This window comes from Artibeus jamaicensis, unplaced genomic scaffold (genome assembly GCF_021234435.1).
Source record: "Artibeus jamaicensis isolate MK-2021 breed Jamaican fruit bat unplaced genomic scaffold, CSHL_Jam_final scaffold_660, whole genome shotgun sequence".
NCBI classification, from domain to species: domain Eukaryota; kingdom Metazoa; phylum Chordata; class Mammalia; order Chiroptera; family Phyllostomidae; genus Artibeus; species Artibeus jamaicensis.
Genome location: NW_026522052.1, coordinates 2,384,497 through 2,512,689, shown reverse-complemented (window position 1 = coordinate 2,512,689; position 128,193 = coordinate 2,384,497). Strand labels below are relative to the sequence as shown.

Below are 128,193 nucleotides of genomic sequence, written 5' to 3'. Positions count from 1 at the left end.
GGCTTTTCCCCATTTAAGATGGGGTTTGCTTTGTGAGACAATTTTTACGTATAGAGTTGGCTCCTTAAGTAGTTACAGGGTGGTTGAGATTTTCTATTTCTTCTTGCATACCTTTTGGTAACTTGTGCTTTTCTAGGAATTTATCTGTCTCTTCAGAAGGCTCAGATTTATTGGCTATGGTTATTGACAAAACTGTGTAATGGTTAGCATTGGGCTCCACATCTGTCACTTAAGAAGTGGGGACACTTGGGTACATTAACTGGATAGAACAGTAGTGCTGGGGTCCTCGCTCTGGTTAGGTCCTCCTGTGGTCAGGCTCAGAGGGCTGAACAATCTCTTTCTGATTCACACAGCCTTTCTTTAGACACATTAATACCTTCGGTCAGGCTTTGGCCTTAAATCAAGTCTTGACCCAGAGACTCTCCAGTCCCTTTGAAGGCTTATATCTCTGTTCTAATGTTACTTTTCTGTTTTTAGTTCTTGGGGTTGCCTCGGTGTTACCCATCCATATCACCTATATGCAGCTGAGCTACTTTCTAGAAATATCCCAGTTCACTCTGACCTGCAGCAGGAGACAGAGCTCACTCACTGCTCAGTCCCCTTGGCCAGGAGCCAGCTGCACTGACCTGATGGGCCCTGCAAGGCCTCTGAGCAGAGCTGCAGGAAATGCACATGCAAGCATCTCTGCTGGGACACCCCTCTGAGCCTTACATGCTAAGAAGACATTTCTCCCAAGGAGTGGGACTTGGCTCATGACACTCAATTTTCTGTTAGAAATGGCTGCACAAATCTGACTCATTTCTGTGTAATCACATGTCAAAAGTCTCAAGACTAGATATGTCACCTATTTAATTTAGAATATTTTGCATATACATAATAATCTTACAAAGGCACTCATCCATCCAACAAATAGTTATTGACCACATTCTAGGAGCTAAGTACTCTTCTGGGGCCTGGGTATATAGCAATAAGCAAAAAGGCAAAAATCCCTGATGTCACAGAGCTATTTTAGTTCAATATACAAACTCCTAGTTAGTTGGACACTAGTGCTGCCCCTTCTAATGGTTCAACAATTAAAATCAGGGCTGGTGTAGAAAACAAAAGGCTATGGTCAGGGTTTATATGACAATCTTTGGTGCTTTGAAGACGGGTGAGGTTTTCTGACAGTTACATAGAGCCAAGCCTGGTAAACGACACCAGGGATGTGAGTGGTGAAGAGCATTGATTCAGCACCATGACCCAACAATCAGAATGGCTGCTCCGGGGGACTGGGGCCTCTCGAAGGCAGAGACTCTCTGTCCTGTTATCCCTCATGTCCCACTTGTGGGCATGCTGCCTGGGTATAGTGGGTGTCTAATGATTTTGTGAAATTCATGGGTTGACAAGTGAACAAGGGAGGAATGAATAAAGAGCCCCTCCCTTGGTGATCTCCTCTAGTCTCTTTGAATACCGTGGTGACAGAGATGACTCCCAGCTGTGTATGTCCAGGCCAGAATCTGCCTCTGCATTTGACTGCAATGTTCAATTGGCCTTCTCATCCTACCTGGCTGTCCTCTAGTTATCACTAATGTAATACATTCAAAATCAAATTTTTGATTCCTTCTCTCCCTCACTCCCAAGCTGCTCCACCCAGTCTGCCCCTCCTCAGTCAGTGACAGCCTCATCCTCCCAGTGGCCCAGGACAAAAAGCTTGAAGTCATCCTTGACTCCTTTCATTCTCTTAGAGACCACTTCTTGTCCATCAAAATATCCTTATGGCTCTACCTTCAAAACCTGTATTTCCAGATTCTGTCTACTTACCACTATCTCCACTACTTTACTGGATTCAAGCTATCATTATAAGTTGTTCGTATTATTGTAAGAGTCTCCTGACTTGTTTCCTAACTCCTACTTTTCCTCCCTAGCAGCAGCCTGACTAATCTGTTAAACATAAGTCAGATCATGTAACTCTTCCAATGGCCTCCCCAATTTCTCCAAGTCAAAGTGGGTAAAACGGTATGTTGCCCCAACCACATTTTCTACTCTTTCTCCAGCCCACTGTTGCAGCCACTCCCCAACCCCCTTGCTGATCTTTAAATGGGGTGGCATGACCCTCAGGACTCAAGACCTTTGTTCTTACTGTTCCTGCTGCCTGGAATGGTGTTCCCAACATGGATCTTGCTTCCTTGCCTCATAGGTCACCTTCTTGGTGAGACCTTTCTTGACCACCCTATTAAAAATTGTGACCACCCTATAGCTCCCATTCTCCTTTCTTGCTTTTATCCTTAGCACCATCACCACTTACCATACCATATATTTCCTTATTTATTTTTCTCTCTCCCCACCATACTATAACCTCCAGGACAAGTAAATGCCTCGGGACCGTTTACTTTGTTCGCTGCTGAATCCTCAGGACTGCTTGCTTAATGAATAAATCAGGGAATGTGCCTGCCCAGTTAAGGAACAATAAAAGCTAAATTTGGCTTAAATTAGAAGGGGCTCACAGATAATAGCTAACTTTTACAGAGGAGGAAACTGAGGCACAAGGAACCGGAGAAGCCATGCTTAGAAACCCAGGTCTAAGCCCGGGTTTCAGGGTTCTTTCCCCAGAACCCCAGGCCTCCCCTCTATACGCAGAGGAGAGCTCCCTTGCAGGATTAACCAGAAGCGGGTCTGGCATCACAGGCTGTCAGAACAGAGCGTGACTGGATCAACTCGCTATTGGGCATTGCCCAGCTTCTTACTGATGTGTTTTAGTTTTCTTTACTTGGAAGGGATGCTGTCTGGCCGGGGAACGCATGATTTGCGAGATTTGCCCCGGAGAGAGCGGAGGCTACCTCGCGGCACCCGGAGCCCGGAATCTAGAGTCAGGGTCTCGGTTTCCGCCCGGAAGCACGCGCCCGGGGCTCCCGGAAGCTGCGCTCGTCGCCAGGGTAACAGGCCCAGGCGGAGTGAGCAGCTGCAGAGCAGTTATGGACCTATAGGAGGCGGTGGAGTGGCTGTGGGCTAAGTGGGTCCTCGCAGCCCAGCGTGGGTCGGGGAGCCGCGCTGAGGGGTAGGGGCTGGAGGACGCCGACTCTCTGTGGAGGCGGCCACCGACCGAAGGAGGCGGGACGGAGGGCTGCAGCCGGAGAGGATGGGGGCTGGCGGCCGTGGGAGCGTGTGTTTTGGGGAAAGAGGCCCGAGTTTTCTGTCTGAAGCTGTTGGTGGAGGGAGGGTGGGGTGATAGTCCTTTTGGGTGTACTTCAGGAGGAGGATGAAGTTGTGGATTTTGTGGGGTGCCCACCCACGTGGCTCATCTTTTCTGGACGGGCCGCCCCACCAGTTCCCTTTGGTGCTGGGGTGAGCGAGGTTGGAACCAGGATGCCGCCAAGTCACCCCTCCCAGCCCCTAGGCGTCCTCGCCACGGTCTGGCGCAGGGATTCCCCCTTGCGGTTTGGGCACACTCCAAGTAGTGGCAGGTTAATAATGATAGGTAATGATAGTAAAAATACGGGTTTAAGGAGAACTTGACCAAAGTAAACTTGGCATTCATTTCTGACATACTAGATAAAATGCTGCATCTTTTGATGGTATTAAAATATTCCGTAATTAGATGAACGATAATGTCGAACACCGGAGAGCTGGGAATCAGCGATGTAGTGACAGTCTGGGTGTGTGCGGAAGCGTTTTGCCACTTGAGGCCTGACTCACTGTAGATGCTCAGTGGGCGTTTGTTGCGTGGTGGATGGGTGACGGCTGCAAGCGCTAGGGTAGTGACATTACATTACAACTCACCGTTGGCCAGTGTATGTCTGTTTTGCTGACCAGTGAATCCTCATCAGCTGGTTAAATGCTTCGTGCCTAGGTAGTTGATACTCCTTATATTGCTGAATAAATACATCGGAACTTGAAACAACTTAAATAAAAATCTGGTTTCTTTGTGCTGAGTCTTTTAGTGTTCTGGAAGAAGCTCCAGATGGCATGGTATTTCTATTTTTTTTAAGTCTTTTCCGTATTTAAATCTTGTCATCTTTTAATCACAGTATTTCCAAGGAGTTTTATTTGCTCATCTTTTCCCCGTTTTACCTCTACCATCTTTTCTTCATTTTTTCCCTCACACATACATATTTCAGAAAATTTTTAAACACTTTAATTCCATTTCAAACTGCTCAAGAAACTGAACTGCTATTCTCCTTGCCTGTAGTCCACTGTTCCCCTAAATGGCCTGCCCCCCCCCCCCCCCCCCCCCGGGGCATTGCTTTTCTCTGTCTGTCCTGCAGCTGCCAGAGCTCTGTGTCATGTGCTTTTGGTGCCCCTGTGACATCTGGCTGGGCCTGTAGCTATTACACTGTGGAGTATGTGGAAGATGAAGTCCCAGGTCCACATGCTCCTCACGGCCCCTTCTCCTACTAGATACCAGCACCCAGTTTTGCATTTCTCATGCTCTGTCCTGCCAGTATAATTACAGCTTTTACTACATCAATATTTAGTCCTGAAGTTACTGTGTCTGTAACTGCTACTCAGACTGGCCACATAACTTACCATGGTTACACCTTCTGTGTGTCCTTTGGTTCTTTAGTATTGGTCATCTTCCTTGTTTAGTTTTCTGTTTATTTACGACTACTGTGTAATTGATCACTAATGTATCTCCACACTTCCTCCCAGTTCTGAACAAAATCTGTCAGTTCCTTAGATATTCTGTAGTTTTATCTTTTTCTTTAAAAAGATTTAGTCCTGGCTGGTGTGGCTCAGCAGATTGAGCACAGGCCTTCCAATCAAAAGGTTGTTGGTTCAACTCCAAATCAGGGCACATGCCTGAGTTGCAGGCCAGGCCTGCGGTTGGGAGCATGTGAGAGGCAACTGATCTATGTAGCTCCCACAGCACACTGATGTTTCCCTCTCTCCCTCCCTTCTCATCTCTCCAAAATAGATACAATCTTTTAAAAAAGAGATTTTATTCAACTGGTTACCTCTCACCCTGACTGGATCTTGAACTGGCCAGCCTTTGCTCTGCAGGATGAAACCCAAACCAACTGAGCCACACTGGTCAGGGCAGTTTCACGTTATGTAATTGTAGTGGTGGGCACACCCTGCATCGATATGTAAAAGAGACAGTAATTCTGCCAGCTGTTTTACATCCCCATGAAACAATGGGCCACACTTTTTAATTAAGACAGGGTGCCTCTTGTAAATGAAGTTCTGATTCGTGAAATGAAAGTTGTGTCCCTCTAAAAAGTACTAAACCCTGTGACTTTCAATGTGTCTCGAGAGAGCCTAAGTCTCAGTTATCTAGACCACATTTTATTTTGAAATGTAATACAATTAATTTTTCTATAAGAAGAAAACTTCAAAGCTGTACTGAAATACACAAAAGAATGCCATAAAAATGGACGTAATACAGTGTCCTGGGAAAGGGTGCTTCATTTTAAACAGCTTTTTGAAATTTTCACACCATAAAATCAACCCACTTAAAATTGTGCATTTTGCTGAGCTTTGAAATGGCAATGTTTTAACAACATCAGAAATGACATACCATATGATTTCATTTTTATGAGGAATCTAAAAAACAAAATAATGAAAAAGATAAAAGAAAGCAGAAACAAACTCACAGATACAGAGAACATTTTGATGGTTGCCAGATAGGAGGGGACTTGGGGGGATGAGTGAAAATGGGGAAGGGTTTAAGAAGTGCAAATGGACAGTCACAAACCAGTCGTGGGGTGTGAAGTCAGCACGGGGGATGTAGTCAGTAGCTCTTCACTGACTGCACAGTGTCGGATGGGCCTGGACTTAGCAGGACGGTCACTTGGGAACTTACGTAAAGTGCCTAATCGCTGTGCTGTACACCTGAAACCAGTGTAATATTGTGCATCAACTGTAATGGAAAAAGAAAACATTGACGTTTGACCAGACGCCATCAACATGCATCCTGATGTCAAAAAAGAACTACAAACAAATCTTAGATTGTTTGCAGTAGTCACATTGTCAGTTACATCTGTGTAGTGAGTTTGAGATTATAAACAAGTTAACTGTATACATTGTCCCATATAAAACATGTTACTGTCATAGGAACCAAAATTTTTCAGCATAAAAGATTTTATATATATATATATATATGTATATATATACATATATATGGTAAAAACCTGGTATTCTCACATTTGAATTGGAAATAAAAACATTCGTTCATTCATAATGTATTTTTCTCTTGAAAAAAGCAGCAAAGAAGTATTTTCTAGTTTTTTCCACCAAAGCAGTCTGTAGACAGTAACTATGAGCGGGGTCCCAAAAAACCTGGAATTTATTTATAAAAAGTTGTGTATTTATTCTTACATGTTTAAACTTCAGTCACCTTCAGAATACTATTTGATGCAATACACCTATCAAGACGTTTTTTCCACTGCTCAAAACACTTTTGTCAATTTTGATACCTTTTAGTGCTCTTGCCATTTTTTTTATTTCACCTTGTTCACACAGCAAATATTTCCTTTTGAGGATTTTGTTCATCCAGGGAAACAATAAAAGTTGCTTGGGGAGAGATGGGGTGAATAGGTAAATGGGTCACAGAGGCCATGCCAGTTTTGGTCGAGAACTGCTGACCACTCAGTGAGGTGTGGGCAGGTGTGCTTCTAAATCACCCATCATGAAATGGACAAACACGTTGAAAGAGTCTTCAAAAAATATTCACTGAAGCTGAATGCAGCCTCTGACAACAACACCAGCTGGTACACTGATACAGATGGGTTCCTAGAACACTCACATGGCAGGGGAAGCCTGTACTACAAGAGGGCCACCCTCCAGAAGACCATTCTGGTTTTTTTGGGGTCCCCCCATATTTCAGTAACAATAAACATCCTTGGTCCCTATATTGTAGCCTCTACATAACATTCTCACTAAAATGACCCAAGGCTCCTTGGAGAACTGGCTAACTCCAGTTTGGGGCGAGAAATGTGTAAGATGAGCCTGGAACATTTTATACTAGAAAGAAAGGAAGCTTAAGGACATGAATTTTTATTTTTTAAGTCTATTTTATTCATTATGCTATTACAATTGTCCCAATTTTCTTCTCCCCTTTATCCCCCTCCTCCCTGCACTGCCACCCCACACACATACTTAGTTTATGTCCATGGGTCATAAATACAAGTTCTTTGGCTTCTCCATTTCCTATACTATTCTTAACCGCCCCCTGTCTATTTTGTGCCTGCCTATTATGCTTCTTATTCCTTATATATTTCCCCTCATTCTCCTCCCCACTGATAACCCTCCATGTGATCTCTATTTCTGTGAATCTGTTCCTGTTCTAGTTGTTTGTTTAGTTCCTTTTTGTTTTTGTATTTTAGGTTCAGTTGTTGATAGTTGTGAGTTGGTTGTCATTTTGTTGTTCATATTTTTTATCACTTTCTTTTTCTTAGATAAGTCCCTTAACATTTCATATAATAAGGACTTGGTGATAATGAACTCCTTTAATTTGACCTTACCTGGAAAGCACTTTATCTGCCCACCCATTCTAAATGAAAGCTTTGCTGGATAGAGTAATCTAAGTTGTAGGTCCTTGCCTTTCATGGCTTTGGATACTTCTTTCTAGCACCTTCTTGCCTATAAGGTTTCTTTTGAGAAATCAGCTGATAATCTTATAGGAACTGCTTTGTAGGTAACTCTCTCCTTTTCTCTTGCTGCTTTTAAGATCCTCTCCTTATCTTTAATCTTGGGTAACTTAATTGTGATGTGTCTTGGTGTGTTCCTCATTGTGTCCAACCAATTTCTTTGGGACTCTCTGGGCTTCCTGGACTTCCTGGAAGTCTATTTCCTTCCCCAGATTGGGGGGGGGGGTCATTCTTCATTATTTGTTCAAATAAGTTTTCAATTTCTTGCTCTTCCTCTTCTCCTTCCAGCACCCCCATGATTCAGATACTGGAATGCTAAAAGTCGTCCCACAGGTTCCTAAACCTCTCTTCATTTTTTTGCATTCTTGTTTCTTCATTCTGTTCAGGTTGGATGCTTGTTTCTTCCTTTTGTTCCAAATTGTTGTTTGAGTCCAGGTTCCTTCCCTTCACTGTTGGTTCCCTGTATATTTCCTTTGTTTTACTTTGGGTAGCCTTCATTCTTCATTTCTTCCTTCATTTTGTGACTGAACTCAATGAATTCTGTGAGCATTCTGATTACCAGTGTTTTGAACTCTGCATCAGATAGGTTAGGTATCTCCTCGTCACTTAGTTCTTTTTCTAGAGCTTTGATCTGTTCTTTCATTTGGGCCATATTACTTTATCTCAGTGGGCCTGTTACTTAGGAAGGGGTGGGGCCTTAGGTATTTGCCAGAGCAGGGCAACCCTCTTTGCTGCTTGTGGTGCTGTATGTGGGGCAGGGGGTAGTCAGAGAGGGAACAATGCCGCTTGCTCTGCTCTCCTCCCACTTTCTGCTGCTTCCCCGACTACCCACAAGTGGATCGTGAACTCTCCTGTGAGCCTGGGAGTTTCTGCCACCGCCACAACTCCCACAGATTTTTTATAGCCAGGGGTTTTGAATCTTTAGCTTCCCATGCTGAAACCCTGGGTTTTGCAGTCTGTCGTGCTCCCCTGTTGTTCCTCCCTGCTTGTCTGCACACGAATGTGGGGTCGCCCACTGGGTCTGCCACCTTGCCTGGCTGCAGGTCCTCTCCACCCCAGCTGCCCATCTCTGCACCCTCCTACCTGTCTGGATGAATGTCTTTTTAACTCCTTGGTTGTTGGACTTCCGTGCAAATGATTTTCTGGCAGTTCTGGTTGTTCTTTTCTTTTAAGTCGGTTATCCTTCTTTTGGTTGTGCGAGGAACTGAAGCATTTCTGCTTATGCCTCCATCTTGGCAGGGGAGGGGGGACATCACTTTTCAAGATTGCTCAGATACCAACTCCTTAGTCTGAAAATTGAAATACATCATTAAAGTCACTGTATAATAGAAATGGCCATAAACACGTGAAAAGATGTTTCATATAATCAGTCATTAGGGAAATGTGAGTCAAAACTACAGTGAGACAGTGCTTCACACCCACAGGGATGGCTGTGATAAGAAAGACAGACAACAACGAGCTTTGGAAAGGACGTAGAGAAATGAGGACCTCCACGGATCACGGGTAGTAATGTAAAGTGTCTCAACCACAGTCTGGCAGTTCCTCAAAATGTTAAACATAGAGTTACCATATGATCCAGCAATTCCACTCCTAGGTACCCACCCAGGAGAAGTGAAAGCATGTCCACACAAAACCTTGTGCACAAATGTGTGCAGCAGCATTGTTTACCATAGTGAAAAGAAAGAAACAACCAAATGTCTGTTCGTGGATGAAGGGATAAATAAGCTGTGGTCTAACCATGTAGCAAGATATTATTTGGCAATAAAAGGAAATGAAGTACTGAGACATGCTGCCACACGGTGAACCTTGAAAACTTAGCTAAGTGAAAGAGGCCAGCCAGACAGGCACACGAACACATGCTGTGTGGCTCCGGAACAGACAGATCCGCAGAGACAAGAAGAGGACTAGCGGTCTCCAAGGTCTGAGGGGTGGAAGGGATGAGGAGTGACCACTATGGCTGTGGGGTTTTGTGGGGGAGATGGTCTGGAATCAGATGATGGTGATGGTTGCACAGCTCTTGTGAATAGACTGAAAACTCCTGGGCTGTGCATTCACAGGGGTGAATTGTCTGGTATATGGTTTGTATCTCACTAAAGCTGTTATTTTGAAAAATCACTTTATAGACTTGTTTGATTCCTGATTCAAACCAGCCGATTTTAAAAAAAACTTGTAGAAAACAACCTGGGAAGTATGAACACTGACTCAGCATAAATACTAAGGATTCATTGTTAATTTTATTTGAGCTGGGACAATGCTGTTGCGGTTATTTAAAAATTACCTCTTAGAGGTGCATCCTGAAGCACTTCTGGACGAACCCCCAGGACAGTGGGATTTGCTGTTAACGGCATCAGCGGAAGAGCACAGCACACCCGCCTGCACGTAGGCCAGTGTTCGTCAAAGCCAGGGAAGGCCGCGTGTGTATTCTTCGCCCTTGTCTCTCTACTGTTGTGTATGTTCTAAAATGTCCACAGTAAAAATGCCTTAAAATTATTTTTTGGAAAGAGAACAAAGGAAATAGTAAAGAAAAAAGTCAGCCCTTGAGAATTTGTTAATTTGTATCCTTAGGAGCCACCCTGTAGGATCTCCTGTTCCTAGAGCTCCGATTGCAGCCAGGCAGAGTGCCCCGCTCCCCTGGGCACCCCCAGTGCTTGCCTCCTGCTGGAACAGCGTTGGAGGTACTTGTACTTCTGTCTGTTGAGTTACATTGACTGTGTAAACATATATTGATTACAACTGCAATCCTCGAAGATTCTCAAGGCTGGTCATCCTAAAAAAAACTTTGTTTTGATGATTGAGAGTTTATCTCTTACTTAAAATTTTAAACATTTTAATATTTTGGATAAAAACCTTTGTAAAGTAGATTGCATGATTTTTACCCTCTTTTCAACTTTTCCCTTTCAACTTTTACATTAGTGAATCTTCACTAAATTATTTCATTAAAATAATCGGTGTGACTTCTCTCCCCTGCTTGGACGATGACTGCCATCTGTGTTTATGATCCCCGATTGTTCCGAGCCAGAAACGGCAGGATAGCCAGTGAAGAGGGAGGAAGAGGGAGTCCAGTTCAGAGTGCTCCGTCTTGCGTGTGGGACCAGTCTCCACAAGTAGCTACTAGATCGATTGCCTCCTGGATCACACAGGAACCACGTGGAAAAGCAGTCCAAAGTCTTTCTGAATAGTGCAGAGGCACGTGAAGAGTATGAAGAACCACATCGTCCGTGTCTACCGACCAGCAGATGAGAGGGTGGCTGAGTGGGAATGACTCAGCACTGATTCTGTAACATTCTGGAAGCTGCAACGGGGAGTAAGTCCTCCTATTTATGCCAGGGTCTGCTTGCATGTTCGAACTTGCTCAAATGTTAATCTGTGTAATATACTGGGCAGAATAACCTCTTTGCTTTCCTTTCATCAAAAAACATTGAGGTCCTAGTTTGCACTCAAAAAACTAAAAACGAAAACAAAAAATTCCTTCTAATGAAAAGAACAAAACTGATAAAATTGAATAGTAAGGCTACTTTCCAATTTTCTGTATTCCTTATGATTTATTAGGCAACTAGTGTTAAATCATTCTTGCTTTGTTGAAGGCAGCTACTCAGATTTACTTGTTTTCATTGGAATACTATGCAGCATTAAAAAAGAAGGAACTCCTACCTTTCGGGATGGCATGGATAGAACTGGATACTATTAGGCTGAGTGAAATAAGCCAGTCAATGAAAGACAAATACCATATGATCTCAGTTATAAGTGGAATTGAGTGAACAAATAAACTAACAGCCAAAATAGAACCAGAGACATGGGAACATGGAACAGACTGACAGCTGTAAGAGGGGAGGGGGATGTGGGGACTGACTGAAAGAAGATGAAGGGATTAGTCAAAGAACGTGTATGCATGGCCCATGGACCTGGACAATGGTGTAGGGACTGACTGTGGGAGTGGGGGGCAGGCTGGGGGCGGAGGGCTAAGGCAAAAAAATACACTAATATGATAAGTTGTCTTATACTAAAACAACTGTCATAGCATAAATAATAAAAAATTTTAAAAATCTACTTGTGGCTTTAATGTGAATTTAATTTCCAAAACATTCCTTCTTTACTCTTCTTTGAGGCCTTTTTATGTGAACTATTTTACATATACATAAATGTATGGTTTAGTGAATTATTATAAAATAAATATCTATGTAACCAGCATTAAAAGTCAGGAAGTAAAATCTCAAAAGCACTCTCCCCCAAAGTCCTGACCCTGCCTGCCAGAGCTGACCATTCTCCTAACTTTAGGGTTATCACTACTTTGCTTTTACTCAGCTTTCTCCACTAGGGATGCATCCAGGAACTTAACGGGGTCAGTTTTTCACTCAGGATGTATTGTTAAGTTGCCCGTGTGCCGTTTCATGCAGCTGTAGTGCACTCGTTTTCACTGTCCTGCACTGTGCCGGTGTATGGAACACCACAGTTTAATGAGCCATCCTGCTGTTATTTCCAGTTTGGGTGCACATGAACTCACACTTTTTTAGGGTAAATACCTAAAAGTGAAATTACTGAATCGCAGGATACACATATCCTAGCTACTGTCAAACCATGTTTCCAGAGTGGTCGCTCCACTTCACACTCCCATGCGCAGAGAGAGGGTCCTTGCTTTCCATCCTTCCCAACTCCTGGCGCCGTCAGACACTCTGCCCGTCTGGTGAGTATGGTGTCATATCCACTGGGGCTGTCATTTGTCCTCTCCCAATGATTAATGAATTAAGCACCATTTTAATTAATAAATATTTACTGGCCATTTGGATTTTCTGTTTTATTTATTTTAATTTTCATTGAGTTAATAAGGGTGACATTGGTTAATAAAATTACATAGGTTTTAAGTGTGCATTTCTGTATTACATCATCTGTACACTATACTGCGTGTTCACCAGCCCATCAAGTCTCCTGTCACCACTTAGCCCCCCCCTTTCCTCTCTGCTACCTCCCCACATCCCCTTCATTAGGATTTCTTTTGTGAAATTCCTGTTCGAACCATTTGCCCATTCTTTTCATTAGATTCTTTCCCTTGATTTGGAGAAGTTCTTCACCTATTCTTGGCGATATTTGTTGCAAATACCTCCTCCCACGTGATGGCCTGCCCTTCCTCACTTCCCAGCTTTGGGAAGTAGGGCCGGCCTGACAGCAGCCTCACGCAGAGCCCCGCTGGTCCCGGGGCTGCCCTGCTGCCCCATCCCCGCCATTCCCACCCGGTCAGCCAGAGCTGGAGGTGTCGCCTCCCCGCGGTGGCCCTGCTCACTGCCCGGCGAGGCCGGCGTCGGGCGCCGGCCTCGATCTCCAGGGCAACGCTGGGCGACGTGGGTGGGCAGGGACGGGGCGGTGCCCGGCGGGGCGAGGGCGGGGCGGCGGCGGCCGGGAGGACTTGGCCGCGGGGTCGCGGCGGCGGAGGAGCGCAGGGAAGGTGAAGGCAGAGCAGGTGAAGGCGGTTGCACCTGGAAGGGGTGGGCGCGCGCCCGGTCGGGGGGGCGGGGGCACGGAGGGGAAACGGGGCAGTGACCCGGGAGAACTCGAAGGGGCCGACACGGACAGCATTTAGCACCAGGACGGGAAGGGCCGGCTGTGGCCGAAGCAGGAACCGGGGCCCGGGGGCCTGGGAAGTGGGTGGGGCAGCGGGCCGGCACCCGAGCCGGCTTCCGTGCCCAGACTCCCAAGACGCTCTGCCCTCGGTTAAGGTCGGTCTTGGGCACCAGCCCCGCCGGACCCTGGCGCGTACAGGAATTTAAACCGCCCTTCTGCCCACTATTGTTTGTCCATCAGAGAAAAAACAAAGGGAGAAAACAAATCCGAACCGCCTATGCGCAGCTCTGGCTCGTTCCAAAACAGGGCAACTTTTTTTCTCTCATTCATCTCGGTGAGCGCAAGCGGGGTCCCTTTCACTCGCTGTAGGAAATTGGTTCCTCCCAGGGCTAGCGGACTGGACCCGCGGTATCCCTGTGGGTCTTTACGAGATTTGCCTGCCTCTCTTGGTCAGGAACTTAAGTAGAAAACTGTTGGGCCGCTAGGGAGCCACCTCCATTACTTTTAAAATGCCCCCTTTCTCAGTAAGCCGAGCTACCGGCTACAACTAAGTGCTCTAGGGCCCGGCCCATGGGAGGTTGGGTAGGCCTCCGCAGGAGACCCAGCTCGGCCGGTGGTGTTTGGCTTTGCTTTCTTCCTGCTCTCGCAAACTTCGTTAATCTATTAACAAAAAACTATTTCCTTTATGGACATTTTTTATTGATAAACTGCAACAGACACTATCTCATTTAAGAAGAGAAGTTGAAGAGACTAATGTCACGAAGGAGCATTTTCCAAATTGAGATATAATGACTTTTAAGCTTTTTCTTTAAGACCCCCAAGTACGGCGACTTGAAGTCTTGCAGTAAAACGGACGTTTTAAAACCTTCAGTGACTTGATTGATTTGCTGCTTTGTAAAAATATCCTAAAAAATAACAATTCATCAGCTTGCCAAATTTAAATTAATACAGTAGAGTGAAATAGACGTTATTTTTAAAACAAGAGACGATACAGCAAACCAGTCTGTACACTTAGACAATAATATTTCCACACGAACGTTACCTTTTGTCTGTTTTGTTTGCTAGGTGCTTTCCTCCAAGGAATTGATGATGTTTCTTGGGAACGTTAGCAACGAAGTCAACATAAGCAATACTAGGAATAGGAATAAGGTCATGTTGATTAACTAAAATTAGGATCTAGCAAAAAAAAAAAAAGCAAACCTTTTAAAGCAAATTTTGCAGCAATCTCGATGTGGATGGTTTCGTAATCTGACCTACAGAAAAAAAATGGCATAAAGGCAGTGAGAGAGAGAAGTGCCGGGTGGAGATGAAAGGGAGCCCAATCCAAAACCATCATCTCCTGTCAGGCTGTGGTGAACTCAAAGCACCCTTTCCATAAACTGCCTCCTGGGCCTTCACAGCCGGCTCTCAGGGACACTCTTAAGAGAGTGAGAACAGATCTCACCCGTTATTCAGGCCAATCTCCCGACACTCCGGGGGACAGCATCTTTTTCAGGTAGGTGGGCATCAGGCCTCTGCTGTGAATTGCTCAGTGGTAGAATTCACAAGATGGCCAAATCTTTTGTTGAACAGTTTTAGCCATATATATACACATACACACACACATTGTGTTGAGATTGATGTCTGGTAACGACCCCCTAAATTACACATTCTGATCTAGTAGCAGCCTGGATACCAAAAAGACCTCCAAATGATGAAGGCAGCCAGTGCAGGTCTAAGGAGCCAAACACCTTCCCTCTGTACAGTTCTGACTGTGGAAACCACACTCTTGCTCCCTCTGCCTCCTTTGCTTTCCAGAAGACAGACCATGAACCTGTTTTACTGTGTCCATGAATACAACTGAACAATGACATATTTGTATCAGTGCCCTGGGTATTTGAAATAAAGCCATCAAAGTCCTGTCCATAATTACCACTTGGCATGTCCAGGCTTGTCTGTCAGAGAGCCTTGGAAGCTGGAAAAAGAATGTGCTTCCGCGAGCCATTTGATTCCCTCAGTGAAGCGGCTCTTGATTACTCAGGCTGGTTTGCAGCTCTTCGTCACATGCATTCCTCCAGAGAGGAAAACACAATAATGTTGCCAGTGGACTTACTTCTCACACACGAAAGGGTGCACACAAAAGCCTGCAGATAATATAACGAGGGTTTTGTCCTCATCTAAATTTTTGATTAACATTGCAATTAAAGAGATTTCAGAGTAACCACAAAGTAACATAAATATAATTTTTTTAGGTAATGCTTTGGTGAACCACAACTTTAAATATTCAGCCAACTGCTTCTATCAACAAAAGTATCCCTTGTTAATTTTTGTATTTTTTTCAAGATGAGTCATAGTAAATTAATTCCCAAGCTCTCTGTTCAATCACCTGTCTATCGTACCAACTTAAAAGTTCAGTCTACAAAGTTAACTTTTAAGAAAGAAGATTTACATCTGATTTCGAAAGACTCCCTGGAAGCTGATTCAGAAAGCCTCACTCAAGAAATTAATTCCCCATCTGAACTTGAAGACAGAATCCAGGACCACAACGTGGAGACCGACAGCTTGGAGGGAGAAAGCCGTCCGCGGGACAGCCTGAGTGAGACCGAAGAGGAAGCAGGCAGAGCAGCAGCTCAGTTGGCCAGCAAAGACGACCTCCGTTCTTGGGACGATGGCGCGAAAAACAGGTGAGAAGCTGGCTTGTGTAGGATACCGGTGCCTTTTGAAATGTTAAATAATTACTGGTCTCAAATCCATTTGAGAGTGAGGTCAAGCCCCCAGAATGAGCCTGTGATGTGTGTGAGCTAGGTCGCCACACATCAGAGGGCAGCTCAGAGCTGGGCTTTTGGCCACAGTCATTGTTTTTATTAAGAAATATGCAAAAGGCGAGGAGAGGTGTTAGTAAGGGCATTTGCTTTTCTTATGTTCCTTATTTCCTGTCCATAATCTAAGTGTCTCCACTGCTAATATAGAAAAGTGCCATGGCTTTGAGTCAGGTGGTCTTGGTTGGGTCCAGGCACTGCTGTTTAGTGTACAATTTAGAATAATTACTTGACTCTTTTGCATCTCACTTTTTCTCACCTGTTAAATGAACCAGCCTGTCTTTCTCTCAGGTCTGCCATAAAGGTTCGTAAAGTACATTCTGAGGTTAGGTACCTCCCCCAGGGCTTATATAATCATATAAAGATTCAATTGCTAATAATCAGTATATATTTTTTATCCTCACTTCAGGACATTTTTTTCATTGCCTTTAGAGAGAGGGGAAAGTGGGGAAGAGAGAGAGAGGAAAGTGGGGTGGGTGGGAAAGAGAAAGAAAGAAAGAGAAGAGAAGAGAAAAGAGAAGAGAAAGAGAAGAGAAAAAAGAGGAAGGGAAACATTAACTGGTTGCTTCCCTTATGTACCCCAACCAAAGATCAAACCCACAACCTGGGTATGTGCCCTGACTGGGAATTAAACCTGTGACCTTTTTGGAGCAGGATAGCACACCAACAGAGCCACCTTACCAGGGCTCTAATAATCAGTGTTGTGAGGCATTAACTTTATGCTATAAGCTACCAAACTACAAGAAAAAATAAATTTGTGTAGTATTATTCATAGTTTTAATGAAAATATAAATGCGATAGAATATAGAAGTTAAAAGCTATTGATTAGAAAGATGTTTTAGTGTGGTGGTGAAGTACATAGAGTCTGAAACAGACTGTGGGGTTCAAGGTTACTAGCTGTACGACCTTGGCCAAGTCCACTTAATCTCTCTGTACCTCAGTTTCCTCATCAGTAAAAATGGGATAATAATAATGGTTACCTTACATAAAATAAATTATGACACTAAAATAAATTAATATATAAAATATATAAAGAACTGAGGGCAGAGACTGACTATGTTGTGTATGTGTTAGATTTTTTTTAATTAGGGGTAAAATATATTAAGGATGGCACTCCTAGAACTTGGGCAGGTAGGGTTTCGGAGACAAGGTAAACTTGGTAAAAAAAAAAACAGAATAGAGTGACGTGTGTGGCATAGTAAGGAACTTTGCTTGATGGCAGAGGGTCTGTCTGTTCTCAGTGTCGGGAAGGTGCTCCGAGCAGGGGCCTGATCCTAGGGGCACACCACAGTGAAAACAGCTCCTACTCCAATATGGCCCTAAACACAGAACTCAAATGACTTGTCCAGCGAGTCACAGTCCCAGCGAGGGCTCTTTTGGAACAGAATTTGCATGTGGTCCTCAGCCTTTTCTTTACGTTCTTCTTTCCATCCTTCTTTCATTCACTGGGAATGTTGAGTTTAATCAAGCTTACAGGGGATCTCAAAACACAGTACAAGTGATAAGTGCTGTCCATGGGGTGCAGCCCCAGTGCTGCGGGCAACAACGGGCTCAGGAAGGCTTCAGGCAGCCAGCGGCACCTGGTGGCTGGGGGGCCTGCCAGGAGGAGAAGTTGCAGGTGCCCGGGGAGGGCAGTGAGGTAAAGCAATGTTTTTATTTAAATTATATTTTACTGATTATGCTATTACAGTTGTGCTGATTTTCCCTCCTCTAAGCAGCATCCCCCCACTCCCTAAGGCAGTCCCCCCACCATGGTTCATGTCCATGGGTCATGTGTGTAAGTTCTCTGGCTACTCCTTTTCCTATACTGTACTTTACATCTTCAAGGCTATTCTGTAAGTATCTCTTTGTATTTCTTAATCCCCTCACTTCCCACCCATACTCTTACAACTCCCTCCCATCTGGCAACCATCCAAACACTCTCCTTCTCCATGATTCTGTCTGTTTTTCTTGTTTGCTTAGATTGTTTTCTAGATTCAATTGCTGATAGATTTGTATTTTTTGCCATTTTATTGTTCATAGTTTTAATCTTCTTTTTCTTAAATAAGTCCCTTTCACATTTCATATAATACTGGTTTGGTGATGATAAGCTCCTTCAGTTTTTTCTTGTCTGGAAAGCTCTTTATCTGACCTTTGATTCTAAATGATAGCTTTGCTGGGTAGAGCAGTCTTGGCTGTAGGTCCCTGCTTTACATGACTTTGAATATTTGAATATTACTCTAGTTTCTTTTGAAAAATCAGCTGAAAGTCTTAAGGGGACTCCCCTGTAGATAGCTAACTTCTTTTCTCTTGCTGCTTTTAAGATTCCTTCTTTATCTTTAAGCTTTGGCATTTTAATTTTGATGTGTCTTGGAGTGGTTCTCTTTGGGTCTATCTTGTTTGGGACTCTCTGTGTTTCCTGGACTTATATGTCTATTTCCTTCACCAAATCAGGGAACTTTTTCTTCACTATTTTTTCAAATAGATTTCGATTGCAGTCTCTTTCTCTTCTCTTTCTGGCACTCCAGTGAGGTGCATGTTGGACTTCTTAAAGTTGTGCCAGAGGCTGCTTATACTATCCTTATTTATTTATTTATTTATTTATTTATTTATTTATTTTTGGATACCTTCTTATTCTTGCTTGATTGCTTATTTTTTGCTTCCTTATGTTCCAAATCAGTTATCTGATTGTCAACTTCATCCACTCTACTGTTGTTTCCATGTCAATTGGTCTTTATTTCAATGAGTGAATTGTTTGTTTCTAACTGGATCTTCTTTTTACAATTGGTTGTTTGTTTGATTATATATTAAACATATAATCTTTATTATATATCTTACATTTAGTACCTTATACCCCTCTCCCCACGGCAGTCACCACACTGGTGTCCATGTCCATGAGTCCTTTTCCTTTTTACTCCGTCCCTCTCCCACCTAACCTCCCCCCAGCAAGTAGCTGTCATCTGTTCTCCATCTGTGAGTCTATCTCTGTTTTACTTGTTATTTCAGTTTGTTCATTAGATTCCACATAGGAGTGAAATCATGTGGTATTTGTATTTATTTGTATTTCTCTGACTGGCTTATTTCACTTGGCATAATGTTCCCCAGGCCCATCCATGCTGTTGTAAGGGGTAAAATTTTCTTCTTTTTTTATGGCCAAGTAGTATTCCATTGTGTAAATGTCCCACAGTTGTTTTATCCACTCATCTATTGATGGACACTTGGGCTGTTTCCATATCTTGGTGATTGTAAATAATGCTACTAATGAGCATAGAGGTGCTTATGTTCTTTCGAATTAGTGTTTTTGGTTCCTTTGTATATATTCCCAGAAATCGGATTGCTGGGTCAAAAGGCAGATCCAATTTTAGTTTTTTTTGAGGTATCTCCATATTGCTTTCCACAGTGGCTGCACCAGTCTGCATTCCCACCAACAACACAGAAGGGTTCCCCTTCTTCCACATCCTCACCAGCACTTGTTTTTTTTTATTTATTGATGATGGCCATTCTGACAGGTATGAGGTGGTAGCTCAGTGTGGTTTTTATTTGCATTTCTCTGGTGGTTAGTGATATTGAGCATCTTTTCATATATCTATTGGCCATCTATATATCTGACTGGATATTTTTTTATGTTGTTGAGGTCCTCACTAAGTTCCTTGAGCATCCTTATAACCAATACTTTGAACCCTGCATGCAATAGATTACTTATATTCCTTTTGTTTAATTCTTTTTCTACAGTGTTGATCTGTTCTTTCATCTGGGCCATGTTTTTTGTTTCCTCACTTTGGCAGCCTCCCTGTGTTTGTTTCTGTGTATTAGGTAGAGCTGCTGTGACTCCCTATCTTGGTAGTGTGGCCTAGTGTAGTAGGTGTCCTGCAGGGTCCAGTGGCACATCCTCCCCTATCACCCAAGCTGGGTGCTTGAGCTGTGCCATCTGTGAGGGCTGAGTATACCCTCCTCTTGTAGTTGAGCCTTGGTTGTTGGCAGATCAATTGGAGGGATTTACCCAGGCCAGTCAGCTGCAAGGATTGACTGTGACCACTGACCACCAACCTCCACCTTCTGTGGAGGATCAGCTGTGCAGGGGTAGGGCGGTGGTGCTCTGACATGATCTGTAGCTGTCCACTGGGTGCGCAGGCTCTGGGGTTTCCTGGGTGGTGCAGGCCAAGGTCAGCCCCAGCCTGTGTTTTGCCCTGGGGCCACCCTGCCTGAGCTATAAAGCAATCTGAGATGGCTGCTATTTGTGCTGGGCTTGGAGATTCACAAGGGAAGCCAAGCTGTGAATTTAGTCTGTCTGCTGCTAGTGCTGGGCCTGGGGCCACTTAGCAAGAGGTATGGGGGCTCACTAAGGCTGGCTGTTGCTTGTTTGAGAGGATTTAGAAGTTGTGAAGCATGAGCCAAGACCAGCCATTCATATGGAAAACTCTCTGTTAACAGCTTGGGTTGGGTCTATAAGTTAGGTGAGATCTCCACAGACCCATTCTGTATCTCTACCCCCCTACCATTCTTGATGGATCTGATTTTTTTAGTTTTGTAATTGTCAGACTTCCATTCAACTCGATTTCTGACATTTCTGAGTGATGGTTGTTCTATAATTTAGTTGTAATTTTATGTGGTTGTGTAAGGAGGCGAGCCATGTTTACCCGTGCCGCCATCTTGACCAGAAGTCCCTAGCAATGTTTAAAGAACATTATTCTGCAAGCTGGCATATTGTGAATTAGAAGATAAACACACAAGGGACAAAAAGACTCCCATGGTAAAGTCCCAACAATGATGACAACTATTAACAGTAACAGTATCTCTTTTTATAGGCCCAATCTAATTTCACTTAATTCTTCATTATCATTCTGTGAGAAAGTACAGTTATGCATTACCATTGTGAGATAAGGAAAATGAAGCTAACAGGTGAAGTAACTGGTCTAGTGCCATAGTGCTGTGAGGGGATATTTGTTATTTTGCTGTTGATGCGGTGGTTTTCTTTTTTAATTTTGACAAAACGTAACCTAGTGAACAGTATGGAGAAAATGGTTTAACCCTATTACTGTCTTTGTTTCAGATATATATTTTTAAAGACATAACAGTTTTCTTGCTCCCCATTTCAAATCCATTGTCCTGTTTTCCTCCTCAGAGATTACCAGTACAGAGTCTTTCGTAGCACTCTTGTATTCATTTCTGTCATGGGTAATTTATAATTAGTGCAGATTATATATATGTGTACATAACACACACACACACATACATATATGAATTGGTGACAGATTAAGAATAATGACGGAAGGAACAGGAGAAGCCAGAGACCACTTTAAAGTTCTAAGCACAGTAGCTGGCATTTACAGCGTGCTTATCCTGGCCCATCACGGTGCTAAACACTTTACATGAGTTACGTCATTTAATCCTATGGCGGCTCTGGTAGGTGGTCACTATAATGATCCCATTTTAAAGGTTGTAGATGAGGCTTAGAAAGGTTATATTATACCCATTTATTACATCCAGTGAGTGGTGGAGCAGAAAACTCAGGCAGTCTGACTCTGTGCTTTAAACCATGTTTTTCTTATGGCTCTAATGTAAGGGAGTCATTCTCTTGGTGATAAACAGTAATCATTTTATTTACAGAAATGAGGGCATTGGAAAGGAAAGCTCTTTGGCAAGGGACAGGTATGCTTGTCTGTACTTTAACATGAAGAAACCAGGACAAGGATTTATTAAGTGACCTTGTTTCCCCAGTGTTGAGTTTTTTCTCTTTGAGCTGATGCTCAGGGACCCAACTTTAATCTTGCTCTTACCCAAGGACAATGTAAATACCACTCAGTATATTTGAAAATAAATAATAATACAAAAATTAAAATTATGGTTAGGGCCTTGGCCTTCTGATTCAGAGGTCCTTAAATAATGCTCTGATTCTTTGACTGATTAGCCTTGGAAATGTTTAATGATAGATTATAGTCCCCAGGGTTAAAACGGGTTATATATCACATGTGAGGAGGACAGTTCTCCATTACAAGGAACACAGAAGTGAAGCATTTGGCTAAATAATGCCTGAGAAATAATATCCATGTGAGTGTTTAGTTATCATCCCTTTCTCTACCTACTTAGGTCTTGAGAACTTGCCTGGGTGTGTTGTCACGTGGATCTGGTAGTTCATGAGCCGTGAAGGAGACAAATTGATGTCATTCTCAATATAAAATTCAAGTACGCTTTCATTTCTGTAAGGTAGATGGCATTCTGGGAATTGTAGTTCAAAAAACTAGTCAAAGTCTTGTCTTAAAACCGAGGAAAATCTTCTTGCTTTTATAAACATTTTTAAAAGCTGTTTGATGGGGGAGGTTAAGAATAGTATAGGAAATGGAGAAGCCAAAGAACTTATTGACATGAACTAAGCAAGGGGAATGCTGGAGGGAATGGGTTTACTGGGTGGTGGGGGATAACGGGGAGAAAAAATGGGACAACTGTAATAGCATAATCAATAAAATATACTTAAAAAAATAAAATAAAGCCTGCCTGACAAATCCCTTGAGCCCTGCTCTTGGGTTTTGATGTTACTAGAACCTCCTCCAAGCAGTTACTCCTTGTACCTCACCAAAGCCAAGCCATAGTTCAATGTACATGGATTAGAGAAAACATTTTTTTAATGGAAATTGGAGCTGCACTGACTATAGTGAATGATTCAAGAGTAGAGGGAGGGTCTTCACATGATAACCCATCAATGCCACTCGAGAACTAGCCTTATGACCCTTGGCGCTCATGAACGAGAGATCAGTGTCATCCTAGAGCATTAGAAATAACTGCTTCAGTCGGGGCCTTCTGAAACCCCCTGTTTTTAAAAACTCAGAGAGCAGCATTATAGTGCCTAGTATGTGTGTTTGTATGTGTATATAGTCTGGTTCACAGGAACATTCAAGCGTAATTAGCTACCATTTGTAGACTACTTGCTTTATGCATGCTGTCTCATTTACCCTACAGGGGCCTCTTAGGTAGGCATGTATCCCCATTTTGCGGCCAAGGCACTGAGGTTCTGGGACTTGTGTAAGTAAGTGTTATGTAGTTATCAAGAGGCAGAGCCTGACCCTCTAATTATACGTATCTAGATAGGCGATCAAGGCTGATCTGATAAAAGATTCCACTTTACTATCCAACAGATATTAACGGTATAACAATTTTAATATGGATTAAGCCGAGGCCAGAGTACAGATGCATATAGAATTATTCATTTTATTAAAGTCATCCAAATTTTGAAGGACTCTGTGCCCCCAAAATAAATGAGCATGAACTGTGTCTTACTTAAGGCAGCAGAGTCCCAGTAGCCTCCGTTCCTCCTCCTCTCCTGGCAGACAGAGGCGCTTATTCCTCGAGGTCTATAGGTGTCTTCCTCTCACCTCCTGGGAAGCACCTCCTGCAAAGAAATTCCTCTCTTCTGTCTAATAAACCACCTTGTGCTAGAAATCACTGGGCGGGAGGAAGGCACCATGAGCAGTTAAAAATTAAATCGAATAGTCAGAATTGTCTGAAAGAAGGAGGCTCAGTATAACAGCCTGCATTTTTTATTGTTTTATGGAGATACATAATTTTTCCACACAAATGCTTCCCTGTGTATTGTTTCAGATTAATAAGACCACAATTGGGTGGAGTTTTGAATGATGGTTTCTAGGACCTAAACAGCAGCACTGGATAACCAAAAAGGTTAGTGGGTAAGGACCAAAACTCCGCAAGTTTGCTACCCCTCAAATTTCTCGGACTGCTTTGTGTGGCACAGTGGGAACCCTCCCATAGGTGTAGAGATTTTATTTTTGTTTTTTTGATCTGATGGGGAGCATAAAAATGACACTTGAGGCTAGGTCTAATATTCTACTGTTATTAAGAACATCTGAGAGTTTCTAGGAGTCAACTTTCATTTTTGGGGTGGGAGGTTCTAGCAGTATTCATCTGTGTTGATCTCTGTCGTTTTTAGGATTGATTGCTAGCAAGTACATCACATTGCACACCTTATTCTAGGGATTTCACACAGTATTTTGGGGAGAGATGGTAACAGTGTAGCTATTTCAGGTCACACAGGAATAGTAAGTATATTAGAGATGTGACGTTTGGTGAGAGGTGTTAGTCATTCCTGTTCTGTGTCCATTCATGTGCTCCCACTCTGCACTCCTCAGAGCAGGCACGGTGCCATTGTAACAGGAGCAGTCCGAGGAGGGATTAGAGAAGATGTGAGGACATGGACTGTGTGTAATAAGGGCAGAGTCCCTGCCAGAAAGCTACAGCCACAGGGACTCTTTGGGTTTATTGCCTTCCAAGAACAACCATTTCCTTTCTAGCTTATTTCAAAGTAGGGATGCATCACCACGTTAAAATAGGTAAATAAATAGTGAGTTTGAAACCTTTCAATGTGTAATTTAAATTTATATCACCTGCAAGTACACGAGTTCATCAGGAGAATTAAGAAGATTGATACTATCCTGGCTGGTGTGGGTCAGTAGACAGTACTGGTCTAACAACCAAAGAGTCACTGGTTCGGTTCCCAATCAGGGCACATGCCTGGGTTGCAGGCCAGGTCCCCAATCAGGGAGCACATGAGAGGCAACCACACATTGATGTTTCTCTCCCTCCCGTCCCCTCTGTCTAAAAATAAATTAATTAAAATATTTTAAAAAGATTAAACTAAAGGGATAGTTTAATTCATGACCTTTATTGTTTTCATTTATTTCCACTCTATGGCAAGTTTGAAAATAGAGGAAGCTATGGTAAGTATAATTTTTAATGTATTGAATTTAAAATAAGTGCTTTTCCCAACACTTAACCATAGATTGCCAAGTTTCACATGACAGGCCCAACCCAGTTACTAAAACAGTGGAGTTTTAGAGCCATTGGAGCTCTTCAAGTTCAGCCTAGTCCCCTCATCACACAACAGAGGAAACTGGTGCCCAGGGTAGCGGAGGACTCACTCCGCACACAGCTATAGTCAGTGGCAAAACCTGGCCTGGGCCCAGATGTTGAGACCTGGCCCTCGCTTTTCCCATGATGTCACGGCTACCTTTAAACTCCAGTGCTATGAACATCTGGCTTCTAAAATACAAGAAATTCTACCTAAAGAAAGTCCATTCATGGGTTACGCTATCTAAAGAAAATGTAACACCCCAACATTTTATATAAATCTGGGTTCCTGACTCTTCACCCTTGTTTCTGGAGAACGAAAAGAACAACCAAGTCCCCCTGGTCTGGCAGAGCGCTGTCGACTTGCCCTAAATGGGGGGAATTGTGTTCTTGGCTGCTGTGTCAGGCTGCCTTTGCAAAGATACAGCATTTGCTGCACAAGAGACAGACTGAGTAGAATCGAGGTACTGGAATTCCACGGGGCAGTCGCCAACATGCCCTCTTCGGGCAGCTTATTCTCCCTGGACTCACAGATTGTCCTGAGCCAAGACTGTTCCTGACACGTCTTTCAATGTGGGACAAATATCTGGTTATTTTTCAGCCATAAACTTGTTGTTGAAGAAAAGAAAGGATTTTAGGTGGAATTATCCAGAGTATGTAGTTGCTGTAAATAAAATTCACTAGACAACAATTCAGCCCTTCAGTCTCATGTATTCCTGTAGGCAGTCTTGGGCCTTCAGTTCATTGAACCACCCTTTTTCTATTTAAGTGTTTAATTATTTTGTCAGAATAAATGCCTGCATTAAATGAAAATTTCTGGGTTGTAAATATCCTTCCCAAAGCATTCCAGTGTATTTGAGGAACCATTTTATTTCATAATTGCAAAAGTCATTTTTTAATTATTTGGGTTTTTTTTTCATTTGATTTACTTAAAAGCTGTTGATAAAAGATTAAGAAGAGCATAGAATTCAGAAATCCTTGGAAACAGTTGTCAATTTTATAGTTCTTAAAGAAGCATTAAAAACTTTACACTTAAATAAAGATCAAATTTGCTGTTCATATGCATGAAAGATTTAATGGCATACAAATCGGCAATAATTTTCTATTTAAAAGGATTAAATTAAACCTAAATCAATAATAACACGTGCAGTTTCAATTTAACCGTCTACTTTAAATAAAATAGCAAATAAATAGCTACTAAATGATTAATAGCAATGCTTTTATTCACCTTCTCAACAGGCAAAATGGCTAGTTACTGAAACTCTTATCATGTGTACAAAGGATGTTAATTGTGCTAGAAACATGCTCTAATTTTAGTCATTTTTTGACTGAATACTGTACTGAATATGAGGCTTTTCATTAGATGGAGATTTTATTTTGTTTTGTTTGAAGTTGTCACAGTCATTAATTAAATATGGTCCATTAAAGCCAGCAAGTGCCATGAGAGACCCCGCCCCTTCCTCCCTGCATCCGTTTCTAACCCAGCATCTGAAGAGGAGACCCGGCATCTGTTGCCTCAATGCAAACAAAAGCGTTTCGTGCTCACTGTCCATGTAGCATTTCTATCAGCCGCGGCGGAAGAGAAATGCCTGTTCTGTGTGGGGATGGTTACTGATGAAGGAGCACTTCACACTTGGTCTGTCCCCAAGTGTTGACCTGGACCACGAAACACAATTGAGCATCTCAGCACACAAGCCCAGCACAATGGGGTTCTTTAGTGTCATGTTCTATTTCCACCATTAGACTTGCTTCTGTAAGGATTACAGCTTTCTGTGCTTGTGATTTGGCAAAACATAACCTCCCATGTGTCCCAACGTGTGATTTCCATCGAGAGAGGGTAGAGGGAATATTGTGAGATTGTTGTCACAGGTGTAAATGGTGAAGTGTGATTAATGCTCTGTTAAGAGCTGCATTTTCAGATTCTGTCTTGTATATGTACATTATTAGAGTGTCTCTTCAAATGAGTGGTTCAAAAACATTTTTCTTAGCCAGAGTTGTTCATTTTGTCTGATTTGTTTCAAAACCCTCTGTAATTTCTAGATTCTACTTTAAACATCACTCTTGCTTCTATGGCATTTAAGAATGGAAATTTACTGGTGTGGCTTGGTGGATTGGAGCATTGTCCCAGAGACCAAAAGGTTGTGGGTTTGATTCCTGGTCAGGGCACATACCCAGGCTGTGGTTTCAACCCCTGGTCACGGTGCCTGTAGGAGTCAACCAATCAGTGTTTCTCTCTCACATTGATTTTTTTTCTTTCTCCCTCTTTCTCCTTTCCTCTCTCGTTGAAAACAATGAAAACAAAATGTCCTTGGGTGAGGATTAAAAAAATAGAAATTTGTTGAGGCTAGAACTTCTGAAAGTCTAAGTAGTTCGAGTCTCCTAGTTTTATCCTCCTCACCATTTTTCAGCAGTTCTTAAAACATTCCGTCACACAGAGGCCCTGACATTTCTTAATCTTACTTCCCAGAACACAGTTTTGACGGATTTGTTCATGACGTTTAAGTTGTATTAAAACTGCATTGTTAAAACATGGGTTCATTTTTTCAGGCCACTAAGATGCCACTTAGTGCATCACAAGACAACTTTGTACCCTGGCAATAACCTGAGCTCTGGGGAAAGAACCCCAGGGGCCGTCAACAGGAAGCATGGTACACGACAGTGTGGCCTGGGGCCACTGCAGGGAACACACGGCAAGCCAGCGACCAATGAGAGAGCTCACTGGAACGCGCCCAGAGCTCGCCCTCACCAGGCCCTTACTCTGTGTGAGGGCATAGTCCTAAGCTTTTATGCATTTATAAATTTGCTTAATCCTTTCAGTCACACTCTGAGGTGGGCACTATTATAGACCATGCTGTGTTGTTGATAAGGAAGTGGAGGCACAGAGGTTTCCTGACTGGCCCACGCACACACAGCACCTGGTAGCACCAGGAACTCAGTGCCGGCAGTCGGATTCCAGGGCCCTTGTCCTGAGACGCTCTGCTACACTCCTTCTCAGAACCAGAGTACTCCCTGTGGTCACTCAGAGAAGCGCAGCAGCAGGGAGAGTCCCTGGGACTGAGGAAGGTCTACACCAGGACTGACTGGATGTCATGCCACTGTCAGCTGGTGCTGCTCAAATGCGATGACCAATGAGAGTGCCGGTATTTTCAGTAGTATTACTGCCCAGATAGAAGTCAGAATCCATTTCCTTCATTGAAGACCAACTAGTTTAAGAGTAGACATTCCTTGGTTATTGAGTCTTTTGTGAGTTTATCATAGGATCATAGAACAATAGAGTTGGAATGGACTTTGTGATAGATTCTAGTGACTGAATCTGGAAATAAGAGATTAACATATTTTCGGTGACAAACAAGGTTATATCCTCCTATTTTAAATATGCGTATTCTATATCTCTTTACCTATGTAATTTGTTACTTGATTATTATAGTTGATGCAGAAGCCAGCCTTCCTCACTAGCACGCAAGGCCAATCAGCCTGCTTCTGTTTTGCTCACCACTCCATCTTCAGTGCCCAGTACCTGGGGAGCCGCTCAGTACATATTTGTTGACTGGCCAATTGACTGATTGATCAATTCACTAACTTCCATGAGGCAGGCCCTGTGACAGTGTGTGCTTCACTGCCACCTTTGGGAACAGCTGCATGATTAAGGGCCACCTAATGGACAGGAGCCAGGTGCTGGGACAGACTGCCAGGTCTATATCCCAGCCCCTCCATTTGTTAGCTCTGTGGCCTTGTGAAACTTACACAGCTCTCTAAGGCTCAGTTTTTTTATCTATTAAATGGGCATAATAATAGTACTGACCTCATAGCATCGTTCTAGGAAAAAAGCTAGAGATTCACTCTAAGCATTCCCTAGGTCAGCACCCGCATCCTTCCCCATGCCTGAGGAGCGGGACAGTGGTCCCCGTGAGGTGGGTCACTTTGAAAGGCCTCCAGCCCCTTCTTTAAACACTGTGAAGGACTACCTGGTCTAACACCTCCCAACCCCCAAAGCCTTATAGCCTCTGTCGATAATTCCTTTCAAAAGCTCATCATTTTCACTGTCCAAAAGTGTTTGTGTCACTATGTCTTTGCTCTCTAATTACATTGTTTTTGCTAATTAACTTCAAACTCTGAAATTAATTTAGTCGAGCCAAACTCCTTCATAGAGTTTATGAAGCCCTTCAAGATGTGACCTCTCCCTCGTTCTGAGCTCTGCTCCTCAGCTCTTCCCGCTCCTGCCCCCCACTTCACCCACACAGAGTTTGTTCTTGGACAGCACCATGTTTCCTTTCCCCTCCATTCTTTTCCCTCTTGTTCCCTTGGCCTGGCACACACTTCCTGTGGCCCGAGGCCTCAGCTTCTCCCGACCCTACTGAGGTCTGAGGACCCCCGTGTCACTCCTGTTCTCACTGAGTCTTTCCTAGCCTGCTCCCCGCACTAGGCTATGACCCACTGCGGCGTTCCTCGGGCCCCCAAGCACTCAGTAAATACCTGTCTGATCGATGCGTGGGCAAATGGATGAGGAAAGTTCAATTCTGTTGAGTCAAGCAAATCAATGCGGAGAGTCAAGTTCACTCTTTCCTTTTAATGTATCATGGATATGAGGAAACAGCACCTTTCTTCATTAGAAAATGTCTTAAATCTTTGCTTGCTTGAAGCTATACCTGGGGCGGGCCTTGTCTTTCATTCCCACCTAAACAACCACAGTGGAACCTTACCTGTGACAGTGCAAGACAAGCCCTAAAGTCAGTCACTAATCCGGTCCAATGCAAGAAGCTTTTTTGCATGTTTATATTCTAATTTACTACTATTGGTTTTTCAAATAAATATTGAATACCACATTTGTGTTGACAGGAGTATTTTTAGAGGCTCAGGTATTGATTTAAGGAATGCTTTCTGATTCTTCTGTCTCTGGCAGAGGGCAGAGCACTGGGTGAGGGAGGGTAGGCTAACCCGCAGTGCCCGGTGCCCACAGCCATAACCAGGTGAAGGGGCAAGGTCCCCACAGTGAACAGTGAAATAAGTCACATACAGAATGTTAATTCTGTATTATTCAAAATGAGATATAATGTCTCATTTTGATCCTTATGGAGTCCTGAGAAATAGACAGAATAAATATAATTCATCCCCACTTACAGCGGAGAGACACTGGCTTGAGGGGACATGGTCTGCCAGCTGGTGCTTAGCCACGTAGTGATAGACCCAAACTTAAGCCCAGCTCTGTCCAGTCCCAAGTCCTGCGTGTCCTGCTGGACGGCTCCATGCCCTTAAGACACACTCAGTGACTCATAGAACAAGCAATAGGCAGAGCCAAAATTGTGGTGAGTTCCCAGGATGGGCCATCAGACAGGAAAGCTTATCTGAGCCCCAGAGATATCGGTATCATGTGTGTGTGTGTGGGGCGTGGCAAGTCACACAGTCTGGTGTTCAGTTTCCTGATAGATGAGGGCCATCTCCATCCAGGCATCTTGCTGGAGGAATGCATTCATTCTTCCCCTGGTATGTGACAAAGGAAGACCCACCTGCTCCAGAAAGTTTTCCATCTTAATACGTGAACTAAAAAATTCACAATGACAATTTAGCAAGACGTGGGAGTTTTGGCTTTTTGCTCTAGTTTTTGCTTTGTATCAAATCAAAGAAATCTGGGTCCCTGTTAAGAAGAGTAAATTAGCGTCAGGTGCACCATTAGTTTGTTTATCCAGCACAAAATCGTGTCCTCTGTAAATGGGAATATCAAATAGCATAAAAACGCTGGCTGATTTGCATTTTCCTTTTTGATTAGAGGATTGCATCTGCTGAACTCAAGGGAGGAAAATCTCTCCCATTTAGCTTTTGAAGATCAAAGGGACCAGTAAATATGCCATATTACCAGCATTTTTTTTTCTTTTTTGGTGAAGCCTGGAAGGTGCTTTACAAATTGAGACTGCCATGGGGAAAAGAGAGGACTTTATTTGGGGTCAAGTTCACTTCCCTCAGCCAGGACAATCAGTTTAACCTTTTATTCAAATAGGGCTGCCCTACAGCTTCAAGTAAACCCTGACCTGTCTGCTGAGTTTTCTGTGCAGAGACCTGAGCTGCCACCTGATTCTAAATCTTGGGGATTGTTCTGTAGTGTGTTTGATAAAATCGACAAACACAAAGTGAACTGAAAAGTAAAACCATTGACAAGGAGGAGAGCCTGTGCAGGAATTCAGCTGGGATGAATCTCGTTTCCTCCTGAAAGGGAGTAGATCGAGACAAGTGTCCAGGTAACGCTCGTGTTTTCCTTCTTAGATGAATAGCCAAATGTGTGCATGACCAGCTAAAGCATGAAGTCAGCTTCGTCTTCAGCAGCTGAAATACTTGCGGTGTGCACGAGTAATAGCATTTCTCGGACCAGTCATTGGCTGGTTTAACGTTAGAGACACTTGTTTGACAGTTGTTTTCTGGTGTTTAGAAATTAACTGTCCCCAGTTTCTAGTCCCTATTTTAATAAAATTGAATAATTAAGACCTTTTTGCCATTATGGGTGGTGTGCAGGCCTAATTTGAAAATGCCCGAGACATGTCTTTAACATGTCGGTAGTAAAAGGAAAATTATAGGAGATGGGTTGAGATTGATTTAAAATAAAATGAGCAACTAAATGTAATGAGTAAATTTACCTTAACTATTTGGCATTTCTTTTCTGCTTTGGGCAGCCAACACCCAGAAGAAGACAAATACTCGGATCTCCGCTATGACCCAAACTGGAAGAGTAAGAGAGAGGAAGGGCAGTCACTGAGTGTGGAAACATCGCCAGAGTCTCCAGACAGCCCCACAGAGACTCCGGCTCTGGGTCCACTCTACCCTTCCAGGGAGACTTCGCTGGAACTCCCAGGGGGGAAGGGCGAACAGAAAAAGAGCCCACAGAGCGAAGCCTCCTTACTTGGTAGTGAATTTTTAAGCCCAAACTATGAGCACGGCGCCCATCGCAGCAAGCTGTTTTCGGAGTTGAGCGACAATGACCTGGCAGAGAAGTCCAGCAGCCTGTCTCTGTACTCGAAGAGTCCCAAGTCGCGCAAAGAGGTTTTCTCCTCAGGACCATGTGGCCCTCGGCGAAGGAAGTACAAACAATATTTTGTGGAAAAAAATAAGCTGACTTTGGGATTACCTACCCCTAAAATGGACTCTTACCTTCAACTTCACAATAGAAAAAGGGAGGACATGCACACAGAACAGGTATGTACCAGCTACTTAAAAATCTCACCAGCGGTCTCTCCCTCCCGGGAGCTGGCCCGTGTTTTTCCCATCCCCCCTACCCCACACCAGCTTCACCCTTCTCTCTCCTGATCTCCAAGGGCTTCTTCTTTTGACTCGGTAACTTGTTTTCTGAGCTCAATTTTCCCGCCTCTGTGACTCTCTAAATAAACTTCCTCTTATAGTTTGAGTCTTGGCTCTGAATTCTTTCCAGGCCAGAACTCAAGTTATAAAGGGAAAAAATGTCATCTGAAGCACTGAACTGGAATTTGCCTTTGTTCGAAATGGCTGGGTATCCCTTCTGAGAGATAGTGGCGGCAGTGTTAACACCTGCCTGAGTAAATCTAATGCCCTAGGGAATTATTCCACAAATTCCTACAGGCAAAATAAAAGTTTTGAATGGTTTATACTCCTGTAATTGCTGCAATTCAATTATCTCTAAAATGTTTTCATTGAAGGAACTGTAAACTTTATTTAAACTGCATACTCCAATGGAGAAATTTTGATTCCCTATGTTGGTTGCCTTTGCAGCACTGGTTTCCAACCTGATTAGCTGCTCCCAACACATTGGAGATGACAGGACATTCAATAGTGGCAACTCACGTACAGAAGTAATTCCCAGTCAGATCCCGTGTACTTACCAGGTGGGAGTGGAAGGAGGGCAGATACAACATGGGGTATTTTTTAAATCCAAACTATTCTATTACCTTTCTAACTCCTGTTAATAATCCCTACAGCATCCGTTATTATCCTATCCCGATTAAACCTTAGTCTGTCCATCTGTAAAATTAGAATAATAATAATAAATGTCCTCCCTTGCTCATCTGACCATTTTGAAGGTAAATTCTATCCCAGATGATGGATTCAAAACCTATTGAATCCAGTAAACTTAGTTCTACTTCATGGGTGCAGGTAAAGGTCATATCAACCCAGTGTGTAATGAATGATTCCACTGTGGACACGAGAAGAGAGTGTGGTTGGATCCGAGTGTCCACCACCCTTATTGGGGGGAGCAGCTTGAAGTACATCATCTGCTATGGTGGGGCCAGAGCAGGAGACCGTGTGACATTGAGTGGGGATTCCCGTAACCCTATTCCAAACCTAAATGGGTCTCATCGAAAGTGCTGTAACCTAGTTTAACCTGTATTTTCTGATGGAACAAGAGAGATGGGGTGAATGCTTGTGATTATTTTCTTGATTTAGAGCTCCCTTGAGAAGCAGCACCTTGCTGGTTGCTAGATGTCATGCTGCCAATTCATGACTTACTTAATAAAGACAATTAGATATTTAAATTTAAAAAAAATTTCTTTTATAGTCTAAAAGAATTATGTCACATCCTTGCCTTTGTGACTAATAATAAGACGGAGTGGGTGTCATAGATTTAGCTGAGTTATCAAAACAAATATTTAGCTGAAGTGAAGCAGAGTTTACAACATTTTGACCCAGTTTTAGATGTTTAATGTACTTTTTTGTTTTATAAAACCAACATGAATTTTGAATTTTGATCGCTCATTTAAAATTATAAATAAATTTGATGGCCTAGTATAAGTGAAAAATATTTATAGCTAATTATTTCTCCCAGGCTAGGATATGTTTCAATTTGTTTTAAAATGCGTTGTCAGAAGAAGCTGATATAAAAGGAGAGGCAAATAGGCTAAAATAAGTAGTTATATTTCTAATAATAAAAAGGAAAAAATGTTAACTATAAACTCTTTCATTGCTGATATTTGATTGTTAAGTAATTATAACTTAATTTACTAAACCTTGCTGGGTTGAGCTGAATGTCAGTGATTCCATAGCGTGGTTTTCATTATGCCAAGGAGACTTTCGGGCATTGTGGGCTTGCCCAGTCTTTAAGCTCATGATTTAGCCTTTAGCCATGGACCTTGTCCATTGCTTTCTCCAGGTTCAAATATTTAAGGGCTGGTTGCTAATTGTATTTAAAATTGTTTCATAACCATTTCTAACATATAGTTTCCTCATTTTCTATTCTTTTAGAAGGATAAAAATTAGTTTGACCTAACAATGATATGATGATATGTGTATAACTTTTTAGTCCATGTTATAGTCAGTCACATGAACCATATTACTGTAAAATAATTATTTAAGAACTGTGTAGTCTTTTGTGCCAGTGCAGATTATATATTTTCTTATGAGCAGGAACTATGCTTTGAACAGATATTTTTAAAGATTTTATTTATTTATTTATTATTAGATAGAGGGGGAGGGAGGGAAAAAGAGAGAGAAAGAAACATTGATGTGAGATCACATCCATTGGCGTCTCTCACATGCCTGCAACTGGGAACCTGGCCTGCACCCCAGACATGTGCCCTGCCCTGGAACCGAACCTGCAACCTTTTGGTTCGCAGGCAGGCACTCAGTCCACTGAGCCTCACTGGACTTATTTTTAATCTTCATAGTAACTAGCCACCCTCACTTCAAGGACTCAGTAAATATATGGGGACTGAAAACTACATCTCTTCCCTTACATCCAGACTTGACCCTCTTCAGTCTAACTTGAAGTTTATGTGGGCAAAAAGGTATTCCTAAAGCAGAGGTGTGAACTCCTGGCTGGGTATTAGAAGCCCTGAGAAACTAAATGTTGGGCAAAAAGTGATTCTCAGCTTTATGCAGGCCACTTCACATCTCTGAGTGAGAATTTGAGCATCAGAATTTTTTTAGAGACCCTCCGGTGACTCTGATGTGAAGCCTGATTTGAGAAGCTTTGCTTGGGACGGAGCAGAGGCTCTCACCCTTGACTTCAAATTGGAATCGCCTGGAAACGTTTGAAAGCCCTGGAACATTCACCATGTGAAGCCCTGGAATTCTCATTTAATTCATTTGTGGTATCCCATACACATGGGGAGTTTTCAGGGCTGGCCCAGGCTGGTCGCTGGTCCAGAGCAGTGGTCCTTAGTCGTTAGCACAGGTGAGATCCTCTGAGGGCTCGTCAAGCCAGGTTGCTGGACAGAGCCCAAGGACTTCTGGTTGGGGAGAAGTCAGGCTGGGCCCAAGGGTCTGAACTCTCTACCTGGTTCCAGAGGATGCCCCTTCTGTTGTTGGGTGTGCACTTTGAGAACCACTGATCTTTTGCTTCTCCAACTTTAAAGTGCTAATGAACTACCTCAGGATCTTGTTAAAATACAGATTTTGACCCCAGTAAGTCGGGGGCAACACAAGGGCATGCGTTTGTAACAAGCTCCGAGGTGACACCAAGGCTGCTGGTCCACGGACCACACTTTGAATAGCAAGCAGTGAGAGTATAAAGGACATAAAGCGTTTATCAGAAAACTAAAGCCAAAGTGGGGTAAGTCAGTACCCACGGAGCTTCGGTGATCGCAGTGGCCTCTGGGGGCTTTCCTGTGATTGAGAGGCAGGAGGGCGACATGGGGACCGTAGGGTACACTGAGCAGCATCCTTCTGTAAGTCTTTTGGATTCGAACATCTGTTTTCCTCTTCTAATTTCTTTGAAAGAGATGACAGATGTCTTACAACTAGGAACATCGAGAGGATAAATAACATCTATTGTTGAATGAATGAATGAATAAATCTCAATTACCATGACACACAACCAAGAAGACTCAGCTTTTTAATTTTTTTTTTGTAAGCACCCATGCCCCCTTTGAGTCAGACTTAAGGGTCTTAAGTAGTGTGTTGTATTTAGGAAGATTTGGAAGTGAGTCTAAGAAGTTTCTAACATCCCAATAAAACTCTCTATAGTTTTGTTAAAATAAGACTTGAAAAGCTGATTATGAAGTTCACATGAAAAATCGGCATAAATAATAAAGACAGCTCTGGAAATGAAAGGTTCTGAGAGAATATAGCCCTACTAGATAGTATAGTGTATTATAAAGCCTCAATAATTAAATTTTAAGGTAGTATTTAATGCATATACTAATAGAAAAATGGAAGAGCAGTACAGAAAGTCTAGAAATAGAACCAAATTCCATATGAGAATATAAGATCTGAAATGAAAATTTATTTGATGAAGGCGGGGCCACAAGTCAGGGAGGGAGTCGGGAGCTGTTCAGTGAAACAGCTGGGTACGCCACCGGGGGGAGAGGTCAAGTTGGATCCATACCTCATGCCATCCGACAGGTGAAATTCTAAATGAAATATTTAATTTTTAAAAATCACAAAAATACTATTAAAAATAGGAAAATTCTCTATAATCTTGAAGTTGTTTAAAATCAAGAATCTATAGATGATTGATAACTTTGACTCCATAAACATCAAAAACTGTTGTAGGAAGAAAGCATATGAAAAGATCAAAATATGAAGAACTAGGGGAAATGTTTCTAACTTATATCACAGACAATATACTAATATCTTCAGTACTTAAAGAGCTCCTAGAAATCCATAAGAAAAAGACCAGTGCTCCAGTATAAAATTACAAAAAATATATGAAAAGATAATTCACAGAAAAGTTAATACATGTGGTTATTAGGTATATAAAAGATCAGTTATTATAAGAGAAATGCAAATTAATACCACACTGAGATTCCATTTGCCTATAATTAAACCAACAAAATTTCCCAAGTTTGATGAACCTACAGGCAAAAAGTATAGTCAAGCTGGTGAGAGAATAAATTAGTATACCAGTATGGGGGAAATTTTGTTAGTATCTATTTAAAATGTAAATTCACATACCCCTTGAGAAAAGTGTCATGGCGAGGAGCGTGAACTTTGGAGACAGGTGGGCCGGCCCCAGTTCCTGCTGGCGTGTGTCCCGGAGCAGCCTGTTCTCCCTCCCACTGCTTCAGTTTTTTCATCTTTGAAATGGAGATGATAATAGTTCCTTCCCCATAAGATTATTAAGAAAGTTGAGTAAATGAGTTAATATGTGTAGAATGTATAGCTCAATGCTTGGCTTAGAGCAGGCGCCATGTAAAGGCTGGCAACGATTATTTTTGTTTGACCCAGCACATTCCACACTTGGGAGTTTCTCCTCGTTACGTGTGCGCAGTTCTGAAATAGCTCCTGTGCAAGGTCATTTATTTCACCCTCTGTGCAATAAGAAGACTGGAGACCACCAACTGTCTGTCATCTGGGGAGTACTGACATACGTCACAGGCACCCAAACAAGGGAGTGCAACTGCAGCTGCTTCAAAGCCAGGATGCCGGGCCAAGAGGCCCCACTGGAGTGTTGCCCCGGACACCAGGGGGCTGCTGGTTCGAATCTGGGCAGGCACAGACCTGGGTTGTGGGTTCAGTCCCTGGTCGGGGCGAGTTCGGGGAGGTGACCCATTGGTGTTTCTCTCCCCCGCCCTTCTCCCTCTCCATTTCACTCTCCCTGCCTCTCTCTCTAAAGAATCAGTGAACATCTCCTCACTGTTGTGGGTGAGGGTTTAAAAAGATGAGGATGATCTTTGTGAACTGTTACAGACAGCTCATCAGGGGTTATTATTAAGAGAGAAAGGTGTAGAGTAGTGTAGACAGTGTAAAATGGTGAGGAGGTTCACAGATGTAGATCGTATTTCCTTGGTGTGCACAAAACCTCTGGAAGGGGGCACGGATGGTTAGTCGTGCAGGTGGGAGGAGCCGCACCGTCCCGAGCTCTCAGTTTTGAAGGGCGGCTGTGCTTACGCTGCACAGCACTTTGAGGAGCCCTTGTACCTTCACACCCCCGATTGCCCAGAGTCCCCAAAATCGTGTTATTTCTGCTCGTAAGTAATGGCTCAGAGTAGAACCATTGATTTTTAAATTCAACTGCTGCATGACCTCGTGGCCACTTTTCATAGATCTGTCAATAGTACATTGAAATGCACTGAAAAGTCACGTTGGAATACAGGGTCAGATCTTAGTCACATGATGTGTGGAGCCAGGAACTGAATAAAAACAACACACACTAGAGGGCACCTGAGCATCACATTTAGATACAAACTGGCTGGTGCATGTTCAGTGCTGGGATTCACGCGCTGCTCAGTAGCCACGGGGATTTGTCTGAAACTCATTAGAGCTGGAGTCAGTTTATAGTCCACCAGTAAAGGAAATTATGTCTTGAAAAATGAGCTACCTTTCTTTTCTCTCTCGACTTTAATGTGACTTTGAAGACTGGTGATGCTGAAATTTCATATGGGCTCAGAGAAGAGCGTTAAGTGCTTTATACATGTCATTCTTCTCTTTCTTTGTAATTTCTTGGAAAGAAAGTACAGATACTTTACAAATGTAGATATAGAAATCTCATTTAACTATGTAGGGTCTTCGGGACACTATAAAGCCATTTATAGAATCCACTTCCCATTCTCAGGTTCAACACACCTTTGTGGCTGTTGCTGACCCAGCAGGTCAGTCAGCAACAGACATTTGTTGAGCAACAACTATGTGCTAGGTGTAGACGTTCAGAGCCCCACGTGGAAGGAAGGGGCTAGTCATGTGACACAGGCAAAAACCATAGCATGTAGCTAAATAATTCCAGGTGCCTCAGAGGAGACTGAATAAAGTATTTAGAAAAGGAGTGAGGAGTGTCACTGGGAAAGGGCTCTCAGGCAGTGCCGTCCAGGCCGATGCGTGAGCAGATCAGAGGAGAGCAGACTGTGCGGACAGGCCCTGGGGGGCAGCTTTGGTTCTCGCCAGCCTCGGTGGCAGCCTCTCTCAGAGAGAGTAGTGACCTAATGTAACAGGAGAAAAATGGAACCCAAACAAACCCTGGTGTGAGAGTCCATCACGGATTATCAAATCCTGGCTCTTCAGCATACTAGGAGGTAGTGCTCCCTGGGTACTTGAACCGGTGACTCTTAAAGCTTTCTGTGCTTCATCTGTTGTGCGTGGTCGATTTCTGCCCCGGAGGCTAGTGGAGGATCCCAACAAAGCCCCTGGTGCCCCGCAGGCACCCAGTCAGGGAAGCTGTTATCACCCCTGGGCTAGGAAAGGAGCCCACTCTGGGAATGGGCCTTTACGCACAGATGTTCAGGCTGCAGTGCCTCAGAGTGAACGGCTGTGGCTTCAGGTAGAGAAGAATCATTGTAGCCAAAAGGGTAGCCCCTATGCGGTCTAGCAGCCTGTTCTGTGGTGGCTCCCGAAAGGCTGTCGGCGAAGGGCACGCACCTAGTCACCCCTCACACTTGCCATGCTGTCTCTCAGAGTGGTACTCAAGGCCTCTGGGACCTTCCTGCGGATTCAGCCTCATCCTTTGTCATGGCACCTCCCTCCCTGCATCCCTGGGTCTCTTCATCCTGATGGACCCACCACTGTCCCCTGACTTGCTTGCTTGGGAAAACCCTACCTTCCTTTGGAGGTTCAGCTCGAAGGCCCCTGCCTCTGTGAAGATTCTCTAAACACCCTCCCTCCCACTGCCTCCCTGTCCCCCGAACAGCCAGCACAGCACAGCGAGTGTTCCGTCCGTATGACTTCCCGCGACGCTGAGCTCCATGAGCGCATGCGCCGACACCTCTGGCTCCCAGAGCCTGGCCTTCAGTACGTACTGTTTTCGACAAAGGGATATAATTTTAAATTTTGTGAGATCCAGAATTCTATTATTTAAAAAATGAAATAATAAGAAAAACTAACTGGAGCTTGTGCTATTGACTTAAATACTGGAATTTGTCATCAAAAGACCTGATTTGAGCCCTATTGTTATTGAAACAATTTATCACCTTTAGAAAATCACAAAATCTTGCTGGGCCTTATTTTTCCCTAGGAGAGTGAGGCCACTGGTGTTTGCCCTATAACTCAGACCCAGGACTCCTGGGGTGACCAAACAAGGTGCTTACTGTAGGGTAGGTGAAAACTTGGTATAATCATATAGCCCTATGTAAAGGTCATATTTATTACTGAACATTTGATTTAAACTTAATTTCTTACTGGATAAGATCAATGTCAAGTGATTCATTGCTCTCCTTTTCCATAGTTGTGAGTTTAGAGAAACTTAGTTGTCTGTGAAATTAAGCTTTATCTTTATTTAGATTGCGATTTTCTAATTATATTCAGTTAGAAACATAAAACTCATTTTTATAGAATTCTTCTAGTATGCTCATGTTTTTGAATCCCACCTCTCCTATGATATGTTAAAGATTGTTCTACAGAGTGGCTACTCTATGCATGTTTATTGATTTTTAGATTTTTTTATTTTTGCCCTGTGCAACTACAGCAAGAGCACTTACTTATGACAGCGTAATTTAAATTGAACTTTATGGAATTTTCAATACAAGGCATTTGTAAGGCGTCTTCCTCATGTGCACTGTTCATCTCTTAGTTGCCTAACTAACGATTTGTATTGTCTATAAAGTGATGCTTCATTAATTCAACATTACTGATGATGGGTCAGTGAAAAGAAAACTTTGCACATAACTGAAGCATTCCCTTGGAAAAGGGGAATGCCAACATAAATTAATCATTTCTAAGGATAGTTTTCAAACACGTGCCTGGTGTGCCTGATAACGCTGCCTATTTCCCCCTGTGCTGCACTGCGCTGCTGTGCAGTAAAGCCAGGAGCAAGGAGATGGGCATCACTTGGCCTCCTTAGTAAGCGCCCTCATGTACCGATTCAACCGCACTGGGGCTGGTGTCGCTCTTGCTGCTGTTAGTGACTCTGCTCTTCAGCAGCTTCTGGGAAGTGGGAAGCAGAGATATAAACAGTACCGAGAGATACCCGCTGCCCTGGAGATGTGGAGAGCCCCGAGCGGACCCAGGGGAAGAAGTGCCTGCGCCTGTCAGAGGAGGTCAGAGAGGAGGCCTTCCCAGAGGAGGCCTCACTGACCCAATTCTTTAGAAGGAGCAGAGGAAACAGGTGTAGGTGGGAATAGCAGGCAAAGGGAGCGCAGCAATGGTGTAGAGGCCGGGATGGACCCTGTGCCTCCTCGTTGTAGAGGCCGGGACGGACACTGTGCCGGTGTTGTGGAAGCCTGCTGGTAGAGCAGGAACCTCTGTCTATTTAGTTAGGGACTAGTAGGACTTTGATCAGATAACGTTTTTAAAGCAGAATGAGAAATGATAACTGCGTAACTCACAACATAAAATACACATGAGTTTGCCAGTTTTTCCTGGGAAGCCAAGGCCTTTCCTGGCAGTGCACAATCTGCTGATCCCAGTCTCCCAATGTCTTTCTTTCGTCAGTTTGGGAGCATCTGATCTCTGCTACTGATTTCTTGAAAGGGGAATAGAAACTTCAAAAGCCTTTAGAAACAATCTAAGAACAAAATCTTTACAGATTTTTATGGATGTTTCCACTAATCTTTTACACTTTTTTCCTCAACATGTTACTTTGCCATTTGCTTTTATTGGGTCATTCTATATTATTTAACTTAGTTTTTAATGAAAATAACTATCCACACTTAGGTTTCCCCATAGGATCTAATCGTTAAATAAATTCTATACTTTAATACTTTCAGTAGGAATAAACAGGCTTGGGAACAAATGTAAAAGACTCTTGGTAAACATACAAACCAACTAGTGGGAATAGAAGTATGAGGCATACGTGTGAGTAGCTGACCGGGCGTGAGCACTCAGCTGTGGGCATTATCTAAGACATCTGAAAGGAGGACTGGGAAGTATTGCTTAACCCAGTACATTACTTAAGGAGAAGGTGGCATAGTGCTGTGCTGTGTGTAGCTAGATTGTGAGGAAGGGAGCATGGGTACTTAAGCTGGAGAAATTGGCAAGTGCCTTTCACATAGGCCCTTGTATAGGGGGGCCTATGTGAATCTCTTAAAGCAGAGATTCTCAGAATGTGGTCCCCAAACAAGCAGCAGCAGCAGCACCCAGGAACTCATTAAAATTGCAGATTCTTGGGTCCCACTCAAAACTTCTGAGTCATAAACCCTAAGTGAGGCTTTTAAATCTATGTTTTAAAAATGAAAAGGGTTTCCCTCAAGACAAGAACAGGATAAGGATGTCCACTTTCACCACTCTTACTCAACATAGTACTGGAAATCCTAGCCACAGTGATCAGACAAGAAGAATAAATAAAAGGCATCCAAAGTGGAAAGGAAGAAGTAAAATTGTCACTATTTGCAGATGACATGATACCATATAAAGAGAACCCTAAAAAGATTCCACGAAAAACTACTAAAACTGAAATCAGTGCCTTTTTATACATCAATAATAAACTATCAGAAAGGGAAACTAAAAAAATCCCATTTACAACTGCATAAAAGTACTTAGGAATAAATTTAACCAAGGTAATGAAAGACCTGTACTCAGAATATTAAAGCCATTGAAGAAGATACAAATAAGTGGGAACATGTGCTCTACTCATGGATAGGAAGAAGTTACATCATTAAAATGTCTGTGCTGTCCAAAGTAATCTATAGATTCAGCGTCATTTCTATCAATATGAATGGCATCTTTCAAAGAACTAGAACAATACTCCAAAAACATACATGGAACCAAAAAAGCCCTGAATAGCCACAGTGATCTGGAGAAAGAAGAACAGCCTTTGTGGTGTTGTGCTACCTGATATCAAACAGCAAGGCCATAGTAATCAAAACAGCATGTTACTGGCATAAAAACAGACATAGATCACTGAAACAAAGTAGAGAGTCCAGAAATAAACCCACACTGATATGGTCAATTGATATTTGACAAAGGAGGCAAGAACATACAGGTAAAGACAGCATATTCAATAAATGGTGTGGAGAAAATTGGACAGATAATGCAAAAAATAAAACTAGGCCCCTTTATTATACCATATACAAGAATAAACTCAAATGAATTACAGACTGAAATGTAAGACTTGGAACGATAAAAGTCCTAGAAGAAAACATAGGCAGTAAAACCTCTTGACACATTTTAGCAGTATTGTTTCTGATATATCTCTTCAGGCAAGGGAAACAAAAGAAAAAATAAACAAATGGGACTACATTAAACTAAAAAGTTTTTGCACTGAAAAGGAAAATATTAACAAGATGAAAGGACAACCTACTGATTGGGAGAACATGTTCTCCAGTAATATATTCAATAAGGGGTAAAATCCAAATTTATAAAAAAACTCATACAACTCAATATCAAAAAAAATTCAATTAAAAAAAATGGGCAACGGACCTGAATAGACACTTCTTCAAAGAGCACATACAGATGGCCAATGGACGTAAGAAAAGATGCTCAAAGACACCAATCGTCAAAGAAATGCAAATTAAAACCACAGTGAGATATCATGTCACACCTGTCAGAATGACTATCATCAATAAATCAAAAAGTGTTGACACAGATGTGGAGAAAAGGAAGCCCTTGTGCACTGTCGGTGGGAATGCAGACTGGTCCAGCCACTGTGGAAAACAGTGTGGAGTCACCTCAAAAAATTAAAACGGAACTACCTTATGACCCATCAGTACCACTTCTGGGTTTATATTCAAAGAAACCCAAACAATGAATTTGAAGGGATATATATGCATCACTGTGTTCATTGCATCATTATTTACAATAACCAAGATATGGAAGCAGCCCAAGTGCCCATCAATAGATGTGTGGATAAAGAAGCTCTGGTACATAGGTACAATGAATAGAATATGACTCAGCCATAGAAAAGAATGAAATTGTATCATGCACAACAGCATGGATTGACCTAGAGGGGAAGTAAGTCAGAGAAAGACAAATGCCTTATGATTTCCCTTATATGTGGGATCTAAAGAACAAAGCAAACGAAGTAACAAAATTGAAACAGATCTAGACACAGAGAATAGACTGATGGTTCCCACGTGGGAGGGGCCTGGGGAATGAGTGAAAAAGGAGAAGGGACTGAAGTACAGGTTGGCAGTGACGAAACAGTCCCGGGTGTGTAAAGCGCAGCGTGGGGAATGGAGTCAATAATATCGTACTGACTACACACAGTGCTAGGTGGGCGCTGCAAATATCAGGGCATCCACTTGGTGAAATACATGGTTGTCTAACCACCATGCTGTACATCTGACCTAACACAAAATAATACTGAATGTAAAAACCTCTGAGTTTTAACAAGCCCTCCAGTGATTCTGATACGTTCTCGGGTTTCAGAGTCACTGTGCTGGCTTTCAGCCTTTTCTCGGAGTGACATGGAGTTACACTGAAGGGTCCGAGTGACAGGCTGTCTGAACACTGTGACCGTCAGAGGTCCCACTCAGACAGTCTTCATTGTGTTACAGAGGGTTCAGGTCACCAGCGAATCAGCCTTCATACGGGTTGCATGAGACATTCCTAAAAATCTCTCACATTTTTTAAAATGGTTAATTTCTTCACCATTTATATGTATTTGTTAGGAGCTTGTGATTTGTCAGTCATTGTCCTAGGATACAGTATGAGAATAAATCATTGAACAGAAGAGACAAAACCCAGGCTAACCTTCTATTAGGAGGTGGACACAATAGACAAAATATTAGTATGTGTATTAAATGTATGTGATATAAGTGCTAAGGCAAGAAGTGAAGCAGAGCAGTGGGCTAAGGAGCATTGGGGCCGGGGAAATGCTGACTTTAAATAGCTCACAAAGACAGTGAGAGAGCTCTCCATGCAAACACTGGAGGCAAGAGCGTGGTGTGGAAGGGCACAGCACAGATGAAGGGCTGAAGGTGTGCCCCGGGGGCCTGGGGCCTCGTGAACAAGGGAGAGAAGTGGAAGATGAGGTCCTGGTTTCTACCTTCCTTGTTGACAGTTGGCTACCTGTCTTTAATACCAACCACAAATCTAACCAGACAAAGAAGTGGATCGTAAGTGGGGACTCCCAAAAACCCAGAATTTATTTATAAAACATTGTGTATTTATTCTTACATGTTTAAACTTCAGTCACCTTCCAAGTGCTCTCCATTGGATGCAATGCACCTTGAGATGTTTGCCCTGATGCTCAAAACAGGTTTTGAACTCGTCAGTTCTGATGCCTTTTAGTGCTTCTGCCAGTTTTTATTTCACCTCTTCCACATCAGCAAAACATTTCCCTGTGAGAACTTTTTTTCATCCAGGGAGACAAAAAAAGTCACTTGGGGTAAGATCGGGCGAATTGGGAGGGTGGGGCATGGGGGTCATGCAGTTTTTTTGGTCAAAACCTACCGAACACTCAGTGCGGTGTGGGAAGGTATACATACTCATAAATCGCCCATCGTGCAATGGGCAAATGCGTTGAAAGAGCCTTCAAAAAAAAATTCACTGAAACCAAATGCAGCCTCTCAACAGCCTCAGCTGGTTCACTGATACAGATGGGTTCCAACAATACTCACCTGGCAGGGGGTGCCTGTACAACAGAGGACCACCCTCCAGAAATAATTCTGCTCTTTGGGGGTTCCTCCCTCGTATGTGTATTCTGATGTAAATGGAGAGTTCAAGGAGCAATGCACACTGGTGCTTTTAACTCAGTGACATTTATCAAGCACCTATGGGCCAGGCATGCATAAGCCACACGTAGCTTGTCTGAGGAGCGGGACTGGAGCAGCACAGCACACAGCCCTGCACAGAATCCACTCTGCTGCTGCTTCTGGGGCTTACAGCCCTGAAGGAAAACGAAAATAACTACTAGGCTGAAACTTGCTGCCAAAGGGAAAGTACAAAGTACCAAGGACACGTGCTCAGGTGCATCTATGTAACCTCTGGGAAGGTTTCCTGGAGGAAGTTTTATTTCAGCCAGATGTGGACAGTGCACTGATTGCTCAGAGTCAGTGCTGCGAGAAGTTTCCAGGCAAAGAATGGCCCAGGCACCGCAGACATGCCTGGTAACAGCACACGTGGCCCGCCGGTGGGACCAGCGGTACAGAGCGAAGGGAGGAAGGAATCCAGGCTGCAGAGCAGGGGATGCAGGCTCTTACAGATTTGGGGTGGGGGCACTCACAGATTTTTCAGGACTGGGGCAGTGGGAAGCACTGAAGTGTTTCTGAGAAGGTGACTGGCATAATCAGTTTGGGGGTTGTAAAACTCAATTATCGTATATGGAAAATGAATGTAGAATAACACATCCAAAGGTTTCCCTGTCATCTAATTTTTATTGAGAACATGTCTGCTAGATACAGCATGAAATGTCCTATAGCAGTGGAGAAAGTGGCCAACAGCGGAACCAAGTTCTCTCATGTGTCTTGTGTTCACATAGCTGAGTAAGTCAGACAGCTGCGCAAAATACCCGCCTTGGAGGCTTACAGGGCTACCCTGTCTGCATTGTCATGCCTCAGCCTCTTCGGCTGGCCGTTTATAAACACAGGAGGTAGCAGCGCGGACGTTAGAGGGCGTGACCCAATGCAGCACAATGTGTTAGAAACAGGGCCAGGAGTGAATACTGCAGCTCCCTCATTAGCCACGTTAACGCAGAAATGCACCCTGAGCCCAGCGATTATGCCTCGAGGAGACAAACTCAATGACCGATGTGTTGGAATTGTGGTAAGGAAATACATTTTAAAAATCAGAATCCGGCCTGTTTTTATTTGCATATGTACTAGTTGTTAGTACCATCAAGGAATGAAAATAATAAGGAACCTAGTAAATTAATGTGAGGCCCCTCACAACATCTGAACCTAAGGTCAGTGATAAAAAAACAACATCAAGGGGAAAAGGAGCGAAATCTGCAATGATGGCTGCCCTTAACGACAGTGTGCTATTTAAACACGTTTCAGTGTGTGCCTATGCAGAGGCACTAATTCGCGTAGAGCGCTTGGTAAAGCATCAACTTTTTGTGTGGCGCCGATTCCCTAAGAACCTGATGAGTTTCTTTGAGGGAGCAGCGGCGGCCCAATCTAGCTCAGCTGTGCTCAGTCTGAGTTGCTTTCCTACCTACAAACCCTCACTTCAAAGCAAGGAACATAATGTACAATTTTTTAATGGCTCTAGACCCAGGCACTCAGGCTCCCTGCTCCGTGCCTTCCCTCGGTGTAAACACCTAATCAAGATTGCCTGCGCTTCCACAATAGCAGCCAAATGCAATTCGAGAACCACAAGCCTTTGAAGTCCTCCCTGCAAAGGCCGGTTTTCTAGTCTGGGATAATGACATGCCATGATTGCTGTCTTTGTTGTATCTTTTCAGTAGAGAAGCAATTATAGGCCCCAATTTAACAGAATAGACATTACACAGCTTATGATGCTCAAAATGCAATTTCATTTGATCATTTTCTCAATTTGATTGGTATTAATAGAATGGTTCACAAAAAAAAAAAAATAGCTGGCAGAGGTTGTGTCCCGTTCCACTTTGAAAGAGATAATGTGGAAGCATGCTTTACCTGCCCAGCGGCTCCCACTGGGGTGGCTCAGGCCCTGAGATCCAACAAAACAGCTTGCGGATGGAAGTACCATACCTCCCACATTCTCTGGGGAAGGAAGCATAAGACAACGCCATTTTAATTTGTGAACGTTTTACCAAAGCTACATAATGGATCCCATCACTGTCAATCAATATCACCAGTGAAAAACTGAACTAACTAAACCAAGTCCTCCTGGCCACAGCCAGGGGATAAACTGCCCAGTGGCAGATCCAGGGATAAGCCCGACTTTTCTCCTGTTACCAGGCTCCTGATAACAGCTCGTCCAAGACAGCTCAGGTTTGAGGTTTGGGAAACGGTTATTTCCTTGTCTCCCTTAGGCAGCCTGTGGAGGTTTGTTTACACTCTCAGCTTTCAATTCTCATCCAGGGCAGAGCTGATTTTTCTTTTCTTTTCTTGAATTATATTTTATTGATTATGCTATTAGAGTTGGCCTGACTTTCCCCCCTTTGTCCTCCTCTGCCCAGCACCCCCATCCCACTTCCTCAGACAATCCCCCCACCCTTGTTCATGGCCATGGGTCATGTGTGTAAGTTTTTTGGCTACTTCATTTCCTACACTGTACTTTACATCCCCATGGCTACTCTGTAACTGCCTATTTGTACTTCTTAATCCCCTCACCTCTCACCCCCCAATCTCTTTATCTTTAACCTTTGGAATTTTAATCATGATATGACTTGGGGCGGGTTCTTTGTGTCCATGTTGTTTGGGACTCTCTGTGCTTCCTGGACTTGCATGTCTATTTCCTTCACTGAATTAGGGAAATTTTCTTTCATTATTTTTTCAAACAGATTTCCAATTTCTTGGTCCTTCTCCTTCTGGCACCCCTATGTAGTGAATGTTGGACTGCTTAACGTTGTCCCACACTGATTACACTATTGTTTTTTGAATTCTCTTTTCTTCTTGTTGTTCTGATTGGTTGTATTTTGCTTCCTTATATTCCAGATCATCGATCTGATTATCAGCTTCATCCACTGTACAGTTGATTCCCTGTAAATTGTTCTTTATTTCAACTGTGTACCCTTTGTTTCTGACTGTATCTTTTTATGCTATTAAGGTCCTCACTAAGTTCCTTTAGCATCCTTATAAATAGTGTTTTGAACTCTGCATCTGATAGATTGCTTATCTCCATTTCATTTAGATTGTTTTTTTGGAGTTTTGATCTTTCCTTTCATTTGGGCCATGTTTCCTTGTCTCTTCACTGTGGCAGCCTCTCTGTGTTTGTTTCTATGCATTAGGTAGAGGTGCTTTGACTCCCTGTCTTGGTCGTATGGCCTGATGTAGTAGGTGTCCTGTAGGGTGCAGTGGCACAGCCTTCCCTATCACCCAAGCTGGGTATTCAAGGTGTGCCCTTCAAGTGGACTGAGTACACCCTCCTCTTGTAGTTGAGCCTTGGTTGCTGTTGGCATGTCAGTGGGAGGGATTTATCCAGGTCAGTCTGCTACAAGGATTGACTGTAACCACTGACTACCAACCTCTGCTCTCTGTGGAGGGTCAGCTGTGCAGGGGTAGGGCGGTGGTGCTCTGACATGGTCTGTAGCTGTCCACTGGGTGTGTAGGCCCTGAGGTTTCCTGGCTGGTGCAGGCCACGATCAGCCTCCACCTGTGTTTTACGCAGGGCCACCCTGCCTGAGTTATAAAGCAATCTCAGGTGGCTGCTACTTATGCTGGGCTTGGAGATTCACAGGTGAAGCCAAACTGAATCTAGGCTGCTAGTTCTGGGACTGGGGCTCACTGAGGCCAGCTGCTACTTGGTGTTTTCTTTTAAATGAGCTGTGTTTCATGACAATGAGGGATTGAAACCTAGGTAATAATGATGACAAAGTTGTAACGCCTAATACTTTTTTTTAATGGAAGAAATTTTTAATTTATTTTGTATTTATTTATATATTTTTATAGATAAGGGAAGGTGGGGGAAAGAGGGAGAGAAACATCAGTCCATTGCCCTCGCATGCACCCCATCTGGGACCAAACCCACAACCCACACATGTGCCCTGACTGGGAATCGAACCAGCAACCTTTCGATTCGTGGGATGAAGCCCAGTCCACAGGGAACCTAATACATTTTATAGTCATCTAATGTTTCTTGAGCTGGTCCTGTGATAGGGACCAAGAGACAGAAACATGAGAAATGGTTCCTGACTTTGAGTAGCAGTAGAGTGTTTATAGTTCTAAATTCCCCATTTCAGCACAAGTTTAACTATTTCATGGTGCTGTGAAGTTTCGCACTTGCAGAGTAGTTAATCATTCAAAACCTGTTGATTACTCCCATTTGTAATCAGAAAAACTCCATCATCAAATAGTTCCGGTAGTAGCAGTGAAAATTCAAGCAAAATTCAAGTGAAAAAGTTCTATTGTCATTTTTTCCGATTTTCAGATTAACCTTTAAGTATCCCAGCTTGCACGTCATGTGTTTGCCGTGCACACACACAGTGTTGTGATATGTAGACATTCAGGCAGAGAAGGTTGCATTCAAGATAAAGGAAACAGGCTGTTGCCCTTGTTGTGCCAGGGAAGTTATGTCGAGTGGTAAGAAATTAGGTTATCTCCATTGTCAACTGCTTACTTATTACTTACATTTAATAGATATCTTTGCTTCTTTTCATATCGAATGCTAGTCTGTGTAGCATGAAGAAAAAGGAAGCAGCAGACAGGGAACTCGAACAGGAACATGCAGTCAGTGTCATGCTCTCCCGAGGCTCTCATGCTACTCAGCCTCCCAGGGGAAATTTCACAAAACAAGTAGAAAGGGCTGAATCTGAATTTTGAAGTTAATCACATTAGAAGGGGGGAGACAGATCAGAGTGTCCAAAGGAGCACCCCCTGAGTGGCCTGTCCCAGGACGAAGGGCACAGAAGTCTCGAGGTTGTTTCTCCAAATGAAAGCAGGCTTAGGAAAGACACTAGTCAGCTTCTCCTAGTTTCTGCTGTTTTCTGAGAGAGGTTGGCTTATTCCATGTCATTTCAGAGGGCAGAGGGAGAGAAAGGGAAGGAAGACACATTTCTGCTCTTGTAAGGAAGAGCTTGATAGCATTGAGGTGGCTCAGTGATGGAATTGTATGCTCACCATCCGTGAAACAGAGATTGAGAAATTTAACATTTCACTCTAAGGGATGCCCGAAAGGACCAGGTCTCCCAGAAAGGGAGTACATGAAGCCCCCTCTTCACTGGCAGAAGAGCCTTAAACCTACGCTCATACAGACACACAGGGAGCTTCGGCCAGGAGAGGGGGCCCGTGTTTGGGTCACGAGTGGCTGAACTTGTACCAGGGATGGTATAGAAGTCCCAGAGGCTATGCTGGATTACCTCCAGGGTCTCTTCCAATATTATGATCGTATAACTTAACTTGATTTTCTGAAATGTCACCCGATGGCTGGAATTCCACATAGGACAGAGATATCCAGTTTTTTAAATTGAAAGCAGATAGCTAATGGATAGAAATAATGAAGGACCTAAATCCCATGAATAGTTTGGGAACCTAAATATGATGTAGCCACCGCCTTTATTAGTGATTCCCAAACCTGGAGGTGCGAGGGTTAAAGTGTGTTAATATTTGGGGCCATCCACAAAACTTCTAACTCAGTTGGCCTGGGGAGGGAGAACACTGATAGTTTTGAAAAGCTTCCTGGCTTGTTCTAATATCTTAACTACAGTTGACAACCACCAATGACCTACGTCATTCAAATTCAAAGTACCAAATGAGAAATTCTGCTGGTCAAAGGTGACATTCCCAATAAGTGAGTGAGTTTAGTGAAACTATCAAACTACATGCTCTGGAGTTGCATACACTGCACTGTTTACTGGCTGTGGACTCTGGGCAGGTTACTTAACCTCTCTGTCCCTCAGTTTTCTCATTTCCAAAAAGGGTTTATAATAGCACATACACGATAAGCTTGTTTGAGGATTAACTGGTGTAAGCCACAGCTACTGGCACTATGAGCATTCAAGGTATATTCAATATTGTTGTTATTTCTATCGTTGTTGGTATCATTATCTTGTAGTGCAGTGTTACTTCATTACATTCTTTTGTCTGGCATATTCAAGCATTAGTCACAGAATCTGGCTCACATAACTCCTGTAAAATTGGGTCCCCTGAGTATGCAGAGCATTTACAGTCATTAGTGTGACCTCAGAGCAGCAATTCTAAGGTCACGCCTGAAAGAGAAAACATTGTTTATTCCCATCTCTCTTGGTAACAACCTAGGTCCCTGAGGACTAACAGGAACCCTTGAAATGAACAGCAAGTGAAACAGTCCTTTCTAGAGACGGGAGGCTGTGGCTCTGGGGCCGAACTGAACCCAGTGAACCTGCTGTGTGTTTCACCCCCTTAGATGTCCTCCCCAGCCAGAGGAACAGGCCAGATGTCCACTCAGCACTCCCACGAGAGGGGAAGAGTTGCCTTCGATCCCGAAAACAACTGGCACCAAAGGGCCCAGCAGCTAAAGGTTACTTGCAGGATTGAATTTGAAATGTGTTTCAAGGGTTACTGCTGAATATAAGCCATGTTTGTGACTCACTTCTTATCACTTAAGGGTTTATTCTTATGCTTGAGAACAGTCCCCTCCTCCCATGGGTAAGACTGGCTTCTTCCCCAGATGGGCCATGGCTTGCTCAGCCAGCCGACCCGACCCGACCCGACCCCCTTTTCCAAAGCTTCTACTTCCTAAACGAAGAGTCATTTCACTCTCTAACATTCGAAGTTATAACCTATTTGAGAAAAGTAATGGAGCAAATGCAAGGGAAAAAAATGCAGTTCCAAAACATCATCCAATTTTGTGCCCCTCCCAGCCTGTTTCCTTTGGGGATCGGTTCTGTCGCATCCCTGGAGGAGGGGGACCCTGACGCTCAACATGAGCCCAGCAGAAGCCTCTCTGGGTAAAGGGAAGGCCAGCTCACTGCTCACGGAGCATAATGGCATCCTTTTCCACCCAGGGGTTTACTACCTTGAAACCGTATTTTGTTTCTGGGAAGAATTTTATGGACGTGCCCCACTGACTTTTTCTGGAGGAATCAGGAAAAGCAGCTGCAGCTGCTTTCTGCAGCCGGTGTCTGCGGTTGTTGGAGCAGCCCCGAGTGGACCAGATGCCACCCCTGCTTAGGAAGGAACAATCCCTTTAGAGTCACCCAGGCTCTGACCTGGCACAGTCACACTATGTGCAGTGGTGGAAGTAGTAATAACAGCAATAAGGTGCGTTCCGGTTTCCAAGGAGTTAGATGAGAGGGACTGCCCCGGCCATCTTTCCGCCCCACTGGCCTCCAGACCAGTCTTATTTTTATTTTTAATATAACTTGTATTTTAAATTACAGTTGTCATCTAATATTATATTAGTTTCAAGTGTACAGCATGCTCACTAGAAATGTATATAACCTGTGAAGTGATCACTCCAGTAAGTCTGGCACCCACAGGACACCTACATAGTTATCACAGTGTTATCGACGGCATTCCCTGAGCTGTACTTACATCCTGAGACTGTTCGGTAGCTTCCAATCTGTACTTCCCAATCCCTTCACCATTTTCAGTCATCCCCCCACAGCCCCTCCCCCCTGGCAACCATCGGAATGTTCTCTGTCGTTGACGTTATTTCTGTTTTTCTTGTTCATTTATTTTGGTTTTTAGATTCCACATATAAGTGAAGTCATATGATGCTTGTCTTTGTCTGACTTATTTCACTTAGCACAATACCCTCTAGATCCATTCATACTGTTACAGATGGCAAAATTTCATTCTTTTTATGGCCAATCCATTTTGTGTACAAGCATATCCAAAGAAAACTGAAATGCTGATTTGAAAGAATATACATACTCCTATGTTCTTTACATATTACAGCTTTATTTACAATAGCCAAGATATGGAAGCAGCCCAAGTGTCCATCCGTAGATGAGTGCATAAAAATGCTGTGGCACATTGACACAATGGAATAGTATTTGGCTGTAAAAAAGGAAACCTTATGTTTTGCAACAGCATGGATGAACCTGCAGAGAATTATGCTAAGTGAAATAAGTCAGAGAAAGACAAATAATTATAATTTCTCTTATATGTGGAATCTAACAAACAAAATAAACTAATAAACAACATAGGAACAGACTCATAGATATAGAGAATAGACTGACAGCTGTCATAGGGGAGAGGGCTGGGAGCCTGGTGAAAACATTAAAGGGATTAAGCAAAAAAACAGCAGAACTCATAGGCACAGAGCACAGTATGGTGATTACCAGAGGGAAAGGGGATGGGGGGAGGCAGAGGTGGGTAAAGGGGGATAAATGATGTGTTGGTGAACACAAAATACAACATACAGATGATGTATATAGAACTGTATACCTGAACCCCGTGTAATTTATTAACCAATATCACTCCAATAAGTTCAGTTAAAAAGTGAAAAGACAAACAGTGAGGAATGGTGGGCCATGTCCCCCTGGTACCGGGTTGTTTATCTCCGGAGGTCTGGAGAAGAGACCATTCCGACATTAAGCACGCTATCCTAGATGGGCAGGGCTTGCTTCTGGTAAAGATCACTCTACCACACAGGCCTAGGACGTGAGTTCTCATTATAAGCAGTTCAGTTAGGAATTGTTATGGTCAGAAATCCCGCATGGTTACCTTCAGGTGTTGTGCGTGTTCGGCCCGCCAGGTAGCCACCTTTTCATTTCCAGTTTCCCCTTTTGGTCATAAATCAGTTGGAATGATGCCTTGATGACCAACCGTTTGGGCATAATGTAGTCCTATGGTGCCAGGAAGACTCATTCCGAGGAAGTTTTAGTGTCTGCGTTCTCTCGTTGAAAGATGAGCAGTTGGGGATGGGACAAGACTATAACCATGGGATGTGAATTAAGGCCTGATTTTCCCAAAGAGGGGAGGGCACATAGATGGGAGGCAGTCGGTCCCATGGGCCTTCATTATGACAAACATTCTGGATCATTTCTAACCTGTGAGCTGCCGTGACCTGAGTTTTCTTGTTTACTTTACCCTTCATCCTTCTACATCTAATGTAAGGTTTACCTAACAGGAAGAGGAATAATAACAGTAGTCCAATAACATACAATAAAAACATAATCTGCTTTAGGTGAGGATGAGCTTGAGGGAGATAAACGTTCCAGCCAGCCCAAGAACGCTTTACAGGTGTTGTCATGGTTTTTACCAAAACAACAATGTGTTTTCCTTCTTCATCTGTTGCCATCTGTACTTTATGAGAGGATGGCCCAATGAATGAAGACTTTTAGCTATTTCATAACCTAAATTTCTAATTTTTCTCCTGGCCAGTTTCCATGGAAATAACTCCGTGGAGAGAATTGAGTTCACTTTCCCAGTACATTTGATTTTCAGTATTAATATTCTTATGTTTTATTAGCCTGAGGTAAAGTTCTTTACCTGTAATATCTGTATTACACCACATTCCTGTAGCATTTAATATGAATTTAGTGTAATTACAATTGAAGTGACTTAGAATAACAGGAATTTTCTAGTCCTTCCCAGCAAAAATGGCCCTTCCCCATGTACCATACATTGTTACTTGTCGGGGTAGATGCAACAGGACAGGTTGGGTGAACTCGGAATTTCACGTGGTGTGAGGGCATGACCACTTACCTCTTTGATTTTTATAATCTGACAGTTAGATGAGTTCCCGTGTACTGCCATCTTCTTTAATATGGTCCATCTACTTTGCACTGGAAAGTGTTATTAAGAATAGTTTTTTTTTACCAGTGGTTGAATTATTGAAGATTTTAGTTTAGGATTCAGCTGGATGCCCGATACAGGGTTATATGTTACATTTTCTATCTCCCCCTCCCCACATTTTGTTATCGTTGTTCAAGTACAGTTGTCTCCATTTCCCCCCTACCACTCCCCCCACCCCAGCCATCCCCACTTCCTGCCCTTGATCCTACCCCTCTTTGGTTTTGTCTGAGTGCCCTTTATTCTTGACCCTGAAAAGCCTCTCCCCTTTTCCCCTCATTATCCCCTTCCACCACCCCTCTGGTTACTGTCAGTTTTTTCTTAATTTCAATGTCCCTGTTATATTTTGCTTGTTTGTTTTGTTGATTAGGTTCCACATATAGGTGAGATCATATGGTGCTTGTCTTCCCATCTAAAATTTTCTAAAGCTCAGGGAGACCCTAAGAGTCTTGTAGGTCTTTACACCCATTACAATTGGCCATTGTCTTACAACCATTTCAGATTCCATTTGTATTAACATGGATATGAGACCTTATTGAGTAAGGTACACACATTAATTAATAAGTCAAGTGTAATTGGCAAAATGTAGTCAGACTTCTGAGCCTTGTTAGTCTATATCTTCTTGAACCAAAAGGATACACAAGCAACTTATGTATAGTAGAAAAAGAGTTCAAATCATTCCTAATTAAAAGGACATAGTGCTTGGTGGATCATTTTTATTTTTTGCGTCACCATAATTTTAGTAGGAGCAGCTGATTTCAAGCAGGGGGAAGGACAATAGACTTTGAATTTGAATGCTGCAAAAAGGATCAGCAAACCTACCAATATCATAACACTCTTTAACAGAGATCAAAACAATGTTCTTAACCCTGAAAGTAGCCAGCTAAACAAGTCATGTAGTGGGTCATCCTTTCTTTTTTCGGGTGTCATTTAGCTTGTTGAGTGACCTTTTCTTAATTAAGTCTCTGCTCCCCCTGAGATGTTTATATATGTGGAATAGGTGGAATGGGCAACAGCACAAACTCCACCTTGTTTGGCCAACAAGAAGTCAAGGGCTGTGTGATTGTCAAGGACAACCCAAGCAAGAGAATTTAGACTTTTGTGATGCAGCAACAGTCTTAGCCATCTCTTTAGCAGTTTTCTGATGGTGACAGATACATTTTTAATCATATCCCTACTGATATATATTCTGGCTCTTGGGATTAGCATGCCAAGTATACTTTATCCAAATCTATCATGATAATCAACCAGCATTTCCTTTTAAGGCCTTATGATCTGTTTTTCCGTCTGTTGAAACAGTTCTTTGTTAAAATAATTTGTCCTATGAAATGCTGGGGGATTCTTAAGAATAGATAAAGGAGTGATGAATTGCACCCCCAAAATAGAGTTCTTCCATTTGCCAACTGCCTGAACATCAATGTGCCCACCCTTTAGTAGAAGGATCTTCTCCTATGCTGTGAATAATGGTAAACTTGGGCGGAGCACAAACTACTCCCCCACTGAGTATCTCTGTCTCTGGATCATTCACAGGTATTATTGAGAAAATCCCTTTCAATAAAGGGTGAAGCCATTTATTATACCTGTTTTCTAAAATCCATTGAGATGATATTGGATGGAAGGAATGACTTTACATAATTTGGTTATATTTTTCTTTTTAATATTGTCATGTAGACATTTAGAGATCAAATAAGAAAGGAATCAGGGAGGGAGCAGAGTTAAATTTCAAATTTGGTGGAGATGACAGGAGACAGTGAAAAGCAAGGGATGGATGTTCCTCATTCTTGAATAGTTTCTACCTGAAAGGTGACCTTGGACGTGGGTTGGGAAGACAGTGGTGTTGCATATGGTTCCAAAGTTTGTAACAGGTGCCACTAATGGTAAGTATTGGTTTCTTACTGACTTGGGAATGTGATGGCATATCCAACAATCACTCTGATTTCCTTCTTTAGCCGAACTTCAGGAAAGTTTTACCTAAAACCATTTTAGGCATTGGAGTAATGAAAGAGAAACAAAGAAAAGGGAGCCAATTGGGTTTGTTAGCATCTTTGACAACCTTCCTGTAGTATAAATCAAGATCAGTGAGGGATGAAGGTAAGAACGTCAAGTTAGTCTCTATCAAGTCTGGGGTGACACCGGCCTGGTCCAGTTTTTCTGGGACAGGTCTTTACTTCAGTTGTTGGTGGCTTCTCATCGTCAAGGAGTCTTTGACATTCCATGTAGGTGGAACTAAGTGTCATGGACCGGCAGATGTCCATATCATTCCATGAACTACACCGAAGGCACTGCAACTATCAGTATAGATATTGGCTGTTTTTAGTAAAGTATATAAAATTTAAAAGGACAAGAACCATGTGATTTCACTCATATGTGGGATACAAACAGAAATCAACAAATGAAGAAATAAACTCGTAGACACCGACAACAGTACAAAGGTTATCAGAGGCGGAAGGGAGTGGGAGAAGGATGAAGAGAGTGAAGAGGTCAAATATATGGTGACGTAAAGAGACTAGACTTTGGCTGGTGAGCCTGCAGTGCAGCTCACATACGCATTACAGAATTGTACACTCGAAACTTACATTACTGACTCACAGTACCAAAATAATTTAATTTTTTTAAAAGACCAGGCAGAAAAAATATATAGTGGCTATTTGATCTTTGACCAACCAACAAGCTTGACTTAGAGCTATTAATGCAGCTTCTGGAGCAGATCTTATGGAGCAGGTAGATGAGGACTTTCAGGGATGTCCACCAGGGAAGTTACTGCCTGTCCAGCTTGGTAAGGCCCCTGTTCATCTTTAAATGAGATCCCTCTGCATTCAAGGTAAGTCAGCATTATCAATAGGAGTTCCCTGTAAACCATTCCTAAAAGTGCAATTTTGGATTTCTTTCTTCTGTAAAGAAAGTAGTAAAGTTGCTGGGTTAAGACTGTTACATCGATAGAAGTGGTATTAGGTGAGGAAAGCAGTACTTCATAGGGAACCAGTCCGCTGACAGGGAAGCCATGAGCGTGATGAGAGTTCAGTAAAGATGCAACACAGGAGAATGAACGGTTCGAGGACAGCCCAGAACTTGGCTGAGCGGCTACAAGCCACGTACAAGGAGGGAGCTCTCATTCCTGTAGGTCTATCGTGATCTCCATGTTTCTGAGTTAAAACTCCTAAAGTATGTCCTTTATTTTTTGTGTATAAAAAGGAAGAAAGGATGTTTATACTTTAAGTCTCCCAAAGTAGGAGCTTTAGATAATTCTTCTTTAGAGCTTCTGTATCTCGGTTCCCTTGGTGAATCCATTGGATTGGATCAGGCAGATCTGATTTTAATAATCCAGATAGAGCTTGAGGTACTAATGAAAAATTTGAGAACCAGCTGCAGCAGTATCCAGTCAGCTCCAGAAATGCCCGAAGCTGTTTCTTAGATATTGGAAGAGGAGAGGCTAGAATTCTTATGAGTGTTTTAGGGCTAATTAATAGCTAATTAGAAGGTGGCAAAGGTATTTTACTGGGGATAAACAAAAAGAAAGTCTTATCTTTCAAGACATTATGTCCTTTTATGGATAGATGTTATAATGAATAAATTGTCTTCTTGAAAGTCTAATGGTATCCTGGAGCATAAAAGTAAATCATCCCCACACTGAATCAGAGTGGAATCTCTGGGAAATCCAGTATCATTTAAATCAACCTTTAGTTTTTGAGAGAAATATGTGGGACTGACTCTCTGTACATCCCTGGGACATTGCTGTCCCAGTGAATTGGGAGCCTTTCCAAGTGAAGGCAAAAAGATGTTGACTGTCCTTTGCTACCGAAATGATGAAAAGGCACCATGTAAACCTGTTACTGAAAAATACTGGCAACCCACAGGAAAGGCAGATAATAGTGTATGTGGATTTGGGACCACAGGACGTCTGGGAATAACAATTTCATTGTAGCTCTAAGATCTTGTACAAATTCTTAGCCTTTCTCATTGGATTTCTTTACTGGAAGGAGTATTACAAGGACTTGTGCATGAGTTATAAGCTCTCTATTTCAGTATTCTTTTATAAATCTTTTATAATGAGCTTAATTAGGGCCAGTGCATTGGCTCTCAAAGGATATTGACAAATACCAGTGGAGGCAGAGTATTGTCAATAGTTATTTTGACATGAGTAGCTGACTTAAATGTTCGGCCTCAAAATTAGTTTCCTCTTTTTGAGCCTTCTTTAAAATCATTATTTTCTCAATTGATTCGATGCCTGATTTCATTTACTTCTAAATACATTGCATCCCCCCCCTTTTTTTTTTCACTGACCAGGAATTGAACCTGCAATCTCTTGGTGTATGAGATGACACTCCAGCCAGCTGACACACCTGGTCAGGGCTACATTTGCCCTTTTGAGAGAAGGCTATGTGGGTGTCATGATTTGTAAGAAAGCCCTGTCCTATCAGGTGAAATGGAGCAGATTGGACCAGTAAAACTGTGTGTTGCCCCTATCATTCCTGAGGTGGAAGGTGACAGCTTCTGAATTAAAAATAGACACTGATTGGTTAGCTATCCCTGCAACTCGTCTAGAAGATTCACTCTGAGGGAGAGGGCAGTGTGATTGGGTAGAGTGGGCAACAGATAAAGTGGTCCTGGTATGTTGAAGAGCCTTGGTAAGTTTCCCCTTTATGATCATTTCAGCCTCCCCTAAAGTGTCGGTAGGGAGAAGGGGAAGGACCCTCGTAATTTTGGGAGTAGCCCTATGCTTGCTTCTGTTTTGTTTTTTTTTTTTTCTAAAAGCCATTTCAGTTTTCTGTAGTCTCTCCGAAAATACCTGGCTTGTTACAGTGAAAGCAGACTCTGTCCCCTTGCTGAAAGTCCTCTGGGAAGGTCTGACCTGATTGTTTAACTGTTAGAGCTGTAAATTCATGATTAGTACCTTTATCCTTTCCCTCCTTTGGAATAGTTTTAGATAATTGATCAGCCAGAACTGCTATCTTATTAGTTGTATTGTACATAGGCCAGTTTAATTTATGCTGTTTAATCCGAATCACAAACTCTTCATCTAATCCTTCCCAAATACTGGCAACTTGAGAAATGGATAATTTTGATGATTATTAAAAGTGTCTGGAGTCAGTTCTGAATGTTGTTTGGAAATTTTCTTAAAGTGTTCAAAGAAATTAAGTATGGTTTCATTGGGTCTTTACCTGCATTGCTGGATTTTAGGCGGAAATTTCTCCCCCACCCATCTTTTTTTTGGGGGGGCGGGGGGAATCTCAGAAATGACTTGGTGAAACCAATTAGTTAATTCCCTGCATTCATCCTGGTCTGTTTCTCTTTGTCTTAAAAAAATCCACAGGTTTTTTCCCCCCAAAAGCCTTATTTAATAACTATTGTGTTGCTTTACTCTCAAGAATGAATAGGTGTATCATTTGGGACCGATCTGAAAAACCAGGATTGTGGCTTCTAATAGTTAAATCCCTTAGCAACTCTGATGGAGCCTTAGAGGGGATCAGGAACATCTTTGGTTAGATTTCTTAATTCTGTCCTAATCAAAGCAGTATAAATAATTGCTGGTCCTCCCCTTCCTGAGGCCAGCTTTTCCCTAAAGGAGCCACCAGAATTTCCGGTCTTTCTATTTTGTCCTGGTTGGGTTATTTTTCAGTTTCTTTTTCAGTTGGTGAAGGTGAGGGCATCAAGAGAGAGAACAGAGGACACAGCGGAATCGTTGGAAAAGGGGGAGGAAAAGTCACTGGAAAAGATTGGATAGGATGGAAGTAGGTGGTTGGCAGTGAGTAGCTTTGGAAGCCCTTTTCAGTTGAGATGGTCTCTAAAATTTTCAAATTACCTTACTGGAGGGAAGAGAGTTTATCTGTGTATTATCTTGAGCCTCCCAATTTTCAAAGAAAGTAAGCTTCCCATTAATTTCATTTAATTAGAGCTGGCCTATTCAATTGGAATAGATCGGAAGTTTCCCATTTTAGCCATTTTAAGCTGAGAACATTTTTAGTTAATTTTTCCATTTCTGTAAATACTGATGAATGAAAGCTCTGTGTGGATTGGACACGAGTCCTCCAGGAATGCTAGTAGGCGGCTGCCCATTTGGGGCTTGTCAGCCTGGAGACACGGTTTCCCATTTGAATTTAATTTCCTTTTGAATTCAGTGGAATTTGAATAAGCTTCTAGAAATATTATGTTGTGGGTTACAGTGTGCTGCTTGTGGGTTGACTTCCAAGACTTTTACCTCCTGAGTCTCTCGAACCCTCTTGTGTGCCTTGGCATCTCTCTTGGGCTGTCTAATACAGCTGTGAGGACTTGGATCACTGGATGGCCAGTCCTTACTGCATGTCCCGGGACAAGTCAATTATTCAGTTGCAATGCATTGGAATTCCCTATGGGACCACTCGATGCCTTGAGACTTCTCAGATTCTGTGCCTCCCCACAGTGATTCTTAGTTACCTAAGAATACTCAAACTTTGAACTGGAAGGAGCAGGTGCCCCTTTTCTTTGGAGCTAAATGAGTTTCAGTCTCTTATTTAACCAACCAGCAAAGACTTTTTTTAGTCAGACTCCCAGAAAGCAATCCCAATTGAAAGACTAAAATGTAAAACAGCCAACCTTTCCTCCTTTCCTGAGTAAATCTCAGTTCAACCAACCCTTATCTTTTAGTGCCACCTCGAGGATTTCCTAATAACAGCTCAAATAAAGTTGGGACGGGACCAAAAGTAGGAAGGTCCAGGATTCCAAGAGCGAGCTCACCCAAGGTCACCCAACATGAAGCGAGGGGCCAGTGGGGCACAACGGGCCCCTGCAGGCACCAAACCCAGGTCCAAGTCTGCAGGGTGGTCCTGGGCGGCTTCCCTTGGAATCCTGCTCACATCACCATGTCAGTGAAAGGAATTCCAAACCTAGAGTAGTTTAGAGTTTATCCAAGTCTAGGCTGAGGACCAGACCCAAAAGGAAAATCTGAATTTCGAAGTGTCTGATTAGTGACATCAGTTCCACTCAGGAAGAGAAGGAGGGCTATGGTGCCGAGCAGAAGGGCGGGGGGTGCGGGAACATGGGGGTGAGCCTGACGTTGGGCGTGGAGTTGCCTGTATCTGAACCAGGCACAGAACACAGAAGACACATCTGAGTTAGCAGTACATTTTCATCATTAGAATCACTGGTGCACTGACACTGTCAGCGTTGCTGAAATGCCCCAGGACTTGTAGGGCAGAAGAGAGAAGGGTCAAGAGCAGGGCCCTGTAGAGAATGACAGAATTTTAAGAGTGGAGAGCAGGAGGGGAGTCTACAAAGGGATGGCCAGAGAGGGAGAAAGCTGACCAGGATAAACCAGTGTCATGAAACTGGAGACATGACAATTTTAAGGAAGAAAAATTAGTGAACAAGGTCAAACTCTGCAGAGAACACAAGTAAAAAGGTGTCATGAAAAGGTAATGATATATGCAACTCAAATATGTGTTTCCGGGGATTCAGAAAAAAACTAAACTATAGCATAAACAATAGTGTAAATGTATTTGTGTGCCTAGCTAGCAATATATGGAGAAAAGATAGAATGAATGCCAAAATGCGGCAAAATGTTCAATATAGGTAAATCTTTATATAAGAATCTTTGGAGACTCTCTGTGCTATTCTTGCCACTTTTCTATAAATTTAAAATAATTTTGTAAGTTTGAAAAAATTGGAAGTTAAAGAAAAAGGAACCCATAGGATTTAGCAACTGAGAGGGAACTGGTGGCCTGAGCAGAGCGGTTTCTGTGGGGGCTGAGAACTGACGCTCTGCCCCTGTGGAGGCCAGAGGAGAGCTGGGGAAACGGGCGCCAGCACAGCCCGCCCTTCCAGGCCTGAGGAGGTTCGAGAGTGTGATCAAGTGAGGGATTCTTCCATTTGGTAACAGGAGAGTCTTATTTACATGCTGGGGAAAAAAAGAGAGACAGAGAAAAACTAGAGATAGGACAAGGAAAGAAAGATGACAGGATGGAAGCAAGGTCCCTGACACAATTTAAGCCTGTATAGTTTCATTTTTAAAATACTGATAATTGGCCCTGGCTGGTGTGGCTAAGTGGATTGAACACCAGTCTGTGAACTGCAAGGTCACTGGTTCAATTCCTAGTTAGGATCCATGCCAGGGTTGCAGGCCAGATCCTTAGTTGGGGGCACATAAGAGGCAACCCATAGACCATGTTTTTCTCCCTCTCCTTCTCCTCCCTCTGCTTTCTCAAAAAAAATTTTTTTAATAGAATAAAATAAAATACTGGTAATTGGTGGTAATTACCATCTTATTTACAAGCCAAGGAACCCCTCTTCACTTGACCTTTCCATGTAGATCTCGCTGTCCCAAACCATTCTGTGTGTCCCTGAGAATCTCCCCAGGTTTGCTGTCCCAAACCCCCCTTCCACTGTGTGCCCAGAGCTGGACAGAGTACGTATAAGGGTCTCTCCCTCACTGGCCAGTGCAAGGGAGCCGACTCCCACCAGCAAGGAGCGTGTTGTCAGTGAAAGAAATAGAAACGTGTCTAATTAAGTAAAGTTTCAAAAGAATGAACTAGGATATTTTCTTCTTGACACTCTTAAAATACTCTTGACTTTCTGGGCAAGGTAAAGGAGTGATAGTATGAGAGGTGTAGATCTCTGACTAATCTCAAAGCTCAGTGCTTCCTGGACTTGCATGTCTGTTTCCTTCACCAAATTAAAGAGTTTTCTTTCATTATTTTTTCAAATAGATTTCCTATTTCCTGGTCTTTCTCTTTTCCTTCTGGCACCCCTATGAAGTGAATGTTGGACTGCTTAAAGTTGTCCCACAAGCTGCTTACACTATTGTGTTTTTTTGGACTTTTTCTTCTTCTTTGCTTGGATTGGTTGTCTTTTGCTTTCTTAATGTTCCAAATCATTGATTTGATTATTGGCTTCATCTACTCTACTATTTCCCTTTAAATTGTTATTATTTCAATTAGCATATCCTGTATTTCTCACTAGATTTTTTTATGCTCTTGAGCTCCTCACTCAAGTTTATTGAGCATCCTTAAAACCAGTATTTTGAATTATGCATCTGATAGACTGCTTATCTCCATTTCATTTAGCTCTTTTTCTGGAGTTTTGATCTGTTCTTTCATTTGCCTCATGTTTGTTTCTGTCCTCATTTTGGCAACTTCCCTGTGTTTGTTTCTATGTATTAGGTAAACTGCTAGGACTCCCTGTCTTAGTAGTGTGGCCTAATGTAGTAGGTGTCTTGTAAGGTCCAGGGGAACAGCCTCCCCAATCACCCAAGCTATGTACTTGAGGTGTTCCCTCTGCATGGGCTGAGTATGCTCTCCTCATGTACTTGAGCCTTCATTACTCTTGGCAGGTCAATGGATAGGAGTTACTTGGGCCAGTCAGCTTCAAGGACTGGCTGACACCACTGACCACCAATCTCTGCTCTCCATGGAGGGTCAGATGTTCAGAGGCAGGGTGGTGGTTTCCCAACATGGTCTGTAGCTGTCTACTGGGTATGCAGGCTCTGGGGTTTCCCATGTGGTACAGGCCAAGGTCAGCCCCCACCTGTGTTCTGCCTAGGTCCACCCTGCCTGAGCTGTAAAACAATCTGAGATGACTGCTGCTTGTGCTAGGCTTGGTGATTCCCAGGTGAAGCTAAGCTGTGAATTTATGCTGGTTGCTGCTAGTGCTGAGCCTATGGCCACTTAGTAAGAGGTATGAGGGCTGGTGACTTACTGAGGCCAGCTGTTGCTAGTTTAATAGAATTTAGGAAGTTGTGAAGCATGAGCCAAGACCTGCCATTCATACGGGAAAGTCTTGGTTAACAGTACTTTGAACCAAGTACTGGGCCAAGGGTGGGCCAGTAAGTTGGGTGGGATGGAGTCTCAGGGGATCTCCAGGGTGGGGCCAACAGTGTTAGCCAGGTTGATAGTCTCAGATATGGCACCCACCTGCTGGCTCTATGGCTCTACTGGGCGAGAGTTCAGAAAAGGGACAGTGGCCTCTGCCCGCCTTTCTGTTTGGGAGAAAGCTGCCCCTCGGCTCTCATCTTGATGCCAGACACTTCAGTTCCTCCCTGATTACCACTGGTGCCTTTCAAGCTGTTTTCCTGGTGCTGTAGCTCAGAGGGAGTGAGTCTGAGTAAGGCCATGTGTAGGTTCTTTAGGGGGAACTGTTCGGGACTCCAGAATTTTCTTGTACTGACTCAATCCCTGCTGGTTTTTGCAGCCAGAAGTTATTGGGACTTATCTTCTGGGCACTGGAACCCTGGGCTGGGGGGCCTGGTGTGGGGCTGGACTCCTCACTCCAGACATATCCCTCCCGAATTTTTATCCACCACACGTGGGTGTGGGACCAGCCTGATCCGAGTCTGTGCCCCTCTTACCAGTCTGGATGGATGTGGTCTTTAATTCTGTAGTCGTCAGACTTCATTCAACTTGATTTCTGATGGTTCTGAGTGATGGCTGTTCTATATTTTAGTGTTGTAATTCTGATGTGGTCGTGTGAGGAGGTGAGGCATGTTTGCTTATGCCACCATCTTGACCACCATTTTTTCCTTTATGTTTTCTTTCTCATTTTTTATGTTTCCTGTCTCTTTGTTGAAGGTCTCGGTAAGTTCCTCTACTCTTCCCCTAGTTTCAAGGAGCATCCTTACAAGTGTTTTGAACTCTGCATCTGGTAAATTGTTTTTCTCTGTTTTGTTTAGTTATATTTCTGTAGTTGTGTTCTGTTATTTCATTTGGGACATGTTTTTTGTCTCCTTATTTTGGCCGCCCCTGTGTTTGTTTCCAGAGCTGCTGTATCTCCCAGTCTTGACAGAGTGGTCTAGTGTAGTGTTGTTCTTATGGGGCCCAGTGGTATAAGCTCCCAGTCCCCCAAGCTGGTCGCTCCAGGTGCAGGCCGTGTGCACCCTCCTGTTGTAGTTGAGCCTTGGTTGCTGTTGGCATATCAGTGGGAGGGATTTATCTCCAGGCCTGTTGGTTTCAAAGACTCCCACAACTACAGTGGAGGATCTGCTGTGCAGGAACCAGCCCAACACAGAAGGACTTGTTTCAGTGGCGAGGGGGTGCCCACTAACTTCACCCCTTGAGTGTGTCACTTGTGAAGGTGAGCTGCTGCTAGTGCTGGACCTAGGACCACTTAGCAAGATGAATGGGGCATGCTGAAGCCAGATGTGCTTGTTTGGGGCTTGTGAACATTTGAAAGCTTTTAGAAAAGTCCACACATGTGCCAAGACAGGCCATTTGTATGGAAAAGCCACTGGAAACAGCTTGGGTAGCCCTGCAAGTTGGGTGGGGAGGGGGCTCACGGAATCCCCAGGACAGGGCACACAATGGGAGCCAGGTTGACGGAGACTCCGGTATGGCACCTGCCTGCTGGCTGTGTGGGAGGAGGGCTCAGCAAAGAAACAATGGCCTCTGCCAGCACTTCTCTCTGAGAGAAAGCTGCCTCCAGCTCTCACCCAGATGCCAAACAATTCAGTTCCTCCCTGTATGTGCCTGGTGCCTTTTGAGATGCTGCCCCAGCACTGGAGCTCAGAGCAAATGAGTCTGAGTAAGTCCATGTGCAGGCCCTCTAGGAGGAACTGCCTGGGACTCTAGAAGCCCTCTGTCTTGCTCAGCCACAATCTGTGCTGGTTTTTATAGCCAGAAGTTATGGGGACTTATTCTTCTTAGCACTGGAAGCCTGGGCTGGGGTGCCTGGTATGGGACTGGAACCACTCACTCCTCAGTGGGGACTGCCACATCCAGTATGTCCCTCCTGATTTTTAATTGTCACACATGGGCATGGGAACCAGTCCATTTCACGTCTCTGCTTGTCCTACCAGTCTGTGTGTGGTTTTTCCTTTATAACCTCTGTTACAGGACTTCTCTTCAGCTAGGTTTCACGCAGTTCTAGATAATGGTTGTTCTGTCCTTTAGTTGTAATTTTGATGCGGTCGTGAAGGATGAGTATACTGCATCTAGCTACTCTAGCATCTTGACTGAAAACCTTATTGTTAATAAACACACGAGTAACCTCTATCTCATGACTCATTCTGGAGCCCAGATCCAACACTCAAGACTCCAGGGTTGATCAGGGTAACTGCCAGAGAGGTAGTAGGCTGTATGTGTGCTCGCCTTACAAGCAAAATGGGTTTTGTTTGAAAGCAGGTGGACTTCTTGGTTGAGATCAGAACATATATTCTCCCTGTGCTTACGACATGCAAACAGCAAAGCCACAGAAGAGAGAGCCTCTGGGTACCCTTCCCCAGGGTTGGGACCAACTGCCCCCAGATAGCACGGTGTGAACAAACATTAATAACTAAGTATGGCTCTTACTAAGAAATTGTTATCGTAGCATTAGGCATCAAGATTCCCCAATGCCAACAGTCCAGCCACAGGACCCTGCTCTGTGTGTGGCAGGAAAACCCATTGCCATTAAGCAGTTATTCTGAGTGCACGGAGTATGGGCTGATTGTGCGTGCTGGTAACAAAAGAGCCCCAGTGAGAGCTCGATGAAACAGAGGATTTCAGTGCTGATGGAGATTAAGTGGCCTGAGAACCGCTTTGTGTGTGAACGTCGGGGAGCTCAGGTCTTGCCACCTAAAGAGTGACACCTGATGCCTCCACTGTAGGGTAATAAACCTTGGTGAACGCAGATCTCAAGCAGGCTTCTGGGGAGGCCAGAGAAACCACGGTGAGCCCATAAATGTCTTCCACTCTGGGGACTGGAAGCCGCCTCTAGGCACTTACATTTGCATGAATAGAGAGTTTAACACTTGAGACCATTGAAGTTTCATAAAATGATGAGTCCGTGGCCTTGTTGACCAAGCACCCTGTGAAGAATACTGTCATAACCTGACCTGTCAGCAGCAGAGATAGAACGTGACCAAAGCCAAGTGGTAACCTGAGGCTTCAGGTCGGGTGCCCTTGGAAAAAAAAATTCCTAATGATTTTTTTTCTTCTTTTTTGGTGGGAATAAGGAGAGAGAACTGAAACAAGTAGTTGTATGGCAGCAGAAAAAGAGTTTCTGGTCATTTATTTTCTAGCAATTAAAAGACCAAACAAATATTTAAAAGAATGACCTTATCAGCATCAATCAATATTTATAGATCATAGTGAAGGGAGTCTTTTTTGCCTTTCATGGCCAGTCATGACAGTCATGGAAAGAGCCGCCGTGTTTCAAGAACACCCCTGTAAACTGTGCAGTATGGTTTCCTTCAGTGTCCACCACAAGGATGGACGCTCTTGGGCTGTTTGCAGAGCCTTCTTGCCCACGTTTCCCCCCTGCAGCTCCATGTACTGGGTGGAAGGAAGAGCCTGTCTTTTTTTAAATTTAATTTTAGTTGATTTGAGAGAGAGAGAGAAATTTAGTTGATTTGAGAGAGAGAAAAGATTCATTCATTGGTTGATTCTTGTATGTGCCCTGACTGGGGATCAAACCCACAACCTTGGTGTAGCAGGGCGACACTCTGGCCAGGACCTATCATAACTGAAATACAGAAAGGGAACTTTTTGTTTTTGTAGCACCACAGGTAAAAGTTACAGTTTAGAGGAGCTGATCAGAATTTGGCCAGTCGTCCAGAAAGCACAAATCCTAAGGAGAACATACTCTAAATTTCAAATTATAAAGCATTCTGACTTAGCTATCCAGAGTAAGAAGTAATATTGTTTATTACTATTTTAAATAGTCTCAACCTTATTATTATAATGAGATTTCATTCAAAATAGAATACCTCTTAATATCATGCAGGAATAGGATGAGTCTTAGCGGTTGTATCAGAAAAGTGAAATAAAAGTTGACCTCATCGCAGTACTTCGATCACTCTTTATAGCGAGCTAAAACAAATGGTGTCAACAAAAACATGACTTATTTACTTTAAGCTTTTTTCTCAAGTGATCCAGGCACCTTGCATATTTTGATTAATGTTCATGACTACAGACCACAGAGATCTTGTACATGTGTGTTCGGGAAGGCAGGAATGTGTTGCAGGTGTGCAGCCCGCGGATGCATACGGGCATCTTACTGCTTTAAGTAAGCGTTTGTCACTCTTCCCAAAGGCCTCCTGACTCGGCTTGTTCTTCATGAAGTAATGAGAGCTTTATTCTTGGAAAATATTTCTAAATGGCTTAGCACAATATAGTTACATAAAGTATTTATTACATGAGGAGTACATTTTGTGGTTACAAGACTGTGAAAAGCATAGAGACTGTGTGAAATGAAATATTTCCCCCAATGCTTGATTGCCTAAGTAAGGCTGTAAGACGGGACAGAAGCAAAAGCCCCCCTGTGGTTTCACAGATGCCCTGTCACAGTGCAGACTCTTATAATTCTCTGAACAGAATCTGATTTGTTTCATCTGGTGAATGAAGAGGTCATTCCCAGCTTCTGAACTGTATGAGGAAAGAGATCTGATAAAGGAACTGTATTTCATACTAAACTTGTACTTGGTTAGCAACGCAAATTATTGGTCTTCTTTCTGCTTAATATTTTAAGAGATTCCTATTAACTAAAATACACTTGTATTACAGCTGTTCAGAGGGGAAGCTTCTCCTGCTGCCCACCTGCCCAATGTGGTGACACTTGATTTTATGACATTTTTAGGTCAAGGGCTTGTCCTTGAAATAAAGCCCATTCTAAACTCCTGTTTCTCTCTGGAAAATTCGTAATCTCAAATTTCCAGGAGTAGTCACTCTGCTATCTTATCCTGTTGGCGACTGAACTGGGAAAAATCCTCTAGAGTCTTTATCTCCTTTCAATTCACTGCTCACCTTCCTACAAGTCTTTAAACTCCCAGTTTAAAAAACACTAATTTAAAATTTGGGAAGAATGCCAATCTTTTAGTTTTACATTAACTGAAAATATCTTTTTGGGATTACCTCAGGAGCACTGGTCTCAATACGAAAGTGCAAATCCAAGCACCGCACCAAGAGGTCAGTCTTCCGAAACAACGGATGGGCAGCAGCCTCTGGGAAGACCGACCACACACCAGAGCCGCAGACAGCGGAAACGCAACCGTGGCCTGAAGTCTCGGCTGCCTGAAGAGCTGGTCGTCAGTCAGGGACGCCAGAAAGACACTCCCAGACAGCAACAAGGTCAAGATAAGCCTGCCAATGCTTTAACAGAGCATGAAACCATTGTGATCATGAACGCCCCTGACAAGGACTCACACCACTCAAATGCACTTGGAAGCCAGGAGCCCAAAGTGGCCTCCAGTAAATCTGCAGTACAGCAGAATTCTGACAAGATATCATATAAACACACTGTTGGGTATCACTCAGTGACGAATTTTAGGAAAGAAAGAGGATGCAAAGACCAGGAAGAGAAAGGAGTTTCATACCAGCGGCTACGCACTGGCACTCTATCCCATGTGGACTTGAACTACCTTCATGGACTTCCTGAGAGACAAGCGCCCCTGAGTCACAGAGGCTCTCAGTCTCTCTCTAACATAAATGTCAACCAAGCAGCTGGAAGTAAGAAGCAACACAGACAGACTTACACAGGGACAACATATAAGAACTTGGAAATATTATGGTAAGAATTCTTTTCCCTCAAGCGGTCATCTGGGGGAGAAGTGAGAGACTGGTGGAGACAGAGCGGGGAGGCAAAGTGGGAAGTGGGTGGGGGTGGGGGACTGGGGTCCCAGGATATCAGGTGAAGGGAAAAATTCAACTAACCATGTCCTTGGGTCTGATTTCTGCCTAAAATAGTCCACTTTTATGTATTTTTTTTCTTTTCCCATGTCTCTTCTACTTCTTTCTACTCTAGTTAAACCAGAGGTTGGGGGTAGGGGAGAAACAGTGAAGGATGAGAGACCCAGTTGAAAGAAGATCGCTGTACTTTGAGGGTGACAATAATGTTTGGAGGAAACATTATGTAGTGGCTTGTCCTAAGAAAATAATCTAAAATACAGAAAAATATGTATACACAAACATATCATTTATAGAAATGACCACAGTAATCCAACAGTGAGGAAATGTCTAGTTATGCTGTGATATTTAACATCATGTAACTATTACTATGGTTATGAGGAAATGCTTCTGTGCAAAGAAAATAGCGAGGTACAAAATTACACCTAAGAGTCTGTGCTCCACTGTATTAAAATGTGTGCAGAAGAAGGAAAACGCACCAGAATGTCAATAGTGGTGTGATCTCTGGCCAGAAAGTTCGAGGGTATTTTCAACCTCTTTGTACTTCCTGAATCGTTTAAGTCCCTGAAGTATAGATATGTTACTTTACAATCAGAAAAGAAGTTATTTTAAAAATCACTTAGAGGACATTTCATGATGTCAGCCAATCAGATGTGTTTATTACACAACTGATGTATGTAGACTATCTGTTAAAATGCTACAGAAAATACAAAAGCAGTAGGACGCACAGGCACCTTTGAGGATCTCACTTTCAAAGCAGGGAGACAGTCTTCTACACGAACTGGTCAGAAGACATCGAAGTGCTACAGTTGGAGGTGTAGGATTCAGGGTTAGCTTCCCGGGAGAGGGGGCGCCTTGTCTTTTCCCCTGAATTTAGAGGGAGTGCTTCTAACATTTTTAGCATTAAAAATAATATCTTATTTTTGGTAGATAGGGAGGGGGAGATAGGTAAGAAATTCCCTCCTCTTCCTATTCCTTTTGCAAAGAACTTTTATCATAAAGGGATAATTTTATCGAATATTTTTCTGCATCAATTAAAAAGATATCTTTTTACTTTCATACTTCAGTGAGGTTAAATAATTAACATATCTAATGTTGCTCTGTCCTTTTATTCCTAGGATTCACCTGATGAGTCATACTGTGTTCTTTATCAGTTACTTGGTTTGATGTGGCAGCGCTCTGTTTAGGATTTAACATCCACCTGCGTGAAGTGAGACTGGCTTTAAGGTTTTCTGTCTACCACTGGCCCCATATATATGTGTTATCAAGATGACACCAACCTGATAAAATGAGTTGGGGAATATTCCGCATCTTTTATCCTCTGGGATGCTTTGTTTTGTTGTTGTTTATGGGCGGATTCCAACTTGAAGCTACTCGCGTTTATTGTGATACCCACATATTTGGATTTATGTCTATCATCTAAATCTGTCCCTCCTCGTCATCCTTTTTTATGCATCTTCCTTTTATATTTGCTATTGAACTGACAGAATGCTCTTTGTTACTTTTTCCCTGTGCTGATTTGGAAATATATATTCTCTTTCTATTCTTTTTTTAAAGTATTTTTTATTGATTGTGCTATTACAGTTTTCCCAATTTTCCCCCTTTTTTCCCCTCCACCTTGTTCCACCCAACCCTCCAGCATCATTTCTCCCCACCCTTAGTTCATGTCCATGGGTTGTACATGTAAGGTCTTTGAGTCCTCTGTTTCCTATACCATTTTTGACCTCTCCCCATCTATTTTATGCCTGCCAACTATGCTTCCTCTTCCCTGTGCCTTCCCCCACTATTCCGTCCCCCCACTATTCCTTCCCCACTGAACTCCCTCTGTGTGATGTACATTTCTGTGATTCTGTTCCTGTTCTGGTGGTTTGCTTAGTATTTGTTTTCATTGTTTTTATTTTCTTTTAGGTTCATTTGTTGACAGTTGTGAGTTTGTTGTCATTTTATTGTTCATATTTTTTTATCTTCTTTTTCTTAGATAAGTCCCTTTAACATTCTGTTGTTTTCTTGAACTTACATACTTAACTAGCCTGGTGTTAAATGAATATACCCATTCTCCTTCAGAACAAACTCAGAATCATTGTATTGTTATTACCCTGTCACTCTTCTGCCCTTCAAGAAGGTATTACCTTCTTTCAGTGTCTTATCCAGAACCTTCTGTCTCCTAAATTAATCACTACTTTTATTATTGTTACATGGAGTCAGTGACGTTTTATTCCTTTATTTTTCATTGAACTTATTGGGGTGACATTGGCTTATAAAATTACATAAGTTTCAGATTTATAATTCTATATACGTCATCTGTATATTGTGTTTTCTGTTCACCAACCTAAGTCATTCGGCCCCTTTACCTCTTCTACCTCCCACACGCCCCCAGCCTTTCCCTCTGGTAATCACCATGTTGTTGTCTGTGTCTGCGAGTTTGGGGTGGGGTTTTTTTTTTGCTTAATCCCCTTACCTTTTTTACCCACACCCTCAATCCATCCTTCCCTCTGACAGCTGTCAGTCTGTGCTTTGTTTCTTAGAGTCTGTTTCTGTTTTGTTTGTTAGTTTTTCTTCATTAGATTCTACATATAAGTGAAATCACATGGTACTTGCCTTTCTTTGACTGGCCTATTTCACTTAGCATAATTTTCTCCAGGTCCATCCATGCTGTTGCAAAACATAAGAATTCCTTCTTTTTTACATCCAAGTAGTATTCCATCATGTAAATGTACCACAGCTTTTTCATCCACTCATCTCCTAATTGACACTTGGGTTGCTTCCAAATTTTGATGATTGTAAGTAGTGCCGCAATGAACAGGGGAGCATACAGTCTTTCAAGTCAGTGTTTTTTAGTTTCTTCAGATGTATTCCCAGAAGTAGAATTGCTGTGTCATAAGGCAGTTCCATTTTTTTATTTTTTGAGGTGACTCCGTACTGCTTCCCACATCGGCTATACCGATCTTTATTCCCACCAACAGTGCATGAGGGTGCCCCTTTCTCCACATTCTCGCCAACATTTGTTTGTTGATTTACTGACAATAGTTATTCTGACAGGTACGAGGTGGTATCTTTGGTTTCAGTGTGAGTTTATCTGATGATTAGTGATATTGAGCATCTTTTCATATGTCCATTGGCCATTTGTATATCCTCTTTGAAGAAGTATCTATTCAAGTCCTTTGCCCATTTTTAATTGGATTGTGTTTTAGATGATGAGTTGTATAAGTTCTTTATAAATTTTGGATATTTTCCCCTTATTAGATGTGTCATTGATGAACATGTTCTCCCATTCAGTGGGTTGTCTTTCATTTTGTGGATGATTTCCTTCACTGTGCAACAGCTTTTTAGTTTGATGTAGTCCCGTTTCCTTATTTTTTCTTGTTTCCCTTGCCCGAGGAGATATATCAGAAAAAAAATGATGCTATAAGAAGTGTCTGAGGTTTTACTGCCTATGTTTCCTTCTACAACTTTAAAAAAATATTTTATTTATTTTTAGAGAGAGAGGAAGGGAGGGAGAAAGAGAGGGAAACATCAGTGTGTGGTTGCCTCTTATGTACCCCCCTCTGGGGACCTGGCCTGCAACCCAGGCATGTGCCCTGATGGGAAATTGAACTGGCAACAGACTGGCATTCAATCCACTGAGCCAAACCAGCCAGGGCTTTTTCTGCAACTTTTATAGTTTTGAGTCTAACATTTAAGTAAGCCTTTAATACATTTTTAGTTTATTCTTATGTGTGGTATAAGAAGGTGGTCTAGTTTTATTCTTTTGCAAGTATCTGTCCATTTTCCCAATACCATTTTTTGAATAGTCTATCTTTACTCCATTGTGGTTTTTTTGCCTCCTTTGTCAAATGTTAATTGATCATAAAGGTGTGAGTTTATTTCTTGGCTCTCTATTCTGTTTCACTGATCTATGTGTCTGTTTTTATGCCAGTACCATGCTGTTTAGATTACTATGGCCTTGTAGTATATTTTAATATAAGGTAGCATGATTCCTCTGACTTTGTTTTTCTTTCTCAAGATTGCTGTGACTATTCAGGATTTTTTTTTGTGGTTCCATATAAATTTTTGGAACATTTCTTCCAGTTCTATGAAATATGCCATTGGTGTCTTGATAGGAATTGAGTTGAATCTGTAGATTGCTTTGGGTAGTATGTACATTTTAATGATGTTAATTCTTCCTATCCATGAACATGGTATGTGCTTCCACTTATTTGTATCTTCTTCAATGTCTTATAATTTTTCAAGCATAGGTCTTTTAAATCCTTGGTTAAATTTATTCCTAGGTATTTTTTTAAAGATTTTATTTATTTACCTATTTATCTTTAGAGGAGAAGGGAAGGAGAGAAGGAGAGAAATATCAATGTATGGTTGCCTCTTGTGAGTCTCCTGCTGGGAACTGGCCTGCAACCCAGGCCTGGGCCCTGACTGGGAATGGAACTATGATCATGTGGTTCACAGGCCCACGCTCAATCCACTGAGCTACACGAGCCAGGGCTTATTCCTAGGTATTTTTAATGCAATTTTAAATGTGATTGTTTTCTTAGTTTCCTTTTCTAATAGTTCACTATTGGTACATAAAAATACAACTCATTTCTGCATATTAATTTTGTATCCTGCTACTTTACAAAATTCATTTGTTCCTTCTAGTAGTTTTTTTGTAGAGTCTTTAGGGTTTTCTGTTTACAGTATTATATCTTCTGCAAATAATAACAGTTATTTGAATGCCTTTTACTTCTTCCTATTGTCCGATTGCTGTGGCTAGGACTTCCTGTACTATGTTGAATAATAGTGGTGAAAGCAGATATCCCTGTCTTGTTCCTGATTTTAAGTGAAACACTTATGATTTTTGCCCAGTAGGTCTGATGGGTTTGGCTGTGGGTTTGTCACATACGGACTTTGCCATATTGAGGTGTGTCTCCTGTCCTCCCACTTTGCTGAGACTGGTTATCATAAACGGGTGCTGGATTTTATCAGATGTTTTCCTGCATGTATTAATATGATCATGTGGTCTGTCTCCTTCATTTTGTTTGTGCAGTGAATCACATTTATTGATATGTGGTATTGTACCAAACTTGCATCCTTGGAATAAATCCCACTTGATTGTGGTGTACAGTCTTTTTAATGTATTGCTGGATCCAATTTGCTAATATTTTGTTGAGGACTTTAGCATCTATGTTCATCAGGGATATTGGCCTATAATTTTCTTTCCTCGTAGTATCTTTATCTGGGTTTGGAGTTAGGATAATGCTGGCTTGGTAAAATGAGCTTGGGGATCTTCCTTCCTCTTGAACTATTTGAAATAGTTTGAGAAGGATAGGTGTTAGTTCTCCTTTGAATGTTTGATAACATACACCTCTGTGAAGCCATCTGGTCCAGGACTTTTGTTTTTTGGGGAAGTTTTTTGACTACTGCTTCAATTTCACTAGTTGTAATTTGCCTGCCAAGATTCTCTGATTCTTTCTGATTCAGTTTTTGAAGGTTTTACGTTTTTATTAACTTATCCAGTTTGTCCAGATTGCCCAATTTGTTGGCATATAGTTGTTTAAAATATTTCCTTACAATGCTTTGTGGTTTTTTTGTGTCAGTTGTTACTTCTCTTTCACTTCTGATTTTATCTGAGCCCTACTTTTTTTCTTGATGAGTCTGGTTAAAGGTTTGTCAATCTTGTTTATCTTTTCAAAGAACCAGCTCCTGATTTCATTTGTCATTGGTCTTTTATGTTGTTTTTTTTTTACACTGTTACTTATGTAGCTCCTACACCAAAGACATATTCAAGGGCAGGAAAGGGCTGCAAAGTATTTAGTTTACACCTTTCTTGACACCACATTCACTAGTTTCCAAAAGTGAACGGGCAACACAAAGGAAACAATATTTTTTTAAGATTCTATTTTATTTATTTATGCTCTGATCTTTATTATTTCTTACCTTCTACTCACTTTGGGCTTTGTTTATTATTTTCTAGTTCCTTTAAGTATAAATTTGGGTTGTTCATTTGAGTTTTTTCTTATCTCTTGAGATAGACCTATAATGCTTTGAATTTCCCTCTTGGGACTGCTTTAACTGTGTTCCATAGATATTGGGTTATTATGTTCTCATTTTCATTTGTTTCAAGGAATCTTTTGATTTTTTTCTTGATATCATTATTAACCCAGTCATTGTTTAGCAATGTGTTATCTAGCCCACGATTTTGTCTGTTGTTCAGTTTTTTTCTTGTCATTGATTTCTAGTTTTATACCGTTATGGTCAGAGAAGGTGCTCGATATGACTTCAGTCTTCTTAAATTTATTGAGACTTGTTTTGTGTCCTAACATGTGGTCTATCCTAGAAAGTGTTCCATGTGCACTTGAAAAGTATGTATCTTCTGCTGCTTTGGGGTGAAATACTCTGAAGATATCAATTAAATCCATGTGGTCTAGTGTGTCATTTAAGGCTGCTACTTCCTTGTTGATTTTCTGTCTGGAACATCGATCTGTTGATGTCAATGGGGTGTTAAAATCCCTATTCTGACTGAAACAAGTACAGTTGGCTAGAAGCAGAAAATGAGTTTCTGGTCACCTAGATTCTAGCAATTAAAAGACTGAACAAATTTTAAAAAGAATGACTTTATCAGCATCAATCAATATTTATAGCTCATAGTGAAGGGGGCCTTTTTTGCCCTACATGGGCAGTCATGACAGTCATGGAAAGAGCCACCGTGTTTCAAGAACACCCCTGTAAACTGTACTGGACAGTTTCCTTAGGCGTCCACCACAAGGACAAACGCTCTTGGGCTGTTTGTAGAGCCTTCCCACCCACGTTTCCCCCCTGCAGTGCAGTATACTGTGTGGGAGGAAGACTTGTTTTTTTATCCATACTGTAGCTCTTTGAGGGTAACAGGCTCCTTCTGACTCAGCCCCACATGGAGCCATGGTCTCACATACCCAGTGCAGGGTTAAATCTCAGAGCTCAAGCTCTTAGGTCTGAAACTTTCTCCAGGAAAGCTATCATCTTGTGCAAAATCTACTTTAGTTTTAGGGTGGTTTTTTTGGTTTGTTTTTTTTTTGCCTTTGAAGAGTTCTTGCTTCTTTTATAAATTCAACTATATTGCAAAGGATGTTTGTTTAATTTAATCCAACATTTTTAGGTATTTTGGGGTGGGAAGTTCTTTAGTTTTTCAAAATTGTGGCTTTTTTCCTATTTTAAATACATTAAATGAAAGTTTTAAATAAGAGCCAGAATACCATAAAGACAAAAAAATAGAAGCATTTTAAGGTAAGAAATAAGTGTTTTTATGAAAAGTTTAAGCTAATGGTCACTAATTTGACTTATGGAGTAATAAATACATCAAAATAATGGTTTATAACAACTTTTCTGGTGTGTGCATATCAGGCTTTGTTAACAGAATTGTGCTTTTTTTGTTTTCTCATTAAGGAAGTTCCGTTCTTCCTCAGACAGCCGGCCTGTGAGTGCGTCCCCGGACTCGCGGCTGGCCCAGGTCATGGAGCAGCACGAGCACGCCTTGCTGCAGCTGGCCGAGGTGCAGCCCCGCGAAGCGGCCTTAGCCAGTGTCACCTTCCCGCCCATACTGTCCAGAATAGAAAGCGAGTCCCAGCTCAACTCGGAGAAAAGCCAGAGACACCTCATGAAAATTAGTCGTAGCAATTCTGAAGGCTATCTGCTTCAACTGGAAAAAGGGAAAAAGCATAGGAAAAAGAGCATTAAGGTAATAAAAGCCTTTTGACAAATGATATTTTAATTTTGATAATACAGATGGACCTTGATTTTCATTCCCATCATTAGAGCTCTGCAATCCGAGGGTCACTGCCGAGCTGCTGCCACGTCAGGGTGGCCCACGTCCTGAGGAAGTCCTTCACTGAGCCCTTGCTACTGCCTGGAATTTCCCTCCTCTTTTCCTGAAAGTGGTTGCTGCCAGGGATGCCCCGGCCCACCTCCTTCGTGCTTCATGTCAGGGAAGGGTCTACCTTTGCAGAGAGGCGACAGTCCCCCTTTGGCACAAGCTTAGCCCTGACATGCTCAGAAAAGCTCCCCCACCCACCTCAGCCTGGGTCTAGGCTGAATCTTCAGGTACCGTATCACAGCCAAGAATAGTAGGGGCCAGGGCAATGAAAGCCAGGGTGCGCTGCATTTCCCACCCACCCACTCAGCCTCCAGCCACAGAACACGCCTGCTTGCCCTAACCTCACCTCAGCTGCTGCAGGCAAGTAGCAGGGCAGCTGAGCACCGGGGCTGTCTTCTGAAATGCTCACCAATCTTTACCCAGTTCTTTGTTCCCAGTAAGATTCGCTGTGACTTACACCTTTGTGCACTTGAATCTTTGTGACTGGGGCTATACTGTTAAATAAGGGGCGTTACAGGGAGGGGTGGCAGAGGGAAGTGTTTCCAGGGAGAAACGAATGAGGGGCGCTGAATGAGCCTTTGTATTTTATTTTCCTACCATCACAGGTAGTAAAATCCCCTCCGGGAAGACCACAGCTTCTAGTGGCACGTGGTCAGGAAGAAGCTGGAAACAGCGCTCCGTGTTACAGGGCAGCAGGGGGAGAGCTGGCTGCAGGCAGCAGGCCTGGGGTGCGCTGGGTCCCTGGGGAGAGGCCCTGAACCGGAGATGTGTGTGCACTGGGGCGGGGATTGCGAGTGCTCCCTGCGGGCGAGGACAGAGGTCCACGGGGCTGCGCCGGGTATGCAGGTGCCTCAGGTGCCTCAGCCAAGGCCACGAGCGCTCTGAAGGCAAGGGGCCCTGCTTTCCTGACTACACACGGGCCAGCCCCGGGGAAGGGCTCTACCTTGGGGCATAGCAGTGCCATTTGGCCGAGGGTGGTTCTTAAGGAGAAACTCAGCTGTGAGCCATGGCAGACAACAGTCTCAGCGACGAGGGGCGGGGCTCGGTCCAGAGGGGCCTGCACTACACGCAGTTTTAGAAAATCCAACTTCCACCCTACTTCAGTTTCACACGTACTTGTTGAACTGCAGCTAGAGATTGTGCTGGCGTGTGAAGAGAGTGAGCCATGACCGTCCCCAGTGGAAGTTTGCCAGTGATGGCTACTGGGGAGACACAGGTGTGGACAGCCTCAGTATAATGGTGCGATTCTGAGAGGGAGCGGGGCAGGCAGTGGGGGAAGCACTGAGGAGACCAGAGAAGGACACAGCCCCCCCTGGGGGTCAAGCACAGGTTCAGAGCATGACTGAGAGGACGATGCACAGGTTACAAAAGCAAAGAGACCGAGAGCAGGGACGGCAGAGGGGCAGTGGGCGGAAGCTGCAGGGACAGCCCTGCACTGCTGTCCCTGGGGCGGGGCCCAGAGGGGTGCACAGAAGTGAGCAGGGGCTTCGGGGGACCTTGTTTCTCATACAAACATGGGTGCTTTGTTCTGCGGGGAGGGGGGCACAGGAGAGTGTGAAAACCGTGGTGAGGCTTGTGCGCAGGCCGACACCAGAAAGTTAGGGGATCACAGAGTCAGTGGGCCCTCGTGTGGGACACCCAGAGGAAGAGAAAAGGTCGGCTTCGAAGGGAAGGGGACGCTGTACTGGAAGGGACAGTGGATGCTATTGAAGAGGAAAGAAGGGCAGGTGTGGGCTGGGAGCCGCGACTGGTGGCTCGGAGCCAGTGTCGCCCGTCTCACTGTGAACACGGAGAAATACGTTTCTGGGTTCACAAGTCACTTTCTCCCACAGAAACAGCATTGCCTGGTACGTTCTGAGGCAGCGTTAGTACTGTTTGCAAGCGCTTCACAAGTAAAGCAGGTTTCGTGGGCTGGGCAGGGCAGCCAGACACCTGCATGTTGTTACCTCCGCAGGGGGACGCGGCCAGAGCTTGGGGTCCACACGGTCTCCATGTGGGAATGGTCGCTGCACTCACAGATGACACGTGGCGAGGCCCAAAGCAGGTTCTGCAGGAGAACCTTTTGAGTTAGGGTTCTCGCCAACTACAGATTATTGTTGAAAATGCAAGCTCTTATTGCAGGTCAAGGTAGCAACCTTACTTTGTAAAGTCGCTAACCAGCTAACATTGAGGAAAAGACATCACTGTGCTAGATTACTCACCTGGGCCCAGTGTAATCAGGAGGGTCCTTAAAAGCGGAAGAGGGAGGTGGAGGAGTCGGTGCCAGAGTGCAGCTGGCCTCAGAGCCCCCAGGGCCTGGGCTCAGGCCAGGGCATCCCTGAGGTCGTCACAGTACAGTCAATCACGCGGATGGCTGTTTCCCAGCACGTGTGAAACTTGTTTACACTACACTGCCATCTGTTAAGTGTGCAATAGCATTATGTCTAACAAAGTGCACACCTTAGGTTAAAATGCTTTATTGCTAACAAATTCTAACCATCCAAACAAAAAAAGGGAAAAAAGAGAATGCAAGCTTTAATGTCAATACGGGGTGAGCAGGGTGAGTGGAAGTGGTAGCTCAGCCATTCCCGAGGCCCTGTCTCCACCCATCACCTCAGGGCTCTGTGACTCGAGCAGGTCATTAATCCACCTGCACCCCTTCTTTCCTTATAGGCATAATCAGAATTCTTCTTCCTTTTTGTAGATTTGGTGTGATAATTATGTCAAATAATGTATTAAAGCCTTAGCTAGCAAAGAACAGACATAAGCTAAATGTTGGTTTCCCTTCCTCCTCTTAATAATTTGAATTCATGTTTTATTGAGGAAAGGTAGAGGGACGTACCCTAGAGGCAGTGTGTCACCGAAAACCTCAGAGCATAGGAGGGCAGGCAGGAGGAAGAAAAGAGCTTCCAGTGACTGCTTCCCAACCCCTCCTTCCACCATGGAAAATCCTCCCTTCCTGCCTTCTTTGAGAAACGTCACAATCTCCATACATACCCGCTTTCTCCATCCAACACCTTCAGCCCACTTCGGACGGGCACACAGAAGCAGGCTTTGTCCTTTAAGCTGTTCCAGAAGCCAAAGTGATTTAGAACCCAGCTATTTGCACAGGACAGCAGGGAGGTGGGGCACCAGACAGAAGGAATCACTGTCCAGGTCATGCCCATTTGCTAGTCAGCAAATCTCGTGGTTTCCAAGGGAATCAACTTGAATCCCATTAAAAGTTTGAGGATTTGTCAAGATAATAGGTCCAAGCACCCCTCTTCTCTTCACAGTTCTGTTGTAACTAATTTAAAAATACTAAGCGTTGCCCATGCAATTAAATCCAGGCGTCAGGCAGTAAGAGATTAACACACCGCAAGAGATGACATCCAAAAATCTGTCACAACCCACCACAAAATTACTGCTGACAGAGTTCTCTGACAGCTGACTGCCTCGAGCTGAGCCCCAGGGATTAACTCTCGTGTTTGCTGTCACAGACGACCTGGGTGTTACTGCCCCACTGCTTCTCAGAAGAGGTTTACTTAGATTAAGTTTAGTAACTGCAGAGCAGATTTCCGTCGCTCACTGTCCTTCAGTATTTGGGCATCGTTTGTCCTCTTTTGGAGTCACTTTCTCACATGTGCTCCCCTGAGGAATGTTTGGAAGAAAGGTCTGGAGTGTCCCCCACGGCAGGCACGGGGTGTACACGATGAAACAGCCCTCGTGGACAGCCAGTGTCATTTCCAGCTCCAGCTCACTCTGCCCCAAGTTTACAATAAGAATTACTCTTCTGGCTTGAGAAGTGTTGTTAGTTCCTTGCAAGAATCCTCCCTCAGAAAAGCCTTATGCCATCATCTGCTAAGGTGGTGAACACCAGTTCAGAGGGGCAGGTATGGCCTCAGCAGCTGCCACCCAGAGCCAGGGGATGCAGATGCGTGTCGGTGTGTGTGTGTGTGTCTTCTGCCAGGACAAGCAGTAGACCCTCAGGGCTTGCTGAGAGCCCTATGTTTGGAGACCTAACAGGACTGTCATTGTTGAATTTTTTTTTTGGCACCATGCTATTGTGACCTTTCAGTCTTGTAACAGCCAAGGAGAAGTAAATCAAAGTAAATTCTAGGGATTATTTTACTATAAAAGCCTTTTGAAGACACGGAAAGTAGATTAGTGGTTGCCTAGGGCCGGATTTGTGGCAGGGGAAGGAGAGTGACTGCTAGCCAGTGTGAGGTTTGTTTTTAGGGTGATGAAATGTTCTAAATTGGCATTGTGGTAGTGTTCGCACAATTCCATGGATATACTAAATAACCATTGAATTGCACAACTTCAAATGGATGGATTGTGGTGTGTGAAATGTCTCATGAAGCTGTTAACAAGACTTCTGGTGGAAAGAGATCAAACTTACAGCTCTGTGAGCCAATCAAGATTACTTGAGCCAAAGTGAAGCAAATCCTGGATTTCTCACTGCTAGTCACCCAGAACAAACTCTGTGAGGGGCCATCGCTCTTCCCTGAGAAATGTCTCTGCTAGAAGCAGCTTATCCCGTAAAGGGGTGGATGTCATTTGGAGAAAGTCTACAAAAAAAGGGCTACACTCTTTTTTTCCTGTCAATATGTAATGCTAGACCCTGGGCTCTGTTCTTCTATGACCGCCAGGATGTGTTTACTCAAGGTGGTAGTAAGAACCAGGACTGGGCGGTGAACGATTATTCATGCTTCACAGTGTGTCTTTTGTGATGTGTGAGTCAGTGCAGTGACTCAAGTTAAGCCGCTTCAGACTAAGGATGTGATTTCAGGACACTGATCATTTCTTTCTCATCCGTTTTGGACAAATTGGATATATGACTTGGATACCAGTGGGGTTCTCTTCTCCTTTTTTGTTTACTTTGGTAAATAGACAGCACCTTAGTCATTGCAAAACAATAGTACAGAAGGCGTGCCAGAAAAACAACAAATTTGCAACTGCAAAAATATAAGATCTCAGTTCATTCACCTATTAAAAATTAGCAAAGGTTTTAAAAGATGATGATATACAGTGTAATCCAGGTTTAGACAAAAAGAGCATTCCCTTTTTTTTGGCTTTTGAGTACATATGATTTAAAAATTTATCTTTATTTTTTAATTTTTCAGGTGTACAGCATAGTTGGTTATGCACTTCCGTGACTGTTCTGTAACTACAGATCTGTACTTCCTAATCCCTTCACCTCTTTCACCCTTCCCCCAACTTCCTCCCCTCTGGGATTCACCAGTAGAGTCTCTGTGTCTATGAGTCTGTTTTAATTTTTTGTTTGCTTATTTTGTTCAAAAATAGCATTCTTTTTTTTTTTTTTTTTTTTTTTTTCTTTCTTTCGTTTTTTTTAAAAGTACGATGATGGTTTCGGTTTTTATGGTTTTGGGTGTTTTTTATTTTTTTTTTTTTTTTTTTTTTTTTCTCTTTTTCATTTCTTCTTTTTTGTTTTTTTTTTTTTTTTCCTTCTTCGATTTAAATCCCTTTATACAATTTTTAATGGAAGTGTTTATTAATAATCTTAAATATGTTCATGATTTTGTGTCCATAATCTCACTTCTTGTGATTAAATTTCTTGTGATTAAAGAAATCATTGGAGTGGCCCACAAACAATACTGATCCCTAGAACATCTTAAATGTTCAACATCTGGAGAAATAGCTAAATAATTCAACAATAACTAGACAATAAATTGCTATGCATAAAAATCACATTTCCGATTAGTAATATTGAGCATCTTTTCATGTCTATGTTTTCTTTGGAGAACTGTCTCTCATGTCTGGTGCCCATTTTTCAATTGGATCGTTTATTTTTTTTTTGTTATTGACTTAGATGAGCTTCTTATGTATTTTGGATATCGACCCCTTATTGGATATATCATTTGTGAATATAGTCTTCCATTCAGTAGGCTGCTTTTTTGTCTTATTGAAGGTTTCCTTCACTGTGCGGTAGCTTTTTAGTTTGATGCAATCCTATTTATTTTTGCTTTGGTTGCCCTTGCCCGAGGGGACATATCCAAAGAGATATTACTCAGATTGATGTCAAATACTTTATTTTCTATGTTTCCTTCTAGTTTTCTGGTTGCAGGCTTTACATTTAAGTCTTTAACCCATTTTGAGTTTATTTTTGTATATGGCATTGTAGAGTGGTCCAGTTTCATCTTTTAAGGAGGCTGTCAATGCTCCAATGAGCATTTTCACTTTGCCATACAGTAGTTGACAGTATAAGTTAAGGTTTATTTCTGGTTCTCTAATCTGTTCCATTGATCTGTTTTCATGCTAGTGCCACACTGTGTTGACTGTACATACTGTGATTATTATATAGCTTTGCAGTGTAGTTTGAGATTGGTGTGTGTGTACATCCCACTTTGGTGTGGTTTTTTTTCACGATTACTTTGGCTATTTGGGATCTTTTGTGGTTCCTTATATCCATGTTATATTCCTCCATTTATTTGTGTCCTTTTCAATTTTATTCCTCAATGTCTTATAGTTTTCAGAGTATGGGTCTTTCACCTTCTTGGTTGTTTATTCCTGAGTATTTTATTCTTTTTGATGCAGTTGTGAATGTTATTATTTTTTATTTCTCCTTCTGATTGTTCATTATTAGTGTATAGGAACATGACATTTCTATATATTAATTTTGAATCCTGCTACTTTATTGAATTTTTTAATTCTCCTAATTCGTTGGTGGACTCTTTAGGGTGTTCTGTATGTAGTATCATGTCATCTGCAAATAGTGATGTATGAAAAATGCTCAACATCACTAATCATCAGGGAAATGCGTATAAAAACCATAATGAGACACTACCTCACATCAGTCAGAATGGCTATTATCACAATGTCAACCAATAACATATGCTAACAAGGGTATGAAGAAAAGGGACCCCTTGTGCACTGTTGGTAAGATGCAGATCGGTTTAGCTCCTGACGACAAGATTGCCCCTACAGCTCCAGCTCCAGGAATCACTCCCACATTCCCATTTTTGAGACTTCTCAAAAAACTACAAATAGATATGTCACATGACCTGGCAGTTTCACCTCTGGAAATATATGTGAAGAAAACAAAAACACTGACTCAAAAAGGTATGTGTACTTATGCTCATTGCAGCATTATTTACAACAGTCAAGATATGGAAGCAACCTAGGTGTCCAGGGATGAATGAATGGATAAAGAAGACGTGGCACATACACACACATATATTATTCAATGGAATACTATGTGGCAATAAAAAATGAAATGTTGCTATTTGTAGCAACATGGATGGCCCTAAAGGGTATTATTTTAAGTGAAACAATTCAGAGAAAGACAAGTGCACTATGGTTTTGCTTATATGTGGAATCTAAAAAAAAACCCCAACAGACTCATAGAAACAAAGACCAAAGGGATCACGACCAGAAGGAAGGGGTAGGGGACAGGTGAAATGGGAAGGGGAACGTAGTGAAAATACTGTGATAGTCACACGGTGACAGATGATTGCCAGAATTAGTGGGGTGATCACATTATAAGGTATTAAGATGTTCAATTATTGAAACTAATACAACCAATTGTATACTGACTAAAATTTAAAAAATTTTTTGTAGACAAAATGTTTTTTTGTAGGCAACATTTTCAAAAAATATTTAGTGGTAGGAAAATACAGTGTAATGCTAAACTGCTTAGTGGAAAAATAACAAAATAAATTGTAGCTTAGGAACAATTTTATAAAAGTATTAATAGGTTAAAAAGGTAGAAGCAACTATAGTGGTTTTGATGGCAAAATGACTTTTAAAGGGGATTTATGGTTTGAAATGCCTTCAGTGAACAATATTTCTTCTAGATACTGTACAGGTATTAATTGCTAATGATTTTATCTTTTAAAGATTTATATTTTTTATTTTTAAGTATATTTTATTGATTATGCTGTTATAGTTGTCCCAGTTTTTTTCCCTTTGCCCCCCTCCACCTGGTACGCCCTTCCCTCCAGCAACCTCTCTGTCCTCACCTTAGTTCATGTCCATGGGTCATTGTGTGTAAGTCCTTTGGCTGCTTCTCCCTTTCCTACACTATTCTTTTTTTTAATATATTTTATTGATTATGCCATTACAGTTGTTCTATTCCCCTCCACCCTGCACACCCCCTCCCCCACCGTTCCCCCCTTTAGTTTATGACCACGTGTCTCAAGTTCTTTAGATTCTATATTTCCCATACTATTCTGGCCTTCCCCCCTATCTATTTTCTACCTACCATCTATGCTACTTATTCTCTGTACCTTCTCTTCCTCCCCTGTTGCTAACCCTCCATGAGGTCTCATTTCTATGTTTCTGCTCCTGATCTAGTTGTCCTTTTGGTTTGCTTTTGTTTTAGGTGTGGTTCTTAATAACTGTGAGTTTGCTGTCCTTTCACTGTTCATATTTTTTATCTTCTTTTTCTTAGGTAAGTCCCTTTAACATTTCATATAATAAGGGCTTGGTGATGATGAACTCCTCGAATTTGATCTTATCTGAGAAGCACTTTATCTGTCCTTCCATTCTAAATGAAAACTTTGCTGGGTAGAGCAATCTTGGATGTAGGTCTTTGGATTTCATGACTTGGAATACTTCCTTCCAGCCCCTTCTTGCCTGTAAGGTCTCTTTTGAGAAATCTGCTGACAGTCTGATGGGAACTCATTTGTAGGTGACTGTCCCCTTATCTCTTGCTGCTTCTAGGATTCTCTCCTTCATTTTAATCTTGGCTAATATAATTATGATGTGCCTTGGTGTGTTCCTTCTTGGGTCCAACTTCTTTGGGACTCCCTGAGCTTCCTGGGTTTCCTGGAAGTCTATTTCCTTTGCCAGAATGGGGAAATTCTCCTTTATTATTTGTTCAAATAAGTTTTCCACTGGTGGGTGTTCCTCTTCCCCTTCTGGCACTCCTATAATTCTGATGTTGGAGTGTTTAAAGATGTACTGGAGGTTCCTAAGCCTGTCCTCATTTTTTTGAATTCTTGTTTCTACATTCTTTTCTGTTTGGTCATTTTTTTCCTCTTTCTGGTCCACTCCTTTGATTTGAGTCCCAGTTTCCTTTCCATTACTATTGGTTTCCTGTGCATTTCCCTTCATTTTAATTAGTTTAGCCTTCATATGTTCCTCTAATTTGTGACTAAAATCAACCAGTTCTGTGAGCATCCTGATCACCGGTGTTTTGAACTGTGCATCTGAAAGTTTGGCTATTTCTTCATCACTTAGATTTATCGGCTCTGGGGCTCTAAGTTCTTCTTGAGCCATGTTTTGATCTGTTCGTGCCAGTTTGGCTGAAGGGTTCGTTGTTGTCAGACTTCCGTGAAGTTCAATTTTCTGTAGTTTTGGCTGCATTTTTGTTGCTAAAACTTTGTTGTTTTTAAACTTGGTTGTGGGAGGAGGCACAGTGCTTCCACCTACGCCTCCATATTGGCGGAAGTCCCTCCTACACTATTCTTAACATCTTTCTGTCTGTTTTGTTCCTACCAATTATGCTTCTTGGTCCCTGAACCATTTTCCCCCTTTTTCCCCTCCCCATCCCAGCTGATAACCTTCCAAATGATTCCCATATGAATGATTCTGTTCCTGTTCTGGTTGTTTGCTTAGTTTTTGTTTTTATTTTTTAGATTCAGTTGTTGATAGTTGTGAGTTTATTGTCATGTAAACGTTCATAGTTTTGATCTTTTTGTTAACATTTCACGTAATAATGGCTTGGTGATGATGAATTTAGCTTTACCTTGTCTGGGAAGCATTTTATCTGCTCTTTCATTCTAAATGATAACTTTCCTGGACAGAGTAATCTTGGTTGTAGGTCCTTGTTTTTCATCACTTTGAATACTTCTTGCCTGCCAGTTTCTTTTGAGAAATCAGTCTTATGGGAACTCCTTTGTAGGTAACTCTTTGCTTTTCTTTTGCTGCTTTTAAGATTCTCTCTTTATCCTTAACCTTTGGAATTTTAATTACAATATGTCTTGATGTGGTCCTCTTTGGGTCCACCTTGATTGGGACTTTCTGTGCTTTCTAAACTTGCATGTCTATTTTTTTGCCAAATTAGGGAAGTTTTCTTTCATTATTTTTTCAAATATATTTCCAATTTCTTGCTCTTTCTCTTTTCCTTCTGGCACCCCTATGATATGAGTGTTGGACCTCTTGAAGTTGACCCAAAGGCTCCTTATACTACCTTCATTTTTTTGGATTATTTTTTCTTCTTGTTGTTCTGATTGGTTGGCTTTTGCTTACTTATGTTTCAAATCATTGATTTGGTTCTTGGTTTCATCCACTCTACAGTTATTTCCCTGTAAGTTGTTCTTTATTTCAATTATTGAATCCTTTGTTTCTGATCTTTTTTATGCTGCTGGGGTCCTCACTAAGTTTCTTGAGCATCCTTATACCCAGTGTTTTGGACTCTGCATCTGATAGATTACTTATCTCCATTTCATTTAGCTCTTTTTCTGGAATTTTATCTGTTCTTTCATTTGAGCCATGTTTCTTTGTCTCCTTGTTTTGACAGCCTCCCAGTGTTGTATCTATGTATTAGGTAGAGCTGCTTTGACTTTGTGTATGGGTAGTGTGGCCTAATGTACCAGGTGTCCTGTAGGGTCCAGGGGCATAGCCCCCTCATCACCCAAGCTGGGTATTCAAGGTACACCCTTCACATGAGCTGAGTACACCTTCCTCTATAGTTGAGCCTTAATTGCTGTTGGCAGGTCAGTGGGAGGGATTTACCCAGGCTAGTTAGCTGCAAGGATTGGCTATGACCACTGACCACCAACCTCCGCCCTCCATGGAGGATCAGCTGTGCAGGGACAGGGTGTTGGTGGTCTGACATGGTCTGTAGCTATCCGTTGGGTACATTGGCCCTAGGGTATCCTGGGTGGTGTAGGCCAAGGTTAGCCCCCACCTGCGTTTTGCTCAGGGTCACCTTTCCTGAACTACAAAGCAATCTGAGGTGGCTGCTACTTGTGCTGGGCTCAGAGATTCCCAGGTAAAACCAAGCTGTAAAATTAATCTGGCTGCTAGTTCACTGAGGCCGGCTGTTACTGGTTTGATAGAATTTAGGAAGTTGTGGTACAAGAGCCAAGACCAGACTTTCACATGGAAAAGCAGCTTGGGTGGGCCTCTAAATTGGGAATGGCGGAGTCTTTGGGAAAATCCAAGGTGGGTCAAACAGTGTTAGCCAGGTTGATGGAGTCTCAAATATGGCACCAGCCTGCTAGCTCCATGGCTCTGCGGGGGGGAAGGTTCAGAAAAGGGACAATGGCCTCTGCTCACTCTGATACCAGACACTTCAGCCTCTCCCAGTATGCCACTGGTGCCCTTCAAACTGCCATCCCGGCGCTAGAGCTCAGAGGGAGTGAGTCTGAGTGGATGAGCCCATGCATGGGTTCTTTAAGAGGAACTGCATGAGGATCCTGCAGTTTCTTCCACCAGCTCAGTCTCTGCTGGTTTTTGCAGCCAGAAGTTGTGGGGACTTATCTTCCTGGCACTGGAACTGTGGGCTGGGGGCCTGGTGTGGGGCTGGAACTCCTTGCTCCTGAGATATCCCTCCTGAATTTGTATCCACCACAGGTGGGTGAGAGTCCAGCCTGTTTCATATCTGTGCCCCTCCTACCAGTCTGGATGGATGTGGTTTCTTTCATTCCATAGTTGTCAGAATTCCATTCAACTTGATTTCTGATGGTACTGAGTGATGTTGTTCTATATTTTAGTTGTAATTTTGATGTGGATGTGTGAAGAGGTGAGCCGTGTTTACCTATGCCGCCATCTTGAACAGAAGCCACTAATGATTTTAGTTCAAAGGCTTCTTTAGGAGAGGATTTTCTCTCATCCTTTAGAATTAGATGCACTGAAAGAGTTTTGACTATACATGTTTAACATTCTAATTGAGCAAATTCTATTTACAGACCTTGTAGTCCTTGCACTGTAGCAGTGCTGCCAATGTAATACGTGGTTTGGGCCCTCTGAAGCATGGAGATGTACCACAGAAAATTTCCACAGCCATAGAAATTTTGCCTTCAGCTACAAGTCACAGAATTCCCATTTTCAACTACTTCAAAAGTATGGGTTTTTTTCCTTACGATTTATCTCCAAGAAAGCCGTTGCTGGCATGATGGTTCTACATCTCAAAACATCAGAACCAGTCTTTGTGTGATTCTTTTTTCTTCCTCACCTACAAGATTGCCTCTGAAACTCCAACTCCAGGAATCACTTCCACATTCCAGTCAAGGTCAAGGGAAGGGGTGCAGGGGCTGCTCCCCCCAACCATTCCAAATACAAGCTTCCTGAGTTCCTGAGGTGCATCCTCTATCCAACCAGAAAACTTTCACTCATGGGCCAGGGTTCAGTGCTGGGGGCCTGGGGAAAGGAGTGTTTGGCTCCGAGCCTCCACAGCAGGAAGTGACAGTGGAGATGCTAATGGGCATGACCGCTGGGTGGTGGGTCAGCAGACCCCTGACAGTACAAGGTGTTGACATGAGTTCACTATAAGGTCTGGGAATTATATAGAGTAACTGTATCTAATGTGATGAAAAAAATTTTTGTCTCCGCACTGTCTGCCAAATTCTTAGGAAAAGATACATTAGATCTATTGTAATCTTAGGACTTAATCATTAATTAACAGGAGCTTTCAAAATGTACGTTGTTAGCTGGAGTTAACACAGCAAAGCTGCCTCCCCAGTGCGGCTCCTCCTCCATCCTCCCACTCTTCCCACCGACCCACCCAGGTGTGCCCCAGGGTCGTTACTGTCACCCAAACCCTCTCTCTGGCATTGTCTTTCCTACCCTTCCCAAGGAAGGGAACTCCGATAAACTCACAGACGCAAAGGAAAAAGGGTTTGCTTCTTCCACAAGGGCATCTGCTGCAAGGAGCAAGTCAGTTTCAATGCCAAAAGCAGCAGTTTGAAAAATGTCTTCATCTGTCCTATAGTCAGGGGAGTATGAGAATTTTTCCTGCCTATTATTGGGCTCAATATTATAATCAATTAATTAAATTGCTTCATGTTACTTTGCCCCTTTAAAGACAAAAATACTAATGAGTTACCTTTTAAAATATCCAAATCACACTGAACAGGAGTTTCTCAATAGGCCCTGCCAAGACTCTTAATGCTGAAATGTTTACTTTGTTTTGAGTATTATAACATCATTAGACAGGGTGCTCTTATTTGATGTAATGTGCCTGGTCATTCAGACTGCTGTTCCGGGGCCATCATTCGGTGCAGTGAACTGAACGGGACTATACACAGCAGCAGCAGCAAAGTCGTAATGTACATGTTACATTGAAATGTTAACAAAACGCACTTGGCTCATTTGAAATTGTTTACTCATAATATTCACAATTTCAGTTTTTTTAATTGCAGAAGTGGAAAAGTGAAAACATGTTAGCTAGCCAGCTACAAAATACCAAAGCAACTATTGCCAGTAACCACCATTAAAATGGATGAATTGTCAGGAAGTGCACCCACCCTCCACTTCCCGCCCTCCCTTCCTTATGTGGCGCAGTGACAGCTGTGAAGGGCACTTGGGTCCTTAAAACAAACTGTCTCTGTGACTTTTTCAGAGTTCCAAGCTGAAAGGTTACCAGAAAAGAGATGTGAAGCTGGGAGGCCTTGGACCTGACCTTGAGTCCACCAGAGACAAAGTGAGTGGGATGTTCACCCAGTGTTCTCAGGCGTGGAATGACCCCTCTGTCTTGTAGCAAAGACGTATAAGATGCCCCCAGAACCAAGTTCTAATTCAAATGTCTCTGAATGGAGACACGTCTGAAATGGCTTTGGTAACAGAGACCCAGGCATTCTCTGACTGAAAAGTAAAATTACTTAGCACGTGTTGTGTTGCACGCCCACCTTTCAGTGTCAAAGCCTGTGCACAGGAGAGTGGGGCCCATGCACGTGAAAGGAGAGGGTGGGTCGTGCGCTCCTAGGTCTTTTTCAGCAGAGTCATCATGGTAATTTTGAGCAGCGGCTACAGAGAGGACACTTAGGGTAAGAGTTTCCTGACCCACGAAAAGTGCATCCACTTTATTCTCTGTCCTCGAGGGAAAGCAGATCTCTATTCAATGTGTTTTAACTGCAGTTGCACTCAAGGCATGAAAAGAGAGTCTAGTTCAAAGTTAGAAGCAAAAATGAAAATAAATTGGGTAAATGCAACAAAGGAGAGGCTGGATGTGACTTAGCCGATGTTAAGGCAGCCCTGGGTGGGCGGCTGCGCCGATGTTCAGCCTGATAGAGCGAGAGCGAGTGAGAGAGAGAGAGAGAGAGAGAGAGAGAGAGACTGCTTCCTGGAGAAACATCCCTTAACCGCTTCCCTGCCATCTCCTGGTGCCGCCGCGAGTAGGCCTGGCTCGCTGCAGGCAGTGCCACTTTAAATAGAGAGCCCAGCGACCCAGCAGGACCAGTCACTGTGTTTCTCTGAACAGATGCAGAAATTAATACACCAAAAAGAATATGCAAAACAGGTTAAGGAGTACAACATGAAGACACTATCCATTCTGTCAAAACCGCATACAACAAAAACAGAAAATAAATTGGCCATCTCCCGGCAGAAGGTAAGAAATTCTCACAAATGCAGTTACCTTTAAAATTAGAATTAAAAAGAAACCTTTATTACCTCATGAGGTCATGAATGCCTTCACAGTTTTTTGAACACAGGGGATGTTTTAGCTACCGTTTGTCACAGATATGGATGTAAAAACCATACACACACCTGTGACGCTACAGGGTCAGCCTTTCACTTTTCCTGAAGTTTATTATCTTTATTCATCTACATGTTTCCTTCTAAGTGTAACAGTCCCAGTTTGTCACACATAAAAAATCAAATAGTAAGGTGATTTGTTAGTAACCAAGATTGGTTGTTTCTCGTATCAGCTTCATTTTCCACCACTGAGTGAGTAAGGCCTAAAAGGCAGTTAGTGCTTTTGTGGTGTTTATGGAGTTATATCAAACAAAAGTCTTTATTGTTTCTCTCAAATTTATTCTCTCATGTTTTTCCTAAGGGGTTGTCATATATAACTTCTTCTGTCCAAGAAGAATGATTTCATAAAACACAGAATTCTCCCTCTCGGTCAGAGTCATCCAACTACAAGTCTTGACATGCAGGAAATACGTTCCGTGCAGACACAGAACTTTGCCGGGCAGGTCTCTATCTCCATCCCACTGAGGACGACAAGGGACCCTTTGGTGCCTTTAGGAATTTGTGCTTTATGTCCTCATTCACAGACCATCTTATTTATATACTTATTTACTTACTTATTTGAGAGAGGGAGAAAAACATCAATGTGTGGTTGCGTCTCACATGCCCCCACCTGGGGACCTACCCTGCAACCCAGGCATGTGCTGTGACCAGGAATCGAATTAGTGACCTTTCAGTTCACAGGCTGATGTTCAAACCACAGAGCCACACCAGCCAGGGCCAGACCAGCATATTTTTTATTTATTGCCTTTTGTCTTCAGACCTTGAAGACCACAATCCACTTGAGTTTCCATGGTGCCACTTTTTCTTTTTTCCTCCAATCCATTATTTTTTCGTGAAGAGATTCAAGGCAACAAGTGTGTAATTAGAAATTCATACAGAAGTCACCCACACAGAACTGAGAAGGCTGGGGTTTTCTGTTTTAAGGGTATTTGTTTCCCTGTAGGACCTACACATACTATCCACTCCTATTTTAGCCATCAAGAGACTCTTCAAAATATAAAACTGATATAAAAGCAGATTTAGAAATCTTATTTAGTTGTTTTGTTTTTATTGTAATGTCTTTGAGAACTGACATTAGTCAGAAAAAAAGAATACTGCCTTTGCCAGTATCCAGGTTGATATAGGTATAGTAAAAAAAGGAGAAAGAAGAATTTCTAAGAAAGACTTGTTAGATTTCTAAGAGCCTAGGGACAAGAAAAGTTGGTGTAATAATGGAGGTGTAGTTTTACGTCAACCACACTGATGTCTTTGGCCGAAAGTGGCAACACGTCCTCTTTGGGTAGAGAGGCCTGTTAATATTGCCTCGTGATACATTTGGTTTGAATAAGATCGAACACAAGAGAAGTCTACATTCAAACACTCAATAAAATTCTGTTTTGTAAAGAAAACATTGAAAGCTACAACTGTGTGTTCTCTTTTCAACTCTTTTTCACAGCAAGTCCTTATGTGGCTAATTTATGTTGTTTAAACTGCAAGTTATACCACATTATTTGCATTTTCTGTTTGGTTTTCATTTCCATCCACATCTTAGTACATTATTGTAGCAATAGTCTTCGCTTCCATTATCAATAAGCATTTTCTAAGTCTAGGTTGCATTTGAGGAATCCAGGGCTCGCTTCCTATTTCAAATAAAATTTTCTTTATGTCTTCAGGCTTTGGAATATGCTAAGACCATCCCAAAACCCAGACCTCCAAATCCGACCGACCGTGTGTCACAGGGTAAGAACGACCCCGCCCATGCAGGAAATGAAGGTGCTCTGCCTGCAATCTCGCTGCTGGAAGTGCTGCAGAGCAGGCACGAACGGGAGAAAAACGCTGTGGCTGCTTTCAAAGTCCTTCACATCGTCTAGGCCCACATGCAGGGGCCAGGAACACCCTGAGAATGGACACGCAGCGAACTCCAGCCAGCCTCTCTGCACTGAGAGCAGTGAACTATTATCCACATTGAACTGAGGTCCCTCTTTGCTTTGCATGTGATTTAAAATACGGGGCCCTATTACATTATGGTGCCATATTTTACCTTCTAGGGAGAAAAATTTAAATTATTTATTTTCAAATCAGTTAGAATTTGGGGCTGAGTAAGAACTAGGGAATAAAGCCTGTTGGTTTTATATTGGAGCTTTTGATTTCTTAAACAATCTCTACCCTTCCTTAGCATAATGAAAACTTGGAAATTACCCAGAAATAAGTTTATCAACTTGTGTTTCTCTCTTTTACATTTTTGACAATAAAAATATATAAATACTTCAATTTCTGCTAAAATGAACTCCAATTAGACTAATCACCAGTATATTTGGAGATACCATTTCCAAAGTATTTCTAAACTCTTTAAATTTAGCAAAGGTTTTTACTACAAAATTAGAAGAAATGAAGATACATCTGGAGGCGCCTACTCCAGCAGAACAAACCCCCATGTTCCAACAAAGCATCAAGATGCTACCGGGGAAACCCTCCAGGGCCAGGAGCGCCCCCTGCAGGCAGCTCAGAGAGCCACACTTTGCCAGGGCAACCCGCTCCAGACTTCCAGTCAAGATGGCAACACAGGTAAATGCAGTCCTTGCATCCTCTCACGACCACATCAGAGTTACAGCTAAGCTACAGAAAAACTGTCCTTCAGAACCATTTGAAATCTGGCTGAACGTAAGCCCTAAAACTAGAATTTAAAGAAGCAGCCACATGGAGCCTGGGAGGAGGGGTAGAGGCACTCACACGTGGTGCATAAAATTGGACGGATACCTTGAATATGGAGGTGACCCCCGAGGAGCCAGGCCTCCCAGCCCAGGTTTCTAGTGCCAGGAATAAAGTCCCCATGACTTACGGCTGTAAAAATCAGCAGAGATTGCGGCTGAGTGAGAAGGAGAGCTTATGGTGTACCAGATGTTCCTCTTAAAGGGCCTGTGCCTGGACTTATTTGGACTCACTCCCTCTGAGCTCCAGCACTGGGGCAGCAGCTCAGAAGGCACCAGGGACACACAGGGAGGAACTGATTTTCTGGCATCAGGGTGAGAACTGGGAGGACAGCTTTTTCCCCAGACACCCCATAGGCAGGCACCACATCTGAATATCAACCTGACTCATGCTGTTTGCCCCACTGAGGTGATTCCCTGAGATCCCTGCCTCACCCAACTTTCCAGCCCATCAAGCTGTTTCCAGTGGCTTTTTCATACAACTACCTCTCTTGCCTCATGCTTCAGATTTCCTATACAAAAAGAAAACTACTCTCAAACAAGCAACATCTGGCCTCAATATGCCCCAGACCTCTTGCTAAGTGGCCCCAGGCCCTGCATCAACAGCAGCAAGCTTTGGTTTGCAGCTTGACCTCACCTGGGCACCTTCAAGCCCCGTGCAAGTAGCAGCCATCTGCAGATCACCTGGTAGCTCATGCTGGTGGCCCCAGGCAGGGCACAGGCAATGTCTGACCTTGTATCTTCCAGGAGGCCCCAGAGCCAGCGCACCCAATGGACGGCTTCAGACCTTGCTGGATTTCAACCGTACCACCTCCAAGCGACACACTCCAAGGGGTGGACTCAGTGCACACTGGAGCCCCACTGAAGCAAGTCCCTGCTGTAGGGTCCCCTCCATGGAGTTGCAGCTGGCTCTCACAGCCGATCAGCCTGGGTCAGTCCCTCCCAGTAACACTAACAGCAACCAAGACTCGACTACAACAAGACAGAGTCTACAGCCCAAACGGGTGCACCCGGAGCACCTAGCTTGGGTGATGAGGGAGGCTGCACTGCTGTACCCACAGGACACCTGCTGCACGAGTCACGCCAGCACATCCAGGAGACACAGCAGCTCTGCCTAACATAACACACAGAAACAGACATGGGGAAGTGGCCAAAATGCAGAGATGAGGAAACCAGTACCAGATGAAGTCACAGGAGAAATCTCCAGAAAAAGAGCTAAATGAAATGGAGGCCAGTAAACTACCAGATACTGAGTTCCAAACAATGCTTATAAGGATGCTCAAGGAATTTAGTGAGAACTTCAGGGAAATTAGTGAAAACTTCAACAACATGAAAAAGGGCATAGAAACCATCAAAAGAACCAGTCAGAAATGAAGGATACACTAATCAAAATTAAGAATAGTTTACAGGGTATCAATAGTAAAGTAGATGAAGCTGAGAATCAAAGAAAACACCCAATTAGAACAGGCTACATATATAAATACACTATATATTTATGTATATTAGTATATAGTAAGTTTTCATTATATATGTGTGTGTGTATGTATATGTCTGTGTGTGTATTCTCAAAAAAGGAGCCTCTAGGACTACTTTGATTCAATCAACAGTTGTATCATTAGGGTGCCAGAAGGAGAAAAGAAGAGAATGAGCAAAAAAATTGAAAACTCATTTGAAAAAATAGTAACAGAAAACTTCCCTAACCTGGTGAAGGAAATAGACACCCAAGTCCAGAAAACACAGAGTCCCAAACAAGATGAGCCCAAAGAGGTCCACACTGGGATACATCGTAATTTAAATGCAAAAGCTTAAAGACACAGAGAGAATCTTAAAAGTGGTAAGAAAAAAGCAGTTACCTACATGGGAGCTCCCATGAACTGTCAGCTGACTTCTCAACAGAAACTTTGCAGGCCCCAAGGGATTGGCAAGAAATATTTAAAGTGATGAAAAGTAAGAACCTATGACTGAGATTACTCTATACAAGAAGGCTATCATTTAGAATAAAGGGATGGATAAAGAGCATCTCAGACAAGAAAAAGCTGAAGGAGTTCATCATCACCGAACCAATATTACATGAAGTGTTAAAGGGTCTTTTTTAACAAGGAGGAAAAAAAGATAAAAATATAAACAATAAAATGGCAGTGAATACATATCTATCAACAGTTGATCTAAAAAACAAAATAAACAAGCAGAACAGAAATGGGCTAACAGATACAGAGAATGTTTCGTCAGTTGCCAGATGGGAGGGATGTTGGGGGATGGGCGATAAAGGTGAAGGGACTGAGAAGTACAGATTTGTTGAAATTGGTTACAGAATCGTCGTGGGGATGTAAAGTACAGCATGAGGGATACAATCAAGGATATTACAATAACTTTGTCCAGTGTCAGTGTCAAATTTCATGGGCTTATGAAATTTGTCGAGGTGATCACTTAGTAAATTATTTAATGTCTAATCCCTGGGGAGTACACCTGAAACCAATATAATATTGTATATCAACTGTAATTGAAAAATAAAAAATGATTTATAAAAAGTTACTTCAAGTATATAAATTTTCTGGGCATCTTGCCATCATAAATATCTTAAAATTTATCAAATGTGTGCTTTTACACAACAAGATAATATTAGGTAACACAAAACCATTCCATAGTTTACTATGGATGTCAGTATTAATTATTTTTACTTTTTACAGTATTTTGAAGTTGAATGAGCATTATAAAATTCCCAGGTCTCAAGAGGAACCTAGATAATTTAATGTTCTACTTGCCCCTGGGCATCGCATCCTTAGATGCCATATCCAGAAATGGACAATTGTAATGATGATTGAAGACAGATCTGTCTATCTACAGAGGTGGCATAAGGACCAGCTTTGGAGCCCAACTCCTATGTGGTATGCATTTTACATAAGCCATGATGAGGTGTAAGAGCTTCCCATACTTAACTTTCTCTTAAAACTGGAAGCAATTAGAATCACAAGTCTGGGAAGATAACAAGTACCTGACGATAAAGAGCAAACTGACAAATTGTGTTTCTGTGGTATTTGGAAAATCATATCATACCTGAGGAGCTAGTTTAGAAAAATCACAGCTCAAACAGCTCCTAAAATATATCTGTAAAAGAAGAGGAAGCGTCAGCTTACATGGTCAAGACTTTTCTAAGAAACGTGACATGAAATTATTTTTAATGGCTTTAAATTTAACTTACTCTGGAAGATAAAATAATGCTCAGAGACACTTCCGTGTTTCCATATTAAAGTTACAGGGTAAATTTTTATAAATATTCCATTTCCACTAGAAGATCTTAAAATAATTCAGAGCTTGGAATAGCCTTCTCTTGTTCTACCGCCAGTTCTTCAGGAGATGAGGGAAGGGAGCGGGACTCGGAAGGATGCCATCCTTCCAAGGTCCTCTGCTGAGCAGCCAGGTCCAAACTCCGGTCTTGCAACACCGAGGACAGCCCTGCTGGATACTTCTGTATGGGAAGAAGTAATTTTTGTTTTACTGGGTGGGCATGGAGCATGTAGTTGATATGGATTTCAGTTTTAGACTTGAACTTCCATAATGCAGTTCCATGTTCGAAAACATGCATTCCTATGTACCTTATCAAATTTTTAACATATACGACCCAGCAACTTCATTACTACACTGATAAAGCTGTAGGAGACAACTATAAAGCAACTCAGAGGTTGACCAATAAAAAGGACACTATTTCCTCACTTTCCAGCACATTTAAAAATCACCCCCCCAACCATTTCTCTGTTAGCCTAAGCATTGTAACTCTTTCAGGTATTTTCATACATACTGTCAAGAACGCACACTCAGTTAAAGCTGGTTAAAAAATTCAGTCGATTGTCACACAGCATTTCACAGGGTCTTTATTTCCAAGGCAAGTCTCTGTCATTGGGTCTATGGGACTATAGGACACCAAAATTCTCTGTACACAAATATTTTGAGTGCCAAATGGCATCTAAAATGACTTTAGCTAAAGAAACAAGGCCTATTCATTGACCACTTGGGCTCAAAATGAAAAATAGATCACATCAGGCCTTCATCTGGCCCCGAGGGACCTTGTAAGACTCAGCAGACTGTCACTAAGCCACTGTGACACCAGGACACGGAAGAGACTCCGGGAAGACAGTGAGTGGCAAATGATGTTCTACTGGTCCTTTAAAGTAAATTGTACTAATGACAATATTAACCTTTTATAGACTCATATGGATCAGTGATTGTTTTTATAGTTGTTCATTTCAGATGTTTAAGAAATAAAAAGAATCTGCCTACAAGGAAACAAGGGACTTTAAGTGTGTATGCTATGATGATGGAAGGCCTGCATTTTTACCAGTATTATATGTGCCGCTGAGAGACACAGTGTCTAATCTGCCTTGACGCTAAGAACGGGGGTAAATAAGAGACCTTTAAACCATACGTTGCCTCTTATTATGGCCTCCTTTTTTATGGAGGTGTTTTATCTTGAGGTTCCAACGAGACATCCTCTTGGAGCATTTTTCCAAGTAGCTGAATGGCAGCTGTCTTCATGCTATTGTTCTGTACAGAAAGGAGTCTTTTGGGAGTTATCTAGAAACTCAAGACAAGACAATGTTGAGGAACAAATAGAAGGTAAGCCTAGCTAAGGCCCCAGTGCCTAATGCCTCTAATTGGGGCCTTATTATTGGTTAATGAATCATTGTCAATACATCACAGCAAGCATGAGCGTGCACAGTCTAGTCTACAGTGAGAAAATAACTCTTCTTCCCAACGGCTATTATCTGGGAGTTGTTCAAAAACACACCGAGTAATTATGACAACACTAGATCTAATTGAGAACTTTGAGTTGATAGCAAATGGTCTACAATAGCAGACTAGATAAATTCAAGAGGGGTTCTTTTTAATTACTTACTGAAAAATAGCAGAAAATGAATTAAATTACAAGGACAGTCTGCAGATACCAGGGCAAGTTTAACTAATTCCCTCCATGATGTGCTTCAAGACATGTATTATCATTATATTAGAAGTAGCATTTGAAAATACAAAGTTCTTAAGGAAAAATCAAAGTTGCTCTCCTAAATACACCTTTTTTAAAGATTCCCTTTACCTGTTAGAGTGAGAATCTTGAATGCTCTGTATCCCATCCAGCTCTCAAGCATTCATAGCGTTGCAGACTTCTCCCTAATGCTAAGTGTGTTTTCATAACTCCTATTCCTATTGGGTAAAGAGAGACAAAAAGATACAGGAACACTGCCTTTGCCTCTGCCGTTGTTTTCCCAGTGAGGAAAAGATTTCAAACAGTAGCACATACAGTAAGCAGATCAGTGGTTGCTAAGGGTTCAGAGGGAAGGCGGTGGGATGAACAGTTGGAACAAAGGAGTTACTTAGGGCAGGAAAAATACTCTGTATCATAGGATGTACACCATTATACACAATACGTTTTTCAAAATCTATAGAATCTGTCACACAAGAAAATGAACCTGAATGTGAACTGTAGAATTTAGCAATAGTTAATGATACTGTTTGTCAGTCATCACCGATGTACCACACTAATGCAAACTAATGATATGGGAAGCTGGTAGGTGGTACCTTTATGTACTGCCCACTTAACTTTTCTATAAACCAAAATCCATTTGATAAATAAATAAACAGTAGCACAGAGTGAAATTCTTTAAATGTTGTGGGTTTTGTTTATTCATAGTGTGTCCTTCCCCTTCTACCCCTGATTATAAGTTGTCTATATTGTCAGGCAAAACTTGTATACTATCAAGGAGAAATAAAGAAGCAACATGTATCCTAGTAAAGTGTTCATTTAGACATTTATTCCACCTTGGTCAATACGTTGAAGTAGGCTCTCAGAGGAGCTAAAGCCTGACACTCGGCACTGTCCCCTCACCCCGCTGCCTCCAGACTGAGTCCAGGATTTGTCTGTTCCCTCCGCGTGACTTCACTAAGAGGAGTCACAACATTTCCTAAGCAAACATTTGGTCAATGAAAAGCAAAAAGTTTTAGATGGCGGATTTTTCATTCATTTAAAAATTTTATTCCCTGGTCTTAAAGATTCCTGTTCTTCATGTTTGGTTACTTGATCTGGACTTAGTGAGACAAGTGGAAAGTTGGGGCTTCCCCAAAATGGAACCAAAAAATCACATCGCAAGATGCAAAGTGAACAGACTTTTCAGCTCTCTCCACCTCTCAATACAGGGGCTCTTCGGGTATTATGAAGAGAGGAAGCAAGAATTTGGTGGGCAGGGTTTGTCTCCCTTGCTGCCTCTCCACTGCCCTTTCATTTCCCCTTGCTGTGTAAGTAATTAATTTTCAATAAGCTGCATAAATGGTCTTCTGCTATTAAATAGTCTAACAGGTTGAGAGGATTACAATGATATGAGCATTTCGGGCAAACGCAGGGTCCAGCAGAAGTAGCACCTGCTTCAGTGTGGTTGGTAGGGTAATAATATGGGTGTAAGAATCTATAGTTTTAATTTGAACATTTCACCTAAAATGTCACATGTGCTTCAGTGTGATATTGTTGTTACAGAATTACATGCTTATGCTTTTGTAATAAAAAGGGGCATCATGTGTGCTGGACCCTGTATATTTAGTGAAGCCTTGGAAACAGAAGATTCCATTAATGCCCCTCACTGAGCGGCAGCTCACAGAGGCCGCCCAGCACGGGGGCTGCCGGACGGGCCTCCAGGGTGCCCTCTGTCACTAGAGTCCCAGGCTTGTGCAAGAGATATTTAAATAGTAGATAGCCTCATGGTGCCAATTTGACAGTGGAGGAAACAACCTTCAGACATTTAAAATCCAAAGAGTACACAGGAGAAGGAGGTAGAGAACGGGATGAATATCCAATGAACAAAAGCAATGTAGGTCTCCACGCTAAATGGTTTGGGGCACCAGTGTGCCCGTCCCTCCTCTATGGCAGATTTGTCCCCCAAATCGATCCTGATGCCTTCTTTCCCATCCAGACCCCTTCCAAAGCCCCCATCATGCAGCCAATGGGCCTTGCCCCCCCCCACACCTTGGGCCCCAGCAGGTCTGATGTCTCTTACCAGTCCCTCTGCTGCCTCCACGCGATGGGAGCATTTGATGCTGTGTTGATGAAGTCCCTAAATTTGTTGTCTCTGCAGAAAATTGACAATCCCTATCATACGAACCTCAAGTGCCTATTTTTAATGAAACCTTTAGATGAATATCAAAGAACGATTTAGCCGTGTCTAATGTTTTAATTAGATTATATTCTCAATTTAACCCATTAAGCCTCCTTTGATGATCCCTGTATTTGGGGTTTAGCCTCAGATGCACAAGGTAATGAATACTGGACCTTTTGATTTAATGAGAATTTTGGCTCTTTCAGCCTGCACCTCTTTGTATACCTTTTATTTTGCTGGCTATAGAATTCAGTTAATTGAAGGAGTCTCTTACCATCACACATTAAGGAGTATAAATTAGCATTCCCATTCGGATTGGAAAATGCAAGCGGCCAGTATGTCTTTGATCTGAGGATGGAGCTGAAGAAGACAGCCGCCCTCTGAAAATGAGCTGATGGCCTTGTTATCAGGGCAAAATGCAGATGCGTCCGTGCCCCACAAAACACTTAATGTCCTCATTGATCACTTTCTAATTCTCCCTGTCCTGTCTGTCACATTCTCTTCAGGAGCGCGTGTGTGTGCCCGTGTGGTCGTGTGTGTTTGTGCTCCTGTACTTCTGTCTCGCCTTCTCTGTGTGTTCTTTCTGCTTCTTACGCAGAGATTCAGGGGCCTAGGCTTCAAATCAATCTGAACCAAGGAAAATGAAGTAACATAAATTCCCTCGCCTGGAGATTTTTAAGAATATCCGTGAAGTTATTCAGGACCTTCCACAAAGATTCTTAAGAATTAACTCTAACTTCCAACGCTCTCAAACCAATAGAGCCCAAGGCACTTGCACCATCATTGACTAGCAGGTAGGAAGGGCTATTCTGTGCTCTGGCAATGCTGTCGGCCTTTTTTATCTGTTCTGATGATGATGCAATTCTCCCGAACCTCAACCAATTCAGTTACATAAAGGAAACACTGAAGTGAGAGATCAACACCCCCTCACTCACAGTAAAAGCCAGAGCAAAATAACATGAAATTCAAAATATGAGGTTTCTGGATAAATCCAGTAGGCTGGATACACACACACACACATGCACGCACGCACACACATACACGTATTTCACTTTCTTGGCAAGCCCCCAGTAAAATCCCAGGAAAGGGTGTTTTTAAGGCATACACAAATGATCTCACCTATAAGTGACAATCAACAAAATGATAAAACAAAACAATCAAGCAAGCAACATATAATCAGGGACATTGAAATAAAGAACAAACTGACAGTAACCACAGAGGAGGGGTGAGGGGAATAATGGGAGAAAAAGGGGGAAGGGTCATGAAAGAACATGTATAAAAGACACATAGACAAAGCCAAAAGGGGGTAGGATCAAGGGTGAGAGGTGGGGATGGGGAGTGAGGGGAAAATGGAGACAACTGTGCTTCACAATAAAAAATAAATTAATAAACTATACTTTGTGGTATTCTATTTCCCAAAAAAGGCATACACATATTAAACTGAAAAACAGGAGGATGGACAACAGTAACAAAATTTTGAAAACTGAAAAGCAGATAAATGAGTTGTGAAAAAAAGTGGCAGACTCTAAAAATACTTCTAACCTAGCGAAGAGGGCAGCCAAGAATTGATCTGACTTACACTGAAGAAGACCCCCAACTGCTCAGGAATTGATGGTGTCAATTACCTTCAGAAGTGGGGGTGAAGGGAGGTGAGGAGGACTGAGTGAAGGACATCTGCCCCGCCCCCCCACAACGGCCCAGGGAAGGACTACCCTCCCCTCTGCATCAGGCGGGGTGTGTGTGTCTGGAGTGAGGCTGGCTGTGCTGGGAGCCACAGCACTGAAGACAGCCAAGAGTGAATGAATGAACGTGCGTGTTCTAAACACAGAGGCCTCAGCTCCTCTCCTGCCGCGTGGCCCCCAAATGTTGGGCCTTCATTTTACAAACAGGAATTTGGAACATCTTCTCTGGATAATCTTGCCAGGCTGAAAGAAAAGACCTAAAACTCCTGAGGTCAGTAGTTCTCCAACCGAGGAACTCAACCATGTCATGCTGCTGTAAAGCTGGCAGTCATCAAGGCCGACCGCGTGTTCACAACTTCCGTCAGCCTTCTCCTTTCTCATACTGAAATGTAAGCAGCCAGCCATGGATTCCTAAACATCCAAAAATGCTGGAGAAAATAGGATTTTTAAAAAAGCAGGAGGATAAAGAAATTAAAAGAGATCTCAGGAACTAGAAATATGGTAGAAGAAATTTAAAAAACCCAAAGCATAGAAGATATCATTGAGGAATATCCCAGAAAGCAGAGCCAAAAGGTAAAAAGATCATAAATTTAAAGAATAAATTCACAAGGTAAAATCCAAATAATGGGAGTTCCATAAAGAAACATAGAAAAGGAGAAGTAGAAATCATCAAATAGTCAGTTCGAGAAAGCTTCCCACGACTGAAACAGATGAATTTTCAAACTGAAAACGAGTGCCTATTGAGTATCCAGAAATGGGAGCAAAAAACAGGCCTCTAACCAAGGCACATAATTGTAAAATTTCAGTATACTACCTACAAATAGAGCACTCTACAGCCTCAGAAAATAAATAAATAAAACAAAACAAAGAGTCAAGAATCAAATGGCTTTAGATTTCAAAACAGCAATTGGAAGCTAATATTAAATTCAATGATGCCTTCAAATTTATTCAAAAAGATTTTCCACTTAGAATTCTGCACTTAGCCATATATTAATAAACTGCGAGACTAGAATAAAGAAAATTTTAGACAAGGATGATCTCAAAACATACGACTTTGGCATAGAAATCAGAAAATTACTAACATTCTTCATTAAAATGAGAGAGTAAACCAAGAAAGAGGAAGATAAAAGAAACAATAATAAAATGAAAGGACTTCAGCCCTGGAGGATGTGGCTCAAGTAGATTGAGCACCAGTCCATGAGCAGAAAGGTTGCCAGTTTGATTCCCATAGCATATGCCAAGGTTGTGGGCCAGGTCCATATTTGGGGGTGTGCAAGAGGCAACCGATTGATATATCTCTGGTACATCAATGTTTCTGTCCCTCTCTTTCTCCCCTTCCTTCCCCTCTCTCAAATATATAAATAAATAAATTAAATTAAAGGACTCCCTGGGATGGAAGAAAGGGAGATGCATTGACAAGAGACTCCAGGATGAAACGGGCCAGAGGCTTTGGTTTATTCAGGAACGTGAGATGTTAAGAATACGTGAATATCTTAGGAGGAGGGTATAGACAAATGGTGAGGAGCTTGGAGCTAAATTAGTCACAGGTACATTAAAAATTATGAACAAAACAAGACAAGTATTAACTCCACAAAAAACATAGAGTCTTGCAGAACCAGGAAAGTAACCATAATTGAGTGCCCGGTTTAGCTGAAGCACATCCGTGTCACAATGGCGAAGTAACCAAAATGCCAATATTGAGAAAAGAGGTGAGTGGGTGCACATGTGTGGCAGGAGCAGCAGAGAAAGAAAACTGAAACTTTCTCTTTTATAACATGAAGTACTAGATAATTCCTAAAATAAAATACCAAAAAGCAGCAATGCGGTGAAATAATTTGGAAATATTAAGTAGACACAAGATAATGAGGCACTACAGAAACCAGCCGCCTGTGCAAACAGCATGGGGAAGGGGGCAAGGGACTGCTCCCTTTGTAAAATACCCCTTATAAAACTATGTGACTCTGTAAACAACATGCATAAATAAATGACAAAACCCAAATCTTTTAAAATGAAAAATAAAGAGCTTAGGGACTGAAAGAAAAAAATAGATGGGAAAAGGTCAAAGCAAGCACAAAAATATTAGTTTTCTGCTCTTAGTTTATAAATTATTCCCATTTGAAACTCAGAATACGGGGTCACCCTTCTGTCCCTTATCCCCGTTGCTTTCTACAGTTCATTTCCCATCCATCCCAAGTCAAGCATTGAGAAAGGATAAGGACCGTTTGGCTATTCTTTAACTTTTGGTTGGAATATTGCTAAGTGCACTTAACTATCCCATTGTGTGTAACCATGGAGGCGAGGGAGAGAATGGATGCTCCAAATATTCAGATAATCCCCAAAGGTTATAATAGTCAATATTTTTAAACACTCTATTGCTTATTCTTGTTGTGGAGGTATATTCATACAGTGTCTTTTTAAACTAAAAAAAATTCTTAAAAGCTTAAGATGAAAGCTTAAATCCTGGATTTTCCTAGTACATTCTATGCTAGAAACATAAACAATTCTTTATCTTTTAAGAAGGTTCCCACGGGTTGGAATTCTAACTTCCCTTCCTACACAGCATTACGTCTGTGAGGGATGACAGAAACCCTGTGCAGGATGTGGCAGGGTGGGGGGAGGACGGGGGTTTAGGCACTAGAGAGCAAAAGGATGCTCTACACGAAGCATCCTCAGTGAAACTTTCCGACTCCTATTTCATCCGGGACCCACCTGTCCTCTCTGAGTCCACACAGTAGGACAATGACAAAAGAGAAAGTAAGATGAAGATATAAAAAAATTCTTTGGAAAGACAGATAATAACCCTCTTGTAATAATGGTGATGGAGCACAAGACTAATGATACATTAGAGTTAACCATGTTTTTACAATAGTCCTATGAAGTATGGTATAAAGGACCAAAGGTTTCAATCTATAATTTATTATCTTCCTCTAGCACTTTTCATCCAAGATCTCCCAGTAGGTACTTTCATATCACTTATCTCCCACCCCTCTCCATTCTTTACTGATTTATAAGGCACTCTCCTTGTCTTTCAGAAGCCAAGGAAGAGAAGCGATATACAGTGGTACCTTGGTACTCATCATTAGTTCATTCCTGAACTTGTAACGAGGGCTGAAACTGGTGAGCACCCAAAGATGAAGCATTTTTACTTGCGGGGCAGCTTCACGCCTCACACAAGTTCTAGCAAGTGCAATGAGTCCTGAGCAAGAGCCAAGTGCTGGAACGTTTTTCCTCATCAAAGTGGGATGGAGTACAGGATTTGATGAGTTCTGAGGCCAACGAGTACCAAGGTATGACTGTAATCATTAGTAAAAGTAAGATTAGAATTTAAGTCTCTAAGCCAGTGGTGATGATGCCAAATCTGACTGTGGCTATTCAATATTATAAATAGAGTAATAAGAAAAGGCTCACAGAATTATGAATAAAATCATGGAGGAAAGGTTATTTGGCGTGCACACCGTGAATTCTAAGAGAGAAGAGAGCAGTTAAAACCAGCAAAAACAATGAAGAGGATCTGACTGGAGAGAAAACATGAGAATCGTTTCCGATTTCCGTCTCGCTCCTGAATATTTACTGGAGGTCACTTCTCTGACCTCTGCATGTATTAGTGCTGTGACCCAATCAATTAAGAGGCTGTGTGACACTGGGCAAGTCTACCTCCCTGAGTCTCAGTTGCCTCATCTGTAAGTAAAGGAGATTAGGCCAAAATTTCCAGAGAGAAAAATGCAGAGATCTGAAGTAGCCTAGAGAGGCCATCTAGCTCACCCCATTGAAGACACAAATTTCTGCTAACACAGCCCCGCAAGCAGTCATTCAACCTCGTTTGAATGAAAACATGGCTTGCGGACCCGGCACCTTCTAGGAAAGCCAGTTCAAGTTTCTTAATCAGAAGTGTCTCCGTAAACTGATCTAGGCTTTTACCAGATAATTTCCAGCTAATTTTTTATTATTGCCCTTATTACAGATGTCCCTCATTTCCCACCCTCGTTCACTCCTCTCCTTGACCACACTTTACATCCAAAATTGCTGTGCAAAATCCTCTCCTCCACACAATACAATGACGATAGCCCCAACATGATGAATTAGTTGTAAGGTGTGATCATCAACACTGACCTTCAGTCTTAGTTCTGCCACTGTCTACTTGACATTGGCAGGACATTCAGTTACACCCACATTTTAACTCCTTCACTATAAAGTGAAGGGATTAGAGTGCATCAGGCATCTCTTCTAGCAATCACAACCCCTTCCTGACAACAACTCAATTCTGAGATTCTTTGTTTCACTTTCTAGAATAAAGTTTTTGAGGTTTCTTTACTAAAGAGTATACTTTTCTTCTTTTTCTTGTGTCTCTTAACTTTTCTGATGGTTTTACATATAGTTACTTAAATTAGAGTAAATGCCCCGAAATCTTACTCTTAGTGAGTTGACACTTACAGTTCCTTTACAATAAAAATAGAATAGAACACTAGGATCTTAAAGGTTAGAAGGAACCACACAGGATATCCAGCCCAACCTCCCCCAAAGGGAGAAATCCATCAGAGAGCATCCATAATGGTCTGCTTCCAACTTCTGTTCAAACTTTCCTGGTGAAAGGAGTTTAGAGCTTTGTGGACTTAGCCTGTTCTATTGATAGAAAACACAGTGCTTGACCTATAAAAGGTATTTAAATGTTGTTCAAAAATCTGCTTCTCTGGAACCACCGATTGGTTCTGGTTGTGCCCTCTTAGCATGGCAAAATAGACGTGCCCCTTGACACACTTAAGAGCTATGCAGCCATTCGAATACCACTCCCCTGGCTAATCTCCCCTCCCACCTGTCTCCAGAGCCTTGCCTTTCAGTGCTAAAAAAGCTCAGACATCATTTGTTGTTTTCCACACCTTTTACTATCCAGGTTTCTGTACACTGCGTGAATTTTAGCTTGTTTACATTCTCTTTAAAATGTGATTCCAAGAATATAACAAATAAAATATAAAGTATTCTTATTATTTTTTTCAAGATTTTATTTATTTGTTTTTAGAGAGGAGAAGAGAAGGAGAGAAATATCAGTGTGTGGTTGTCTCTTGCACAACCCCTACCGGAGACCTGGCAAGCAACCCAGGCCTGTGCCCTGACTGGGAATCAAACCTGTGACCCTTTAGTTCACAGGCTGGCACTTTATCCACTGAGCCACACAAGCCAGGGCAAAATACAAAATATTTTAATTAACTCATTGTTTTTGCAGATATATTAAGCCCAATTTAGGAAAAACAAGGAGTCATTGCTTCAATTAAATATGTTTATTGCATGATTCTCTTAGCACCAGAGAGCATTCTGTTTGCTCTTTGCCTTCGAATCTCTATCTCTAGTTAGCAAATACACCCACACCAACCAGTTCTCTGGCTTTTGAAGTGGTGTCGTGGATCCAATGAATCATTGCTTGGTGCCACTATCAGCTTCATACTTGGCTGAATGGTGTGGTGGTCATGTCTTATGTTCTTCGGTTATGTGAGCAGAAGTACATCAAGAGCCCCTCTCTGAGAATCTATGAAATGAAGTCCGTCACAAACAACACTAAGAACTAACATGAAGCAAATCCTTTACCACAGCTGAGAGTACATACGGAGTGACTTTCCCACCTGGGCTATTTTTAGATGTTTTCGCCCCTTCGGAATCAGACCTATGCATTTCTACCTTCCAGATATCATAATGAGCACGGCTTTATCAGATCTTCACCACCAAGTGAAAGTGAGCTGAGGCAAAAGGCTGAGTAATTCAGACAAAACACCTCTTCAGCCTATGGAAGCTTTGATCAGTATTGAAGGCCCAAACCAAAAAGTGGGATGGTGTTACATTAAATCGAGACTAAATCGTGTCTATCCACTACTACTATTACTAACCCCCTGTGTACGGGGTGGGGGGAGGCAGGGAGGAAAGGGGAATTAAGAGGACTTTGCCGGTGGATTGCTGGCCTGCAGTCTCAGTGGACGAGACATGGTGCTGCAGGCCCTGCCCTTCCTTCCCCTCCTCGTCTCACGGGGAGCAGCCTCCAGGGGAAGACCAGGAGGGAGAACGAGCATCTTTCTGTGTTTCACGCCCCTAAACCAAGTCACAGGCGGCCACTCCCTGAGCTCTGGGACTCACTCTGCCTCCCATCAGGTAGAGCGGGGCTGTGCTAACAAAGCTTCCCGCCTGCCTGACTGCCTTTTCAAAAGGTCATGAAATGCGATGAATGTGCTCCTTTCAGACCCCAAATAAGCCCTGGCATCTTCCTGTGAAGACAGAAGAAAGATAAATTTCTGATTCGTGGGGTATGTGTTGACCATCTAATTTAATTCTTTAATTCCCCCCCCCTCCAAACACAGTATTTCTATTTATGCGAAAAATTCTCCCCAAATTCCTTTTAGTGCCTGTTCTTGCAGGGATTGGAAAAGTTTGAGTTTTTTTCTTTTCCCCCTTTGTGTAATAGTATGTACTTTCCTTTCCAGGTTACCAGGAACATTCTTATTCACAAATCAGTTTTTTCCTAAAATCAAGGTTTTTTTGTCTTATTGTAAAACATTTGTCAAAAACTCCTGTCTTAAGACAGTACTGTCATTATTTGAACAAGAAGAGAAAGGAGAAAGCTGAGCCTAAGTTTGCTTTTAATAACACATCTACACAAACTATATAAGTGACAAAGGTATTCTTATAGAGTAAGAGAAAAAAGGCCAATCAATGCGTTGTTACCAGAAACAAAAGTGCTCTGGGCAGAGAAATGAACAAGGAGTCAGAATGTGTGTGTGTGTGTGTGTGTGTGTGTGTGTGTGTGTGTGTGTGAATATGTATTGGTCCTGCTTTGGCTGTTAGCTAGTCCGGATTTCATGGGTGCATCCTACAATCTTACCAACCCTCACTTTCCTTAACTATGAAAGGGAAAATCACTCCTGGTGTCTGTGACTCACAAGATTGTTGATTGATAAAGAGCACTTTGGAAAACCCAAACAACTGTACAATTCTGATGTTTTTAAGGTACTAGATTTGCCTCCTAAATGATGCAGAATGGATAAACGTCTCAGTCTGACATTCTTCTTTGTTTAAAATTATATTTTCCTGAACAAACTTACTGTAAAAAAAAAAGGCTACTCCTACACTCGTGGAATCACAGAACTGAAGTCTATCTAGAAGGGCCTTTAGGATTTATCCTCTTACCAGAGCAGCCAGGGACAACAACAGCAAAAAGATTAAATGTAACGTGACCCCACAGGGCTGCTGTCTACACGCAGGCACGCCTGGTTTTACTGCCCTTCACAGTTGTCCGTGTTTACAAGTTGAAGGCAATACTCTCCACGGGCAGAAGGATTGGCATGGGCTTTATTGGGATACTCGTTTGATCACAGTGATCTGGAACCGAACCGCCCTGTCTCCCACGTGCCTGTCATTTTATTCATCCTTAGAGCCCACGGGACAGGATTCCACCTAGCCACGCTTCCTCTTTTCCAGCCTTCCTGGGCTCACTCACCTTCCCTGACACACACCCCGAGTGAAAGGAAGACCGGAAGCTGAGAGGTCGCCTCTGCCTCGCCCCGCAAACCCGATAAGTGGGCTGGGCATGCGGTGTCATCACGTACTTCGTATAATTTCAAACCCCAAATGTTAAGAGAGCTGTGTCTCTTCAGCATTCCAGGGTCAAAAAAATTATTTGCCGTGAACTTTTCCATGTAGGTGGAACTCAAGACTCTTACTAAACCATTAAAAACTCAAAACTAGGGGCGGGGAAGACGCAATCTGTTAACGAAAGGTCAAGAGTTGGCCAGGTCCAGTCCCGGTGAGAAAGGAAACAGCCTGGGGCGGAGGGAGGGGCGTGCATAGGTCGGACGCGGCAACAAACGGTTCCCGGAAACTTGTGATTGTTCCTAGTTTTGCCCGAGAGCCCTTTATTAACTAAAAAGACTGCAAACCCCAGAGGAGAACAGAGGACTCCGGGGGCACAGGGAGAGGGGCCCGGCGCAGGGCGCGTCGGACTCCTGCCGCACCTCGAAAGTCCCCAAACAGGTGCTCCCGCGAAGGGCACGAGTCCTCCCCTTTAGCCTCAGTCTTGCTAAAATCCCGTATTCCCTTACAATGCAACGAGAAGGAGCGTTTTCGCCCACAAACCAAGGAACACTCACTGAAAATCTCAGTTAGCCGCGGGACGCGGAGCGGTCGCGGGACGCGCGCACAGCGAGGCCGGGAAGCAGAAGGCGCTCGGTGCCCGGCCGCGCCGCAGTCTGGGAGTGGAGGGGGGCTTTGAGGACTCCAGTGGCGGGGACCCGAGCTCGGGAAGGGTGCCAACGGGCAGAGTGGGGACCGCCGCTTCTTGAGGGGGACCGTGACGTGAAGGGATGGGAGCGCCGCTCTGACAAGGTGGGAGTCGCTTTAGCATCTGAGTTAGAGGCGGGTTGGGGACCAGCGCGGGAGGTCAGTGTCGAGCAAGGCGCCGGTCCGTCGGACGAGTTCGGGATCAGGTCGTGGCTCAGCCTGGCTCCCCGCAGATCCGACCCCTTACTGCAGACCACGGGTCTGCCCGAGGAGGGGCCAAGGGTCCCGGTGGAGAGGCCGCGGAACCTGGGCCGCAGAGCCGGGGACAGGTGGCTGAGCGTTTGGGGCCCTAGGGATCTGCGATCTCAGCGACGTCGTCCCCCGGCGCACCCGCAGGCTGAGAGGCCGCGTCGCGTTTGGAGCCGCCGACGGCGCGGGGAAGAGCAGCCCCAGCTCACACGCACCCCCGCGATGACTCGCAGGGCTGGGGGCCCCGAGGCTCGGCCGCAGTCGCGCCGGCTCAGCTCGGGTTGGAGGGCAGGCCGGGGGCGTTTGGTTTGTCTTCCAGGAGCGGATCTCCGAAGGCCGCCCGAATCTTCGGGTCCCGGCGGGAACCGCGCGCGCGCCCCACTGTCTCCTCCCCGGCTCCCCAGCCCGGCCGCTCAGAGCACTCGCGGCTCCGAGCCGAGTTCCCCCTCGTCCCCGATGTCCACCTCGTCCTCCGGCTCCGCCAGCACGAAGGGGCCGGCGGGCAGGCCCAGCCGAGCCTCGGCGGGCGCGGCCGCGGGGCCGCGGGGACTGCGTTCTGGGCTCTCCGGCGCTTCCGTCACTTTGGGCTCGTCCTGACTCTTCCTCAACTGCTTTTTGTGCTTCATCCGCCGGTTCTGGAACCACGTTTTCACCTGATTCCAGGGAGGAAAACATAGAACACGTCATTCCTTCAGCCCCGCAGCTACTGGTCCTAAGATCTGAGCGATTGCCGGGCTTTAGGAAAGTAAACCACAATCCACTGACGAACTGTTCACGAGTGTGACAGTCTCGCCCTGCGTCGAGTCACACCTGCGCTGCTCACACGCTACAGTCTTAGCGTGAACGAGAATCAACCTCAGGCTCCAGAAGCCATTGTCCCCCGTAACGATGGGGATCAAAGTAGCGTGGTTAGTAAATACTGGCCCTGTTATTCATTAGAATTACTAATAGTAAGTGCCGCGTGGGCGTCTCCCTTATGTTCGACATAATTTAGCTCCTCTGGCTGCGGCGTCTGCCTGCCTGTCCCGCAGGACTCCTGGAGGGCAGATGGGGACCAGACCTGCTGCTTCTCCTCAGAGAAGATCCCTGGGGCCCAGCAGGGCACAGGGTTTCACAGCAAGTGGGTGCCCACTGCAGAGAGGGAGTGGAGAAAGGACTTTGGAGGTGGCACAGCATCTGGAGGAAGACAAACGGGTCTTCCACTCAGGACAGGGCAATAAGGAGAAGCTTAAATTATGATGCGTTTGGGGGGAGGGGACGATGTAGGTATGAAGACTTGCAGCTTTGAAAGAATAAAATAGAAAAAAAAAAACCCGACAAGCTCCTTGCGTGGGCTTCTCTCGGGACAAGACCCCATCTGCTCTCATTCTGGGCCTGATACGGGTTGTGCCCCGAGGAAGGGAAGTGGGGACGCCGCGGACGCGGCAGCCCTTCCACGGGGAGCCAGGGCCAGCATCACCCGGGGGTTTCCTCCACGTCCGGAGGCCGCCGGAGGTTTCGCTTTGGTTAGTCTGACATGAGCTGGAAGTGGCCGCACTTGGCTAAGGATTTTTGGAGACACCTCGAATCAAGGGGATTGGGGTCATTCAAGATCTCTGCCTGGGCGCAGCAGGGGGCAGGAGCTGAGCCGAGAGGAGCCAGAGCAGCGATCGGAGGCCCCCTGGGGTCGGCCCACCTGCGTCTCGGACAGGCTGAGGGCCGTGGCCAGCTCCACCCGCTCCGGCGTGGACAGGTAGCGCTGGATCTCGAATCTCTTTTCCAGGCCAGACAGCTGCGAGTCCGAGAAGACGGTGCGCGCCTTGCGGCGGCGGCAATGCTTCCCCGGGAGCTCCGCGTGCGGGGCGTGCGGGAACAGCGCGGGGACCGGCACCCCTGCGGAGAGAAAAGCAGCAGCGTGGGCAGAGCCCCACCGCGTGCCGGCAGCTCCTGCTCCACTACCCTCCTCTGTTCCCCGCGCCCCCCTCAGCTTTCCTTGGCCACCAGCCCCTCCTTGCCCCAGAGCCTCCGGAGCCCTTCTGCCAGGACTTGCAGGACATGGGGGTCGCAAGAATACAGCGTGTAGATCTTTAGCTGGAAGCCATCTAGAAATGCAAACAAAAATCGGTAGGAAGAACTGAAAAAGAAAAATATAAGCTGGTGAGGATTGGGAGAAAGACAAACCCTTTTGCACTTTTCTGGGGGAATACAGCCTGGTGCAGCCACTGTGGAAAGCAGAATGCAGACACCTCAAAAAATTAAAAATGGAACTACCTTCTGACCCACCAATCCCACTTCTGGAAATATATCTGAAGGAACCCAAAACACTAATTCAAAAGAACATAAGCCCCCTCTGTTCATCGCAGCGTTATTTACAGTCACCAAGGTATGGAAGCAGCCCAAGTGCCCATCTATACGGGAGTGGATAGAACAAGTTTCAGACATTTACACAATGAAATTCTACTCAGCTGTAAAAAAGAAGATTTTACCCGTTGCAACAGTATGGATGGACCTGGAGAATATTTTGCTAAATGAAATAAGCCAGAGAAAGAAAAATGCCATATGATTTCACTCATATATGGAATCTAATGAACAGACTGAACTAACGAGCAAAACAGAGATGGATTCATGACAGAGAGCAGGCCGACAGCCGTGGGGGTGGGGGAGGGAGGTCAGGGGTGGAGGGATGGAGCAAAAAGGCACAAGGACTCACGGACATGGACAACAGGGTGGTGATTGCTGGGGGGAGGAGGGTATATGGGTACTAGATGGTAATGGGAACAATACAATAAAGATTAATTTTTTAAAGAAAATTATAAAATAAATGCGGAGGACTTTTCAAAATATCTTCCTGGAGAAACTTTTGAAGCATCTTCCAGCATCCAGCCTCCTGAAGTTTTCTTGCCAATGTCACATGGTCCAGGAGCTGTCTCCTCGCACCCCCCACCCTGTCCCACCAGCTTTCCAGACCCCTGGTCTTCTGGCGACACAAGGGTTCTGAGGCCAGGAGAATGGTGGACGAAGATCTTGCCTCCCAAACTCAGTAAAAACCACCTTTCTCTTTCCCCAGCCGCCCCCATTTTCCCACCTGCAGCCCAAGGGAACAGGTCAAAACTCTCATCCAGGAAGTCCTGGGAGCGAGGACAGAGGGGCAAGCCTACCCCGGCACGTCTTCTTAATCAGATTGTGGGGAATGTTGGGGACTCGGCTGTCTAATCTGCTCACTGGTTTTCTCTTTCTTGCCCAATGACCTCAAACAGGACCGAAGCGCTTTTCCTTTGTGGATCGAGGGCCCGGAAGACTGTTAAACAACAAAATCTTCCCCACCTTCGCAGGCTTCGCTGCGGCGGAGAGGCGCCCAGGAGGCAAACTGCCAGAGATAGCAATACCGGCCAATTCGGGAGTCCCCGTGTGGGGGTCCCTGGCCACTGCTATTCGAGGGGAACATAGGAGAGGCTGGCCAGTGCTGAGGCCAAAACAGAAATTCGGGCTTCGATGCAGGCTTTGTTATTGCCCTTCCAGCCCAGCCTCCCAAGGTCTGCGGTTTCCCGCGTCCCAAGCACGTTTAGCTTGTGTGTTGAGCTCCAGTGCCCGCACTTCACAGGGTGTCTCCCGTCTTTCCTTCCTAGCCCTTGCTGGGACCGGGGTTGTTTTTCTGGTTGCCCTCCGCACTTGAACTCAACGAATTCTGTTCCCACTGGAATGAAAATGCTGGAGAGGAAAGTGTGAACGTGACCTTTCACAGAGAGAGGCGGTGTAGATTTGAGTGTTCCCCGACATCTCTCCAGTTGCACCGACTGGACTCTCACTCCTTGCCACATCTAGCAAAGCAAAGTACTTGGGTGTGAGGCTCCATTGACGCCAGCAACCGGGGCAGGGAGGGAAGCCCAGCCTCAGATCGTGAGTTAAGGACTAGAGGTTGGGAGTAAAGGGGGTTAAAGAGGAGCCGCGTCCCTCCCTCTGTTTTTTCTAACCCTTTCTCCCTTATTCCAGCGAACCCAAACCTTGGGTCCTCAGAATACCCCAAACTCTCTTTCACTTCTAAGCCTCCGCAGTGTGGGTGGTGAATGCTCAGCACCCAAGAGGAGAGACCGCCCCCCACCCCGGAGTCTTCTGAGCTTCCCCGAATTGCAAAGTTGATACTGTTCTGTGGGGTGGAGTGGCCAGGGCCGGCAGAGACAGAGGATTGGGGCTGACAGCTGGGCCAGGAGGACCACAAGGAAGGAGAGAGACTACGCGGGGCCCACCAAGAATATTGTCAAAACCTCCGGCCACCTCTTGGCTAGGCGCGTTTCCTGCACTGTAAAAAGTACGGTGACCACGAGTCAGCCCCACGGGTTGGCATGCCTGGGGGGAGCTCTGCGTGTTCTCTCCCACATCCCGTGTCCCACCTCCTACTGTTGCTCAGGGAAGGCGGCGACCAGCCCGCTGCACCAGCTCTGGCCTTGTCCAGGCTCCATCACAGGTGTAGGGCCTGCGTGGAGGAACTGCTCTGTCACTCCCTATGCCTTGAAGCCCCTGTTTACTTACCTGAAGTGGTGAGGAAGTAAGGGTGGTGGTGGTCTCCCTTATGCAGAGGGTGATGGGGATGAGGAGCCAGGAGGGTGGGTGTGGGCATGAGGGGGTAGCCATAGTCTAGCAGAGGCACCCGGGAAGCAAGAGAGCTGGCAAAATGGTCGGGGGCCACCTCCCTTAGTGGCTTGGGCTTGTGCAGCAGGATGTCCTCAATGAAGAAGGACGTGGGCCTCTGAGAAGATGCCGGGTGTAGAGGGGAGGTGAAGTTGAGATTCATCGTGGGCCGAGCGCCTGACACGGGGCGAGAGCCGAAGAAGAGGTCTAGGAAGCAGGCAGCGTCTCCGCAAGCCTGTAGAGAGGCGAGAGTCCAGGGCCGACCACCACCCAGCGAGGCTCGGGTCCCCGCGGCTCTCTCCCCGGCCTGGGCTACCCCGGGCACAGGAAAGGCGAGAAGACTATCTCCGGGGTAGGTTGGGTCTATGTGGAGGAGAATTGGCAGCTTGGAGAGGGGAGCCGGGAGAGCCAATGGCAAGGCTGCCAGCAGCGGAGGGGAGGGTACCTTGGGCCGGGGCGGGGCGGGGAGCTGTCCGCGGTGCTGAATTCAACCGGCCAGGCCGGGGAGAGCGGAGGGGACCAGGTTCTTGCTCCCCAGGATTCTGGACCTCCATTGCAGGGGCTGCTTGGCTTCCAGTTGTTTTTAAAGCAAACAAGCAACAACAACAACAACAACAAAAGTCTCTGTCCTCTGACAAACTCCTCTTTCGAGAGCAGAAGGCACTTAAAGGGCCCAAAGCAGCAGGGATAAGGCACTTACTTTGGCAGAGGTCTGGGCTTTAAAACTTTGGGAAAATGGTAGCAGAGGAGAAACGGGAAAAATCAGGAGAAAGGGCGTCCACGTCTGCCAGACTGAGCTTAAACGGATGGCTGAGGAATGACTAGATTGTTGAGGTAGACAAGTAAAATGATGCTCACGACATTCTTCACCTCAGTTATAGAGGGTGGTGTGAGGGAAGTGATACCTACATTAGTCAAGTAATGGGGTCTGTGTAAATATGCCCGGGGCCGCCTCTTAATGCCAGTCTCCACCTCCTCTCAAATGTCCATTGCCCCTCCTCCTCCCACTCACAGGGCTTACCGCTTCTGCTGTGATACCCTTTTCCACCCCACCCCTCACATATTGTCTCCCATTCCCTTTTCCAGCCTTTCCTTTCACTTCACTCCCTTCCAACCTTTCTCCCCCCCCCATTTGTCTTTTTCTAATCTGTCACATTTATTTCCCTCGAGTCAATTTGCTAAAATTAAGGTGATCATCTACAGCACAGCAGGGTAACTTTGGCTTGCATCTCCAAAAATTGCTCTAATTATTGGTGTTAAACTCAGGGAAATTAAAAGAAGCCACTTCTCTTCCATCTCCCCATTTTTAAGCTCTAATTTGTTGAAATCTAGTTGTCATCACAATTCCAATCACTCCTGCTAATAGTAAAAGTGTTTTAATAGAGACTGAGTCCTCACAACCCATGCTATTAGATAATTAGAGGAGGTGTTAGAAAGCCAAGTGCTAATCCTTGGGCACATGGGTAGAATTTTCATCTGATCTAGCAGGTAAAACAAATTAATTACCAGAATCAATTAGGCCCCAAACTGCAGTGCTGCAGGAAGTGAGAGCACTGTATTCCATATGGATGACCTGGTAAAAATGGTAAACAGACAAGGAGAGTGAGAGGAAGGAGGAAGAAGGGAAAATACCTTTAAAAAAAGATCTTGGCAAGTAGGCATATAAACAAAGTCAGAATGCTTTGTCCTGGAGCCTGAAATGTAGTTTTTGTTTTAAGATTATAATGGTAAAAGCTGAAGACCTAGAGCGGGCCCTTGAGGGGGGGCCATGGAGAGAGAAGATGGTAGACTTCAAGGAGTCGTTCCTTAGTCCTTAGCCCTGGTGAAGAGGCCCGGGACGTCGTCCACACTGTACTGCATCCACCGCCTCCCAGTGAGAGCTCCCCGCGAGTGGAAACCAAGCTGTCCTGTCTCCTTAGATCCCAAAGGCTGAGTGGCAATTGAGGACGTGGCGGGCACACAGCCAGACACTGGCCTCAGCAAAGAACCCTGCTGCGTCTGCTCACCCCCCTTCTCTGACCGTACATGAATGGGGAGCAGACTTGTGCTCAGCCTTAGGGAAGGGATTTCAACTTCACTATGGGGTGCGGCTAACTTCTGTCTCAGAAATTGGAATGAAAAGATTATTGAATGTCTCTTTGGGAACAGAGTCAGTAAAAGCTGTTTTGGGTGACTGTTACCTTTGCCCCAAGGTACTCCAAGCCCTTTCTCAGGATTTAGCTTTAAGCAGTTCTCGGTGTTGGCAGGATCTGAGGAGGGAAGGGAAGGGAAGGGGTGGGTAGACTGCCTGCTGGGTCCTAACCCTTCCCCCTTATTTCATAGACCCTGGACTCAGCTCCTCATTCTCTCCCAAAGCTAAGTCTATTTTCAGGGCCCTGCTGCCTAGGTGCAGGGGAGGAGTCCAGCCCCTCATGCTCTCCTTTCTCAGTTCCGCCTGTTCTAGGATTCGCCCACCTGCTTTCATAGCCCAGAGTGGCCCACTCACTAGGAAACTAAGAAGTGAGAAATGGAGAGAGAAAACTGGGTAGCTATGGGAAGGGGCAGGACCTTGGGGACTGCAGAAGTTTTACCTCCCCTTTCAGGGATGCTGGGGAACAACGTTGCAAGGCTGAGAAAGTAGATGCCACCAGCACCAAAGCAGGTCCCTGGGGCAAGAGAGGTGAGAATGGGGGATCCAAAGTGGAGGCAGAGACAGGGATTCCTCAGTTGCCACAGCTGGTACCCTGTTCTCCCTGGGAATTCAGTAATCACATCTGGGGCCTGCCGTGGGACTGTGCCCAGCACTTGAATGGATAGACTGTGCAGGGAGGTCTTGTCCTGGAAAAGTTCCTATGGGGTCACACTTCATTTTCCTCTTAGGCTACTGCCCAGGACCCAGACCCTCAGGGAAAATCCAGAGATCAAAAAGCGGGAAGTGTCTCCACATGGTATGACCATGGGAAGCTCTTTTGTCACCAGAACCCAGCCCCTGCCTTCCCACCAAGGCTCAGGCCTGGCCTGTCCGTACTTCCGAGATGGGTGCCTCCAGCCCCCTTTGGAGACTCAGTTGCTGTTTGTCCCAGGGGTTGGAGGAAGAAGCATTCCAGAGCCCACAGGCCTCCCTCTGCCCCTCCCCGCCCCGCCAGGCCCTCAGGGCCATTCTGGGTAAGAGGTAAATGTTATACTTGTAGATAGCTTGTAAACAATTTGCCCCTTAAAAGCAGAAATGTTTCATCACTTGGATTATCTGTAAAGCCTAGACCAGCACTGTCTAATAAAAATATAAGAGCCACACAGGTAATTTTATACTTTCTACTAGTCGCATTTAAAAAGTAAGAGGAAACAGGTGAAATATTAATGTTTCACTTAACCCCAATATGTTAAATATTATTTAACAGGTAATCAATATAAATATTATTAATGGGATATTTTTGCATTCTTTTTAATACTAAGTCTCCCAAATCCAGTGTGTACTGTACACTTTCTGCACATATCCATTCAGACTGACTGTATGTCACGTGATCAGTAGCCACACACGGCTTGTGGTTCCCTACTAGACAGCTAGTTAATATGACTAGTTAACTGCAATAATCTCTTTTGCCCTTCTTCAGTGCAGATAGACATACGCAGAGAAAATGGAAAGCAGTTTCAGAAGTCAGCCCAGCACATTCTCGAAGCTTGCCCTTCACCCATGCATTGTATCTGATGATCGTGAGCCTTCACCGAGCGTTTATTGCACTTCAGGCTTCTCACTACACATCTTCCCGACCTTAGGAGATTTAGTAAATGCACTCGCATCACATTTATTTTCAATTCTCACTTGGCTAAAATATGTCACCAGAAGTAACAGGTTGTAGCTGACACATAAAACCAGATCCTGAACACTTCCCTGAACAAAACAACCAACCAAACAAATAAACAAACAAAAAGATCAAATGAATCCTCTCCTCCTCAGTCTGCAAGACATCATACAGCTCCTAGTTATGGTTTCAGCAGAAGAATTATTAATTTAAAGAGAAAAAAGATGTTTTTCAGAAAGCAAATAATTAAACAATTCTGCTCCCTTTCATGTCAATCTCATCTGAAGCTGTCATCTGAACTGGGACTTAGTTTGCCGAAAAGATAACCCTATTGATGATCAAAGGGAAAGACTGGTTCCATTAGCCAAGTTGGCTGTACTGTGGCCTTCAAAATAAAGGGAGAAATGTATTTTAGAAGGATCTGAGTAACCCACTTTACTCATAACACTTTGTATTATATTGCTTGTTGTCTGCTTCAACTTACCCTCTATCTGAGTATTTTAGTCGAAGCACTACCAAAGTGGATGACATGTCCAGAGAAAGAGCTGGAGTCACTGAATGGTTGCTGCAAATGCATCTCCTTTTACACTGGAAAGTCGGCTGCGAATTCATGTGAGAACACATTCAAGGGTAGGGTACTTAAATCACAGCAGTCCTTGTATCAGGAGGACTAAGCCCATTCAGTTTGCTCATTCAGGACTGGGCCAGTCTTTAGGGTCAAACATTTTCATTTCTTTTCTCTCTTGAAGTTTTCTGTACTGCCTCTGGCATCTCAATTCAAAACATGTTTCATAAAGTTTGTGATAGAAAGAAACACCTTAAGGGAATTAAAGGTTTGAAATATGAGAAGTCATCTATCATCATTTCTTAATCCTCTAAGAGCTATATAGGAGAATGAGAATGATCTTTAAATCAGTTTCTTGTTAGAGTTTCCCCATTTTCCTCATCAAGTCCCAAAAGAGTAGGCAAATGTATTACCAGAAAAAAAACCCAATAAGCTAATACAAATGCCTTTAAAATATTCTTTTCTTCATTCTAAATCACCCAAATTCTATTATCAGGGTTAAAATTTAGCACCCAATGACACAATTTACTTCAAACTGTAATAACAAACGAGCATGCATAGTGTTGAAAATAAAGGAGCATGAATTGCTACCACTATATACGGTTCATTACTGATGTTAGAGATTGTAAGACCCTTTCAAACTTTATTTTTAGGTATAGTTGTGAACCTGTAAACATTCCCCAAAACTACCTCATGCTGGAACTAACTTTTTGTATGGTTTTCTTAAAATGCTGAATCATTTGTATTTTGTTTGAAAATACTGTTCATGAAGCCAAATTGATTTGTATTCTTCTAGCTCTCATTTATAATGCAATGAGAGCTAGAAGACCCCAAAAGAGGGGCCAAAAAGACAAACTAATGGAAGGTGCAACTATTGTCACTAGGAAGGGACAGCATTGAGTTTGTCTTACAATGACCGAGATGGTGGCTTATCTTAAAAGGAAGCAGAAGAAAAAACATGGAACAGCTTTTCTTAAATCAATTTAAAATAGGGAAAGCTATTCTTTGTATAATACAAAGAATACGTAGAATAAAAATATTAATAAAATTAACTGTATTATTTTTTAATTCTTTATGACAAAAGCTATCATAAACAAAGGAAAATAAGGCAAGCAACAAACTGGGAGAAAATGTATGCGACCTGTATACCAGACACAGGAGTAATCTGTTCTGCATAAAGCTACTACAAATGAATAAAAATTAAGAGCACAATGTAAAAATGGGCAAAGGATAGAAAAAAACAGTTCACAAAATAAAAAATATAAATAGCTGTTAAACATTTTAAAATACTAGTAATAATACTAAAAATAAGACTAATAAAAGTTTAACTACACTGAGACAGCGTTATTAACTACTAAACTAAATTTTAATCTAAATGATTTAAAATGCACTCTGTTAGCAAAGGCATGGAGGAAAGAATCACTCCCATACATTAGTGCAAAAAATTCAAATTTATACAAACAACAAAAAGAACATCTTGGTAATGTATATCAAAATTACAAATTACATTGATATTTATCCAATAGATATGATTGGCACGCCATAACTAAATTATTCAAACATAAATTGAAAGAAGCTCTTAGGTGCATTGTTAAGTGAAAAGAGCCAAGTAAACAATGTTAACGTTTGTTTTAATGGGGTTGAGAAGAAGAAAGCTAACCAAATTTGATTATATGTGCTATACATACCTGTGGAAAGGTACATAAGAAATTCACAGCACTAGTTGATTTCAGAGACTGAGGTGCTAGGTGCTTGGGGAAAAGAGGTTTTTCCTGATGTGCCCTTTTGTACTTTTAGAGTAAGAATCCTATAAATGTAATATTTATTCAAAAGTAAACCTTAAGCCCTGACTGGTGTGGCTTGGTTGGTTGGGCGTTGTCCCGCAAAGTGAAAGGTCGCCAGTTTGATTCCTGGTCAGTGCACATGCCAGGGTTACTGGCTCAGTCCCCATTGGGGCACATGAGAGGGGCAAACGATTGATGTTTCTGTCTCACATCCATGTTTCTCTCCCTCTTTGTCCCTCACTTTCCCTCTTTCTAAAAATAAATTAATATCCCTGGTTATTGTGACTCAGTGGATTGAGTGCCAACCTGTGAACCAAAGGGTCACCAGTTTGATTCCCAGGAAGGGCTCATGCCTGGGTTTCAGGCTAGGTCCCCAGAAGGGGGTATGCAGGAGGCAACCACACATTGATGTTTCTCTCCCTCTCTTTCTCCCTCCCTAAAAATAAATAAATAAAATCTTTAAGTAAATAAAAATAAATTAATACAATATTTTAAATAAATAAATAAATATTAAAATTAAAACATAAAGGAAAAAAGTTATTTTGCTTTAACCCAAAATGTCCAAATTAAAATTCACTACATTATTTTTATTATGATTTTAGTTTTTCTTTGTAAATTACTGGATCCAAATTAGTACACAGTTGTGTTCAATTGACACTTGCCTGTAAGAGACATTAAACTTTTATTCCTTAGTAAAAGTTCTGCAACATTTTACTCTCATGTTACTTGTGATTTCAAAAAGTTAATCACATACACACACCCACCATTCCCACCCAGAAATTAGGGGAAATGTCTATTTAATCACTTAAAAAAGGGTCTTTTAAGAATGCATTTTTACTATTTAAATGATGGTGTTATGCATACTGAGGTGGGTACCTTGCATTGAGAGTATACTCTGGATGCGCCAAAGTTGTGGGTTCGAGCCCCAGGCAGGGCACATATGAGAATCAACCAATGAATGCATCGATAACTGCAACAACAAATCAATCTCTCTTCTCCTCTCTCTGCCCTTCCCTCTCTTTCTCAAATCAATAAATTTAAAATTTTTATAATATACATTATATTTTTGCTCTGCCTTTCATTCGAATATCCCAACCCTTCTTCTTTTACACATTAAAAAAAATAATAAAAGATCACTTAGATAGAGTCATGAGCTCAAGATCACTCAGGCTGGGATATGAACTCAGGTTTCCCTGACTCCAGAGTCCAGACTCTATTCTTCTGACCACATCATCTTTGAAAAATAAACAAGGAAAGCAGTAACAGATGCTCTTATTTTTCATCTGAAATGGAGCATGGAACGGTAGTCCTTGCTTTAAGATGAAAGTATCCTCGATTCTTATCAGAGTATTTATAAATTCACATCACGGCCTGCAATAACTAGAACCTAAAGCACCAGAAAGGATACTTTGAGATTTTAACTTTGGAGTATAAACACACACACTCCTGTGTGCACACATGCGCACACACACTTACCAGCATCCTGTCAAGGTGATGAGAGCGGCGGTACACGTTACCAGTGGTAAACAGGACAGGGCTTGGAGTTAAACTTACCAAGATCAGGGAGTTGGCTCTGTTACCACTTCATACAAGCTGGGTGATCTTGCAAATTTTGCTCACCCCCTCCAAGTCCTATTGTCCTCACTTATAAGGTGGGAATAATAATAGCACTTACCTCATAGGACAGTTCTGGGGAGTAAATAAGGTAATGTATGCACCTTAAAGATACATGATGCTATTTGTCAGTTGTATCTCAATTTGTAAAAAGGTAATAAACGTGAAGCATTTTGCTCAGTGCCTGGCACATAGCTAATGCTCACATAAGTAGCTGCACTCCTGTTGCTGCTCTTGTTGCTGCTGCTGCTGGCCAGACTAACTGATAAAAGCAACCCCAAATGATTAATGCTGGGACCTTGGGCTACCTTGGACAAAGAGAAGGGAGGGGGAGGATGTATCGGGAAGGAGGTGACGAGTACTAGGGAGTATTCCCTGGTATGGGTGCAGAATATCTATTTAATTCTTGAAGATAATTTTAACAAAGATGACATCCCCCTATTGGATGGCCACACCATTCATGTTACAGCTTTTCCCCAGCCAGAGTTTGAAAACTTTAAGTTGGCAAACAATTTAAAATCAGCACCAAGGCTATTTTCTTCTGGCAGGGTGTGAAGAGAACCAAGAGGCAAAGAACAATTATTGAGCATCTACCAGGGACCCTAACTTTGCAAGCCTGAGGAGGCAGTTTGGAGAGACAGGGTAGAAATATAGAAAAAGTGTGAGCCTTGTATCTGCTTTAAGTACACACACATGTACACATCTCTAAATCCATGCAACCAAAAACATGCAAACCAAATACATAAAAACAACGAAGAGCTTCTCTGTGGATTTTACCTGGTTAGGAAAATATTTTCATCATGAAGATGATACAGGCTCCATTATAGAATGAAGAATAACACGGGGAGACAGGAGAACCAAGAGCTGTGTGGTCTACTCAGTTTGCTTCTGCAAGCATTTAGTGAACCTTGTAAAATGTTTGTATACGTGTGAAGAATTTTTCTCACATGTATACGTGTTGCCTCTACTTTTAAGTCAAGGGTTTAATTACTGTGTCTTTAATATTTTCAGTGCACAATATTGTACTCCCAAAATTGACATAAAAATACTTCTTTGACTGACTGCTGTATTATTTGACAGTTCCCAGGTTAGAAAACAATAATAATAATTTGGTGCAGATGACCACATCCCTGTCTGTTGTCTGGAAGGTTGCCTCCCCTCAGAACAGTGCAGCAATAGTACCGTGTGCCTTTGAAAATGTGCCCTATGAGCTTCTCGGGGAATGCAGGGGTATGGACGGGGATCAGAAGGATCTCTTCCAACCTGCAAACCCAGCCTCAAACAGAGCCTCTACCTTGATTCTGAGGTCTTAGCCTCATAAAACTCAGTTATTATTCAAAACTTCTTAAATCTATCTTATTTCTGGCGGAATCAGCCTCAGCGCCTCTCCATCTACATAGATAATCCCCATCCAAATCAAGAGCCAGTTCACCCCCTTCTCCCTCGGAAAACCCACTCCTGCCTGGAGGGATGGGCGCCCTCGTGATAGCAGAGGCACCACTCTTGGGGGCTTTGGGCGTAGGCTAAATACCGCATTAATACCTTTCATCTTTTTTCATCGCCATGTTGTGTTTTTCCAAGGAGGATATACATCACTTTTTCTATAGGTAATATACTCACATAATTCAAAACTCAAAAACTATAAAAATTATAGAATGAAAAACCTCCCCTATCCCTCCCATATCCCTCCATTCTCCCTTTGGGGATGAACACTGCTACCACACTCTAGGTATCCTTTCAAAGATGTTTTAAGCATATACAGACTATACACACACACTATATACTTGTGTGTATAGTATATATATATACACACATGTATATAGTGTATATATAAGCATATACAGACTATATATACCATATACATGTGTATATATTATATATAGCATACATAGTATAGTATATGTAGTATTATATATAGTATATACAGTATAGTATGCATAGTATATGGTGTATATAGTATATATACATATGCGTGTATACATACAGACTGTATAGTATATGTGTACTATGTATACTATATATACCCTATATAGTATATATGATATATACTTATAGTCTGTATACACACATGTATACTATATATACTGTACATAATACTACATATACACTATACTATATATGGGATATATGCTATATATATACTACACTATATATACTATATATAATATACACACACATAAACAAAGAGATTTACACATGAAATCTATGTCTGTATCCTCACACCTTCACATCCTTTCTCCTTTTTATACAAGGGTTAGCATACTACATATTCTTTTTTTTCTTTTCTTTTTTTCTAAATGTTGCGTTCTCAGTTAGACTTGAAAACACTTTAAAACAAGTCCTTGGCAACATCCAAATTATTCTTAGTGACTTAGACATGTGTCTGGCAATAGTCTTGGGACCAGAAGGTCATGTAAAAAGCCACCTTGGCGTACTAGATATTCTTTTGCACCTTGGTTTTTTTTAGTTAATAACTTTGGGGAGGGGTTGCATGTTCTAACAGTTGTGGCTATATTATGATTTATTTACCTAGTCCTCTTTGATGGTAGGATATTTAGGATGTTTCCAATCTTTTACTACTATAAACAATAATACAATGAATAAGTGCAATAAGTAACCACACATATTATTTTTCCTACGGGCAAGTATACCTGTAGAAATTCTTAGACAAAGATTTCCCAGATCAAGTTTGTAATTTTGATGGTCTCTGCCAAACTGTGCTCCACAGAGGTGTGATCAGTTCATACTTCTCTCTGTGGCATATCAGGGAGCCTCAGGTGACTGTCATGCAAATGACCGAAGGACAGCATTGTGGTTTTTAGTATGTCTGTTACCTACTGAGAGTCTCAGCTATTCTATTTGCAAAGTGGGGATAATGTCATTCACCTCGGAGACCTCTTATGGGGACTGTTTCATAAGAAACATATTTAAAAGAGTTTTGAAAACTGAACAGCAGGACAAACACCTCAATTGTTATTAAGGATGATAGCTTCTAGCACTTTGTGATGGGCATTCTATTATAACCTTTAATATATTCTCTTTAATCTACTCTGCAGAGTAAATACAATTAGTTTAGCTTTAC

The 128,193-nt window shown here is 43.1% G+C and overlaps 2 protein-coding genes and 1 non-coding gene across 5 annotated transcripts; 1 reads left to right on the top strand and 2 right to left on the bottom strand.

Annotated features, from left to right (window-relative positions):
* The first annotated feature begins 12,943 nt into the window (after positions 1-12,943).
* JHY (junctional cadherin complex regulator) lies at positions 12,944-97,826 on the top strand. Of its 3 annotated transcripts, XM_037138294.2 has the most exons (10): positions 12,944-13,017; positions 14,184-14,613; positions 15,350-15,781; positions 31,411-31,930; positions 51,416-51,529; positions 69,551-70,200; positions 77,712-78,003; positions 91,628-91,708; positions 92,486-92,614; positions 94,413-97,826. In XM_037138294.2, exons 3-10 carry the CDS (start codon positions 15,441-15,443, stop codon positions 94,608-94,610), a joined length of 2,325 nt encoding a protein of 774 aa, XP_036994189.2. In that variant the 5' UTR covers positions 12,944-13,017; positions 14,184-14,613; positions 15,350-15,440; the 3' UTR covers positions 94,611-97,826. The 3 variants fall into 3 exon arrangements, with proteins under 3 accessions (XP_036994189.2, XP_053515456.1, XP_036994188.2); XM_053659481.1 differs by lacking the exon at positions 51,416-51,529; XM_037138293.2 differs by lacking the exon at positions 14,184-14,613 and having other exon boundaries at positions 12,945-13,017.
* LOC119044071 (small nucleolar RNA SNORA13) lies at positions 76,036-76,166 on the bottom strand. Its single transcript, XR_005081543.2, has one exon. It is a non-coding gene; the product is annotated as a small nucleolar RNA SNORA13 (small nucleolar RNA).
* Positions 97,827-113,177: 15,351 nt separating the features above from the next.
* BSX (brain specific homeobox) lies at positions 113,178-117,532 on the bottom strand. Its single transcript, XM_037138264.2, has 3 exons — positions 117,271-117,532; positions 114,440-114,636; positions 113,178-113,417 (listed from the first exon to the last, which is right to left on the bottom strand). The coding sequence occupies exons 1-3, from the start codon at positions 117,530-117,532 to the stop codon at positions 113,178-113,180; spliced, it is 699 nt and encodes a 232-aa protein (XP_036994159.2).
* Between the last annotated feature and the right edge of the window lie 10,661 nt (positions 117,533-128,193).

Coding starts and splice junctions, on each gene's coding strand:
- JHY (XM_037138294.2), top strand. CDS start 15,441: ATGAGTCATAGTAAATTAATTCCCAAGCTCTCTGTTCAATCACCTGTC. Junction 31,931..51,415: donor AGGACATGCACACAGAACAG/GTATGTACCAGC, acceptor TCACCCCCTTAG/ATGTCCTCCCCAGCCAGAGG. Junction 51,530..69,550: donor AAAGGGCCCAGCAGCTAAAG/GTTACTTGCAGG, acceptor GGATTACCTCAG/GAGCACTGGTCTCAATACGA.
- BSX (XM_037138264.2), bottom strand. CDS start 117,532: ATGAATCTCAACTTCACCTCCCCTCTACACCCGGCATCTTCTCAGAGG. Junction 114,637..117,270: donor TTACTTCCTCACCACTTCAG/GTAAGTAAACAG, acceptor TTCTCTCCGCAG/GGGTGCCGGTCCCCGCGCTG. Junction 113,418..114,439: donor TCAGCCTGTCCGAGACGCAG/GTGGGCCGACCC, acceptor CCCTGGAATCAG/GTGAAAACGTGGTTCCAGAA.